This window comes from Mchenga conophoros, linkage group LG11 (assembly GCF_057382185.1).
Source record: "Mchenga conophoros isolate Kocher_MC1m ecotype Shallow Benthic linkage group LG11, M_conophoros_male_GT1.1, whole genome shotgun sequence".
NCBI lineage: Eukaryota > Metazoa > Chordata > Actinopteri > Cichliformes > Cichlidae > Mchenga > Mchenga conophoros.
Window position 1 is genome coordinate 25,989,077 of NC_140536.1, and position 139,267 is coordinate 26,128,343.

Sequence of the window (139,267 nt, forward strand, 5' to 3'; positions counted from 1 at the left end):
ACTCAATATGCTAACATTTTTTTCCTAGCTTCCACTAAATTATCCCTAGGTTGTAAAAGCGGAGGTAGGTGTGTGTGAGGATACGTTAATTAAAATTATACTTATGAAAAACATGACAAAAACTACTTTAAGTGGTTAATTTTACATTTGCAGTTACACCCAAAAGCATATTGTAATAAATAAATAAAACTCATCATTAGTATTCACCAGTACCTATATTTGCTAATTACACATTCAGATCAACTTAGACCATCGTATTTAGCATTCAAACAGATCTTAATCCATATTTTCACTGTACTGTACACCGAGTTTATGTGTGTATTGTATATATTTCACAGATAGATAGATAGATAGATAGATAGATAGATAGATAGATAGATAGATAGATAATCAAACCTGTGGCAAAAGGCAAAACAAAAAAACACCCTCTGTGATTGTGAAGTGTACTGACACAGTTTCCCAGAAAGCTTTGCGAATGTACGTATTTAATCTGCGACCAGCGGTACATCTGCGCCGCACAACCGGATTGCAAACACTCAAGAAAACAGAGGGACAAATCATTTTGTATTTCTATTCAAAGCGACTGAAACCTGCATTGGACGTCTTTAATTTTTTCTTAAACCAGTAGGACTCTAAAACTCTGAGGTATGTCAAAGTTACTGAGAAATCGCTCAGTAACGTCGGACCAACGTTCGATAATGCTAGCTAGCTAACATTGGTTAACTCCAAACACAGCCAGCGAAAACCCAAAGATGGAAGCAGACTTAATACTTCGCAGTTTTTATGAGGCGGTGATAGCGTGTGAGCAACTGAACACGGCCACGATTGTATCTCAAACGAGTCTGAGAAGAGCTTCTTTGTCAGAAACACAAAAATATGTCTACAGATGGATTTCTTTCAGGCTTGATAACGCAGTGAGGTCCATAAGTTTTTGTGTTGACACGCTTTTTGTATTTGATTTGTATTTGTATTGTTTGATAAATGAGTAAAACTAGTGTTAAGTATCTAGTGCTCAAATAATATTATTAAGTAAGGGGATATTAGAGACGTGCTTTTTTTTATAAGAATTTAAGAATAAGAATATTGTTTTAGTTGCTGGTCGTGCGTCTGCAGTGATTGCTTTATAAGCCCTTAGAAAACAGTCAAAATGGGATCCTCAAGTTATGTAACCAGATCATTAATAAAAAATAAATTCAGAGTTACATCAACAGCAGCAAATAAAGAACATATACCCCACCAAACTCAGTGACAACCTCATGTACCCTGTGGCAAACTGATCCTAGTTGGCTTTGCCTGTCCTCACAGTTTTTCCATCGATTGCAGATGTCTCTGGCAGATGAGCTCCTGGCTGATCTGGAGGAGGCCGGAGATGAGGGAGAGGATGGACTGTACCCAGAAGAAGAGAGGGACAGCGATGGAGAGCCGAACCAGGGAAGTGCAGACGGAGGGCTGGAAGACATCCCAGAGGAGATGGAGGTGGACTACAGTAAAGCTGAGAGCGTTGCGTCTATTGCAAAGCTTCGCAATAGCAAACAGGTGAGTTGTAACATACAAGAGCTTTACACATGTTGAGATTAGCAGTAAAATGTCTGCTCTGTTCTTCCCAGAGTGACTCTTGTGTGTTTTATAGTTTTCAGAGATAATGGACAAAATTTCTGAATATATTGGGAAGCAGCGTAAGAACTCAGAGGGTGAGTGTTGTTATTATTATTTAAGGCTCTTCTCACTATCAGTTTCCATTCATTTCTCTGTTTTACTCTGTAAACACTAGAGGTGGGAATCACCATACATCCCACAATACGATATTATCACAATACTTAACGCACGATACGATATTATTGCAATTTTTTAAAAATATTTTGCGATATTCAGATTCTGTACATAAAGGTAAATTTTATCTAATAACAAAGTCTCGCACTCAGTCTTTCTCTCATTTCAGTCAGTTTTATTGTTGACAAACCTGAACGGTTTGTATTACAGTCTAGTCCAACTTAACTGAATGCAACCATCTGGTACAATTATAGCTATTCTGAACTATGCAATTTATGAAAACTATGCAGCCCCTTCAGCAACTGAAGAATTTGAAAGTAAATTAAAACAAAATATAATTTTACATTAAATAAAAAGGTTTTAAACTTAATTAGAATAAAACATGTCTTAAATTAAAATAAGTAAACTGTCATGTTTATTGCTAAAAAAGCTAAATACATTTGGACAGTGAAGGAATGTCAGGATTCTTGCTCAGAAAAAGGATCAACATGCTCTGAAGTCAGAGCATGTTCCAGTCCACAAAAACCTTTTTTGTAACAAAATATCGATTTCTGCTGTCCCTGTATCGATACATTATTAGCAAACAAAATATCACGATACTACACAGTATCGATTTTCCCCCCCACCCCTAGTAAACACATTTCATTTGAACTTTATGGTAACCCACAGTCGTCATGGAGTTGTTAATATTTTTTGTGTGTTTGCTTTCAGTCTCAGGCCCAGTCGAGGCCGACCCAGAGTACAGACTGATAGTCGCAGCTAATAACCTCACAGTGGAGATCGACAACGAGCTCAGTGAGTTGGCTTCTTCTCTCTGGTGATCCATAATGCTATGTTTTAAGATTTCGCTCTCTTCCTTATAACCTGAGATGTCCTCTGTGTTTCTGATCTGTTTCCAGATATCATCCACAAGTTTACCAGGGACAAATACTCCAAGAGGTTTCCAGAGCTGGAGTCTCTGGTGCCGGATTCTTTGGATTACATCCGTACTGTCAAGGTGAGCTAAACTATGTATTCATTCAAAAAAAGAAGAAGCTCCGAGTTGACTGTTTCTGTTTTTTAGTTAGATTTAGGATTTCTATTTTTAACAAAACTGACGTGATTAAAGAGTTTAAAACGGCACAGATTGAAAATTATGTTGCAGTTAAAATTTTCCAATTTCAGCTTTCAAATTTCTCTGTTTAACTGCAAGCAAACGTGTTAAAAAAATTGTTTCTTGTAGTTTGTTTGACCATGATGTTTTCTCCCCTAATTTTTCTTCTTTTTTGTGGTTTGTGTCTAGGAGCTGGGAAACAATCTGGAGAAATGCAAAAACAATGAGACGCTGCAGCAAATCCTTACCAATGCCACCATTATGGTTGTCAGTGTCACAGCCTCAACCACACAGGGGTAAGTTTATAAGATTTAAAGGCCCCGTCTCACCAGAAGAGTTTCATGTAGTTCACTGTGAACACTTCCTGCTAGAATCACCTTAAATCACTTACTGGAAATGAAAAACTAGGGGGTTGCTAACGCTGGGGGGCTGGAGCCTATCCCAGCTTAATGGGGAGAGGCAGGGTACACCGAGCACAGGTCACAGGGCTAACACACAGATGGGCAACTGTTCACATTCCTGGTCATGTTCACACTCATATTCCTACCTATGGTCAATTTAAAATCACAACCATGAATGCATGTTTTTGGACTGTGGGGGGAAGCCTAAAGAGAACCCACACAGACCAAGACAGCATGAAAGACCCAGAACCTTCTTGCTGTGTTGATTGCAGTTTTATTCCAGTTTTCTTCACTTAAAGAAAACTGGAATAGGTCAAGGAAATTGTAATCAGTGCATCTCAAAACTGAAGTGTCAAGCAGTTATTTTATAATAATCAGTGACAGTAGCTCATAGGAAAGGGATGGGGGAAACTAAGTTAAGTTACAAAGCATCAATAAGACGTTCATTTTTTTTTCTATTAGAATAAAAATCATTAACAGGTTATTTTTAAATAATAACTAAATGCACTCAGTATCATTCTTACTATTACATATCGAGAAGAAGTGCACAATCATACCCCTTCTCCATAAGTTATCAGTTTATATTTATCCAGCTTCCCTATTGATATAAACCTCAGTAATAAGAATACACATTTCTAAAAACAGAATATATATGCTACATAAAATTAAAATTATTATCATATCTTATTTTTACAATTGGATAAAAGCCATGTACTTCCAATTTTGGAATATTAATTGTAAAATCTGAATAGGTCTGAAACACAAACTAAACACAGTCTTCTTCTTTGAGTCTCATAAATGCCATAACTTTTATACCTCATTTTGAAGTGATTTATATTTGAACAGTTGCAAAATTAAAACTTCCTTCAGTCTTAAAAAAGTTACTTTGAATACTTCCTGTTTTCAAAGTGACCTTTCCTTTGAAAACTACATTTCTGCTCTTTTGAATTTCATTAGGTCTGTAAATTTCAGTGTTTCAAGCTATAAGAATAATGAATTTGTGTGATTGCTCATACAAAGAGTAGCCCGAGTAAGCTGTATAGGCAGAGATCACCCTCACTGATTTCTGATGCACACCTTGTCTTGCCGAAGTTGACAAGAGAAACAAGGGTTATCGATAGTAGAGCTTCAAGGAGGAAAGAGTTTGTGTTGTTATGTATTTTTGGTTATTACTGTAACTGAACGGCGACTGTGCCACTTGTGCCTTCAGGTCGTTGCTGAGTGAGGATGAACTGAAGCAGCTGGAGGAGGCGTGCGACATGGCCCTGGAGCTGAACCAGTCTAAACACAGGATTTATGAATATGTAGAATCCAGAATGTCCTTCATTGCTCCAAACCTGTCCATCATTGTTGGAGCATCAACAGCAGCAAAGATCATGGGTGAGAGAAATCTACTGACTGCACAGTGTTTACAAATGTACATCATCTTCACTGAGGATTGTTTCGGTGACTGTCTGGTCTCTCCTGTGGATGCAGGTATCGCCGGAGGCCTCACTAACCTGTCAAAGATGCCAGCCTGTAACCTGATGCTGCTGGGAGCGCAGAGGAGAACCCTCTCTGGCTTCAGCAGCACCTCTCTGCTCCCTCACACCGGCTTCATCTATCACTGCGATGTTGTGCAGTCATTGCCACCTGTCAGTGAATATATGAGCATAAACTGCATGAATGCATTCTGTTCAGCGTGACGGTTAACAGTGTCCTTTCCTCCTTCAGGATCTCAGGAGGAAGGCAGCTCGTCTGGTGGCTTCAAAATGCACTCTGGCCGCAAGAGTGGACAGTTTCCACGAGAGTTCAGATGGCAAGGTGAGTCTCTTAAAGGAACACCTAAGTTTTATAAATGCCTTGTGTATTAGAGCAGGGCGATCGTGGCTCAAGAGTTGGGAGTTCGCCTTGTAATCGGAAGGTTGCCGGTTCGAGCCCCGGCTTGGACAGTCTTGGTCGTTGTGTCCTTGGGCAAGACACTTCACCCATTGCCTACTGGTGGTGGTCAGAGGGCCCGGTGGCGCCAGTGTCCGGCAGCCTCGCCTCTGTCAGTGCGCCCCAGGGTGGCTGTGGCTACAATGTAGCTTGCCATCACCTGTGTGTGAATGGGTGGATGACTGGATATGTAAAGCGCTTTGGGGTCCTTAGGGACTAGTAAAGCGCTATATAAGGCCATTTACCATTTAGAGCAAGAATAAATGTACCAGCAGATACAGAGATTATGATTTCTCTTGTCTGTTGATGTATATTTGGTTGGATTTTTCATATTTACATGCAAAATTATTTGCAACTGAGGAAATAATCAAGTTGATTTTTGTTTCATTTGGCTTAAAAATATTTGTCACTGTTTGCAGGTTGGCTATGATCTAAAAGAAGAAATAGAAAGGAAGTTTGATAAATGGCAGGAGCCTCCACCCGTGAAGCAAGTCAAACCACTGCCAGCCCCGCTGGATGGACAGAGGAAGAAGAGAGGAGGAAGGAGGTAAACAATCTGTCAGCTACCTGAAACGGGCCTGCCAGAATAGACTGCTAAAGAGGATTGCAGTCTGGAGATGGAAATTGATTATTATTGGAATCTTTTAAGAGGGAGAAGGTTACTGAGATTAAACTGATCTAACATTTATTTGAAAAAAGTTTAAAAATTCAGCAGAAACAGAACAAGGCATGACACAGATCAGCATCCTGGAAACCTGCAAGAAGCTTACGTAACTTTCATAGCCAAGTTTAGACTACCACCAACGACTATAAATATCCAGTGAATGGCATAACCAAGCTCCGCTGCTCTTTTCCTGCAGGTACCGAAAGATGAAAGAGCGTCTCGGGCTGACTGAGATCAGAAAACATGCCAACAGGATGACCTTTGCAGAGGTCAGTACATATTTTCTCCGCTCCTGTTTTTAAGATTTGTTTTTAATCCAGTGATATTTCATGTTTCATTATTGATGTCTGACTATGATCCATAATTCATTTAGCATTCTTTTCTTTTATTCAAAGATGCTTTTAATGAAGACAGAAGGAAAACCGTACAAATAGTTAACACAAAAAATAATAATATAGTAATATAGACATGTTACTAAATATGAAGACATGCAGGAGGAATCTCTTCTCTTCCTCTGGTTAGTAGTAATGTAGGGGTTTACACATTTGCCTAATAAGCAAAAGAGGAGACTGCTGCTATGGGCGATCCCTAATGAATAAGAAAGCAACTGAAAGCTTTTAGTAATTTCAGACCTGGGATGAATGACGACTCAAAGCAGCCTCACTTTTGGCTCGCACCAGCTTTGTGCAGCAGAGCCAGTGTAACAGGATGATGGGTTTGCGTAGGTTCTCAGTTATCCAGGTCATGGTAGTCCCTGAAAAGAAGGTCGCTGTACTTCATAGGAGAAACCAAACAACAAACAGATGACATGATGTACACAACAGTGGCTGTACAGGTTACATGTTTTATGACTGTTTACATTCACTGCTGCCATCTTGGATTGTGCAGTTGTGACTGATGGGGCTGCTCTGAATTTCTGAGTTGGAAGTCCGACGAGAAGGGGTTATTCCAGTTGAAAATTCCAACTCAAATAGAAGCCACCATAAAAACCTGAGACAGCTGTTCTGTTTTAGAGCTGAAGAAGTCTCTTGGTTGAGAACATCTTCACAAACTTAAGGAGGTCCAGTTCCTTTCTTTTCAAGCACCCAACAAGACAAGCTATTTTTATTTTATTTTGTACTCACCGAGACTTCCCCCAACACTCTGAAGGAGCTTCAGCAAGATGATTTTACTGCAGTACAAACAGTTTCTACTCTGGTCTGTTAATAAATGTGCAGTTTCTGAGCTGCTTATTGCTCTCTGTGGATGGAGACTTGGCTGTTATGAATGTGTCTTCGTTACCTTAAACCACTGTTTAAAAACAGTCCTAACAAGTATGAAATCCAGTCCTTTAAAAAGAACTTCACATTTGAAAAAGTCTAAAACGTATTGAATATTTTGCTAATAAAGAAAGTAAAGTCCTTTGATTCATAATGGATATAAATTTGAGAGAACTCTTACAGTAAAGCAAATTAAATTGGTTCATTGTTATATTAACCCCTGTTGGGGAGTGTTCTGTAATCCAGGCATGGACTTCATTGATATTTCGATGGTTAATTATATTACAAGGTAATCCTGCTCCAGTTAATAGTTTCTCCTGTGTTGTGTTGCAGATTGAAGATGATGCGTATCAGGAGGATCTGGGCTTCAGTCTGGGTCAGCTGGGGAAGAGCGGCAGCGGCAGAGTCAGGCAGGCTCAGGTCAACGAGGCCACCAAAGCCAGGATCTCCAAATCCCTGCAGGTAAATGCGCTCTTCTCTCCTGCTGGTGTTTGTATCTACATCATCTCTAACATTTTGGCTTTTGTCCACAGAGGACGTTGCAGAAGCAGAGCATGACATATGGAGGAAAGTCCACAGTCAGAGATCGTTCTTCAGGAACCAGCTCCAGCGTAGCATTCACACCTCTCCAGGTAAAAAGAAGCGGACTCATTAACTAAAGACCTGCCAGAGAGTTTGGGGTTTTGTTTTGTTTTTTTGTTTGTTTTTAAATCTGTTATTGTTTCCTTCTGCAGGGGCTGGAGATCGTGAACCCGCAGGCTGCAGAGAAGAAGGTGGCAGAAGCTAACCAGAAATATTTCTCTAACATGGCAGAGTTCCTCAAAGTCAAGAAGGAAGCTAAGATGTGAAGACATACGGATGCCCTGCACATGGACAGTTGCACAGTTGTGAAAGTATATTTTAAAATTTGGCTCACCTCGTGTTATTTTTTTTAATTTTTTTTTTTTAAACTTGTTTCGACTTAAGGGTTTTTTTTTTTGGTTTTTTTTCCCCATCTAAATAAAATATAGAGTTCACTTTGTAGGTATGTGTTCTTTCTAAAAACAAGAAACAGGAGCCTCCTCTGTGACATTTGAATTTATACCTGCTTGTTTTGATCTTCGATTTTGAGTGAAACTGAACTAATTATGTTGAATTTTGAGTTAATACAGAGTTTATTTTTACTGAAAGTAAAGCTGCTACGAATAAGATAAAATCCCCACGGTCACTTTATTAGGAACTTGCTAGTACTGGGTTGGACTCTTTTGTCATCAGAACTAGTTTACATTTTTATGGATCTGATTCAACAAGGTGATGGAAACGATCACACAGGTGCTGTAGTTATCAGCTAATGATCTAAATCTCATGTTTCACCACATTTCAAAGGTGACTATGATGATCGTCTGAGCTTTGTCAAATGTCCGTAACCTACTGGAAGCAGGTTAACATGCCATGACCACAGTGTACCCATCGCTGTGTCATAAAGGGACACGGTCAGCAACAGAACAGACTTTGCTTTGTGAGGAAAGCAGATGCAACAAGGTTGCATCATTTTACAGGTTAATTTAGGTTTTTTCTTTGTGTAGCTACCAAACAGCACTATGACAGTTATTTAAATCTGCAGGTAATGTGTAGTTACTTTGATGGGCAGGTGCATGTCAGGTGTGCTTACTGTAAGTGAAGCTAAACGCAGCAGATCTTAATATTATTTTCCTTATGTCATCTGGTATTTCTTGGGACACCAAAAAACAAAACAAATTAAAGGTGATGGAAAATATGTGGATCCATATTCCATGTAGGAATGACAGGACTTTACGCCACACACTGATGGATAATTTCTTAAAAGTATTTATTGAAATTTTACAATCCTGTTATAACCCCATTTATGACATCTCCCATGCAGAACTGTGATGAGAAAAATTGTAAATATGTGTTGAAATTCACATTTTAGCAGTTTCACTGACCTTTCTGTAAACCTTAAAAGCCCAAAAAATAGAATCTATAAAAGGCAAATCTCTCAGAACGTTGCTGCATTTTCCTTGTTTTTTTCCCCTCCCACATGCTCATCCCCCTCTTTTCCCTCCCACAAAAAAAAGCCTGAAAACGAATCACACACAACATAACCTGTGGTACAGAATTCTTCATGGTTGCTTAAATGGAAAACTGATTCGGTTTTAACACTCTCCCTCATTCAAACTGCCAGGAAAAGGTAGGATGCGTCCCATCCCAGATTAAATCTTACTGTTCTTCGGGCTAACACAATAGAACAACCACGGCAGACGAGACACTTTCTACTCAACCCACGAGTTAAATTTACCACCTGAATTTTAGGATTTCTGTTTCAACTCTACATGTAAACAGTTTAGTCAGTGCACATTCACTGTATAGGGCTTTCACTGAAATATCAGGTGGTAAACTGAACTCAGTGAAGTCTGGGATAAAGTAACAACAGAATAAAACCTTGGCTAAAGCTGGGAAGTTGACCCAACCAAACCCAGATTTATTATCTAATGCTGTGTGTACTTTTGAGGAAATGAGAGGTGACCTGGGTGTAGGTACATTTCCCTCTGCTCAACATGGCCTTTTCACACTGAGGGAAAATTAAACATCAAGTAGATTAATGTCTCAAATCCTATCTTTAAGAGTTGTTTACAAGTTTATTAATTTGTCACAAACATGAAGGCGCAATAATAATGCATTTTCCTTGACACGTTAACTTAAAAACATTTTATTTGTAAAGAGAGGGAGTCAGAGACCAGTTCAATTGCATAGCAATTTAATCCATGTCCAATAAGGACTCTTTCCCTGTCACAGGGAGAGGCCCTGTGGTCACTCTCAATCAGCGTTTTAAATCGACCAAGACAATATCAATAAAACTATTGATAACCGCTCACTATCTTCAATAGTGACCATATTTAACAGGCATTGTAGGATCTTAAAAGAAGCCATTCCTACACACCATGACTAAATGTCCACTGTACGTCCCCATTCTAAACCACCAAATTACAGTAAATACGAGATGGGCAGTTTACTTAATCAAATCCAAAAGTCTGTTCTGTGTCAAGTCAAAAGGCTTCCAGGCTGATGTCGGGTAGGTGGTACAGAGAATCGTGTTGAAACGGGGGGAAAAAAAAAAAAAGACAACGAAACATGCATGGGGTGGGCTTTCCTAATGCCACATACTGAGTGTGCACACAGACAGGCACAAACGCAGATCTCCAACGAGAACCCTCCCAGCTTGTGCAGCGCGATGCATTTGATCAGACCCACGGGGCATTTTCTTTGGTCAAAAGCAAAGCACTACATGAGGAGCAAGGGCTTCACATTTGAGATGCAGCCTATACAGACACCAGTCTCCAATCTCAGGAGAGGGTTTCTACTACACATCACAATCTCTATCCACAGTTTGGAGTTCAGTCTCGGAATGTCAACAGCAGCACATTTTGTCTTTTCTGTCCTTTTGTGTCCGTCCGTCCGTCCGTCCGTCACTGCAGGTCTCTGTCTTCCAGGTACCTGTACTCGAAGGTGAACCCCTCCTTCTTTCTCTGGCCCCATTTCTCGTAGTCAAAGTAAATGTAAGTGCCCTAAGGGAACAGCAGAGTGGTAAGAATAAAAACCTTAATCAACACCACAATGACCATAAATCGGTGTGCGGAGATGAACCCACACCTGTTCAAACTCATCGGTGATGGTCTTGGGCTCCTCGTGCCTCTGGAACCACATCATGTACTTGGTGTGAAACCTCCAGGACTGTTTCTTCAGAGCCTTTGCAGACAGATACTGAGCCTTGGTACCCTGAGAGAGAAGTCAATAAAACCATTATGCTCACAAACTTTAACAGATCACAGAAAAAAGACATTCAGGGTGTTTAGTCCGTTTAATTCAACTCTGTCCTTCTCATTATCCACGTGCACTTTTTGTGCGATGCGGCAGTGCACCATAGATGTCCAGATCACAAAAACGGTCAGTACGGGCAACAAAACTATAGCTGTAAAATTATTGTAAATTTTCCACCTTATATAGCAAATCATTCTGCTCCCGTCCCACATCTAACCAATAAGCTGACTAAAAGTTTTCACATGGTTTGTCGCGATGCATTTTGGTTCGCGCTGAGGTTTCTTTGAGTTTTTTTGTGTGAAAAGGAACCAAATCATAGAAAAAAGCTCCAAGTTTACAAACTCAAACAATCAAACCGATTCGTGTGAGTTTACATGGAGAGCGTTTACCTCCAGGTAATAGAAGATGAAGAAGAGAGTTTCTGTGGACAGTCTCTGGTAGAACTCTATGGAGTCAGAGTGATGAGGTGGGACCTGATGATGGAAGGGCAAGGTGGGACATGGATTCCTCATCAGGTATTGCCTTTAAGACAGAAACAGAAAACTCTTTAATGAATGCCACTGATCAAAGCATACTTCAGCTGTGCTCATTTCTGCTCTAACAAAGTACTCCATCCACACTACCCAAAACCACACGTGAATATTCAGAACTTTCTATTAGTGTCAACAGATGTCACAAACACTTTAAGGTACAACAGGTTCATCTTTTTGCTTATTGAGGTTCCGTTGCGAAGCCTCCAGTTGCTCCCCGAAACTGGTCATGCTGAGCAGGTGTATGACCCTTCATTACCGAATGAGCATGCCCTGGATAAATTCTCCTTTCTGACTCTAATAATAGTAAAAATTTTAAAAATGAACTTCATAAATTATTCATTACAACTGAAAACTAGCAACTGAGCCCATGAAGTCACCAGAAAAGCGTTTACTTTTAAGCCACAGAGCAACGCAAAGGGCTCTTTTCCCCAAAATTTGTGCAACCACGGATATACAGTACTGTACCAAAGTTTTAGGCAGGTGTGAAAAAATGCTTTCAGAAATATAAATGATTGTTTATTGGCCCCAAATGTATTCTGCAGCAGGATGACCCCAACATACAGCCAAAGTCATTAAGAACTATCTTCAGTGTAAAGAAGAACAAGAAGTACTGGGAGTGATGGTATGGCCCCCACAGAGCCCTGATCTCAACATTATCGAATGCGTCTGGGATTACATGAAGAGACAGAAGGATGTGAGGAAGCCTATATCAAGTTCTCCAAGATGTTTGGAACAACGTGCAAGCCAAGTTCCTTCAAAAAAACCTACAAGAATCGATTCTGTTTTGAAGTCAAAGGGTGGTCACACCAAATATTGATTTGATTTCTCTTTTGTTCATTCACTGCATTTTGTTAATTGATGAAAATAAATGAGTAACACTTCCATTTTTGAAAGCATTCGTTGTTTACAGCATGTTTTCTCACCTGCCTAAAACCTTTGCACAGTATTTTTTGAAACTGCAGAACACTGCACATTTATATGATATTGACTTAAACATAAGGTATGCTTGCCCTAAAGCACAAACTTATTTATTGCCCTTCTGGAGACTAATGGGGACTATATTATTTCTTAATTTAATAAAACTAGTGATTAAGAACAAATTTGCTTTAAAAAAAGAAAAAAAAATCAGGTTTTATGACAAATTTTAAACTATCCTACATATTTTTTTAGCAGAGCAGTATGCATACACAATGCAAATTTTTCATTTAATCAAAGTAAATTTGCAAAATTACTGTGGAAAAAAAAGTGCATCTTTTTTCCCCCCCCTGACGCTAAAGGAAATTGTGATGGGCTCACCTGATCCTCTCAGAGTCAGAGGGGTGGGGCATGTGCGTCCATGCCGACTCCTGCATCGCCTGCTGGTAGAGCTGGTCTTTGGGGAGAGGGGTTGGACCCAGCGGACAAACACCGAGCGATGGGGGGATGTTGACCTCTGTCACGGACGGCTGAGGCGCGGCAGGTGTGCCAGGTGCTGCAGATGAACCAGAGAAGATATCTGCAGGATGCAGAAAAAGCAACGGCTATCTTCAATTACACAAGAAGCCATAGCAATGCCTCACTTCCCATCATCTGTGTGGGGTATGGTTAGATGTGACTCTTAACGACAGGGCGAGCAACTGAAGGTAAAGTTTTAAGGTTATTCCTTTAGTTGTACCAACTCTGTTTTTATAAGAGTAAGAACATTCCAACAGTAAACTAATTACAGACATAATCTAGCCTCATGGTTGTAGCTTGAATCAAAAAAGGCCTTGACCTGAAGTTTGGACCTTTCTACACTCTCTTTCCAGGTACTCTGGCTTCTTCCCACAGTCCACAGACTTGCATGTTATGTTAGCGGGTGATTTTTGATTGGCCATGACTGTGAGTGTGAGCATGAATGTTGGTCAGTTGACCCTGGGGATAGGCTCCACCCCCGACACTCTAAACTGGATAACAAATGAACGAAAATGTGTGTGTGTGTGTTTTAAGATAAGCAATCCCTATGTGCCAATAACTCAGGCTCCAGACTGCTCTAAACTCTCTGATTTTTTTCTACTTCTGGCTGCCTCCTCTGTGAATCGAAGCATAAAAATGCCAAGCTGGAAAGAAGCAAAACAGGAACTTTCCTTCCTACACTTTGGCAGCAAAACTCATAATTATGTTCACGAAGCAGTAACAATCTGGCATTAAAAGGAAAACTAAATGTTACCAGAACAAAGGGAAATGTCTTAAATATGTCACACATAAAAACCTCCTGCCTCACAAAAACAGCTGGCAGCAACAAGCTAATGTTTGTTATCTTCATAAAAGACAAATAATAACTTAGTTTGTAAAAAAAATAAAAAAATAAAAAATCAGTTTTTTACACTTTAGGCTTAACTCTTTACGTTACCATGAGCAGTGTGTAAGAATGTTTTACTGTACAATTATTTAAAAAAACAAAACAGCAAGCAGCATAAAAGCGTGATCTGCTTATTCATCATAAAGAGCTGAAAAAAGGTAAAAAAGGTCTGACCGTTTCGACCTCTATCCGTTATATGCAGGTTGGAAATCTCGCCATCCAGGCCTGATCCCAGCGCTGCTCTCTCTGCCATCGCCTTCAGAGAGCTGAGAGGCTCAGGTGCCTGAGGAGGGAACAAGGCCCCATTAATGTGAACACACAGAGGCTAAAAGTCACATTAAACTGGGAACAGCCTACAGTTACTGGAGCTTAAAAGTAGAAGCACGATGAATGGGAGCATTAGAAGAAAGTAATACTAGAAGAGCAAACAACATATTAAATAAAGATCAGCTACTAATAAAACTTTTAAGAACAAGATGTTTTTCTGTCAGCTGCACTGCTCAAAGACAGGAGCGCCTGTCTAAATGTATGCATTCATCCCCTTAACACCTAGTCTATCATATTTAATACACACAGTTTTTTGTGAGTTTTTGAGACTTTAGAGCATCGGTGTGATTTTTATTTTTTTTATTTTTTTACACCTGAAAAAAAGATTAAATTGGAGAATAAATTTTTTAAAAAAATTTAAGAAACAAATTTAAAAATGTAAAATCGAATACATTTTTAAACAAATTTGTCAGATTGTTCAATAAACTCTCCATTTTAAAAAATGCTTGGAATTTAATTTTCTGGCAATTATTTCACATATCAGGCTTATAGGGGTTATTACCTGTAGCAGAAAGGCTCCAAACAGACAAAAGTCAGGATCTGCGTGTTTTCTGGCAGTAACATGAGTAAGTACACAGTAAGTGTGTGTTTGTTATAAATGTGATCAGCAGAGGTTTGTGGGCACTCAGGGATAATTTAATAATTTTATACTCAGCAGCAAAAACTATGGATTCCAGCACAGACAGGAATGTCTCAATTCAAAAACAATTCAGTTAGCTGGTTATCTTCTGACCTCAGGAGCTCCTACATCAATCATATCATTCATATTCTCCATTTCTGATTTTGATTATGAGCCACTATGTTGTAATCGTCCAAAGCAGACTTGCTGTGTGCTCCTATACAAACAACAAATCTGTTTGAAATCAACTGTGTGTTAACATGATAACAATTCACCTCGTAGCTGATTGGATTGGTTCACAGATTAAACGTTTTTTCATATAAGATTTTTCTGGAAATTCACTTCCAGAAACAAAGCCTTTAAAAAGTCACTGTTGAGCTGAACTGACAGACCTGATCAGAAAATATTGATGGAAGTGCTCCTAGTAATGCTCCTGCTGACACTATGGCCTATTATTCTTGGTGTGATACGGCTGATTCAACAGTGTGTGGGTCATTTTTATTCCCAAAAACAAATATATTTTTTTTGTTTTTCAATATTTTACTATAACTTTTCACTTATAATCACTGAAATGTTTCAGAGTAAACATCAATAACTGACCCATTATACTGCTTACTGCTGCACAACCCTTGAAGCTCAAAGTGACAATGAAAACAACTTAACTAACAGATAAGTTGGGTTCATTTAAAAAAAAAAAAAAGAAAGAAAGAAAGAAAAGACAACTTATCAGACCTGATAACTATTTACATTAACACAGTTTAAAATATCTCACAGACAAAGGAAATCATTTATGTATGGTAAACAAAAGCAGAGCCATTAAATAAGGTATTCCTGTATAAAATATATTGTGTGCATGACCCCAGTCACTAATTTTAGCCTCTGAAGTTTTTTCTTCCACAAATGGAGCCTGTTTTAGCTGATTCAAGTCTGCAAGTTCATCCATGCTCCAAGCTAAAGATGCCAATGTTACATGCTCAAACTTAACCTCGTTGGTATGGCTCACCTTTAGCCCCTCAGAGGCCTGTGAAAAGGAGTGGGGCCCGTTGAGAAGACTCCCTCCACCCGGTGTGCTGTCTGAGAACGAGGGGGACGGAGAACTGGGAGGCAGGGTGATGGAGCTGATTAAACTGGGACCATTGTCCATCCTGCAGAAGGTGGGGTGGGAACAATGGCGAGAAAGTTAAGAACCAGCATGACAAGAACAAGAAGAAACGTGTCAAGTTTCAGGAGAAATAACTTACGGCTGACTGGTTGAGGAACTGAGAGATGAGGGTTGGCTGCTTTGTGACTGGTTCGGTGTGCTTAGAGCCGATTCTGTGGAACTCTCCGCCACCACAGCACTGTAACCTGCAGGCAGGCGAAGGACACGTTAGAGCAAAAAAAAACTTTTATAGAAATCTCACAATGAACTCAAGGACCGCAAAACTTCCACCTACTTGTGCTTCCATTTTGCTTCAGTCCACTTGGTGGTCTAGCAGGAGCAGAATTCACTCCTACTCCTCCAACCACACCAACGTTTCCTCCGTTGCCTCCCATCATGCCAACTACTCCTGGAGTAGAGCTGACAGAACTTGGGGGAACCTGAGAGGTACCAGGGGCCACACTTTGCCCAGGAACCAGACCCAAAATATTCACACTCAGAGAGTTGTGGGCTGGACTGGAACCCAGCAAACCAAGCCCTGTTCCTGCCCCGTTGGTGGTGACTCCACTGGAGCCAGAGGTGGGTATGGAAGTGCTGCTCTCTGCTGAAATGCTTGACTGAGTGGTGCTGCTCAAACCCAAGCCTCCGGATGCTGCTGCCTGAGCATAGGGGGCAGGTGTTGAACCCGAAATGAGCCCTGCCATTGTGTTTAAAGGAGTGGGGTGGCCACCCATCCCTAGCCCTGGCATTTGATTGGCACTGCTTGTCCCAGTCATGCCAACTTTGCTCAATCCCAGGCCCAGCCCAAGTCCCAAACTGGATGCCGATGTGGGTCCAGATGTGGACTGTGACTGAGGATTGGGAGCTGATGAAGTGGATGTGTTGGGTGTAGGAAGAGAGGGGGCAGTAGACGTTGGGAGAAGTGGGTTGCTGGGTGGGCTGGGGGTGTTGTTTGAAGGGACTGAGGGTTTCGTCTGAGGTGGCTGCTGCTGCTGCGACTGGTTTGGCGGCTGAGAATTCTGCTGCTGCTGTTGTGCAGGTTGATGCTGATGTTGCTGCACCGCACTGCTGAAGCTTCCTATAAGACTGCTGCTAGTGGGCACTGCAGGAATCCCTCCGACAACACTCGCCATGGACACAAGGGAGGAGGATGAGGAGGACCCAGAGGTGGTGGAAGAAGAGAAAGAGGATAACAAGGATGGGGTGCCGTTCTTCACAGGTGACTGGAAATAAACATCAGAGGAAGGCATCTCAAGTAAAACTGACCAGAGGGCATGAACAGAGATCTAAAATGCATAAGGAGCAAAGTTTACTGTGATCTATGGAGGCCCATATATGAAGGAAATGGAAAAAACTAAATCAGAAGTCTCCAACCATGGTCCCACAGAGAAACTCCATTTTAGTGCCTGAGAGGCCAAAACCCTTCAGCCACCATGGCTCACCAGGACCAAGGATGAAGAGCACTGCACTAAACTGTTCATCTACTGACACAGCACAGATGCGAACCTCTCACCTGACTAACTTCACTGTCTGTCGACCGTCCCCTTTTCTTATCGTCCTCTGAATTCTCCTATAGGAGGAGATACTTTGATATGACAATCCACTTTTGAAATGTAGATTCAACATACTAGCCAGTGGATTATAATACAATGGGGAATGTGGGTGGGTTAACCAAGTGCAAACTTAAAGAGACAGGCATATATGCACAATTGTGTCAGAATGTTCTTTAACTATCCAACATCCCTTTAACACCAGGACCAAAACTTTAATGATAGAAAAAAGACACAAACTCACAGCAGTGCAAGTGGCTGGGGATGGAGGGATGGGTGAAGAAGAGGTGGTGGAAGTGGGAGTGCTACTAGAGTGGAGATACACCTCATCTTCCACGTTGCCCTGGCCCGATGGTGAAGTTGCAACTAATGCTGCAGCTACAAGAGAAGAGTAGGACATAAAGATAAGCATCAGATATCGTCATGACATCAACATGACAACTATTTTACTAAGTCATTGAAACAAGAAGAAAGAACAGACTAGTTGCCCAAAAGGAAGGAAACAATATGAAAACATTCAAAACACTGCAGGAACTGATGGATTTGGTGAAACCATGGCTGTGCTATGTAACACTGTTTACTAATCAAAACGTGGTTTAAATGCCACTGAACTGTGTGGCACTTTGTGTTGTGTACAACATGCACGCATGCAGATTAGTTTGCTGAGTGGGACCAACCAAGTATTACCAGCAGGTTAACGTCCATTTTCTCATCACTTCATTTGAGTCAGAGTGTATCAGTTTACTCTGACACAGCTAACATATAATCACTTTCTACATTCAATTACAATGGAGCTGTGCTGGTTCATCTATCTTACTTTGTACAAAACTTCCCAGTGCAGAGAGAGAGGGGCTAATCTACCAGAGCTGCACCCCAGGTAAGTGGCAGGTGGCATCATAACATCTTTGAACCAACAGGTAACTGCTGGTTTACATTAATGAAGTGAGAATAATTTCTTAACTGACTAGAATTTCTGGTATCGTAAAGCAAGAGCAGCAAAACTTAACCGAACACTCGCACACTAGACAGTGCTCTACTTACGGATGTCTTCCAGATCTAAGTCATCGTACAGGAACTCATTTTCCTCAAAGTCTGGATCTTGAGAGGAGTCAATGTAATATTCAACATCATCCTTGATCTTTTGGATTGCATCCACTGGCACGGAGTCATTGTCCAGCATTCGTAAAATGGTCTCCAACATTCGAATGTGGAATCGATGTCTCTCAATCAACCGCTTGAGCTCATCAATACGATCTTGCTTCTACAAGACAAAAAAAACAAGTGTGTATGTATGTTAGGATATATTAACCAAAAATTTAACAGACAGTTAAAATTTAACCAGACAGTTTAGAAACAGACATCCTTTCAGAGAGTGACATGGGATGACTCACCTCTTTATCACCCTTCTTCTTTCTTGTTTGAACTGAAAGAGATTCCACTTCACTTTCAAACTGATCCACCTGCATATTTAGAGTGTCTATTGTATTCTGCAGATGAGAAAAAAAAAAGAGTGTTAATTTTTTCAGATCTTATTAATTTAACCATGTTTTGGGAATATCTGTGGTTGATTTGATACAATTGTTACGTTGTTAAGTTTTTTGTCTATGCCTTTTCCAAAGAAATGTTTAAAAAAAAAAAATCACGCACAGAAGCATAGGTAAAACATAAATGTATTTACTGTTAGCCACTGTCCTGTTTCCTCCTTTTCCCTCTGAGCTGGATCCACTTTCTGAGCAAGCCCCAAGCCTTCTTTAGAGTAGGCTTTTGTTTTTGTTTCACGTTCCACCACCTTGAACCGCTCCATTTGCTAAAGAAAAAAAAAGATCCAATTAGCTGTTAATTACTTCAGGTCTGATGTAACAATGCACTTTAGTTATACATAATATAAATGCAACACTTTTTTTTTTAAAGTACACTTGTGAAGATCCATACCGTTTCTATAAGTTTGCGGTTCTCAACTAGCTGCCTTTTGTCCTTGATCTCGTTTGAGGCCACCCATGTTTTTATTTGATCTCTCAATCGCTGAAAGAGCACAGATGGTGAGCATTTTAAAAATCACATAGCTAATTTTGAATACTTACATGGTCATTGTTAAGCTTTCTTACCTGAAGTTTTTTAATCTCTTTCTTGAGGTCAGCCTCATATTTTTCCTTCTGATTTGCATTGGCTGCATTGTGGAGCTAAAATGTAAACAAATCATTTAGATACTGTGTGTCTTTTCCTCATTAGTTACTAAATAGACAAATAAATACAGAATGGAAGAATCTCTTACCTTCTGCCAGATATCTTCAAACTGTTCTACACCTTCAGCTACTTTTTTCAAACATCTATCGATTTCACCTGCACAAATTCAAAAAATATGATGCATTACCAAAAGACCTTATAAACTCTTTCAAAACAGTAAGAGCATGCAAGAGGAAATAAAGTTTCCTGTACACCAGCAGACCCTACAACGTGATTCATATTGTGCAACATAACTGAAGACAGTTTCTTTTACCTTGAAGTTTTCTCTTGTCAGCCATGGCTCTGACTACGACAATGTCCACATTCCGTCTGTCACGAAGTTATCTGGGTGAAGAAATCGAAGCGTGTGTCAATACAAACAAAAATCCCTCCAAAAGAGGAATCGTTACATCGCTTTCCACAGTGAACCTGACATTAACTCCATCTAGCTACCCGGCTGACGTTAGCAGCTAAATAACACCACAGCTTCAGAATTTAAGCACGCTCAATGAAAATAAAGTTTTCTATGGCCACTTCTCCATCCTAGTATTGTCATATATCACCTTGCTAATATTTCCAACACAAGTGACATGGTTGTCAGCTAAATTTAGCCACCTAGCACGCTAACGCTACTCAGCTAACGTTAATACTAGCCAGTAGCTTAGCCTCTCCACCTCGCTCGGTTCCTAACCGACCCGTTTCCTGGAACTGCCCCGGTGCATGCTGACAGAACAACTTCATATTCATGCATTATTAATTTGGGGTCCAGCACAGTCTTTATATTGTGGTTTTGCGTTGTGAAAGGCACAATAATAACAGAATCCGTTCCAATCTCTAACATGCTAGCTAATGCATAAAATGCTAGTTAGCAGCTTAGCTTGCCAGCTAGTCAGATTTAGGAAAAAGGGATACTGGGTCAAGCCGACAATCTAGATTTATACTTGTGCACGACATTTACCTAGGGTATGGGATTTCGTTTGTCTTTTTTCAAATAGAGCCAAAACTAATTCCAGAAAGTCTTCTTTACTTCCAAATTGTGTTTTCTTTTCGACAAGCTCGCTCACTGTAATGTAGCTGAAGATGGACGGTAGCTAAAATCCCACCTCCTTGCTGGGATCCCGCCCTAAATCCAATCTATAAACTCTGATTGGATATATCTCACGCCTGTCATTGCGAAACATCCGCTGGAACGAGAACCAGCCATTGGCTCAGCGAAGTGACGATCGATGATCGACACAAAACCACCCGAGGTTCACAAAAATGCAAATTTCTACATTTAAATTGTTTTTTTGTTTTTTTTACGAACTTATAACTTCATTGTGTGGAAATTGTATACCTCGTTTCGTTATTTGAAAATGTATTTTTAATTTAATTTCTTAACACTAGTTAGAATGTTGCAATGTAAAGGATTTAATATAAACAAACAACCAAAACTTAAAAGATATGCTGAAATAAAACAGAAATATGCTAAATGTTTTGTGACAAATATCATGTTGATATTTGTCACAAAATCAAATCCATAGATTGGCGTGCCGTTATTTAGCCACACCTAAAAATATTAACAAATATTAGCCAATTATGACACACATATACTGTGTCACTCCATAACATATTTTCTCCTGTATGAAACAGAAAAATAACTAGTATAAAGTAATAATAATAATAATAATAACAATAAAGACAACATTTCTATCTCTGAAAATATAGTGCCACTTCATTTTCTTTGTGGCAGTTTTCTCCAAAATCTGATATGCTCGTGATGTCTGGGTATCTTTTACTAATTAGTATAGAATTAGACAGGCTAGTCTTTCTTTGACTACAATTCACATGCATTGGGCAAAAGCCAGACTTTAGAAAAGTGCATGTCCTGCAGAGCAAGTCACAGTGTTGGACTTAGTCTCAGGATAGGGGACGGGGACAAGGAATAACAATGTTATGCAGTTCCTTTTAAAGACTGACATCAGGCCACCCTTATATATGCAGAAGAGCATATATAAATACAAAGAATGTCAAACACTGAAGCAGATGGGCTACAGCAACAGAACACCAGGTTAACCAAAAATGGATTACAGACAATTGGAAAAACACTATCCGGTTTGATGTTTCAATATTTGGATCATAGAATCAGAATTTGGCATAAACAACATCAAAACACAAATCCACCCAGGCTTTTATCAATGGTTCAGGCTGCTGCTGGTGTAAAGGTGTGGAAGATGTTTTCGTGGCACATTTTGGGCCATCATTTAAACGCCACAGCCTACCTGAGGATTGTTGCTGACCACGTCCATCCCTTTATGCCCACAGTGTACCCATCTTCTGATGACTGCTTCCAGCAAGATAGTGCACCATGTCACATAGCTCAGATCATCTGAAACTAGTTTCTTGAACATGACAATGTTCACTGTATTCAAATGTCCTCCGCAGAGATTTGCATCATGGATGCGCAGCCTACAAATTTGCAGCAACTGTGTGATGCCATCTTGTCAACAAAGACCAGAATCTGTGAAGAATGTTCTTAGCGCCTTGCTGAATCTATGCCACAAAGAATTAAGACAGATCTAAAGGAAAGCACTGTGTGCCAAATGAAGGGGTAGGTAAGTGTATTGTGTAATGTTTATTTTAAATGTACGTTTTTTTTATGTCATATTTAACATCTCTCTCACTCTCATACCTATATCTATTTTTTTTTTGGGGGGGGGGGGGGGGGGTTAACAGTATTAAAAAGATGAATAAATGTCAAATTGACTGCTCTAGCATTTTTTTTATTTTTTATTTTAACACAGAAACAAACTGTAACTGAAACTTGTTATTCAGGCATAATATTTGTGTAAAAGCTTTCCATATAGGTGATGGGGTTGATTTTCAGGAACTGGCCTTGGCTCCTTAGTTCCAGTGAAGGGAACTCTTAATACTTCAGCATACCAAGACATTTTGGACAGTTTCATGCTCTAAACTTTGTGGGAACAATTTAAGGATGGTCCCTTGCTATTCCAACATGACTGCGCACCAGTGCACAAAGCGAGGTCCATGGATGAGCGAGCTTGGTGTGGAAGAACTTGACTGGCCTGACTGACCTCATGGCATTCATCTTTGGGATGAATCAGAGCAGAGACTGCGAGCCAGGCCTTCTCGTCCAACATCAGTGTCCGACTTCGCAAATGTGCTTCAGGAAAAACGGCCAAAAATTTGGATAAACACGTTCCTAAACCTTGTGGAAAGCCTTCCCAGAATAGCGGAAGCAGTTATAGCTTCACAAGGTGGGGTGAAATCATGTCAAACCCTATCGATTAAGAATGAGATGCCACATTAAGTCCATGAGCATGTGAAGGCAGATGAGTGAATACAAAAGAGGGAAAAAACAAAATCACAGAAAAGTAAACCCAAACAGCACAGTGTAAAAGTTTAATATGACGACGAGTCCATCTGCTTACTCGGATAAAATCCTAACTCAAGTAATGATAGTAATACCCTGTCATATTCATCTAATACGTCAAATATTTATCAAATCATGTTTTCAGCATCACGTGCTTGTCATAAATATGTTGCCATCAACTGTCAACTGTAAAAACATAACCTCGTATATACAAAACAAATATACACATATATAAGGTGAATAACATCTCGTGTTACATGAACTCAATCTGTTCACAATATTCAAGTGAAACCACAACATTACAAAGATTGACTCAAGTAAGGCAGTGTTTTAAACAGTCCTGGAAACTGGGTGCTCTTATCCTAGTCACCATCATCGTGATATCCAGGACAGCGGTTTGATCAATGAGACAGTGAGGTCGGGCTGGACATTTCTCCAAACTGTGACTCTGCCAACGCCGACATCTCCGGGTCGATCTGAGAAAAGAATGTCCGTGATTTGGACTACCAGCATTTTAACATACCCACAGTTAAACGTCCACAGGCAGCATCTGATCAGGAAAGAGCTTTACTCACCTGTGGCTCTTTATCCTTTTCTTGACGAGGAATTCGATGCCTCTTTTTCTTTGTCCCAGCCACATGATGTGATGCTGCAGATGGAGTGGAACCGGAAACACCGTTGAGCTTTTCATCCTCCGCTGCAGCAGCCGGCTCCAAATGGGCTCCAGATTCATCCTGAAACAAAGGCAAGGGGAAAAACAAAATAGTATTCATAACTATCTCTGTAGGACCTTTCAAAGTTTAGCAAGCAAAAGCAGAAGAACTAATACAAACAGAAAGCTGAAGGAAAACCCTGCCTACTGCCCTGGCCTGAAACTACCAACATCAGGAAAGGTTTCACAGAATGAGGGAGCCACAGGTTATTTTCCCATACACTTCTATACAGTAAGTCTTTTTGGACCCAGAGAAGTTGCGCTTTGGTATCCATTAAAAAGAAGGTTTAAGGCACTAACGCAGGGGTAGGGAACTCCAGGCCTCGGGAGTCAGTGTCCTGCAGGTTTTAGATCTCACCCTGGGTCAACACACCTGAATCAAATGATTAGTACCAGGCCTGTGGAGAACTTCGGTTGTATCCCAATTCAGGGTCTGCAGCCTTAAAGGCCGCATTTTAAGGCCAATTGCGTCACAGCGATGCGACGAAGACTGTTCCAATTCAAAGGCTGCTCAAAATGCGTCCCTCAAATGCGTCCTTCATTTCACTGAATTTTAAGGATGTGGTGGTGTAGACTTCGTGGCCCAAAATATCCCAGAATGCATAGCGCGGCGGTGGGTGTGGATAATTTTGCTGGGAAAAAAAAAAAAAAAAAAAACGGCAGAAGAGGAGCGGCCGGAGAGTAAACTTTTAAAAGTAAGTACTGAATATGATGTCACTTATTTATGTGCGAATGTTTAATAACGAAGAACATTAAAACATTACTGTTGGCCACATGTCGGCAAAGTTATGTGACATTAGTGACATTTGTACTAACTTGGTTTTAAAGCCTTTACTTAATATATGCCGTTCAATAGCTGACCTTAATCTTATAGAGAATGTGATGATTTTATGGATATTTAAATTAAGCACTGAGACAAATTTAGTAATGCCAACATATTAAAAGAACAATATGTGTCTCTCATATATATAACACAGTTATATATACAGTGTCAAAGAAACCTGTCTTTGAGTGAAGATTTAAGGTGACAGGAAATATAAATAATATAAATAAATGCAGCTTGAATCTTTACTGAAGCTCAGTATTTGAAACAGAGTTCATTCACTGCTGTAATAACTAATAATGATTGAAATTATAACTTTAATATTGGCCATATTATATTTACATTACCAAAGTGAGATGACTTTAGTCTCATGAACAACATGAGCTAATTGTTATTTACTAGCTAATCTTAAATGACTGTTCAGTACAGAAGTGAAGCCCAATAATCATGATTTCACAGTCAGCCTCAGATACTTATCAAATCAAAGCTCATGTAGAAACAAACAAATGAACAAAACCTTTTCTCCTTCATTTCTGTCAAATAATGCTGTATGAAATGTTTACAGCTGTTAGTGTCATGGTTGCTAGGCAACCTGGGCAGTACGACGGAGGCTAGACCGTCCCATTTCACAAGCCTGTCACTTCGGCCTTAGCGGTCTTTGAGTATGCGGCCCTTGTGGACCGTTAAGGCTGCGTACTTTAAGACTGCAGACCCTGAATTGGGATACAGCCTTCAGGATATTTTGAGGAGGTAATTTAGCCATTTAAATCAGCTGTGTTGGATCAAGGACACATCTAAAACTTGCAGGACACCGGCTCTCGAGGCCTGGAGTTCCCTAACCCTGCACTAATGCGTTGGCTTCACTTTTCATACGCAGAAGCTACTTCCATCTTTTATATTGTCTTTGATATCCACCCATGTTTGGTAATCCTTACCTCAAGCAGTATAGTGAGCTGAGCGTTTCTGTAGTCATCCCCGTGAGCATCTAAGGTCTTCATGAGGAATCTGTGAGAGTTAACACAACCCACAGATGAGCCATAAAGTGAGCAACTTCTCAGAAAACATACAAAATCTTCAGTTATTATAATGACAGTTTGTACCTCCTTTCTTTCTTCAGACGTCGAGTAATTCTTTGCACTTGGTGAAGGCGACCCAGGATCTTCTGATTTACCTGAACAAAGTGCATGTGTTGGATCAATGATGAACTGATATATCAGAATATTAAAGCAGCAGGAGAATATTCAGAAACCTTATTGAAATAATTGCAGTTGAATCAGAAGTCAGGCCTGTGCGATGTAAGGTCGCACAAACCATTTACTAGATACTAGAATTTAAACTTGATACAGATACTCAGGAAAACACTGAATACTCAATACTATGTTCGAAGCTACTACTATTACTAGTAAAAAAAAGAAGAAATAATTAAAAAAAAAAAAAAAGAAGGCATTATTTCTGAAGATTAAAACAATAAAAAAACAATAACATCAATGAGAGCAGTTTTTTTTATATTATATAAAAAAACCAAACAAACAATATTTTAGGTTGTGTGAGTCACTGCTGTGCTTCTCATGACTTTCACTGCTGATCAAATAGATTCATTAATGTTTCTGTCAGCCGTTTTGGTCTAGCTGCCGATACACTTCCCTCTGACTCAATCTGGCACTTAACAACACAATGTAACACTTTTTAGATAAAAGTAATGTGTTACTTTTAAATGAACACCCTCCATTAACATCACATGTTATGGGCAGGACTGGTACGGTTTGCTGCCTAGCCCTAACAAAGTTTTATTATTAGCCATAGTCACTACCTTAATAATAACTTAACAGATAGATAGATAATGTGGCTATTAGATAATAATATAACAGTAATGTACCAGCCAGGTTAATGTTTATCATAACATTTTAATACTTCAGTGTTGTTGAAACTGGAGTTCTACTGACACCTCAAAGTGTTGTTTAGCTGCTAGTGAGGGGAGGGCTGTGTACCTGCGTGTGTTTGCAGCACTGCTGTGTGAAGCTTTGTTTCAGTGGTGTTGATCTGGTCATTTTTATTATTCACGTATCATTTTTTTTTTTACCATAACACACACCTGTTCAATTTCTTTACATTTCCTGCTCAGAGCCACATATTTCCTTTTGTCAAGAGCTCTTTTTTCTTCATCTTCTTGTGTTGTGCTCTCAAGCAGCTCGGTGCCTCCTGGACCCAGCTCCACCTAAACAAATACAAAAGCAGGATTCTGTTTTGTATCTGGCATCACATTGTTTGTTCTCACAAGAAAACACTTTTACCTGTTCAATGTTTCAAAGCAAAACCCAAGTCAAGCAGAAAGTCATCTTATTATAGCCACATTATTCAGCAAGAGCTAGGAAATAAAAACTGCTATGCAGTGTATAATGAATTAGAAAGATTAATCTCCAATACATGTAAATGTGGGTAGCACATGGGAGTGTAACCATGTGCTTTGAGCCAAACTCCCCATATTCTAAAAATTCTAATGGGAAAGGAGAGGGGGCAATGATGTGTAAAGTAGCAGCTATTCAGTGACATTTTCATGCATGAGATCTGTGTCACAGAGGATCGAAGTTCATAGGGAGAAGGTCAGCTCTCTGAGTACTAATGTAGTCTCATTTCTAAGGGAAAAGATGGAGAAAACTAAAAAAGCTAAACTCCTGAACCAAAAAAGAAGACAGAAAAAAATGGAGTAAATGTCTGTGAAGGATGAGTGTCTTGTTTAAACAAATATAATGGCTGGTGTTTCTTCATTTAAAGGTTTTTAAGACCAGCATTACTATTATATTATATAAATTCTGCATCAGTGTACTGATTCATATCTGCTGGCAACATTGGAGACTTGGTTAAATGAGCTGTGAATTTGTATTAATTGGCAAACTAACTAAGTGTTACCATGTGTGCTAACATGACAAGCACCTTTATAAAGATCAATAAAATTACCTCTCCCGGTCCCAGCTCCACACCACCAGGCTCCAGTTCTGCTTCCAGGATGTGACCTCCAAATAAAGGAGGCAGAGCCAAGCCAGAAAAATCCTCCATCATCTGGAGGGAAAGAAGTTTCTCTGTTAATGTAAACAGCCTGTGCAGCGGTTATGAGTCATTCATCAAGAAGAAATACTAGCAAATACACTGGGCAAATAGGATTCAACGGCCTCACTGCCTAGCGCCAGCAATGGTGTTTTAACCAACCACTCAGTTTGTATGTGAAGCAAAGTGGCTGAAATTGACCCACGTGGACAGCAGCTGTCCTCTGACTTTATAGCGGAAATACCTGCAGCAAAGGAGGTGCTCAGGATTTACTCCGCTACACTTATCTTAAAGATTTAGTTGCACATTATTTGCCGATATAAACTTATAACACAAAATTTAAATCTACTATTTTACTGCGCGATGCTGAGATCTGGATAGTAATTACAGTAACTCAACAGCTGTTTGTGAGTCAGTAAAAGCCTGATATAGTGGTCGGGGTTCCCAGTGGAGTAAAAACGGCTGAAAAGTTCAAAACAAGAATTTCCCATGTTTTAGACTTCTGATGTCACCACGCCTGATTATTGTTTAGTACTAAAACAATCCATTAGTCTAATAGTACTTACATTTGTTAGTCTCGAAACGATGTTTTTAACGTGTGTTTAAAGCGACACTTCGACCAGTGTCATCATCAACCTGAGCACAAGCTGCGTGCAGTGTCGTTTTCTCTGTTTAGCTTTAGCTAAGGCCGTTTAATAGCATGATAGCTGACTTAAATCAATCCCGAAGCTTCCAGGGATCCTCTGTTTCCCTCTCTGTTTTCGTGCGGCGGGCGCAGGAATTATACGTCATTTTTAGCAGTCACTACATTTCCCATGAGAACTCGCTCGGTGGAAACTACACCAGACAATATGGCGGGTATGTGTATATTTTGTCATCTTTTTGACTTCTAATCAGTGAAATTCGGTTTACTTGGACCCTCGGATAGTACAGATAAACACCTTATATATTTAAAATTACTCTAACCGGATCTTAGAAATACTTTAGTTCTGATGTATTCGTTCGAAAAATGTGACCTTGGATGTGTTGCTAACATTAACTAGCATTGGTTAACCGTACGTAGCCTGTCACTCGGTGCGGTTTTTAACCTGCCCGTGGGTTTCTGTCTGCAGGAATCGGAGCTTTCCTGAGGAATGCGTGGAACAAGGAGCCGGTTATCATGGCTTCTTGTGGAATTGGACTGGTTGGTAAGTCGCCAACCTGTTAGAAATCTGTGAGAGTGGTGCAGCGAGAGAGAAAGAGAGAGAGAGAGAGAGAGAGCATAGCTTTAAATAACATACAATGGCAGTTCTGCAACGCCGATGAATGACAGTGTGGCAACATGAAATATTAATCAGAAGATTGCTAGCTATACGTCTCACAATAATCCGCTTTCGTAGACTTACATCAGCGTAGCTGTCTTGTGTTCAGTTTAATTGAACTGAGTATACGATTTATATGTCCAGCATGGAAAGACCGAATAAAGAAAACAAATAAGCACGTTATAGTCTTTGTGTGTCAAGTCCTTTTATTTATATTGCACGTGTTAAAACAACAGTAGTTGACCAAAGTGCTTTAAAGGCACAGTCACTTGTAATCCAGGTCTCAAGAACCCAATTAAAATCCACGAGTCACCTCACACTTGACAAAAGGCAATTTAAAGTAGATAGAGCTTCGATCTTTTAGAGCTGATTTAAAACAGTTTATTGTCGAACAGCTTCTTATGTGGGGTAGCAGACTATTCCAGAGCCAGGGGGGGCAAACACAGCAAAAACCCAATCACTTTTAATTTTTATGAAAGAAGTTGTTGTGATGATGACCTCAGTGACCTGGAGTTAAAAGATCTGTAATATATTGTGGAGGTAATCTATGGATTAAAACAGGACTGATATTCTGCCTTTTCTTTGTACAAGTTAAGAGTCGAGCGGCTGCATTTTGAACCACCTGCAAACGAGAGAGAGAGTGGCATCGAGCGATCCTACATTGCTTGTATAGAGGTGGCACGATGGTGTACTTCACCAGCGAGCCTTGCTGTGTTCCAGCGTCCTCTCACAGTTGAAACTTTTATGCATGTTGGTGGTTTGAAACTGGCCGTGGATGTGGGGCAGCTATTAGGGGTGGGGGGAAAATCGATACTGTGTAGTATCGTGATATTTTGTTTGCTAATAATGTATCGATACAGGGACAGCAGAAATCGATATTTTGTTACAAAAAAGGTTTTTGTGCTCTGACTTCAGAGCATGTTGATCCTTTTTCTGAGCAAGAATCCTGACATTCCTTCACTGTCCAAATGTGTTTAACTTTTTTTTGGCAGCAATAAACATGACAGTTTACTTATTTTAAATTAAGACATGTTTTATTTTAATTAAGTTTAAAACTTTTTTATTTAATGTAAAATTATATTTTGTTTTCATTTACTTTCAAATCTGTCAGTTGCTGAATGGGCTGCATAGTTTTCATAAATTGCATAGTTCAGAATAGCTATAATTGTACCAGATGGTTGCACTCAGTTAATTTGGACTAGACTGTAATACAAACCGTTCAGTTTGTCAACAATAAAACTGAAATGAGAGAAAGACTGAGTGCGAGACTTTGATATTAGATAAAATGAATATTGATAAAGTTTACCTTTATGTACAGAATCTGAATATCGCAAAATATTTTTAAAAAATTGCAATAATATCGTATCGTGCGTTAAGTATTGTGATAATATCGTATCGTGAGTTGTATGGTGATTCCCACCTCTAGCAGCTATATGCTTAAAGTTTATGGAATACAGTGCTATTTGGATAACATGTAACTTGTAGATTGAAGTGCTTTGTGTGGTAAGTAGGTGTAGAAAAGTTCGATATAAATACATTATTTAACAACACAATACAGAATTTACTGAATTTTTGTGGCCAATATCAAATTAGGTTATAATCAGAAAATAACAATGTCATTGCCCATGAACTTTCCAGCAGTGTATTTAAGAAATTATTTGGCAGCTTGACTCTAAAATCTCGGCTAACTTGGCATCACCATCTGCCCGCCTGTTATGTTACTCTGCTTCATGTACTGCAGACAGTTGGCTTTGGTTACTCGTGTTATTCAACGACCAGCGATTTGAGGCGTCTTTGCTGATTCCACAGTAGTAGATATGTGGATGTTTGAGTCATGGAGGAATTTGTTGTGAAAACTAACATGAAATCACTTCTTCTGCATTATTATTTCGTTTCAAACTGGAGAAAATTAGTAAGCTAAAGAATCTAAACAAAGCAATTCAATGAGGGAGGAGTGTGTATACAGTTTCTTAATTAAACTTGTCCAAAATGCCGGACAAGTTAACATCAAACGGTTTTTGGTCAGAGGGCTCCAAAATCTTTTGGTCTGAATTTTCATAAATCAGCATTTTAAATGAGTAACTTTATATTGACACTTAAAGCCATGCCAGTCAGAGTCGTTGCTATCTGTGTTTATTATGTTTCTGTATGACTGTGCACCTTGTGCAATGATTCAATTATTCTCAATTGACCTATAGAGGCACAGTGAACTGTGAGTGTAATGCCATATGTGTTCAAATGTCTTTTCTCAGGTGCCATTCTTCCGTTCATCAGCCCACTTACAAAATATACAGCAATGTTGAACGCAGCTGTGCCGTACAACTACCCAGGTAAACACTGGCGATCTTTATGTCACAGCAGGTTCGAGTGTAATTGAAAGCTGACGTTTCAGCATCCTAAAACTCCTACCTTATTTTCTCTTCACAGTTCCCGTGCGAGATGATGGAAACATGCCCGACATTCCAGCTCATCCACGTGAACCAAAAGGAAGAAACTTGGATTGGATCAAAAATCTATAACTTCAGATTTTCTCATGTTAATATCTGTCTAAATAGTTGCCTCCAATGTCTGTGTCCAACAATAAAGATTCTATTTAATTCTACTTTTGTTTCATCTGTATTATTTCAGTGCATTTAGGTTAATGATGTGCAAACTATAGCAACAGTGTCTAATTGGTTCTGTTGAATTAATTAATAACAAAGCCTGTAATCAGTAACAGCATTAATAAGTATTTTGCTGTGAAATCGAAGCAGAGTTGATCAGTCACAGTTTAAGTTGCTTTAAGTTTGATCTACACCTTTACCTCTCAAACATACATACATGTGAAACAGTTTTTTTCTCAGTTAAAAGTTACTCAGGGTTAAGATTTTTGTTTTGAAACTAAGCTTCAACACAGTTCTGATCCTTCAGAGGTGGCTTAGTTTAAAAATAAGAAGCTGTAATCAGATTAAGGCTGGTATAAAAAATTCTTTTCATACCAGCTTTAATTCTGCTCGCACCCCTCATGGATGGATACCCCCTGTTTTTTGTTTTTTGTTTTTTTGTTTTTTTTTAGTGAAAACATGAAGTAGGTTGTAAAATATCTTTCAATATCTCTTATTTCTTCTCACCTGTACAAAGTTTGAATATACTAAATAACAATATAACTGTGTGTTCTCTGCAGAAATCTCAGTTTTTCAAATCATGCAAAAGCTTGTTTCATCGACCTTTTATTTCACATGTAAGCATTAGTAGTCCAGATAAAGTCTGTTCCTCTGAAATATTCATAGTAGTGTTATATTCAGTAGTGTCTGAATAGATGCATTGTTTTCTGCAGATAAAGTGTATAAATAAATGTGTCTAATGTCGAACAACATTTCAATTCTAACAGAAGTGTTCTGAACTTGTGTTTGAGTTGTGATGGGACAGCTCTCGCCTACATTGTTCAGCTTTGATTTAAAGTGCAGGGGAACTACTAACCACTTCATTAGGTACACTGTGCTTGTGCCAGGTTGGATCCCCTTTTGCTTTCTTTCAGAGCTTTTGTGGCACAGTTTCAACAAGTTGCTGGAAATATTCCTCAGAAAACCTCACAGTTTCTATCATGGCCAGATAATATTCTTCAAATACCATATTGTCTAACTTGTGGTGGGCCTGTGCATACTGTAACCTTATTTTCCTCACAGGAGTGGCACCCAGTGTGGTCTTCTGCTGCCGTAGCTTCTAGGTTTGATGTCTTGTGGATACAGAGATGCTCTTCTACATACCTCAGTTGTAGTGGTTATTTGAGTTATTGTTGCCTGACTATCAGCTTAAAGGAGTCTGGCCATTTTCACAGTCATGCCACATTCAAAGTCCCTTAAATCATCTTTTTTCCCCATTCGGATGTTCGGTTTGAACTTCAGGAGGTCCTTTTGATCATGTCTGCGTTCCTAAATGTATTTAGTTGCTGACATGTGATTGGCTGATGAGATATTTGCACTAACAAGCACCTGAACAGGTGTACCATAAGTGGCAATGAGTGTAGGTTTGAAACTTAAATAACGTTATCTGTTCATTTTACATTATTTACATTTTTTAATGAGTTTAATCTCACATGCAATTCTTTCAGAACTCTCCTCCTTGCTTTAAATGTATTTGTGACTAAATAATTTGCTTTTTAAAGGTTAAATTCAACTTGAATTAGTGACATTGTGTATCCAAACTCTGTACCAATTGTATCTCATTCTGTGTAAGTCACTCTGAGCTGAAGACTGAATTTCTCTACCAGCGGCTGTGCACTTTCCAGATGTTTGCTCTGTATTACCACAAAGCCCAAATGTTCTACCAAAGTGAAATTTTTACAAAGAAATCATAAATTCACACAATTTCTGGCACTATTTACATGCATTAAAAGCATTTTGCTGTCATCTTTATTAATGAAGCAACACTACACAAAGTGAGTACAATATATGCTGATAGATATTTTTTTCTACAAGCTTTTCAGGTGATATTATGAATCTAAAAGGTGCTAAAACATCAAAGTAACTTGAGGCAGTTAAACCAGGAACATAAACTGCTTCAGTTTGCACAGATTTCACTTTGTTAGAGGCAACAAAGAGGACAGAGCTACAAAAAAATTACTTTGGATGTCTGTAGATTACCATGAACACTTGCTCAGACGTTGGTCAACTTCCTGTATACTTTCTTCATCACTTTCACGGATACAGTTTCTCAGTAAAAACCTAATCATCATCTGTCTTAGCATCCATACATCACTTTAAGATTCTGCTTAGTCTGACTGATGGACGTACAACTACAATTAAGCAGCCTAGCTCGTGAATAGCTTTGGGACTGAAAAGAAATCAAGAAGACATCAAATCCAAAGACTAAGCATGCAAATCTCTCACTCTTAAGACTTTGAACCCTCCACGACATCCTACTTTCAAACAAAACACTTCTTTCGGTGATACCACTATCCAAACATTCAACTACCAACTTTTACAGTTTGTGTCTGTGAAGTTTACGAGTTTTCTTTGTGTTGTCAGCGATGCTCTGTATTTAAAAAGAGGACAATTTTGATGATTTCACTCAGCGAGTGGATGGATCAACTCTAGATAATCAAATTTCAAGCAGAAAGCAATTTTTTAAGTCATCTACTCGCAACTGCTAACATGTAACTTTACAGCAGGAGAATGAATGGTGTTAAGTGGCACAACAGGATGTATCTGACAGACTTGTGCCTTCAAACAACATCGCTCATGTTCAGAAACTAAAACATGACATAAACATAAGTCATTGTGCCAGTTTCATTAATGTCAAGTAGCTTACCCAGACAATCACTGTGTTAAAATAAAATGAAAAAACAAAAAAAAACACACACACACACACTTTTAATACTTTTAAATGCTCACCTTCACCAGCACCAAGAAAATGCACCAGATCTGGCAGCTTTTCTAAAAAATATAATACTGTAATAGAGAAGGAGCCTGTCCTCTTCCCATAACACTTCATCATAGTCAATGTGCACAACCTGCTATTAGGATCCAGTCCCTAAATCAGTTGAACACAGAAAACATCTCTGAATATGCACAAAAATAACCAAAAAGGAAGAAAAAAACCTTTTTAAAACAGTAAAAGAAACAACTGTATCTGTCATAATTCAAACTAAAGCATGTTAGTTATTCAGGACAAGCCGGACACAGTGTGACAAACATGAAGCTAAACATCTAAACATCTAGTTTTTATATTAAAGCCAACACTTCACTAAAGCAGTTTCTCACATGTTACAATTGTCTCTTCTCCCCCAGCAACCTACAAATCCAGTCGGCTGTACTCATATTTATAACAGCCTTTATACTTGAAACACACAGAATATTACATTTAAAAGTAGAACATTAACATTAGCCAGTGTGCTTCTTTCCAGGAATCAACCTGAGGTGCGATGTACTGATGAACCACAGAGATACACTGCTGCTGCTGCGGTGGGAATAAAAAGCTCACTCGATGATGGGAGCTGAGCGATCGTTGGTGACGGTCTTTCGGAGTCGGACATGTGAAAATGGATTGGGCCTGAAAGAAGGAAGCGATAAATACGTAACTTAAACTGGTGATTACATGGGCATGTGAAGAATTTAGGATTATACTTTTCTAAGTTAGACATGCTGTGATAGCAGCTCTACAGAGACATTGACACTGCAGGACTCAGTGCTCACTTCTGACTTGTTCATGCCTGCTATGGTTATTATTATGTTTTGGGCAGCTGATACTATTTTTTATGTGTCCACCATCAGATTGGACTCGTCACAGTCTTGCACTGATGCAAGTGCAAAAACAAACACAATATGAAAAAAATTTGATGTGCCAACCAAACATAAACAACCAGAATTAGGTGCACAAGTCGGAATTTATTCAGAGGTAGTTTATAGACTGTGTAGTATTTTCAGTGAATGGGCGATGACAAGTAAAAATGCTCAATTTCCTTTGATTAGCATCTGTAAGTTACCTGGTCGGTGAGGGAGGTGGGGAGGCCAACTCTGAGGTGATCTGTAAGTCAGTAGAGATGCGCGTCGGTATTTGTACTGAATTATTAGAAAGCAGAAGTATCTGCTACTTTAATAGTCAGGGTCAACTGTGAGGACGCCCTCACTCTAACCCTTGAGCTCCTCCCACAGGTTTCGTGTTTCTGACCTTGTTGCTGTCGGCCATGCTGTAGGGGCGCGGGCGGAAGGTGCTGACCCTCTGGGGAGGAAGGGAGCGTTCCTCCTCCGACTCAGGGGTGAGGGCTGGGAGACCCGGAGACCCTAGTTTGTCAAGTTGCCCGGTACTGGTGCTGTTAGCTCTAGATAAGAAGAGCGAGCTACAGGGAAGGTCACAGACAGAGAGGAAGGAATACACAGTGGAAAAAAGATAAAGGAGACACAATGAGAGTAGGCAAATGTTGGTTTTTGTGTGAATCTATCAACAACTTTGTTGCTGTTGGAAAAAAGAGTAAGTTGAGAGAGGGTGGTGGGGATACTGAAGGCAGACAGGATGATTATGATGGCATGAAATGTGTATTTAGTGACTGAGAATACATGGATGGGAAAGTGGAGAGAGTCATAAAGGATTCAGCCTGAAAATGACTCCATCAAGTGTGAATCACCCAAAAAAAACTATGGAAGCATCATCACTAATGTCAGAGCTGTTAGCCTTCAGACCAACAGATTTCAGCAGTTGTTATTTGTTCACTTACCTCTCGAGAAGATCCATCTTGGTATGATGTGGCTGAGTGTAAGAGAAAGGAAACCAGCCTTTCCTGTGAAAAAACATTTCACCGGTTGAATCAATAAAGTTGACATTTAAAGACGCAAGAAATGTCAGAGACTGTGTGAAGAAAACTTAGTAAAGTAAGGGCATAATTTGGTACCAGAGAGAAGTTTTCTTTAATGTAGTATCGAAAAAGGAGCATGACGTTACTGGGAGCGATGTTGTAGAAAAGGCCACAGAAGACAGGACTGTTCATTTGCTCCGTTATTGAATGTCCTTTTAGTCACATTTACAATGTAGGCATGTGTAAAAATATTACTGTATAAGTATTCTATAAGAAAAAAGCAACGTTGTTTTCATTTGCCTTTTTATTCAAGTTAACAACAAAGCGAGATTAACATTTTCGTGAGCTATGTTGAGCGTAAAGTGAGAGTTTTCTGTGTCTTCAAAGGGGCTCTCATTTCACCTGATGAAATCACCATGGTAACTTATTTCTACAGTAAAGTTATAGCAGTGCAAATGGGAGCATGCATGCATTCATTTGGTGATGCAGAAATGTTGCTGTACTTTATTCTAATCTACTGCCAAGTCTCCTTTATACTGCTAGAATTGCACCTACTAGAACACAGAACCCAAAGTAAGGACACCCATTTAAATTATTTGCACTTTAATCTCATTGGGATCTTCCTGGCTAAGTAAAGGTTTATATATATCATAAGTTACCATTACATAAAGGAGACATGTAAATCGCTTTAGTTTGTCAGAGATCAAAAACCTCTTTTTCAACTTTTAATTAGTATAAACGTATCCATTTTAAGGTGTTAACTCATGTTAGAAATGAACAACAGCAATGAGACCGCACTGTGTAGTAAAATAATTAACTCGAATTAAAATGTTTATTTTACCGACTGTGCAATAAATCCCAGGATTAACATTTTTTTGCAACATTAATTTTTTGTCCTATTTGCAACAGTGTTGCATTAAACTCTTATATTTTTTCGTTTTTTTATAGATTATATCACCATTTTATCATCATCAGCTGATACCGACTGGAGTAGGGGGCGCTCATAGGGATCATTTTGTGAGAATGTGAGCACACTCAGAGCCTGAAGCAGAAGGCCTAACTCAAGATAAAAGACTGATAACCACCTGTTATCTACATCTGGTAAATTAGGTTTTGTCAAGCCAGCTAACCTATAACACTTTCCTCTTTGATTTTATTGCTACCGTAAAACTCTGTTCATTATATTTCTCGTTCTACATGAAATTGATTCTTTGTTTTAAATGCTAAATATACATTTTTAACATCAAAGAATCCAATGGTGCCAGCACTTGCATGCAACGATGGGCACTAGGGCTGGCAGAGCCTGTGTGGTCATTGGTTGCTTAATTAACCCATTTAGTTTTTTTCAACCACCGAAAGGTTTGGTCATTTCCAAATTTAGCAGCTCTAATTCTGATTGGGAGACTAAATGAACAAAGTAAACATGGTGTGCTTGCTTTGTTTTATTTACAGAAACACAAGCTACCAGCTGGAGACAGTTTATAAATCCTTGTCTGACCTTATTTAATGCAGTCTTATTTTTTTATTTTGAGCACAATAGTGACATTAAATGTTTTAAGGCCCCCTCAAAATATGAATCAGGATGAAAATATGGATAAACCATACCGTCCCGTTCGTTCATTTTGACCGTAGTGCCACCCATCTCTGGGCTCAGAGATGAGCAGAGCGATATTGTCACCAGGCAGGAAGTGCAGTAAGCATGCTCCTCCCACTGTGGTTCCTCCACTGCCATCTGATGTTCCAGGTGTGTGAGAAAACATGGCTTCCACACGTGTAGGTCCAGATAAAGGCATCATCCTGGGAAGACTCGAGCCTAGGTGGAGGAATAAAATAAGAAATGAGGAGTAAGTGTCGGGGAAGAAGACATCCAAAAAAACAGCAGGTGAGCCAGATCATATCTCACCCTGAAAGCCTCCCAGCCTCATTTCACTGACAGGTCTCCTTGGCAGTGGAAGTGTTGCAGTGGCGCTCATCTCTGAGGTCTTCAGCAGCCACGGATTATGTGACGTAGATAAAGTGCTGCTCCCTCCTGGTTCCACTTGCTGGTGCAGCAGCTGCACTGGAGTCATGGCCCTAGAGAGTGGAGCGCTGTGGGGCAGAGGAGGGCTGTGAGGTGCACTGTGGGGGATGGGGAGGGTCATGCCCTGCGAGGAGCTACTGGCCGGGGAGATCTGGCTGAGCGACATCACGGTGGAGGGGATGAGGCTCGGGGACAGGTTAGATGTGTTTGCGGCGAGGAGAAGCGAGGTCTGCTGGGCTGAGCTACTGGATGTGGTGGTGGGAGTAGATGGAGCCGGGCTGGCGCTGCCACTGGTGCTGCTGTCAGGGAGCGGGCTGGCTGAAGCACTGACAGGTGTGCTGCTGTGCTGAGGAGATGCTCCCTGCGATGAACCTCCAGCAGCTCCTCCGGTGGAGGGAGCAGAGAGGAATGTCTGGGTAGAGCCCTTAGGAGGACAGGTGTCACTCTGGGTGGAGGAGGGGAGCGAGCGCTGTTGCTGGGAGCGACTAGAGTCTCCGTTTAACAGAGGAGGGACTTCTTGAACAGAGAGCCTCTGAAAATCAAGAACAGATCACAGTAACTACCAGACAATACAGGCCATTGTTAAAATTCTGATGTCCTGAATGACTTATTAAACTGTGAGCTGCCAAATATCCTAAGCTCTTCAACTTAGTTTGTAAGTGATGACAAACAAAACCCGATGCAGCACCATGCAGGATGTTTCAATCCCTCACAGTGACTTCTTTTAATTTGTCTTTTTCAAAATTAGCTTAAAAAATGTTAGCACCAAAATCCCTTGAGTTAAGTTGAGAGGAATGATCACATGATTGTCGTGCAGACCCCCACAGATTCACAGAGAAACTTTTTCCATTACAAGTGAAAAACTGGATTCTTCTGGGTCCAAAAGGAAGAGTTAAATCTGCTCTTTGTAATGTTCAGAGAAAAAAAGGATGAGGACAGAAGCCTCTACATACGCAGAGGTGCTGATAACAGTTTCTCTGTAGCTGATACCGCTGCTGTTTGATGATGTCTGAGGCAACTCTAAAAACCTTCTGGGTGTTCAGAAGCAGAATGAGTCCATCGTCCCATCATCAGTAGTCACATCATCACAAACACCAGTGACACAGTTTAACAGTGTAACCAGTGGTTTGCAGCGTGTTATAAACCCTCTGGACTTCCATTTGTGAAGGCTCGATTGCTGACAATGACGGGCCCATCTCCTTGAGAGTGTTATTGACTTAGCTAAAGTTGTAAAAGGCTTTTTCCTATTGTCCAGAAACTTACAGACCTAAGTGTAATGAGCTAACAAAGAAGATCCTCACAACAAAACCTTACATGTCTAATATTATAAGGGCAGAGGATGATTTTTAGCCACAGTAAGGTCTGCATAAACTGGGTTGTTGGGCGTGACTTTGGATTTAACACACACTTGTACTAAAACATGATCTGACCTGCTCGGGCTGAGCGGTGCCAAGCTTGGTGTGACGAAGGACCTCAGCTATCCCAGCAGCCGCTGGGCTTTGAGGCGCAGTGTGGCGCAGCAGGTTCAGAGCACGCTCCGGGAGCTTTGTTGGCTGAGAGCACGACTGCTGCCAAGATGACAGTTTCTGGGATAAAAGCTCTCTCACCTGGATTACATTCAACAGCAGAAAAACAAAGGATAAGACATTTATAACACTAATCTTACTGCATTTATTTTTACTGCAAACTAATCTCTTTATCAACTCTTGCCTTTCAGCTTCTTCAGAAACGAGATATACAGTTTCATCATCAAATCATTTCTGGAACAACGCGCCTGCTCAGTTAACAAGACTGAGCACCAGTACATGTTCTTGGATCTGGTGAATATTTGCAGCATGATTTGTTGTTTATTTCAATGACAGAAATTATCTGCTGACTTAAGATGTATAGCAGCGAGAAAGAAGCTCTATCACACTGATCAAACACACACACGGCTGTCAGGAGTAAATTGTTAGTTTTCACTGGATTCGATGAAAGGAAACATTCACAAACTTAACACGTGCGAGCTTATCACCTTGGAGTGGTAGTTAATGAGCAGTTTGGTGACACAGCACTGTCTGTCCACCAGGAAGCAGTAGCGTCTCCTCTCCTCGGTGAGAGCGGACTTGTAACCTGAGGCCACCAGCGTGTCCAGCTCGCCTTGGCGACGGCTCATCAGCTCCACGAACTGAAGGAAAAGCCCAAAATTTCAAACCTGCAAAGCTGAACATTCGTTAATGCACGCGCACACCTGCATTTATCGTTGCTCACACGGCGCTCAAAGATAATGTGACCTTTAATACACTGTGTAAAGATGAGAATAACAAAGAGCCCGAAGGAGTACCTTACATCACATCCTGTCTGTTGCCCAGTGATAACAAAATGCAAGTGATAAAACAGCCTCCTTGGCTCAGTGACCTTTCCTTCTTATGTATTTTTGGTCTTTCATTTTCGTAATTCTCCAAATCTGCTGACCCTCTTATATCACTGATATTTTCTTTCCTTCCTGCTTGTTTTTCTGACAAATCAGCTGAACCAGATTGTTCTTTAATCTTATTCACGCTGGCCTAGTTGTCACACAAATGCACACACAGCTCTCCTTTTTAATCTGCTGTAATGCTGACTGAGATGTTTAGAGGAAGGATTTCTGAAATGAAAGAGGCCAAAGTGTTTTTCGTGCTCTTTTTTTAACATTACTGAAGATGATGAGATGTTAAACCTCTGTTACCTGCATCTCTCTGTCACCGTATTTGTTGGGGTGACGGCTGCCTTGGCTCTTCCTGCGGAGTTTCTTCAGCTGGGACTGACAGCGCTCGATTGACTCGGTTTTCGACCGTCGCTCGCTCTGATACTTTTTGAGGGTGGCCTGAGAGGAAAGTCAAGGATTTGATCAAAATTGCATTTTATATTTAAGTAGAGATTTAACAAAACCCATTCATTCATTTTACTTTATTTTATCAAGATTTCTGGCATCTTTGTTGCAACATGTAACGTTTTCTTTCTTTACTTTCTATGTCAATCAAAGGCAAATAAAGAATAAAATCCCACATATCTTAAAAGTAGAATAAATGCACTTTAGTTAATTACCTAAGTTAGTCACTTTTAATAGTAATATAATGTATACTGTAGTCGGTGTGTGGACTTACCGTGAGGTATTTGATGTCCAGCTCCAGCTTCTGCTCCAACTGGGCGAGCAGCTCAGAGTGAAACAGCTTTAACTGTTAGTGACATAAGTAAATGAGTCTTGTCAAACATTTAAAGTTCACTGATATATCAGAATGTCTGTCACATTTCCCTGCAGTGGAGAGCTCGCGACTGATACCCTCTGAATCAGAGAGCAACTTTAATATATTTAATAAAGCCACAGAACAAGTTTAATCTTCATCATTAAATTACAGACCCTCAAAGTATATGGGTTTCTAATTTTTTTATTCATGTTATTTTTACCTGCATTTTTCATCCCTTATAACTCCATATGTTCATGAAAGGGACACTTTTGAAAAACCACCAACACCCATGACAAAAGCCAAAATCTTGGTTTTAGACATTGAGTTTTTATATCTTTTATATCTAACTTATCCTAGTTTCCTGTAGAGCAGGTATCCCAAACGCCTTTGATATTGTGGGCCGGACCAGTGCAACTCCCCTTTCTGTCAGTGTAAAAGAAGTTTGATTACACACTTAATCCCTGAAATACATTAAGCAAAGAAAAAAAGTACGATTTCAACAGAGAGTCTAAGATTCATTTATATATGATAAAGAAATGCTGCTGTAGTAACAAAAAAAGGTCAGCATGACTCTTTAAGAGCAAAATGTGCAGAATACAATGTGCACTTTTTTTTTTTAAACTGCTGACTTTTCTGTTACTTAAATGTTTATTTACTACTTATTTTCTTCTGGGTAGCATGAATGGCCATGAGGGAGGTCTTTATCAGTACGAAAAGCTGTAACAAAATACAATTAAAAGTCTAAAATCTGTGTCTGATCCTTCTGATCTTTCAAAGCTGTCCAAAGCCGTTGGAGACTTTGCCGGGCTGACTTTGTTCCCCGGACCTTATGTTTGACACCCCTGTGTACAGCAACAAGCACTCATGCCCTGGATGTTTTCATCTGCTTTTTAAAAAAAAAATACTTTTTTTTTTTTAGATCTTTTACTATAGAAAGGTTTCATGGGTCATATAAAATATGAGTGAGGTGACTGGTCAAAAAACACATTTATTTACCTACATTTTAATACCAGGCTCGTCTTTTTTTTGTCTGTGTACATATTTAGTAATATAGTCATGATTTAATATTTTCCAATAGCTCACACCTTTGACATGGAGAAACAAAACCGTTGTTCACGTGATACCTTGGACCAGGGGTGGGCAATTAATTTTCCCCAGGGGCCACATGAGGAAATTTGACTGTTGTGGAGGGCTGCACCAATTAGCTGAACTCAAGCTTAATATTAGCTTTATCTGTTTATAAGCTTACTGCACACACCAGGGCCTGGATCACATATGGCTCTTGCATGGCTTCATTAAGTATAATAAAGTTCTTTTACATTAAAAAAATCAGCTGATTCTCAGAGGATCTTTCTCAGATATGATTCTGTTCATACGGACAAACCTGGCAGCAGATTTATTAAAGCAAAGCCTGCCAAGAATGAGATTTTAGACAAGCTGTTTTTTTCACTTTCTGGACCCTTATTTATGTTTGATTCACTTCAAACACACAATTTTTAAAAGCTTGTTATAAATGAAACACTTGCCTATCAAGGCATCATTATTTGAGCATGCTGATGGCCTCTTACCACATCTTCCAGCTGCACCTGAATCTGTCTGTGGACCTCGGCCATCTGAAACAGGGTGTCTCCTGTGAGGAGCAGCACAGCAGTGAAAGCAACATGTTACTTAAACAGAAAAACACTTTGCTGGATTTATTTGTGTCACCTTTACCCTCTGCAGCAGTATCCATGCGCTTATAATAGCCCCTCACAGTATAAACATGTATAAATATGCACAACAACCCCAACAAAGCAGAGAAATGTGCTGAAAGTCGCTGCTTCTGATTCACAGTGGCGGTCAGCTGTGAGTGCTTCCGTCGGTCACACAGTGCTGTAGTATGCGGTGGCTGGCATCTCGCCCTCCGACACTCCTGCCTGCCTCCCCCGCTGCTTTCAGCATTACAATGAGATCATGTGGTGTTGTTAATCTCCCAACAATGGCTCTACTCTCTCCCCGTCCCTCTGTTCTCTGCCTTTCTCTCTCTTTACATTTCCTCATCCCCTCTTGTCTTCATCTCCTCTCTGACCAGCACATGTGGTCGACTCACAGACTATTTCCCACTTCTCACCAGCTGCCACATTAACTCTATGAATTCTATTAGCTCTAAAGCCAATTCAATTCAAACCCTTGCCTCTCTGCCACTCTACGCCCACTCACCGAGCTCCTTGGAGCCTTGGCTGTCGCTCGCCAGCTCTCCGAGTTTCACAAGAGCATCGAAGTATCCTTTGGCAGCTATGGTCACTCCTGAGGAAGTGAAAAAATGATTACATATGGAGCTGCGAGGATAAATCAAAGTTCAGCAGGACCTGAGTCACTGTGTCCTCACCAACCTGTCAGAGCTTTCTCATAGTGTTTCCCCATGGTCACAAAGTTCTTCAGACTGGGGTTGAAATGGTCCAGAATCCCCTGTTGGCAACAGTGCATGTAAATTCATAAAGTGCTTCCACATTTCTGATTATCACACAGTGTGTGTGGAGTCACTATTAGGATGAGCCGGACAGACATGGGATTTTTACCTTGTAGACATTTTCAGTCATCTTGTTGACCTCTTCGGTTCGAGACATCTTTTTCTTCTCTTGTGTGTCCGCTTTCGCCGTGTGTGATCGTGGTGTGATTTTGACCCGCTGCTCACGCCTCTAAGCTTCACACAAGATCCCGATATCCTAAAAAAAAAAAAGCAGATAAAGATAAATACACTTATATTTCATCACAATCGCAAACAAAACCAGGAGCTTTTACCTTTACCTGCAAAGGGGAGACGTTAAAGACTTTTGTCTGATTATGCCAAACCAGTATTTACTTCTTTTCTTTGTCCTAATTGATACTAAGCTTAAGATATTTGGGTTTGGGGGCTGATAATTAGAGAAAAATGTTAATTTAAAGACTCCACACTAGCTTATTTTCACATAGAAATCAGTGGTTAGCTTCAGATGCATTCACACTACTGGAAACACAGTGCCTGGTTTTTGGTGGATGAGCAGCCTGTGAGGGTGCAGGACGCTGCACTCCTGCTGTTCAGACCCTCTTTGCAGTTAAAGTCTGGCAGGTTAAAGACCATAAAAGTTCAGGCCTGAAGTGCAAATCCAGGTCAGCTCGTTTTCCTTACACAGATTTTAATGCCTCCATAAAATCTTGAATTCCTGTGTCATGTTTAGTTAAGCTCACATTCTTCATTCTGATTTTTCAGTTAAAAGACATAAAGTTAAAGAACTTTTACTTTTAAAAAGGCTTGAAAATGAACAACAACACATCCACATTGTGTTCCCCCATGTTTACTAGAATATTCAGGCTTTTTCATAACTGAGCAGCCCGACTTTATAGGCAAACCACTCAGAGATGGACCTGTACCGATGTTTGGCCTGTACCTACATTTAACAGACAAAGAATACAGCAGTAACTTTTTAAGTCTTTAAGTTCTTCATCACACCAAATTAGAGCATCTGGCCAGTGCAAAATTGATGTGACACAAAAGATAAACTTCAGCCACTGACATCAGTAAAGGTCAACTTATTTCCAGATAGGCTGATTGTATTCTAAAAAGCTGATATAAGCCGATACCCATCGAATTAAATGGTGAACTCACTGAAGCCAATAAGTGTTATTATACGAGATTTGGAGAAGCTCCAGAACATGAAGCATAAAATCCCAAAACTTCACAGTAAAGGGAAGTCTTGTATTTAAGCGTTTGGTGCTATTTGGACTAAAAGTGTGTGATTTAAGTGAGCAAGCAGACTTTTAAGGCCACTGTACCACGGCAACAAGCGTGGAGGATCATCTTGGGTTTCATCTGAGGGAAGCGGTGTTATTTCCACATGGGTCCCGCCTGTGCTCCAGCTGCCAGTTTCTACATTATCGCTTCACAGCATTACAGCCCAAATATTTCTCCTAGATTTGCACTCAGGACCAGTTACAGCAGTTCAGATAAGAACAATGGGCTCCTCCAGTCTGAGTCACAGGTGTCAGAGCTCTGAACAAACACGCGACAACAGTGTTTCCTTGGCAGAGAGGAGCACTAACGGAGGGGGGATTTCTCAGGGGGCTCAAAAGATTTCCAGTCTGGATTTGGTGGCAAAAGACTCACTCCACTTCTTTTTTCCTATGCAGCCCCTCTTTGTTTTCACGATGTGATTACAGAGAAAACGTTGACCCAGATCAACTAATAGTGTATGACACAAAGAAAACATATCCAGGCTCTTGCTCATTAGGGCCACCCGGGTGTAGTCTGTAATTTCACAGGCTAGTTGGGGGGTGGTGGTGATAGTGTGTTGTTGTGCAGGAGAAAGACAGAGAGATGGGAACTTGCTTTCTTTTGCCTTTTCTAATTTAGTTTGCACATTCTTCTTCAGAAGCATTTCATGTGCATGTTGTAGCATGGTGAGTTTTAGTTCCAACAAATAAAGTGCTGTTTGTCTCAGGATGCAACAGGAAAAGTCTGCAGGTGGTTGGGGAACTGATACAGAAGGTGCATTCATGTGGTTTAGCCTCTTTAAATTCCTTTGGACGCAAACACTTAAAGCAGCAAATAAATAAATAAAGCGGTGTAGTCAATCACCATCAGTTTCCCTGAAGTCATTAATAAAAGGAAAAAAACAACTTATTTTAAAATTTGGTGGGTTTAGGACAAAATTGAGCATTAAGAAGTTTTGATTGGTATTTTATAACATTTTATAGTTACAAACCTCATGTCATCACCAAAACTTCAGGAATGAACTCAGTTTAGTTTGTTTTTAGGGTGAAACGCTGGAAGACGGTCATGCATTTATGCCCTGAGATTTCTCTTAAGAGCAGTTAATGCCGCAGCTTAAGCGGCACTCCATACTCCAGTGCCACATTAACCTTTTTCTTCCACACCATCTCCTCTCATTTCAACAGCCACATCAAAGGCAGGAGCCTTTTGAATCAGTAAAGCACAGGCACATTCCCATAATTGCAAAGAGAAATTTATACAAACTGTGTTTAAACTACAAATTTGAACAAATCGGTTGCACAGTGGAGTTCCCCCCCCCCCCCCCCCCCTCCCAAAGTTTAACAAAAGCACTTTGTTGCCAGTACCAGTAACAGTAACAGCTACCTGTTGATCTCTCAGCTTCATCTGTGTAACAGTAACAAATAATTCAGCTACTTAAATTAAAAAAAAGTTACATACCTTTTCTGGGCTCATTGTTGGAAACGATAAAGGCTTCCTCCGCGTCTTTGAGTGTTTAATGAACAGTTTTACACCCCCTCTTTTCTTCCTATTAGGCTACTTTCCCTCTCCGTTAGTTAGTGGGGGGTTGTTTCATCCAGCAGAGCACTAAATCTCAGCTCCCCTCCACCCCTTTTCACATGCCCCTCTCTCTTGTTGCCTCCCTGTCTCTCTCTCTCTCTCTCTCTCTCTCACACACACACACACAGTTTCCCACTCTCCCCTCTCTGCCTCCCTTTACTCCCAGGAATCAGGGTCAGATATTCAGTGCCGTTCAGTACCTTTCCTCATTACTGAGCCGATTACAGACATGCCTTCACGCACGCAAAAACCGTCCAGAAACCCACCGCCAGTACACCCAGCTCCCTGCCGTTGGAAACCAGAGTCAGCCTCCCATTCTGTATCAGCCTCTCTCTGTCTCACTCTCTCACTGGGGAAGAATAACAATGAGCTAACGGGACCTCGGCTGAATAGCAGCAGGAGGAGAATAATGACTTGAACTTTTTGAGCCAAAGACAGAGCAGCACAGGCAGGCCCTATCACCGGCCTGCATGCACCCGGCCCATCACACATTCCTGCTCCCCATTCTCAGAGGGAGGAAGAGAAGAGGAGGAGGAGGCCCGGCATGGACACAGCAGGCCTTTCATTTACTGCAACAAACTGAACAAAAGCTTAAGGGTTAATATAAGAAGTGAAAGTGCTGCATAGCATTTAAAAAATGGTGTAAGAGAGTTTAAGGTGAGTGACTTCTGCAGAGAAGTAAAATCTTACAGTACAGCACTTACAGAGGACTTTAAAAATAATGGGCCCCAATAAAACCCATCAGACACTGCTAAAAGAAATCTGACGTGTTTGTAATGTAATGCTTTTCATGCATTTTTTACAAATTCTTCTCATTTAATTTACTTAGTGTAAATGTTATTTTCTGACATAATTGTGATAAATTAATACGCTGTTCAAATAAACAAAGGGAACACAAAATCAGAAACTATGGTGAATCCGTTTCACCTGCTTTGGTTCAAATCCAACTGATAACAATCGAACTGGAGAAGCGACAACAAGACAACAAAAACTGTCGCTGGTGTCCATGTCACTGCTGGTAGGGTGAGTCAGTACCTGCAGACTGTTCAGGTTGGACAGGTAAGCCAGCTCCTGCAGCATTGCGCATCCGTAAGTTTTCCCGTGTCCCTCTGCACACTCTCAAGAATAAGGATGAGATACAAGAAGATGTTGCTTGAGTAGAGCTGGACATGGCCGTAGAAGGGCGTTAAACCAGCAGCAGGAGTGAGTGGAGGAACAGAGCCCTACAAAGTGACCTCCAGCTACATACTTTCACAGGGTTCTGTTAAAAACAGACTCCATGACGGGACCTGTGCTCACAGCCCACTCAAAGCTTGATTGGCATTTGCCAGAAAACACCAGAACTGGCAGGAACTCACACTGTGCTCTCTAAACAGAGAAAGCAGGTTCATACTGAGCACATGCGACAGATAGCACAGGGACTCTAGGCTTAACCTAACTGGGCAGATTGATTCCCTGAAGTCTGACAAACTTTGTGTTATATACCTATGATCAAATATTCCCTTAATTTTTTTGAGCAGCATATAAAATTTAGGCGGCCAATACTGGAACAGCTTTTAAAACACACAACAAATTGAATCAAACTGTGTAATTTGATTCCCAAACCTCCAAACTCACCATCTGATAAATTTGCCTAAATAACAAAGACATGAAAAACATGCTTTAGTTCCACACTTTGACATCAAATGAAAATATTGTAGCACTCCTGTTTATCTGATAGGTGTTGAGATAACATTATACTTACTGACAAGTGTCAGCACAACGATAATTGTGATGTTTAAAAAAGAAACACACATATGATAATTCCATGTGATTTTTCTTTTTGTTTCCATTTATGGTTGCAAACTATCCGCCTCTCTACTCTCATACTGCCAGATTAATGGTTTTGCCAGCCATTAAATGATGTACAAAAAAGTATGAAATTAACTTAAGTACTCTCACTTTTGATTAAATAAACTTTTATTAACTGTTTGAACGTTTTTTCTTGAGTTAAGCTGTGAATGTTTTATAAAGTCGTGCTGGTGTAAAGATGAAAATGATACCTACCCCAGATCAGTTTGCACTGAACCATTTCCCTTTTATATGGAAGTATCAGACAGAGTGTAATGAATGTTAATCCACATCAGTTTTAATCACTTTTTGATTATGCTTTAAATTTTATACACATTTTTCTGAAACTACTGAAAATGTTTCTTCATGCAATAAGCTGCTTGTCTTTTGAAAAGCTGGAGCTTTTCATGTTCATGAGTATAATTAAGCCCCAAGAAACGAGCAACACTTCATGCTCATGGAGCAGACACTTGTCAATCAAAAAGGAGTGATCTATTTATTGTTCTTCTAATTCTAATCAGGTCCCTAATTTACAAAATAAACATCTTATTTAGTAATTCCTGAAATTAACGACTGAGACCATACACTCACCGGGAAAGTGTTTACTGAGGTCATTTCTTTCCAAAATTTCTTTATATTCTGACTTTTCTTTATTACCAGAAAAGTCGAACCCTGCTGGCCATTAGAAAGAATGCAGGTGTTTCACCTTGGCTTCAGTTTCCAGGCCCAGTTCACAAAAAGTTTCAGAAGCAGTTCATGCATACGTTCATGCCTAAGCTGCTTTAATTCCTGTTGACCACAAGAGGGCAGACGAGCTCCTGACATGTAGCTATCAATGAGCTAAACAGTTAACATTTAAGCAAAGTACAGCACTTACATCTCCAGCTGGCAACCAGCCATGTTGATGAGTGTAGGTAAAATACACATTCTGCTCTTGGCTGTTTAGTATGAAAAACACTGTTTATGTCACCTGAAGCAGTGAGACTTCTTTACTTTCTTTAAAGTTCACTTAAAACCCCTTCAACATAACACATACGGTGTTTTGTTTTTAACTGATATAAAGAAATTAAATATAAAGGAAGTTCGAGTGTCTAATGTAAAGCATCTTGAGTTGCAGTTGCAGGATTTCCCCGGGAGGTGGCGATGCTTCCTCTGCATGCATGCAGGCAGTGCACGCTGCACACAGGTATACTCACTATGATGGAAAAACAGACTTTAGCAGGCAGGTAGGAAGTCAAAAACACCCGTTTATACATCTGTTTAGTTTAGTAGATTTCTAAAGATTTTCTTTAGCAATATAATTCAGTCAGTGTTGAATGAAGCCATAATTCGGCATGTTCAATAGTCAACAAATCTTTTCTGCTGTTTTCACTGACCAGACCTACAGCTCGGCTCTAGCTGCATCTGAAACAGGCACACAATCAAACAGATACAATCAAAGTCAAACCCGGCTGTGTGTGTGTGTGTGTGTGTGTGTGTGTGTGTGTGTGTGTGTGTGTGTGTGTGTGTGTGTGTGTGTGTGTGTGTGTGTGTTGCACCACCGTATCTGTCCTCTTCCTAGTTAAAAAAAAGAATAAATCTTTTGTTTTATTCTTGCATATGTGTCACACTTACTAATTTTAAATACTAAAGATAAACCGAATCAAAGCAAGTTTTCCATCCAGTTTTTAAACGATGATGTTATTTATTAAGGCGAAAAAAGGCAAAGGGCAGTTCTTTGGATGCTGGGTTATTTTGTCACCTCCTGGATGAGTCGTTGATGCCCTCTCAGAGTCATTTTGGTAATGTACAACCCCATCCCGCCCAAATATATGAAATCATCATTCAAAAACTGTATTTTAAATTTACTCAGGTTAGCCTTGTCTAATATGACAAAACAAAACAGAAACAATGAACAAACTAATCAGGAAGGGCAAATACTTTTTCACAGCACTCTACATCTTTACTCTGTAGCGCGCTGCCTCAGAGCATCTCTGCTCAGAACACCAGACATCACCTCTTGCCCTCATCAGAGGAACCTTCAGTTCTTTACTCACAGCAGAGGAGCATGCTCTGTGCTGTTCTGGGTCACATGGCTGAGGTCGAGGGAAAACACTGGAGCGTTTGTGGTCTTGTGTCCTTGGACCTGAGCCTTAAAGCTGTTTGTGTTTGCTCACTTCCTCGGAGCCTAATTCACACACGCTAAGGAGATTGACAGACTCGTACTGACCTATTAAACAATAAAGATGAGTCACACACAGCGCTCCCATTTAAATTCATGCCGTCACACAGAGCTTCATTAAAACACATCGTCAGGACAGGCGGGCGAGCTGTTCATTGTTCTGGGCTTGTAATCACATATTCAGGGATAAAACTGTACTTTCAGGGCAATTAAATTCTTTCACAAACATAACACTTGAGACACAAACTTTTCCACAAGGAAACTGATGCCATGAAGCCATTTGAAAGAGACATCATTAAAGTTCAAAATGAGGATAAAGGTAAAATCAAAATGAAGAAGGATTTTAGCATTTTGAGATGATTTAAGGAAGGATTAAAACAAGTTTGGTAAAGTATGATGTCTCTGGATAAAATAATGTGATACAGAATAACTTGAGACTCAATGTCTAAACTTTTTAAATATATATATTAGAGATGGCACGATACCACTTTTTTATGTCCAATACCGATACCGATATCATAAATTTGGATATCGGCCGATACCGATATGAATCCGATATAGTGTTTTTTAATCAATAAAACTGTTTTTTAAATATCTTGCTGCATTTTGCATAAGTTCATACTCAAGTTTAAATAAACAGCAGCACTAAAGCTATTCTGTTGTACCTCTATGTAAAAAATGCACTGCACCCAAAATATTTCATAGTTCAGCAATACTGATCAATCTAATAAACGTAAACCTACTCAATCCTTCCTGTTCTGGTATTTTAAAGAGTACTTAGCAGAAATATTAAGCAACCTAACTAATAGGGTTGCAAACTCCCAGAAAAAAAAAGGGAACCCCCCCCCCCCCCCCCCCACCCTCCACCTCATGATGCTTAATCGACGTAATCAACTTTAATTTGATGCAGTGTGGAAAAAAAAGCACAGAAATAAATTATTTTTCAAGAATAATTAAATATATTCAACATCTTTCTTCTGCAGATTTGCAGACTGCACAGATGGTATCTTCCTAAAGGAAAAAGTACTAGCTTACTAGGGTATATTACACTTAATAGTTACTATATACAGTAATGGACTTCTATATATTTTACATAAGATTAAAACTTTGGGTGTAAGATTCAGATAATTATTTGATAAAAGTTAGACATTTTAAATGAGAATAAGAAAGAAAAGTATGCCTTTGTGCCCCCTTTTCCCTGTTCATGCCCTATCGGCCCCCCTGGCTAAACTTTGCTAGATCCGCCCCTGCACAGTTACCAGCCGTCAGCTACGTAGAAAAAGATCCTGGTGTAGAAAGTAATATTAAATAAATTCTAACAACAGCTTATCAAGCTTAAACGTGCTGCTGTTGTTCAGCTGCTGGTTTCCTCTTTCTGGTGCAAAGTGGGCCAAAAATAAAGAAGAGAGACGGACTCACGACAGAAAAGCCGATCAGCTGATCATTAATCAGTTTCACGATTGAAGTAGCAGCAGGAGAGGGAGGGAGAGAGAAGAGGCACTTGCTCCATATATCGGTTGTTAAGCTTAACGTGGGAATGCTTTACTAACATTCAGAGATGAACTTGCACACTTGCTTTACTTCTCGCACACTTGCTTTACTTCTCTCTGGGATAACTTCCTCAGAGATGAAATGCTGGTTTGGTAGTGAGGCTACAAATACACACAGCTGCTCTATCACGTGACACACACTGCTCCAACGTGCTACGGTTGTGAGGTGCTTGATATTTAATGGATCGATTGCATTTTTTATTTCTCTCCGATATCTGATCCAGTAATTTACGTCAGTATCGGACCGGTACCAATTAATAATTAATTAATATCGGATCGGTCCATCTCTAATATATATCAACACTTCACCGAGTTCTTTTGATTCCTCAGAGGCATCCAATGGAAGACAAAACACTGCTCAGTAGACCATTTAATACTTTATTTCTCTTTCACATTACTTCTAGAAGGGAGATGCGTCCTGCATGACACTTTGTCATGGATCTGAAAATGGTGGTGTGCCCCTAACAGTTTTATTACAGAAGCTCTCTCATTCTAGTCTAAACAACAGTGTCTCAGTAACTTTCCACTAGAGGTGGTCCACTCTTATCTACTTTTTCCCAGGCAAGCGTGAGCGAGAGTCTACATCTTTCTACTCCCCAAGGACACATGGTCCAATGCCTTTATTTTTCAGTTGAGCATCTTGGCTGTCACCATCTTGATGTTTTTAACCCAGACACGAGGAACGAGAGGGGGGAGTGAGCATGAAACAGAGGAACGCTCCATGCAAACAGACAGTCTACATACTTCAAAAACATCCATCCATCCCTGCTTAGCTGTGCTGACCTCCCTCGCCCCAGTGACCTCCTTCAGCTCATATGGGGAGACATCAGGGTGCTCCCAAGCCAGCAGCTAGACAACCTCTTCTCAATGTGTCTTCCACCTCGCATAGGTATTCCAAAGTGCATCCAGGAGGCATCCTGGTCACATGCTTGAACCTCCTTAACCGCCTTCTGTCAATGTGGAGGCCCACTTCACTCCTAGGCCCTCCTGAAATAATCAAGTTCCTTACTCCATCTCTAAGACTCATAATTGAGTAACAGACTGCATAATGACTGAAATTAGCAAGCTTTTCATAAGGTTGGTGAAACTGCAGTCAGCTGAGACCAAAGAAGTTGAATCAGTGACAAAATGTTTCTCCCAGCGTCAACGCAACATTCAAATGAACAGAAGCATTTGAATGGGGTGTACCTAATAAATATCCAGTGTGTGTATGTAATATAAAGTCTGTAATAACAGGTTTGTTGGGGATTCTAAACTGGATGAACATGTGGGTATGGTTTGTTTTGGTTTAATGCTTCTCCATGAAGCTATCATCAACGATAGATAGATAGATAGATAGATAGATAGATAGATAGATAGATAGATAGATAGATAGATAGATAGATAGATAGATAGATAGATAGATAGATAGATAGATAGATAGATAGATAGATAGATAGATAGATAGATAGATAGATAGATAGATAGATAGATAGATATTGTTATCCCTCCCTAGTATTTTAGATAAAAACTAAGCTCTTATGGTTGTTTTATTTTTGCTTGTGTTTGTGTTTGATACTAAACACAAACTCGACACATGCTTCGGTGTCTGAACCTGTTTGTGTAAGTTTACTGTAGGTGTCTGTCCTGTAATCAGCACTCTGGTTTCATTGTCTGCCTTTGACCTTAAAGCAGCCATCTGTCCTCCTGCCTCTGCCTCTCTGCCTCTTAGTCAGACGAGGAATTAATCAAGCCAATTACTCCCATGCTGAGATCTAGGTGAGCTGCGTGACGTGTGCTGGAGGAGGTGAGGCCAATGTTTGTGTACCGGCGGATAGAATTTATACACTGGTTGGATTTTTTTTGTTTTGTTTTTTAATTCTTTGTATGATGTGTATGTGAGATCAGTGATTTTCTTTCTTTCTTTTTTACGGTCTCATCATGTGCATCAGTCAGAGGTTAAAGATAAGAAATGCGGAGAAAGAAAGATGCCAAAAAGACTGACAGGAAAAGAGGCGTGTCCTTCCAAGAAAAATACAACAAAGAGGAAGAAGGGGAGGAGAGGAGGAGAGGAAAGGGAGGTAGAGACAATAAAGGAGGGATAGAAAGACTTGAGCACTACTCTGGAGTAAATCCCCTCAATCTGATCAGTGTGTGAGGAAGGAACTAACTAACTCACAGCGTGGACGCACAAGCTTTAAGGTAAGAACGCCTGTGTTCATTTAACTAATGCCATGTATGTGCCATTGGACATATTTGAATTATATATGTTTGCTGTTTATGTGTCAGGCATTTCAGTGCAGTGTGATAGATGCAGCTGCATTTATATTTAATACAAGAGAGATGAAAATGAGTGCTGGCTTTGAATCATCTGGATTAAAAAGATAAAACACTACGATGGGTACACAACTTTAGTTTGTTATTGTTTTCAGTTTCTTATACCTCTGCTTCGCTAAACTTAACCGTCAGAAGCAATATGAATATTTTTGTTTATTAGAGTATTGCACAGTATTGTCTGGGTAATAAGTCAATTGTTGGACCTGCTGGGGAAGGTCTAAGATGCTTTTTCGTGAGCTGTGAGAAAAAAAAAAGAATAATTGTTCAGAAACAACAGTGATGTCACGCTGTTAAGTGAACCAAACAGATTTCCTTTATTTTTTTGTGCATTTAACTGAATAATTCACAAACAAAGAACCAGAATAATTAAAATTATTGAGGTTTTTGGCAACAATCCGAGTTGTTCAGCATATAATAGTTAATTTAAGCATCAAAATTGACATTAAATTTCTCTGTAACTGGCACTTAATAAATAGTTTGGATAATTATTGCTTAATCTTGCTTTTTAATGGGGATATTTTGCATATTTTGTGGCCAAAGTGTGCACTCTATGTATCAGGTTAAAACCTCTTAACAAATTAAATAAGAGCTCAACGGCAGCGATGTTGATGCTGACATTGATCTTTTAATTCACTGGGATAATTATAATTTAATGTGCTTCTACAAAAAACGTGTGTATAAACTGAGACCGGCTCATTTTGCAGAATGAGCTGTTCTTTAATCACAGGTCAAACAGCAGTTGTCAGTTTTGGAGATTAATCACACGACTTAAATATCCAACTTAACCATATGTTGCTGGTTGGTGCACGACCCCGGTGTGCAAGCTCACTTATCTCTGGTTAAGTTAGCACAACAACTGTTTTCAATTAGGATAATTGAGGGACCTGTGGGTGGTAATAACCTCTAAACGGCGGCGATTGGGTGTGACACGGTTCTGCGCTTCGACCATCTGTCCCTCCTCTAAGCCATGTAAATCGCAGCAGGAAAAACAGAGGCAGAAGATGTCAGGTGGAAAGGTTATAGGCTGGAAAACACCCACGTTAAAACCATTTAAAAATGAAGATTTAATCACCTCAGACTCCATCAGACACACACTCACTTTGTTTCATTATTGATAAAATACAGCGAACCATCAACGCACAGTCATTGGAGAGGCTGGTCACTGCGAGCAACAGGTGGTCATAGAGGTTTAGCTGTCACGTCACGTGTGTGCCATTTCAAAATGCCGACCCCGTATAATGAAGGACACGTTAGAGCTACAGAGAGGTCAGCTTCCCTTTATGATACAGATCATGAAGGGGAAAAAATGCAGCCACATAGATTTAGATTAATATTAAAAATGTGCTCCTGCTTCACCGCTGGTCCTCTGTAGCTCCATCCAAATTCATCTAAAAACATCCGTATTAGCACTGGTGGGAGGGGTCAGGCCTCAGCGTGGTCATGCTGCAACTCTGGCTTGAACTAATCCTTGTTTGGACAGGTTCTGGTAGTTTTGGCACATGCCTCTGCCATGAAGGTTGCTGCCCAGACACACTAAAGCTAAGTGGGGGCACAAATGTCAGGCTGAGGTGTTTAACCTTCACATCCTGGTGAGAACTGAAGAACCTTTGTGTAAACTCACTGTCCCTTTGTTTGTTAAAGGAAGCTGACACAAGAAGAACAAAAAGCTAAAAAGAGACACTTTTATCTAAATCTGACAATATCCTAAAACTCAATTACTAATATATAAGGATTCTTCTGGACCTTTTAGCTTCATTTTACAATAAAAGAATCAATGGATTCTATTAAAAGAGCGTTAACTAAAATCCTTTGTTTTGTTTTGCAGGTTTCTTCTATTCTTCAGCGAGGAGAAGAGAGACCACAATCCACAAGAAAACAAACTCACACTCACATGCGACTGAGTTCCTCACAGCTGAGTTGATATTTTGGGGATGGAGATTTGTTGTTTTGCTCCCTGATGCATCCTTCACATCAGCAAAGAAGTCAGCACAACCTTTACTTCAGGTGGCATCACACATTTTGAAGCAAAGCCAAGCTTCTTTGTCTGTACAAACTCTGAATGGAGATGATGAGGAACTCGCCATCTGTGCAGCTGTTCCTTGCTCCCTTTGTCTTTTCTTTACTTTCATTCCTCCTCTGGCCGGCATGTGCCAGCTCAGGGTCTGACTATGACTTTGGAGCCCACCCACGCTTTGTGTGCACCCCTGTTCCCGTGGACGCAGACCCTTCCTGCTTCCCTACATCAGGTCCAAGCGTAGGTGCAGCGGGGCCCAGCGGACCAGGCCATCAAAGTGCACCTCCTGCTGGCTGGTGGGGCGCGAGCGAAGAGGCCAAAGCCACCATCCTCCACCTTAGGGAGAGCCTTGTCCAGCAGAAGGAGATCATCCTGGACCAAAGAGAGACGATTCGGGAGCTCACGGCCAAGCTCACTCTGTGCGAAGGCTTCGGACGGGATGCTTCACCCCACGACTCTTCACACCTGCATCACGCTGGGGCGGCCAGCCATCACTCATATGCTGACAATGGGCACTATAGCAACCAGCAGGGTCACCATGGAAACAGCAACCTCATACCAGACTCGCCACACTACCCCTCGGTGGGAGGGCAACGATTTGACGGAGGGCACAGTGGCAACAACCACGGGAAGGATAAACATGTGACACCAGGGGACGTCGCATCGTCGCCAGAGCAGATGGAGAGGATGCTACAGGCGCTGAAGGAGAGGCTGGACAACCTGCAGGTGAGCATGAGGGAGACAGAACTTTTAAAACTTTTTTAAACTGTTGAAAGGAAGAAAGCCTGTATCTAAGCCGTTTAAGTAGATATAACTCAGCTGATGAGGTAGAGGGAAGCTTGTGACGTTCCCACATGAGATTTTCCTTTGTTTGGACATTGGTTGCATCACTGGAAGCCTTAAAGCGGTACACCCACTAAGTACTTTAGATAAAGGAGCAACTTAATCGCATAAAGCCACTCACACTCAAGAGAGCCACTCTAATGTCCTTCAGTGGGCTCCAAGGACCAGCAACAAGCTCAGGGGTGGACGTCAGCGAGGCAGTGGATTGACCGGGCACATTTAAAGACCTCGAGGATATTTGAGTGTTTTGAAGTCTGTTTGGGTACCTGCCCTTATGTGCTGTGTTTTCCATCTGTTGTGATCACAGACAGGTGTCAGGAGCTGTGGCGCATTTGCGAGGGGGTCTAAGATTGGCAGTAATTATCGTGATCTCTCTTGACAGACTCATGATCAGGGCACGCACCACAACTAAAGCCCAGATTACCTGAGAGGAAGGGAAACAGACACAGAGTAGCACAATGAATGTGAGGGGGACTGATCAGCAGCACAACTGGCTGCTTTGTTTGACATTACACAAATATCTGCAGAAGAAATAAATAAATAGACACCAGTCTTTTAAAAAGATTGAGCGAGACACAAAAAGCAGAGGTGTTACATTGTGCCTTAATAATGCGCTTCACCTGCGTGTTTCCACCTCTCTCTGCAGAAGAGGAACACATCCATCACATATTCCAGCTCTCTGAAGGAGTTGCTGCAGAGGAAGATCGACGCACTAGAGCAGCAACTGCACCATCACACTGACGGCCACGGTGGCCCGGACCACCACGATGATGACAGCAGCCACGGAGACGACAGAGAGCATCACGCCGATGACCACCACGATGACGGAAACCCCGGTGACCACAAAGACGACCGCCATGACGATGGACATCGAAACGGTCACATTGACAGCGATGGCGGCCACACGGAACACCATGATGACGGCCATAATGATGACCATCATGATGCAGACGGGGACCATGATGATGATGACGGTGGTGATCACCACGACAATGAAGCAGACAATCACAGTTACCTTCCACACACGGGATACAGAGCACCAGGGCCGCGGACCGGTTTCCACTCAAATAAGCTGGAAACGATGCTCAATCAGCTGCACCTCTCCGGTACGCTGTTCAGCAAAACTGCTTTTTAAACCACGCTCAGGTCTGATTGTTTGGTCAGCTGGTGAATGTTGTTATGTTTCTTTAAGCAGGTTCCAGCAGGAAGAAATCAAAAAGTCCTGATGCGTTCCAGATCAGCTTCCCTATGAGGACCAACTACATGTACGGGCGGGTGAAGAGGACACTGCTGCAGGAGATCTTCGCTCTGACTTTGTGTCTTTGGATAAAGGCAGGAGTGGGACCCGGACTGGGGACACCTTTTTCTTACTCTGCACCTGGACAGGCCAATGAGCTGGTGCTCATCGAGTGGGGGAACAATCCCATAGAGCTGCTGATCGATGATAAGGTGAGCGAGAAGAACCACGAGCTCCCCTCTGTGTCTGGATCGTTGTCAGTTTAAGAGAACTTCAACTTGAACAATACAATAAACAAGGCCGCTATTAGGATAGTTAAAGTCTATGCCAAAAATCAAAGCAGTTAATCTAAAATATTATGAAATGTAATAAATGAATTCTATTATAAATAATGAAAATCTAAAATTTAAAATAATATACTAATACATACTTAAAAATTAAAATATTTCAAATGTAATATTTAAAAAGACTAATCAAAATGAATTGAAAGCATTCATAACTGAAATATTGTTAGTTTATCAGCATTTGAATCAAAATCTGCCTGATCTGATATCTTTGCTGGGTTTTTTAGTCATTGTCAATCAAACCTGAAACAAGTCACCCAAATACATCAGATTAACTTTGGTGATCAAAGTCAAGTTATTTGTAAAAATGTACTTTTATTAACTACTAATGCTTGATTTATACTTCTTTATACATATAAGGTACTCGTGTAGTGTTTTTTTTACTTAATTTGAGTAATTTCTTAATACAAGCCCTATTCAGCCATTGGTACTTTTTTCTAAGCCTAAGCACTTCACCTAACATTCACTCACACTGGGACGGATGCATTGGAGGTAACTTGACATGTAGACTGGGGGATCCGGGGATAATGAAATACCAGAGTTTTACTGAAAAAACAACAAACAAACAAGCTGGACATATTGTACCACACAGAAGTCAACAGTATTTTTCAGTTCAGTGACTCCATTTAGCAAACACGAAGCAGGAACCTGCTAAAGCTGCCTGGTTTGCAAATCTGTCAATCAAAGAACCTATATATACATAGCTCTAAAACTCCAGGAGTTTTATACAATCACCCACTGCACAGCTGGCTCACACACACAATAAAAAGATAGTTTTAGGCTGTGAACATTGTTTTTAGTTCGACTTGCTTTTGAAGACAGCCTCTAGTGGCCACCAGAAGAACTGCAGTTTTTGGCACTTCACTGCTGGCTTCATTTTTCAGGCCTGGATTTTGCTCTTCGGTCTTCAGCAGTGGCTCTGCATGCACTGGGCATTAGAGAAAAACAAACAAAGAAACCAGAGGAGATTGAAAACTTTTTTAACTGAATTTAAAATGTTAATGAAAATTAAAAATGGCACATCCAGTCTGCTGAACTCTCCTGTTGACACAACACGCTTATGACCAAACCTAACCACAAGGGGGCAGTGACATGCTCTTTTTTTTTTTACCCTGGTGTGGAGGAAGTTAAAAGTAATTGTTACTATCTGTTAACAAAGTGTTTCTGAATTGAAATCATATATCCTTAGAACATGTTTACATTCGTTTTCCACATCCCCTCCACAGGCAGCCACTCTGCCCCTGTCTCTGAGTGATGGGAAGTGGCACCATGTGTGTGTGACTTGGACCACACGGGACGGACAGTGGGAGGCCTACCAGGACGGGGTGAAGCGGGGGTCTGGGGCGAATCTCTCAGCTTGGCACCCCATTAAAGCTGGAGGGGTCTTCATCCTGGGACAGGAGCAGGTAAAGTCAACGCGAGCTTTACTCCAGAGATAGAGGCAAATATTATGTCCGGAGTTAATATCCAAGCCATTTAGGACTCTTCCCAGTATTAAATGCCTGTATGTGTGCTCATGTTGAGGCTCCAATATACTGCAGACTTACCTTCATAAAAACATCTGACCTCATCAGTGACTCTGTTATATTATACACAGGAGATTTCACATAATCTTCTATATGTTAGTGAGAAACATCAGATGTTCATCACGTGTCTCTGATCGATGAAGATGATAATAATCAGGTATTGATCGTTGTCGTGCGTCTCCTCTTCAGGACACTCTCGGAGGGCGCTTTGATGCCACTCAGTCATTTGTGGGCGAGATGTCGGACCTGCACATGTGGTCACACGTCCTGAGCGCCAGCGACATCTACAGCCTGGCCTCATGTGGCAGCCACCTCAGAGGTGACATCATCGCCTGGTCCGACACGGAGGTGGAGCTTCACGGAGGCGTCGCCAGATACCCCTTTGACCCCTGTCACTGAAGGTCGTTACCCTGATGGTCTGAGAACATTTATGAAGAGAAGCTACGGGGACTGAAGGAGGATTAAGATAACCACTCAGAGCCAATGCCTTCCCTTTGAACTCAATCAGTAAATTTTCTATAAATAAATGAACAATGAAAGGAAACATGGTGATAAATCTTTATTCACAGGTAACGTGTAGGGACTCTGTGGCTGTAGGCCATTATTTGTTGTACCCACGAGTTAGTATTTTATTTAAACGGACAAGTGCTGTATGTGACATATTGCCATATTGTTAATAAGACAAAATAAAGTTGGTGTGTGCTAATCTTTGCAGGCCTTACACGGGGTCTGCTGTGGTGACAAATTGTAAGTTGTTAGTTTGAATGAAAGTCATAGAATTTTTTTCCTGCTCTGGATTCTCTTTTTAAAGGTTTCCATGAAACATACAGCTACTTCACCAAAGAAATGTAGACTTCAGGTTAAACTTTGTGTTGATCTTTTCTAATTTTATGAATCTGTGTATCATAGATAGGTCCATGTTGGATTTTGAGAGAAATGCTGAAGATCCTGTGAGACAGGAAGTGTTTTACAGTTAATACATGGACTCTTGCCTCAGTTTTGTACCATAAAAGGGCTTCTTTGAAAATGCTGATTATACCGTTTCACCCAAACTTTTATATCTTCTCATTGCAAATCCCATTCCTCACTGAATTAGTTTGTAACTTTTGATGTCGGCTGCACTGTGAATTTGTGAATCTGGCCTTGATTGTATATTTATCTTTGTACAGTAATTTGTTTTTTTTTTAGCAATGTTAGAATTTTCCCATTGTGTTTGTCATTGAAAAAGTGTTTAAATAAAAGTGTGACAGTTTAAGTGTCTCATTTTTCATTTGTTAATGCAGCGACTACAAATGGTACTCAGCAGTTTGCATAGCCCTGATCAGTGTTCACGCTCCATCACTGTCATTTTTCCAAGATATGTGAAACACTAAGTCTGGCAGACCTCACGTTATCGCTGTTTGACTTGCAATAACAGTGATGATTTTATATTTGTATAAATGTATGTTTTTGTTTTGCTACTTTGTTGTGTGTCATCATTTCAGATTAAATTGTTCCGTAGTCCTTTTTCCAGGTTAAATCAAGAGAAAAATGAATAAAATTCAAATGAAATTTAGCGCAGATATCTTTTAAAACAAATTTAAATCTCAATCAATATCTCAGAAAAACAAAAAGCACAACAACCGCTCGTCTCCATTTACCTTTTATTGTTACACAGTAGTTTACTGGCACCAATGTATCACGGTTTTCCTTTTTGCTACATTTACAGATGATCTATCCATCTTCACCTCACAGTAAACAAAAATAAATAAATACAAAATAAACACGTTTTTTGAAGGTGGCGGCTCCGGGGTGAAAGGAATCAGAAACAGTGGTCCAGCTTCATTCAGTTCACTTTAGTGTTCATTCTTGCAATATGAATGAAAATATTATTTTTTGGCAACTTTGCATTTCAAGAATACCCAGAAAGTGAAGGCCTACAGAGAGTCTCTGTGATGAACAAGAAGCACAAACATGAAAGATAAAGTGACACCCTGGAGGGTGAATCATAAAAGGGAAGACCCCGTTCAGCTTAAAGCAACATGATCAACATTTGCTGCTACAGCTGGAACTGATGAGGTGATGTATTGACACACTTCAGCCTATTAAGCTGCGTCTACGCAGGAAGCGATTCGCAGCGACGTGACGATCATAAACCACAGAAAGTTAGTGACATTCAACGACTTCACCCGACTATGGCCAGGGAAAAATAAAAAATAAGCAAACACGCTGATGATGCAAAGTGGGCGGATCCCAGATGAGTCTTTCCACGCTGCAGGATAGCGGTGACTAACATTCAACCTCGCAGTAAAAACAGGGAACGATATGCTTGTCGCACCTCTTTGAAGCCGACCAGTGAACATCTGGGATTTGGTTGCCTGAGTAACCCAACCACCGATCAATCCATCATTTATCTCAGGTCCAAGTTTCAGACGTTGTAGCAGAGACACCCAAACATCCCTCCCTCTCCCCAGTCACCACCTTCAGCTGAGACACCGAGGCGTTCCTCAGCTAGCGTAAAGAGATAACTCCCCAGCGTATCCTGAGACACCTTCACTTTACAATCAGCCCTCTCTCCACAGCAGACCGATACAGCATTCACATCACTGGAAATGTGGCCCCAATCCTGAGTAACCCTCTATGTCAATCACCGGTATCCTGCGCTCTCACTGGCAGCTTCAGTTCAGTTCAGGAAAGAAAGGTTTTTCCTCTGGATCTGCTTTGCTTCACCTGTTTTTATTTTATTTTTGTTGTTTGTTTGTTTTTAAACACCCTTGAAATCGCTGAATGTCGTTCACTTTCTATAATCTCTGAATTGCTTCCTGTGCAGACACTCCTTTAGAGCAGGGGTGTCAAACTCCAGTCCTCGAGGGCCGGTGTCCTGAAACGTTTGCATGCATCCCTGCTGCAACATACCTGAATAAAATTAGTAGGTCATTAGCAAGACTATAGAAGTTGACTGCATGCTAAGGTGGCAGTTCAGCCTTGTGATTCATGTTACAGCAGCTCATGAGTGAATGAACATGGTACAATAAAAGTACTTCTAGAAGTACATTTTTCCCAAACACTTAACATTTATTTAAATTTACTTGAGGAAGGGTTAGGGGTTGTCACCTCAGCATGCAGTCAAGTTATAGTCTTGCTAATGACCTACTAATTTTTTTCCAGATGTGTTGCAACAGGGATACATGTAAAAGTTTCAAAACATCTGGAGGACTGGAGTTTGACACCCCTGCTTTAGAGTACTGTTTTCCAAAATGCTAACATCGATAAAGTGCAGTTAACAAACATATTCTCTGCCATCTAAAGCGCCAATTCTTTAAACTACTAGATTAAGATCGACGACGGGAAACAAATCTAAAAGTCTTATTCTTTATATATAAATGTTTCTATGTGATATTTCGAAGTGTTTCTCATCTCGTTTCTCTTCATTTTAAATCGCTGTAGTCTTCGGTAGCTTCGGTTTGCAAACGGCTCCTTCACACTTCATCTGGACTCGATCGTGTAACAACCGAAGCCTAAGACCGAATCTCTGCTTGTGCTTTACTGGGTCTGATTTACTCAGCAATAAATAAAATAATGTCGTGTGTGGTTACAGTTAAATCAGACTACAAAACTTCATTCTCTCAAAAGAAGGTACAACTGAATGGGGTCAGAAACTTTTGCATTAACAATCTTCCATTTTAAATCTTCTCCAAGTCAACAGGAAACACTAACACTTCTCAAACCAGTGCACTAGCATGATCAGTGACGCATCAGACCTACGACCGACGCCTCAGTTTATCGACATGCAGTAAAACAGTAGCTCATACAAAAAAACAAAACAAAAGAATAAATTAAATCATTTCTATGCGCATAGTAAACAAATATGCTAACATCTATTTACAAAAAGTGTACATTGTAATGAGCTGCCTTTGTGATTCCTTAAAACTCACTATAGCGGACAGACCCGACTCTAACAGTTTGACGTCAGACATGTTTGTCTTGTAGTGTTGAAAATGATGTGTGGCATGCTATTAACGTTACATCTGCGAGAACATGATGCTAACTGCTCAGTGTCAGTAGTATAAAGGATTTGTTAACAAGCCTCCAAACTGGTACTATGATTTTCTACTCTGCTATTGCTCAAACATGTTAGAGAAACATGCTAAAGAACATTTATATATTGTCTAAGTGAGCTTAACCGCGCAGCTGTCTGCTTATGTTCGTCTCAACTCGACCGTACTTCATGATCAACAGTAACCTGGAAATATAAATATTGTGCTAATGTACAGTAATGACGTGTCTACAGTACCCAAATGTGGTCGAGTAGTAATGTAAAACTGTTACAAGTACTACAGGAAGCAATGAGAACAAGTTAGTCATCTGAAATCACTCGTTTCCATCCTCACTCCACTAACTCAACGTTAGACGTATTAGTGTTTGTGTCATGAATTCACATTTTGTCTAGGGCAGGGGTGGGCAATTCCAGGCCTTGAGGGCCGGTGTCCTGCAGGTTTTAGATCTCACTATGGGTCAACACACCTGAATCACATGATTAGTTCGTTACCAGGCCTCTGGAGAACTTCAGGACATGTTGAGGAGCTAATTTAGCCATTTAAATCAGCTGTGTTGGTTCAAGGACACATCTAAAACCTGCAGGGACACCGGCCCTCGCGGCCTGGCGTTGCCCACACCTGGTGTAGGGTATGCACAATCAAGAAAGGCAATGTCTCGTTTAGGTTCAGAGGACTTCTAACCTGAAAAAGACCACATTCACACTAATGCAGACGAATCTCTGACAGATGTTTGTTTCATTGGTTTTGGATCCACACCTGCGTCTTCATATCACCTCCCAAAAATCCACTACATGTGCCAAAAAAGAAAAATTTCCAACAGGCATAGGCAGGGGCTCAAGTCAGCCTAGAGTGTTTATGCTGAACAACTCGCTGCTATTTGTAGGGGGTCTATGTGATGAAATGCAACTGCAAGACTCACAAAAATGCACAAGATCAGCAGAGAGAGAAGGCCTAAATCAAGTCGCGCGAGCATTATTATACCCCCCTCCCCCAAAAAGATCTTTGCTTAATGATACTGGTGGTGATACTGGGGACTTATGCTTCAGTGGGAAATCTGCGCTGTAGCTACGCCCTTACTGCAAACCCATGTGTAACCCTACAGCGTAACCTGACGTGGACCTCCCTACAAATGTAACTACACATTGGGTCGATGCAGTAATAAGAAATTACTGAAACTATCGACATGGGCATGAGGGAATGTACATTGAAGTGGAAAAGCTACAAGGACAAATATGTTTACCCCTAATAAAAACAAAAAGACTGATGGCAGCAAAGAGTGGGGACCCAGCAGCATATAAAACACTGGGACACAGCCACATGTTACGGAAGCGTAAATGCCGCTAACAATGTCAGCTGCTTACGTGGGTTATGCCGTAGGCTCTACCTAGATTCCCTGCAGAAGTCTAAATTCGGCCTTACTGTCTGAAAGTTCAAGCCAGTCACAAAGCAGTGAGTCATTATTTGTTACTTACTGAATTTAAACCCTAAAGCTCAAATTCACATGAGAAAAGTGCCGGATTCCAAGACTTTGTGTGAGTAGTTCCAATGAAAACATCAAACGTCCCAAATGTTCGCAGATGTTTAGTAACGCAGACAACCAGCAGCATAAAGGAACCTTTTAGTTCCTGTGAGGTGCAGACTTAGCTAATCTTAGCTTTTCCAGGTCCCTCATTACCAAGTATAATGAGTGTGGCTTAAAGGCCAAAAAAGTTGTTTTAGAGATGATCAGCACTGGTGTGAATATGGTCTAACACACGCCTGTAGTGTGTAACAGCAGTAGTGTAAGAACCAAGATAAGAGGCAGCCACACAGGGTGAGTTTCTCACTCTGAATGTGGCTTTTCAAAAGTCTGGCAGATAGGGCAGCAAGGAAGAGTCCTCAGAAAAGGAAGAGACGGCTATTAGGGATAAGGAAGGAGGGGTTATCAAAACTTATGAACGAGTTGTAAGGAGCAGGGATGAAGGAGCTGAGGAAGACAGGGAGAGAGCGAAGGGCGTGATCTATGGCTGCTCCTCTTTCTTCTTAAGTGATATACGTTTCTTCCTGGCAGCAAGCATCTCGTAGAAGGGATCCACACTAACGGCAGATCTGAGGAGATGAAAAATACTTTAACTTTTACCCAACAGAAAGTACTAAAAAGGAAATAAATTCTCCCAAACAGGAGAATATGAAGTTTTTGGTCAGAATTTCCTGCTGTTCCATCACTAACCGTGTTTTCTTTGACATTTTTCATTTACATACTTGATGCTGTGGATCCACTCGTCCTTCTCCTCAGGTGTGGGAGCAGAGATGCGGTACACCATGTGGTTTCCTTCCACTACTCGCCCATCAGCCTCCGTCTTACACGCCTTAATCAGCTGACCACGGTTGTTGGGGATGTACAGCTCAAAGCAGTTCTGTTAGAAAAAAAAAAGGAGATAAAAATGTTTTGAAAGTTTCAAGCAAAATACTGCTCATCACACTGTTTAGCAAAAACAGCCACTTACAGGTTTCCTTGGGTCTTCTACTTCTCGAATGCTAAGGTTTTCCAAGGGAATGATACCTCGTGGCTCTTTATCCTGTAAATAAAAAAACATGAGTTAATAAATATTTGTGGGTATTATTTTGTGTTTTATGATGATTTGAATCAATATGACAAAAAAAACCTTTAAAATGACTCGTGTCTTTTTTTTCTTAGAGTAGCCTTCGTACATCTTTATTTCTGTACTACTTTTTAACTTTGTGGCTCAGCAAGCTTCAAGCAAAGCAACACGCTCTTCCTTCACTCACAAACACATTTTAAGTTTTGCAGTTTTCAAAAATCAACTGATCACAAAATCCTTTTTGCCTCACTAAAACAAGTGTGTCACATTCACTGCAATCTCGAAGCCATTAGTCTGAGAAGTTAGCTTCTCACAGTGATTATTATTATTTGAGTTTCTGGGGTAGCGAATGGAAATCCAAGTCAAGACAACCGGTTACATCTACCTCTCATTTTATTTTAAACAATCACACAGGCCTAGAAAAGGATCCATGGCCCTCACCGGTCGTGAGGAAAAAAATTGACTGTTTTCCGATCGGTTGTTGGAAGTCGATTGCAGTCACTGGAAAATTGATTGCAAGAGTTCAAGTAACGCAACGGATTTCACCCAGCGAAACCCAGCAACCTCCGGGAATCACTGCCAGCCACTGTCATGTCTAATATCAGAGACAGCACATGAGCAATGTGTGCATGACATATGATGAGAAACCTTAGGAAAGAACTTCATTGCTCTGTGACTTCACCAAAAACCTTCCAAGTGACTTTATGGGCTTAGTCACTTATTTAGGGTCATAATGAATAAAACCTCAAGTACATTTTGTAAATTTTGTTCATTCTAAGGATGTTTTCACACTTTTAGTTTGTTTACTCTCAACTGATCAGCTGATTTGTAACCTCTGACTTTAATCTACCAGGGGTTTGCTTTCATCTCCGGCTACGTCCACACTAGCTCGGATAGATTTGAAAACTGTGTTTTTGTCTGAAAACGCTCTGCGTCCATGCTAGCGTTTTCAGTGGTTTTCACAGAGTTGCGCATCCACATTGAAACGCCTGAAAACGCTTATGTTCCAGTACTGCGCATGCGTGAAACGCAAGAAGATTCGACCTGCCTTATTTCTGTCAGCCGCTTATTTACCTTCCGGCTCTTTGAAACATTCGAAGAAAAGCACAGAGCTTTTTAAATGGACTAACAATGAGGTGGAGTTGTTGCTGCGAGTAACACAAAAGTACAAAGTTGCAAAAGCGAGTGAGAGTTAAAGAATTTGAAGAAAAGCTATCTGGAGCATGTACAGACTGATATTAATCTTTAATAGGGCTGTCAAAATTGAGAGCAAACAAAACAATTGCTGTAGAATGCCCTCCGCTATCTCTGTTTAATTGGTCACATGACTGCATCATATGACTAACATGTATCATCATTTTAGAAAGTCTCCGTTTTCGCTGTCCACACTGCAACGCGAAAGCACCGTTTTGAAACGTATGCGTTTTCGACAGTGTTTTCAAAATGTTGTGTTTTCCATCAGCAAAAACGCCGTCTCAGTGTGGACGGGAGGCCAAAATGGAGAGAAAACGATGTGGACGTAGCCTCAAACAGAAAACAAATCAAAACGTGTCACTACAAACCAAATGTAACTGGAGTAGGAGCAACAAAAGTAAACATAAGTAGTAGGTGTTGAGTTCTAGTTGTCACAGTTTCATTTACTCTGCACGTCTGTAATGCCCAGAATGCAAAGCATACCTGGCTAGAGGAATATGTTTAGCTCAAGCTTGCATACACCTCACAGTTGGATCAGATCGAGCACAAATCATGAGCTTGTTTAGAACTGGACAAAGATTAGCTCCTCTAAAGGGTGCAGCTGTTTTGGTTCAGACACAGTAAAGCAGTGAACAATTTTAATGGACTAAACAGTAAAGGTGAAAACACCCAAAGGCAGGAGGATTTTTCCGAGGATTGCTGGGTAATCGCTCGTTAGCCATTGAACAGTTATATCCAAACAGACCAAGATGGTAAGGTCAAAAAAGTCCAGCTGGAGACTGAATCAGAATTTAAAAACCACTGAGTGATGTCATGGAGGATAGATCCATCTTTTATATTATCTATGGTTCCAGCATGACCGGTCAATACTACCCAGACTATAATAAACACCGGAAACCCAGACGTGTTTGCAGAGTTTACCTCCACTGAGACGCTGAATGAAGACAGAGAGACTTACTGTGGTATATTCAAAGTAATAAAGGCAGTTATCTGTGAGAATGAACCATCGACGTTTCCAGGTTTTCACCCTTCCCCCTGAAACACAAAAACATTGATGATGATGATGAATGGCAAGAGAGGAAAACTAGCTCTGTGTGTATTACTTCTACAATCTACAGAAATCTACGTGGCTAATCGATGTCTACAACTTTTTGAATAACTCTGTCAGTACATACCTCCTGAGAAAACAAGCAGCGGCAGTAGAGGATGGAAATCGCAGTGAAGAAGGAGAGGGGAAAAAAAGGAAAGGGAGGATTTGGAGGAAGACAGAAGACAAAACAGAGACAGAGGAGGAGGAAGAAAAGGAGATCATATTAGTGACACACAGATGACAAGCCCCGCCATGCAAAAGAAAACAATCAGATTTTAAGGCTGCCATAACACAAGAAAGTGAGTCTTCTTTTTCACCATCATGCTATGGCAATTTTTTTTATGCCACAACACTGAACTGATTATTGGAGGCAAAGAGAAAAGTTTATCACAGCACAAAGCCTTAGCAGAGAGTACAGTAGCGTACAGTATTAATAACACTCCTGACCAGAGTCACTGTAGTTTATTCTTTTGTAATTAGTTTTCATTTTATTTTGTTTAGTTTTTGTTTTTAATTCTGTTGAGTTTCCAGTTTAGTCTTTATTAGTTTCAGTGTTAGTTTTAGTCTTTTTAAGTATTATAGGATGGATATTGTATGCCAGAGGTAAGATTTAGGAACATAAGTACAGGTATTACAATAAAATAGAACTTTTTAAAAGCAGTTAACTTACAGTCTTGTAGACATCTAATAAACATGCCCATCAAAGTCTCATCAGGAAAATTAGCAAATACTATAACTCAGGATATTTCCTCTATATTTTCATTTAATTTAGTCTTTTTTGCAAGTTCACAAAATAGTTTTCATTTTTCTTCTTCTCAGTTTTATTTTTTATTTTATTTACATCTAGTTTTAGTTTTTGGTTAACTATAATGACCCTTCTCCTGACATTTTAAAAGCACACACACACACAGAGACAGTGATGAAGAGCAGTGCTCCCCATCACAGCATAAACACCGTACCGAGCTTAAGAAGCCAGCCCTCTCTGTCAGGGTTGAAGAAGGTGTGTGTCAGGTCATTGCCGTCATCTTCCGGGATCTTGAAGGGCTCGTTCTTAATGCTTTCATAGAGATTCTGAAGAAACAAATAAGAGAAACATAAGAACAGAGAATAAACATCTGTCTGCATCTACAAAGAAAAGCAGTGCTGGGTTGATCGTACTCTGAGCAGCTCCTCTGGTAGGTCTCCCCCCTCATTGATCCCTCGGTTCATCGAGATGAAGCGGTCCACTCCAGGTTTGTCTCTCACGTTAGGATTGTGGAGGCTCGTGTTCAGCATAATTATGGCAAAAGAAAGCACGTAACATGTGTCTGTGAACAGGAGAGACATATGTTTACATTCAAGGTATCTACAGAGTAGGTTTTTTCTTACTCCATTGCTCTTAACTATTAGCCCCTTAATACCAAGTTTTGACACCTCGGTGTATATCAGTAAAGATGAGGTTTGACAACATTTTAAATAGTTCCTGGGTTTTTCCAAGGGTGATTGCATAGGTGGCGACCAGTAGGGCTGCCACGATTTGTCGACTAGTCACGATTACGTCGACTATCAAAATCGTCGACGACTGATTTAATAGTCGACGCGTCGTTTGAAGCTTTGTAAGATCCCAAAAGACGCAGGAATAAGTAGCAGGATTTAAGAGTGTAATAACGGACTGAAACAGAAGATGGCAGCACTGCATGTACAAGGATGCCAGCTGCCGTTAAACCCCGAAGAAGAAGAAGAAGAAGCAGCTGTGTCCCAGAATTCATAGCGCGGCCCAGCTCAGTTTCCAACAATGGCGGCAGCTAGTTAGTTTTAATATTACTCTTATTATTCTTTCTGGGTCACAAAATAAACGTTTAACATATTTTCAGCCGAGAATGTAGCTGTGTAAACCTCAAATATCGGCTCAGTTTATCAGGACACCACATATTTTCAAAAGCGCTCCGACGTTTTCGGAGACGTCTGTTACCCACTAGCTCGATAGCTAGCCGGGGGCTAGGCTCACTAGCGCCGTGAGAACACCGGACTCCCCGCAAATTGTTTTCAAACCCACCGCCGTCTTTCGCTACTCAGGTTAAATATATATGAGTCACTTAGATAAATTAAAAATGTTGTTGTTTGGCTTTTTTTTTTTTTTTTTTTTTTTAGTATTTTATTTGTTCCTGAGTAAATCGGTTTGTCTGAGATTAAAGTTATAGTTTTTACACAGCTGAATAAACATCAAGCAGACAGCTGATTATCAGAAGCGTGAGATGCTGGAGAATTTACTCCGGTGTCCTGTTATATTTTAGATAGCAAGGAGTTTATTAAACTTCACCGAAACAATCTGCAAATTTCATTAAAATTGAATAAACTATCATCTTGTCTTTATTTTTAGTTAGCACCTTAAAAGCTTAAAGCTGTAAGCTAATGATAGTTATATAAGAGCATATGCTGCTGGTGCAATAAGCTGTAGTTTTACGTCCAGTGGATGATGATCTGATTAGTCGACTAATCGCATAAATAATCGGTGACTAGTCGACTATCAAAATAATCGTTTGTGGCAGCCCTAGCGACCAGCCTCATTTACTTCTGATGCAAACCGAGTCACTGTTCTTTAAGCGGGGCAGAAATATGACAGAAAGCACTCATTTCAGGAAAAAGCATAAAGGGTTGCTCCAAGGGTTTCCATCGGTAAATAGTTTGGCATGTTTTACGTATTATTCAGTTTTTCATAAGTTACATTTTTCTGTATTTTTATTGTCTTATATAGGGATGGGTACCGGTGTCCGGTGCCATCTGAGATAAACGGTAATAACCAGACCGAAAAGCAGCGCACATTTCGGTGCTTTTTTTTCCTGAGATGTCATACACTTTGAATTCTCGCCAATCATTTTACGTTTCCGAGGATAGTAGGCGGGTCCAGCTACGTACGTTCTTTTAGAGCAGAGCTACAGATTAAAAATGCCCAAGGCGAAGCGTTTAAAAGTCTGGCTGTACTTCACAGCAAAAGATTCAAACTCAGCAGCAACAAGTGCTTTAAGCTGATACTGTGATACTGTCAAAGGAAGTAACACCTCAAATCGATGAAACACCTGGCGACGCATAGCGTTTTTTTTAAAAGCCGAAAAATGCGCCGTATTTGATAGCTTGCTGCGAGACCTCACACCGAGCACATCTACTGCGGGTGTGGTGCCTGTTATCGGACCCGGAGTTAGCAACATCCCCCAAGAACCCGAAGAGGAGAGTCCTGGCCCCTAGCCCTGCCAGTGTAGCAGAAATGATGACGGATGATGATGGCAGCAGCAGCCGTTCTTCTCTGCGTGAGTAGCTTAATGTTGTTCGTGTGTAATTTACGTTGAGTAGGTTAACCACGTTATTACATTAATGCATGTAAGGTGAACTAGCAAACATCATCATAGCTACATGCGGCTGTCTTCTTGTTTGATGGCAGATACTCCCTTCACCCTGGCCAAAAAGGCTAAAATAACCAAAGAAAAAGTGGAAAACAGTTTTAACATGAGAGGTTTTTGGACAAAGTTTGTGTTTTTTCCATTGTTTAAGCACTGCTTCCAACCAAGAGTGATACCATATATGCCCCATAGCTGCAGAAAAGGCTAACATTGATATCTTTTTACAAAAAAAAAAAAACAGTTGAACATGAGAGGTTTTCGGACCAATTTTGTGTTCTCCATTCTTTAAGCACCGGTTTGAGCACCGTTTGAGCACCGGCACCGTTTCAAAAGTACCGATTTGGCACCGGTATCGGATAAAACCTAAACGATACCCATCCCTAGTCTTATATTATTTTATGTAAAGCACTTTGTAACTGCAAAAAATACATATAGCGTATTTAGGTTTGAACTCGTCAGCTAATTTGGGTTTAAATGTTTTGCTAACTCTTCAGCGCTACTGTCAGGCGTGAAGTGGCCTGAATGAGCAGTGAAGACTGTGGGCTGGCATATCAGGTCATTTCTGGTAAGACAGAAACTGTTTGCATGAGTGCACATATTCTGGAAGGCCACTACTTTCCGTTTCGACTGCACTGACAGGAATTCAAAGAACTCAAAAACAACAATTGTTCACTCACACCGTAACTGAACAATTGATTTAAGACAAGCTTTCAGTATCACCTATTCTACTTGAACTGCAGTGCGACTGTGTGTTTATTTTACCAGTGCTCTGGAAGACACCGGGGTTGCAGTGGCAGTATCTCTGAGCAAAGGCTTCCATCATTCTGTCGATCTTCTGAGCTTCACCAGGCAAACGGAAACTCCACAGGAACTGTCTGCAGAAAACAGGTCAAGGTTTAGGTCAAATCAGAGGGAAAAAAAAAACCCTGTGCTAAATAGTCGCTGCCGCTCTGTTTCATAACTTTTTTCCATCTGCATCCTCAGGTAAGAGCGAGAGTGGGATTTTCCACTGTTGACTAGGCTGCTCACCAGAGGATGCCTGATACAATTGAAGCTATTTTTTCAACAACACACAAAAAAATCCACAGTAGACAGAGATTACCTGAGGGCCTGGACGAGGTTGAGATCAGTAAACTCATGGAGGTCAACGAAAGCCTGCAAGACTTTGATGTTGAAGTCATCTCTGCAAATCATAGAGGTCAGTTATACATGGCTGATTAAAAAAACAAGAGATAAGGGACAGAAGAAATGTCAACGCCTTGCACCTTTCTCCGAGGTAATCTCCTATAGCCGTCTTGTTGAGGCCCTCTCCTTTGTATAAGAACTGAGCAATGTCCTCTGGGGTGTGTCTGAGCAGCTCATTCTCCACCAGAAATGCAATGCCCTGCAGAGAGAAGAACGAGTCAGCCACAATCCAAGGAATCTAGAGGAGACACATTCAGCACCCGTTTGAATATTTGAGGTATTACCTTTTTAGGATCCATGTTGAATTTCTTCCTTCCCATTGCCACATGCCTACTTTTCTGTAGAGTTTTACTGCAGAGAAGATAAACGTGTTGGCAATAATTAACTTCTGTGATCAAATCAAAGGTTCTGATAAAAATGAATCCTGACAAACCTCCATGAAAGCTATCACCAAGTACCAAGACTGTCAACTTATAAACACCAACATTCTTCTTCAATACACCAAGAACATGAGGTTTACATCAATGCAAAATCTTGACATTCACCTAGAAAAGCTATGTGTAGAAAATTAAAAGGCAAACAATTACTCCATTTATTCACTAAAACAGAATTACTATTAAAGAATATTACCCCAGGCAGAGTGGACACATACACATTTTCAGCTCCCTGTTTTTATTCTTAGATTCTACACGAGTAGCTTTGCAGGAGTCACAGTTCAAAACAATGCATAATTATCTTAACCCCGTGAATCTGAGATATTTTGTTTTATAAAAAGACTAACATCTTCTTCATGTGTAAGTAAAAATGCCTTTTTTGTTCTTCATTTGCCAAGAATTGGTAGAATCGTTTTCAAAGGGCAATAATCACATATCCCAACAGCATAAATAAGCTAAAATCATTTTCATTTATAGAGTCCAAACCAAAACAACATTATCCTTAAGCTGTTTAAGGCTAACTTAAGGTAAGGTAAAAACTCTATAATGAGAAAACCTCATCAGTCACAACAACCCCTGTGAGCAAGCACTTGTCAACAGGGGGAAGGAAAACTCCCTTTTAACAGGAAAACTCCTCTGGCAGAACCAGGACTAGAAAGGAGCAGCCATCAGCTACAACCAGTTGTGGGTGAGAGGAGGGAGACAGGACAAAAGACACATATTCATTTTAAGGTTGGAGTTAGGGGTTAAACTGGGACATGGTGCAACCTTTTAGCTCCTCCACCATCTGGTTTGACAGCAGGTGAGTGGAACTGCTTTGTTCATAGTCAGAAATTTAGGCCATGTTTAATATAAGCTTCCACGGTTTTAACAGTATGCATCACAGAAAATGAAATTTCTCATTTAAGCATATATACAACAGAAGTGATTTGTTACTCCAAAAGCATTTTCTATTGTATTATTATTTTATATCACTTCCTCTTTGTTTTGTTTTTTAGAGTAACTGATGTGGGTTTTCTTATTACCTGCCCTCTGTGCTTGTCTCCAGTCCCTCTACCTCTAAAATTGCCTCTCGTAACTCCTCTCTGAGCCTCTGGATCTCCTGCAGCAGGACGCCCTTCCTCCTACGGATGTCCTCCAGCTCAGAACGCTCCTCTGGGCTCAGGTCTACTGGGACTGTAAGGGAAAAGAAGAAGAATGAGTCAGCTACTGCTCCATATATAGAAGGTGGTAACTGTGCCCGAACAATCCCAATCAAACGCTGTCTCCAACAGTGGCATAAATATGATGTACGACAGCATTAACACTGTCCCTGGTAAAGCACTGATTAGTTAAAAGCTTGGTTAATTAAAGAGAAAAATTAAAAAAAAAAATAGTCTTGGATATTAATTGGAGCATCAACCTATGTAATTACACAATTTTCAGGGTGATGAGCTGACTCATCTGAGATTTTGGCTGCCACTAAAAAGTGAATGTACTTTTGTACATTTGGTGTGGTCACTTTAAATTATTTTCAGTAGTACTCCTATCTATACTCAGTTCATAGCAATACACTGTGATATACAAACAGGGTTTTCCATTAGGGGCAACTACAAACATAAGCACCACTGCACTGCCTATAATTTAGACAAACTTAGAAGTTCATGCATTTTCCTGTTATTGTGGCCATTTTTTAAACAAAAAGATTTATTTTTAGCTGAAGTACGTTTCTCTACTTAAAAAAAGCAAAACCCTATGCGAGAAGTGCCATTTTTTATTTGAGTGAAATAAAAACTGTATAAATCCACAAGAAGTAAGCATCACACTGAATGACCATCTCGCTTTAATACTCACTTTAAAAATTCAGGATGTGGCCAGAATCAAACCTCTAAAGCTAGACCAGGAATCAAGACTTGACTTCTGCATTATGAAGAAGTATAATATATTTCCAATGCATATAAAATGTGTTAAATATTAACACCTGGATAATATACGGACTTAAACTACATTAGCACATACGGCCTGACTTAGACTTCTGCGGGGAATCTTTGCAAAGCCGACAAAGTGACCTATGTAAGCGGTTGATATTATTGCCAGCATCCTTGTCTGTGGTACCTATGCATTAATTACCATGTGATCATGTTCCAGTGTTTTACATGCAACGTAAGCCGATAGAAACAATTAAAATGCTGGGAGTTTTTTGGGTCTCTGCTTATTGTTGTGGTCAGTTTTTTTCCCCAGAGGCAATCATATCTACCCCTCTATTTTAACTCACCTCTTCTCTTGCCCATTAAGAAATTTGCTGACATTTGTGAGTCCTTATATTGATGCCATTATTACTCTTCATATATTGAGGCGATGATGGTTATTCTCTCACTGATTAAATCAATAACTGCCGCAAAAAAGTATGTGGAAATGCACATGACAAATCCACAGCGCAAACCAGGCCAATAGCGAGCACTCCAGGCTGCGCTGACCCGACATGTAGATACATTTCTAGGGAGGTGCAAGTTGGGTTATAATGCAGTGTTCAGAGGGGTTCACGGTTACGCCATAGATTACAGTGTAGATTTCCCACTGAGGCACAACTTCCCAGGAAATATGACTGGCTCGCTTATACTCGTGGCAATAAGTCCGTGTTGTTTGACATAATCGAAGTCTGTGCATTTTGATGTCCTGCATGTCTGACATTTAAAAAATATCATATATAGATATTTGTATAAATATTAAATTTCCAATCCTGGTGACAGCCGAAAACCTCAATAGTGAGCACGAGTGCCCAGTTGTTGTCTTCAAGGTTTAAAACCATTTGCCAAAACCATAATCTTTCAATGGCTGGACAAAAACATGGACAAAAAGTGACTTACTAATAATGCAGGTCTAGTTTCCGAATGCCACGGTTACGTTAAACTATAAGTCTGTTTATACAACTAACTCATTTCAATAAGGGCCAACTAAATAACAACATTCCTGCAATAAATTTAAATGTTATGAAGCCAATAATCTTCAGTGTTTGCTGAAGCTGTTTTCATAGGCAGTGTTAAATATTTTATAAACCTCCATAAAATGATTACAACTTAACAGCACAACAAATTACAGGCACCAAAATGAAAATAAAGTTAAGACATGATAGTGATAAAACAGTTTCACATAAAACTGAACATGATAACCTTCCGATAAGCAGTCTTTTTGCACCCAGTTCAGACATAAAGTACTGTGTAAAAAGCCTTGAGTCACCCTTCATTTTGTCAGTAGATTGAGAAATAGATTTACTGAAACATGTAAAAACATAAATTGAAATAAAGTATGCACGTCAAAGGGAGTTTGTACAATTCTCACGGGCTTGAAAGTGGTTATTTGTTACAACCACCTTTATTCTTCAAACCAGCCTGAACTGTTAGGCAGCTTTCTTTTCATTTCTTTAAGTGGTCTTCGGGAGTAATTCTCCAGCCTTCTTGAAGGACACTCACAGCTCTTCTTGGATGTTGGCCGCCTTTTGTTACATTCTCCGCTTCATTAATGAGGAGGTTGGGACTCTTGAGAGGCCAATCCATGACTGAGTGTCCTGCTATGTTTTGTTTTCTATCCAGGTATGCTCTTATTACACTGACAGCGTGTTCGGGATCATTGTAATGTCGAACAATCAAGCTGTTGCCAGATGGTACTGGTAATTTTCCAGATATTATTGTACGATGGATCAAAATCTGATACTTTTCCACAATCACAATTTCATCAGTTTTGACAAGATCCCCAACACTACCTGCTGAAATGCAGCGACAAACCATAACAAAGCCTCCATCTGGTTTTACAGATGTACAGCTGTAGACACTTACTGTTGTGCCTTTCTCCTGACTACCTCTGTACATATTAATGATTTAATTCAAAAATTTCTAATTTGGATTCATTACTCCATAAGACATGTTGTCATTTATTTTTAGTCCAGTTCTTGTATATATGTATGCTATAAATATTCTTCCTATACTGGAAGAATAACTATTCTTATGCCTCAGCCTTTTCTGTCCATTTCCCTTGCTTATGAATGGCTTCTTGACAGCCATCCTTCCACTCAGACCGGGCTTGAGTGAACAGTAGATGGATCAACTAATTGAACTAAAGAAATTAAATAATAATGTGTTTTTGCTAAATTAAAATTGGCTATTTTCTGAGTAATTTGTTATGTTATGTGTAGGTAACACTAGTTCATGCCTTATGTTAGATGACTTTTATGCTTGAAAGATTTATGTATCAGGGTTAAGTGGCTTTAAAAAAATTAAGGGGTTCTTGTGACTTTTTCACAACACTGTAGATATTCAAATTAAAGTCAGTGCTAATGAAACAGATAGTGCTATTAAACATACGTACATGTATGTTGCATATATGCATATTTTAGAGATGAAGTCACTTAAATGTATGACTTTTAGAGGGATAATGTCTGAGGTTTTCTTAACTGTATTTTATCACTGTGCTAGACATTATATTAAAGTGAAAACATCAATTTAATCACCTGCTATATGACATAAACATAAACGCAGTACCACAATCTACAGCCTCGGACTAAATCAATACCTCTGTAAACTCCATTAAAAATAATATTATTAGGACAACAGCATTTATCTGAGCAGGGTTTACTGCAGAAAACGTTGACCTAGAGGTCAAGGCAGCAGTGTTTACTCTGCAAAGCAAGCAGCTGCTGTGCACCACCACCACGCCCACAGCCTGGATCAAAGCCGTGATCCACACAACAGCATCCACTACACTAACTACCTAAAGAAGTTGGTGTTTTCAACGAAGTACATCATTATTTAGAGCCTTTGTGTAGCCTAAAAGCTAGTTAGGGTTTTATAAATCAATCCACCGTGGTTAGCTAAAAAGTTAGCTTTTATCACTCACCGAAACGACCAATTTAAATGGCCACATGCAAAGATAATACATTTCCTAAGCTAGTTTAAACTGTAATATTGTAAAGATGTACACCCATACCTCTACAAAATATTCTCACCCTTTTTCCGTGGTATTTTATTTCCATTTAAATGCTATATGAGTTCTTGAGTTCTCACCTGCGCTAATAAACTAAAGCTAGACTGTTAGCCACAGTTGGCTAGCGATAGATACCCTGTGCGAATAGCTACTTACTGTAGTCCAGGTCATCCATTTTTGGCGCTTTACTTTTAGGCATAAATAGTTCAGAATCGAATGTCATTCAATGTCAAAAAAATAGGGATATATATAAATATATCCTCAAAACTAAACGGGAGAAAAAAAAAAGAACCACTGGTGTCGAAATTTTGGGCCGGAGACAAAGGAGGTGGCGACACCGGAAGTAGTGTCTGACATTTAAAGTGGTAATCTTCCGGTCAGCTGTTTTTCAAAATAAGATGCCTCGCATTTAAAGCTATTTTTAAATGATTAAATTGGCATTAAAGCACAACAAACCCTACTGGTTGGAAGCTGACCTACAAATAATTTCACCGATTTATTTCTAGAATAAGTCTTCTGCTTCTTTCAGCTGCTTTCTTTCTCTTCACCTACCTCTAGCATCCTCCTCTGTAACTCCAACCCTCTGCATCCTTCTTCACTACATTAATGAATCTCTCTAGTCTTCCTCTTTTCCTCCTGCCTGGCAGCTCCAAATTCAAAATCCTTTGTCCAATATATCCACTGTCTCTCCTCTACTAATATCCAAGCCATCTCACCTTTGCTTCTCTAACTCAATATGAACCAAAATCGTTCAGAAATGTTCCCTGCACCTTGCTGCATCTGTGCCATGCAGAATTTAATCAATCCTAAAGTAAAAGGGGGTCCAACTCAGTACAAGCATGGCATACCTAATAAGTGGCTGGTGAGTGTATATATAACACTTTTAAGAGGGAAAAAAGGATCGACAGTTACAGATCAATTTTATTATGAATGCGTTGCTGGAAGGGTAAAAGATAAAAAAGCCATTTAGATACGTGAAAAAAGCTTCCTGTTTTCCACATCAAACGGTTTAATTCTATTATAAAAATGTGGTGGCATTTTAGTGACTAAAGACAAAATAAGGCATTAATTTGCTCCAAACAAACATATGAAGTTACATTTATTGAAAACCATATATAACTATTAACTGTACAATGTATATATTTTCATTGTTTTAGTAGTAATTACAATTTCATTACAGGCAGCCCACTACAGACATCTTTATGGCATTAGCAACTGAAGGGTAATACCCCATCATGGTCATATAGGAATTGGTCTCAGCTATGGCCATAGACAACAAAATGTTTAGGAAGGTAAATGGTCATAACTAGTCTCTTAAACATCAAGGGTAAACATTTTGGCAAAAACTCCATTCAAAGTGTATAGAGACTCATCTATTTGGTAATATTACAAGCCTAGACCCAAAATGTTGTACTCACATTCTGTAGCTGTGTAAGCACAGTGAAGCTGTGGTAGAATAGCTGCATTGTGCGCTCAAAGGAACACAAAATAAAAACAAAAGCAAAAAAATAACATCCTGGTAAGCAAAAGAGTTTTACTCCATTTTCTGCAGTCAGGTTTAAACAGTTCATGATCAACAGCCAGAATTTACAGGCTTATTATACAAAGGCATTGATTTGTCCAGGTATGACCGAGACATACAGTAAGTTGATGATGAACCAAGCAGTTGGCACACAAACTTCCTGATTATTGAACTGCACATGCTAATGATTTATTCTTCGTCCAAGTATCAGCAGATTTGAATAAAAAATAAAAAAAATCCTCAAAGGGCTTCAACCTCTGTAGTTTGATTCAACTCATCAACATTTGGAAATACTTGTAGTCTCAAAATATATATTTCAGTTTTAAATATCAGTCTGTTGCCTACTTGAACAAACTGCCTCTGCTGCTGGCAAATTTCTCAAAGTGCAAGCTGTTCTTCTATCTGATTTACCACCTGATCTGACAACGCTGGGGATTAGTGCTGACTCTACAGCAGGATTTTAGAGTTTCAACATGACTTTGTTAACGGTCAGTCACATCCTCAAAAGCTAAGAGTCTTCAAAGTGCAACAGTTAATTCATGTCAGGTGACGCTAATGCTAGTGGATCTACTTTCTGAAACAAAACACTGCATCAGACAGAATAGTGTTACCCTATAGTTTGAATTGTTCTAGTGTTGTGATCTTCAGTGTGTTTGGGAAGAATACATGTGAAATTTACTTCTTAACTGAGGCATGCAACGTCTGTTAAACATCACTATCACTTTGCCTCCACTGGTTAAGAAAAAAAGGCAGATTATGCAAACGTTGGTGATGAACACCCTTTAACGGATCCACTGCTCCTACTAATGTGGTGACCCTGAAAAGCTTGATCCTGCTGCTCTATGTGGATTTACTTGCATGAGAAAAATAATTACTTGTAGTCACTTTTTTTCTCCACTGATACACAAAAGTGGCCGAGTCACATGCGCTCAGACTTTATGTTTTTTAAATGTAGTCAAAGGACTTTGATAGGTGAACGGAAATCAAGAAGATTAAAGTTTCATACATAAGAAGGAAAGGATAAAAGTACAGCTGTACTGTACAGTATCAGATAAGGCATTCCTTTCAGGGACTAAAGTTTTTATACTCAAACATCTGGATGTTGATGTAAGATGAGGCTGTTTGATGATAGAGACGTGGCAATAATTTCACTGGCTCTTGGCCTAAGAGAATCTCAATACATTTTTATAGCTTTTCATGTGTACAAATGATATTCTTTGAATTTAATCTGATTTCTCTTCATCTCAGCGTAAGGCAAAAACAAAAACAAAAATAAAACAGGTAGTGCTTCTTTGCATGCATACTGTTATGTATACATCCAACACATGCACTATCTGCACAAAAACCCATAAACATTCAATTGTTTTTCCCTCTCATCATCCCAGGCCGTGCTGTTTTCATGCTTCTCAGGGTACACTGTGCGTAATCCAACAGCTATGTAATGAGGTGCATTTTTCATCCATTTTCAAATTCACTATTAATCCCTGCAGAGATGCTTCAGTGATGCGTGGCTTGGTTGGTTATCCCTTTCATTAATCCGTAGAAAAGCAGTTTCTGCAATTCGGGCTATTTGAAGTCTCTCAGCTACTCCTGTCCTCTCAGACTATGGATGGCAACAGAGATTATATAATTCAGTAGAGTGCTGATATGTCAATCAAATCAACCAATCCCTGATTAGAATCTGGTAATCCTCTCTCCAGAGTCTCCAACAATGAGACGGGCCATGGAAGGATGGATCTATAAAACATTAAGAGATCAGGAAAATGAATATTACTAATCACAAGTGTTAGCAAAAAAAAGCAGCACAGAACACACAGTACTTAAGTGTTGAGAGTAGAAACATACAGTACGTAAGTTGCTGTTGGCAATGTGAATGAATAATCAGATGATTAATTAAAAGCTTTAAAAGTACAGAACATGTAGTTATTACAAACTAAATTCAGACTGAGACAAATGAAAAGACCTAGGAATTTATCACTGTGGTTTTACTCAACAAGTATTATTTATGCTAAATCTTGTTTTTCTTTCTGACCTGTGCTTGAAGCGGCCCGTAGGGCACAAGCTCTCCGTCCACAGTGAGTGTTCCTCGTGCCGACAGAGGCTGCAGCCTGAATGCTTTACAGGTAACGTGGCTCACATAGGGAGAGCTGACAGAGTGGTGGGTTCCTCTTTCCATGGCAAAGAAAAGTCTCAGTAGAGTTGCTCTAGAGATCCCTGCTCGCACAAAAGTCAGATGGATCAGCCCATCGTCAAACCTGGCCTGGGGTGCAGCAAAAAGGTCAGCCCCAAGGTGGGTCTGATAAAGGGCCAGGACCAGGACAAAGTCCTCTTCAATGGTGATCCAGTCTCGAGTGGGAAGGGGCTGGTCAAGAGGGGGTAACAAGTCATCCCTTGCTAGATTTAAAGGCAGCGAGAATGATGGACGGTTCTTGAAGGGTCCTGCTGGTTCAGCAATGTCAAAGTTAAAAGAAGAGGATGGCGTGCGTAAAGAGGGCGAGGGTGATGTGGAATTTGGGGTGTTAGGACGAGGAGCGAGGTAGGATGATGAGTGTGGGGAGGCACAAGAAGGAGACGAGGGGGGTGTGGGAGAAAGAGACAGGGAGAGAGAGTTGAGTTTAGGTGGGAGGGAATTTGTCTGGGAGTGCTGAAGGAGGGAGAGGGGCCTTGGCCGGGAGGCGTTTTGGTTTTTGTCCAGGGTTTTGGCCTTGTAAGAGAAGGGAGAATGACGAAAGGGAGAGGAGATCGTCAAAGCTCGCTCACGAGCGACATCCAGTGTGTATGAATCTTTCCGGTAGTAAGATCCATTCAGATCCATATCATCGACGCCATTTGAAGTGCCTGAATCTGCATCAGCCTCCTGACTGAGAGGCTGGTTGCAGAGAGCTTCGGCTATCTGGCTTGAAGGGGCTGAATTCTTTCTCACTGCCTGCCTGGTCTCATGAAGGCAATCCTGGTGGGTGACGCCATCCTCTGGCTCTTCATCTGCCTCTCGCCCCATGACAACCCCATAGCTCTCACCCAGCTCTCTCGCATGCAACACTCCCTCTCCTTCTACAGAACCACTGCTCCCTTCCCCGTCCTTACCTCTATCATCTTCCTCAATCTCCTCTGAGTATTGCTCTGCTGTTCCATCATCTTCCCTTTCATCCTTGATTCTCTCCAGCCTTTCTTCCCTTCCCATACTGCATTCATCCCTTTCATTTGATTCTGAACTTGTCCCTGATCTCTCTGAACAAGTCCCTGACCTCTCCTCCTCTGCTTCCATCTCCATCTGTCCCTCCCTCTCTCTGTCTTCTGCCAGACTGCTTGCCCTCACCACACCAGTTCCTCCTCCCCTGGCCCTCTCCCTTCTTCTCTCCCTTTCCTTTTGCCTCTCTTCTTTTTCCCTCTCTCCCTCACCCCTGCGCAAGCTCCTCTGTTCACTGATGCCCATGTCAGAGCAGGTGCGATGGATAGGCGTGCGGCAGAAGCCCTCCAGGCCTTCTGTGATACTGCGGGAGAGCGGTCTCCTTGGTGGAGGTGTGGCATCTGGTGATGTGGTGACAACAGAGGGTGGTAGGAAGGAGAGACGACCCTTGTAGGATCGTAGAGAAGCTATGCGCACTAATGTGCCCAGGGTGAAGCGAGCTGAGCCAAGACCACGATACCTGGAAGAAGACAAGACTGCAAGTGAAGCTACATTTTGAAATTGACGTCACATAATCCAGAATAAATTATAAGCCAGGCTTTTATGAAGAAAACAACATTAGATTAAGATTCTGAAAACTTGAAACACCCACCTCTCACTCTCAATGTCCACATCGGACACAAAGCCCCAGGCAACAGAAAGAAAGGAAAACAGTCTCCTGGGTCCTGCAGCACGGTTGCTGTTGGAAGGGGCGGGGCTTGTTGTCACAGAGACCAGGTCCATGGGTCGGACTCCGCCTCGACAGAGCAAAAAGCAGCAGTTCAAAAGGAGGGGCTCTCGAAGGCACATGTCATACCTGAGGAAATTTAAAAAAAAGTAAAAATAAAGACAGATCTGTACAACAGCTATTCAAAGACTAGATTAAACAAAACAAATATACATAATTCTACGGTCTTTTGTTTAGGAAAAAAACATTGTTTTTTATGTAGTTTATTTTAACAGAATAATCTGGGTATCCATGGGCTTTTTTGTAAGGTCAGTTTTCATAAAAATAAACTAAAATCATCTGACTACATCAGAGGGTCTCAGGATCATCTAAACCTCCCTGTACAAGCCAGCAGATAAGGACGTTACATTGAACATAAATGTCACGACAACTGGATATTCTTCTCGGAAGTTCAGTAAAGCAAAAGAGACATGCCATCATATGAATGTATGAATATAATAAGAAAATTCAGCACTAGCAAAGAGAGCATCCATTGACTCTGAGACCCTCTGTGATGCAGATCCAAGGAGGTTTAAATCATAGAAAATTATTTCTAGACAGAAGGATTCATGGCTAGAAAATGAACCTGGTATCAAAATGTAGATTAAAAATGAGCCATTTCATTGGCTAAAAGTTGTTTTGACCAGCCAGCTATCTCACAGGATGAGATAGCTGGCTGAGGGTTTACAGAAAGTGCACTTTTTTAAGTTTCTCCAGAAACGTATCAGAAAACAGATAATTCTTTCAGGGTATCACAGCTTGTTTCTGTTACTCTCTGTCAAAAATATTAAACTGGTTAAGTTTTGCTGTGAAAGAGTCTGCATATGCAATCTGTAATATGATTGGCTCATTCAGAGGTCATAAAGTTTAAAGAATTAACTTGACTGCACCCGTTATCAGCAAACACAATCTAGACTGTCAGCATTACTTTAAATCATCCACTATGCAAACACTGAGGGAGATATGAAGACTTAATGTTCCACCTAATTCCACACTGTACAGGCAGCTGGAAGAAAAGCTTCAACCTAAACAGATGTGCTCACCCTGCGTGGTGATTGATGGAGCCAGCCAGTGCATTCCCAGAGCCGCAGGGTAGAATCCCGACAGGTGTTTTTATTGCTTGTTCCCAGTCTGAGCGCTCCATCAGCCCATTAATTACCTGCAGGAAAACAAGACAGAAGATTTAAATAATCACAGTGTTAGACATAGACATACATTTACGTGCCACAATTTCAGCCTGGTTGTCCTCTCAGGCCAAAAACACCTTACCTCATGCAGTAGACCATCCCCAGAAACAATGATGATGCCATCCCACTCTGGGAGTGATATCTCTCTGATGAGCTCTCTGGCATGGTTCTGGCGTTCTGAGGGAGGGTAATTACGTTAATGCCTGCCATATAAATGCATACATTCTGACTCATTGGGATGTTTTAGACCTCAGGGTGTTACCTGTCTGTATAAGGTTGTAGCTGATGTTGGACTCTCTAATCATTGGCAGGATGTGGGTCTGACACCACTGCATTGCCTGGCCTCTTCCACTGAAGGGATTGACCAATAACAGTAGTCGCCTGGGACGAGGTAGCAGACTTCTTGAAAATTCTTCACAAGAAAGACAGAACAGGATGGATTAATTAAAACCTGCACAGCTCTGGTCCAGGACAAAGAAAGTGGTTCAGCACATTTTCAAAACCAGCCAACTGGTTAAGCTAAGCTGGTATTACAGTGTTGCCCAACCTTGGACTCTGAATGCATTTATCCATTTGAAGCCTCCTAAAGTTCTCCTGACAGAATACATATCACACTGTCCTTCAAGAGTGAGTTTGTCAATCATTTAAAGTCAGATATATGATAAAGGGCACATTTAGACTTCAAATTATAGGTATTATAGTTGGTCAAAACTAAACAGTGGCATACGAAGGCAATGAAATTACTCTAGTCCTGTTCTATAAAACCTGTGGGGAAAGTAAATATCTAAGGATAAAATTCAATATAAACTATAGTATGTTATAGATGAAACCACTGGTGCATGAGAGGATATTATGTGGCTGTGCTGTCACATAATCCTTGATTATGCAATAAACCACACTTCACGCTATTGTGCGGAAAACCCATCTGACCACACCTATAATGCCCGTCAGCATAAACATTCTCAGTATTGGGCCACTGAGTGATTCAGAAGTGTGATTATGAATGTTACACAAGCAGAAATTAAAAAAAGAATGACAGCTGCATCACTGCGAGTGAAGGGTATGCACTAAAGATCTCAGAAGACGAGGAGATTTAAGAGACTTAAGGATTAAAGAGTGAGCCTACAGACGAGGAAAAGAAAAACAGAAGATGGGAGATGCCGATTAACTCTGTGCCACACAGACAATGGAGACAAAAAAAGTAAACACAAACACAAAGTTCATGCTGAGCTGTCAGATAACTGAGGATGGTGACTCCCCGCCCTCTGTCTCTGCATTAGACACTGAAAGATACAGACCACATGTGCAGGAAAGATAAGAGGAAGGACGTATAGGTTTAGATGGAAAAACCCCCACAAAAAAAATAAAGAAAATGATCCTGTTATGTGAAACACACAAAATCCAAAAGCTCTCGATGCTAAATCTCACAGCCTCTTAGGGTGCATTAGTGTTAATCCTCATTTGTCTTTTATATAATGCCCCAAAATGTTAAACTAGTCTTGTTACCATTTGTGCCCTCAGTGAGGAAATGTAATACATTAAAGTCTTGGTTCCCTGTGACATTACGCTAGGCTTAGTAGAAGTTTACAAAGAGGGCATGGAGCAAAGTGGATTGATGCTACATTGTGTAGGTTTTCTACTGTAAGCATCTGAAATTCAAGACTTTATCAAGGAGACAAATACAAAGGCTAAAGCTCCATAAACACTGTGATAAGCTATTAGTGTTACTCTTTTAATTAGGCCATCAGCTCAGTGTACAGTACCAACGATCAGGGCGAACTGTGGTTTACAGTTGCTGCCACTATCAAATCGATTTCAGCCTAGTCTTATATAATATAATAGAGCAGATGTAGTTGTATATAAGACATCGGAAAACTGAATTTTGCCTTAATGAATTTTTTGCCTTATTGTTCACTAATTTGCTTTTTTTATTATTAAATTATTATTATTAAATTGTGATAAAATAAAATAAAATAAAAACTGTCTGAATTACTCCTGGAAAATGTTCAAAAGCTTTGCTTCTACTGCCCATGGTCATTTATAATAAAAGTTTATCATTATGACATACTTACATTTAAGACAACATAATAAAATTCATGCAATAAAACAAAAACAAAAAAATCACACTCTACAGTATATAAATACGCAAAATTGGTATGTTCATTTAGAAACAAGATCCAAGCTGCACAAACAAACCACAGGTAAAACATACACTCACCTGTGTTAGCAGTGACCATCACACCTCTAAGTAGACACTGTACAGCAGCCGACCACCTCTCAGCTTCAGCTCTGCTTTCTGCCAGATAGGCCCTCACCTGCCTGCGCCGGGACACTCCTTTCCTTCGTTTTCCTGGTGGGTACCAGTACAGCACCAGCAGAGGGGGAGCAGGGGACCGGGGGCAGCTGCATCCCACCAACTCTAATAAGGGTAGCAGGAGACGAGCTTCTTTTCCAGGCCGGGGGGACAGGCGTTGTATATGTATGTGGGTGTGGGTGAGGGTCAGGGCGTAGTTGGATGCCGGAGCTGGAGTTGGAGGAGCAGCTGGGGACAGCCCTCCTGAACCACCGGGGCTGTTGGGACTACTGTTATTGTTGCTGTTTGTTCCCCAGCTGGCAAACTGACCATGAAGGAGAGCTTCTGCTGGAGAAGGTGAGGAAGGTTCTGGGGATCGCATTTTCTTTGCTCAAAGTTAATCAGTCTAAAAAAAAAACAAGGGCTTCTGAACTCAGATGCTTGAAGAGCTGGGCAATCTACCAGCTGTTCATGTTTTGCAGCACAAATTGAAAGACTATGTCTGTCGAGAACTTTCTCCTTAAAATCTCTTCGAAATCATTCTTTTTGTCAGTGCTTCAGTTTAAGGGGTAAAAGTCACAAAAAATGATCTTCCTGTCGTTCCAGTTCAGATATATGTCTTCATTTGAAAAGAATACAAATAACGGTTCCCAGTTTAATCCTTCTTCAAATTAGAGTATTTTTTATTGATCCAGTGAAGATGGGAACTGCTTAAGACCAGTCTTTGTGTCACAGTTAGAAACCTCCCATCAAGGTGTGATCTGTGGAGCTGTCAGCTCATACAGTTGGCTCCGAATTGGAAAGTGGACAGAAAATACATCAACATAGTCACAACAAACAGGATTTTTATAAAATGTAGAATCAGTCATTTAAGCAAAAAAAAAAAAGTGTTCTTCACAAAGTATAAAAATAAGTTTACATTACAATGTAAAAGCTGCCTATTGTGATAGCAATACAGGGCAGCTCAGCAGCTACTTAACAATGACAATTCGCCTTAAATAATTACACATATGGACAAAAATGAAACTCTTAGTTGCATTAAAAATGATCATTAAGTATGATCAAGACAAAACACAAACACACCTTGTTTAGACAAGGAGGTTACAACAATTAAATTAAATTAATGCACAAGATTTTTGTAAAGTAAGTTGCATTTTAAGTGTTGCCCAAAAAGTAATTAATGCCACAAAGATAGATTAGTGCAGACTTTTCAAGACCTTTGACACTTCTATTGCTATCTTGTTCTAAGTGACATAAAGGAGGCAGACAAAAGGAGTGACTAAGCCAGTTCTCCAGACAGTAGTGTGATAACATTCACTCAATCAAGTACTACCCCCCAAGAGGAGGAGCAACACAAAGACAGGTGAAAAAACAAAAATGACAACAGAAATCAAAAACAAAAACAGAAACAAAACAAAAGACAAACAAGGAGACAGTTCCAGTTGGGTCCTTAGTTTATGTCATCTTAAAGTCCTTGAGTCAAGCCTCACGTTCCCTCCCAAATATCTCTGTTCCTGTTTGAGGACAAAGGAGAACAGCAGTTAGTGGAAAAAAACAACAGTAGGAAAAAGAAACAAAAGCAGGGGCCTGACTAAGAAGCAAGTTCAGCATACCCTGAATATTTTTTCCTTATCTGGTTTCAGTTACTCTAACATGCACTGATCAGCTCAATAACTTAACCCAGTGTTTTCCAAACTACCTGCAAGTGCGTTCGCTTGATGTGTCATTAAGACACAGGAGGATCTGACATACGTGTATGTAAAACATTTTAAATTCAGTGCCAGTGAGGTTAAACTGTGTGAGAACATGTAAAAAATAAAGAAAAATATGGTTTTCCTGTCTATTCACAAACTTTGTATAAAGTTTGTAAGAACAAGGCACAGGTGTCCTGTTTTAAGATCATGCTACTAAAGGCGTACAGAACACTAAAACTACTTTAAACTTGCTAGCAGCAAACAGAAAAAAGCCTGTTCCTGTACAGCCAGTGAAAGCTTAGTTCACATTGCCAGCAGTAAGAGTCAGACCCGCTCCCGGTGGAAGTTGGACTCTATCAGGGCTGCCCTTTGTCACCAGTTCTATTTGCAGCTTTTGTAGACAGAATTTCTAAGTGCAGTAAGATTGTGGAAGGTTTCTGTTTTGGAGGCCATGGATAATCTCTTTGCTTTTTTGTGGAATCATGCAATTTTTATTTATTTTTTTTGCCTCACCAGGAAGTGGCCTCCAGCACCGAGGTGGTTGGTAGCTTAGTGTGAAGTGGGATAAGAATTAGCGAATCTAAGGCTATGTTCGCACTGCAAGCAAAAGCGCATCAAATCCGACTTTTTTGACCCTACCCTAAACTGTTGGGAAGACAACGTTGGAGAAACGTGAACATTTTATTTGTACTGTATAATCTGCAGATTCTGACAGAAACCTGCAACTATCCTTTGAAGCACAGCTCCTCTCTAAAACTGCAATAAGGATAATTATTAGGCCATATGTAAATAACAAAATAACTTTATAACTTAAAGAAAAATTGGGAAACGTAAAGACTGAAACAAGTCTTTATATTAAGGGCTATCAGTCAAACAATACTGTTTGCTCTGGGTCTAAACAGAGCGCGTTGTGTGTGATGTCTTCTTTTGTGCATGCGGGCCACTTTGAGGGTTCACACTAGAGCGCTTTTGCTGTCACATTTTATTTGTAGTGTGAACAAGCAGACAAACAAATCGGATCTGATCAAAAAATCGGAATTGAGCATTAAGACAGTGTGCAGTGTGAACGTAGCCTAAGACACAAGGTTCTCAGTCAGAAAAGGGGTGATTGCCCACTCAAGGTTAGAGAGGAGTTGCTGGCCGAAGTGAAGGAGTTTAACTATTTCTGGGTCTGATTCATGAGTGATGCGAGTTTGAAAGGCTGATTGGCACAGCATCAGCAATGATGTGGACGATAAACCGGTTTATTGCGGTGAAGAGAGAGCTAAACTTGATGGTTTACCTGTTGATCTACATTCCTACCCTCACCTGTGGACCCAAGCTCTGGGTAGTGAACTGAAATACTGACATCATCAACACAATCAGCAGATTAGAGATAGGGTGAGAAGCTTGGTCGTTTTGGAAGGGCTCAAAGTAGAGTCATTCCTCCTACACATCAAAAGGAGTGGGATGCTCCCTGGGTGCCTCCAAGGTGAACTGTTTTGGTCATGTCCTATCGTGAGGACGCTCTGGGGTACACCAAAGAGGTGCTGGAGAGATTATATCTCCCAGAAAGACTGTGAATACCTTGGCGTCTTCCTGGAAGTACTAGGGGAGGCAATGGGGGGGGGGGGGGGGGGGGGGGGGGGGTCACTCTGGTAAGACTGGTACACATTCAAACCATGATAGTGGTAGATGGATGGATGGCACTAAGAATCCATTGTTTCTCATTTTTCAAAATTTCTCAGACAAAAACTTCACCCCCTCAAAATAGCTGTACCATTAGGTCCATGGGTCAGAATAGATCATTTACTCTGGTAAAAAGCGAATCACCCTTTGTAACACTGATAATCCAGTGTTATAGCTGATGTTACCTCAGTAAGAGCAGAATCTTGCTTGCCAGTACAAGCCTCAGCACTATGACCACACCACAACGCTGTGGTGATAACCATGACATGATTTTGCAAATATTTAAGAAATCAAAATTTAAGAAGCACAACAGTAAATTACATGAAATGAATAAAACTTTAGATTGATTGTACTGCACAAAAACAATACTTCAGTCAAGTACAGAGGAGGACATTGATGATAAGAAAACTGATTATGGGTACAGGGTGAAGCAATATAAGATTCGTTATGCCCTTTGACCTGAGGTGCGTCTGTGATAAACCACGTAATGACTCAAGAGTCACACATCCTCAACTGGCTTGCTGAGACACTATTTTTTGTAGAGGAAAGGTTGCATGACAATTCATGTGTTTTTTTTCTAATTCAGGGTAACTTCTGCGTAACAGGATTTAGGGACACAGTGTCTCTTTCACGGTTTAAATAACCTAACCTAAATAATTGTATTATATTTTACAGACTTTGCAATAAGCATTAGTACAGTCTCATATTTGTACCAAACAAGGAGGTCTGGTATCACCTCTTATCAAAGAGCCATATCAGGATTTTCCCTGTATGGTAAATCTTTTATTTCCCTCCAAAAAGGTTTTAAACTTCTACCAAAGTAAAACAAACAGAGGTATGATTTTTGAAAGTGGGATTTCATTCAGTCAAGCTTAAACATAACTTTGTTTTACAACATGTCCCCATATAATAGGAAAACGCACAGACTTCTGCATAAAATACTCATGTTGACCCTAGAAAAACCCTGGATATATAATCAAAATACACCGAAACACATGTATTATTTTCAAATTACATTACACGTGAGGTTATAGCAATGATAAATTACCAAGTCAGCAGGAGACAGATCATTAGACTTTAGCTCATAAAGTACAATTGCTGCAGTCTCACCTGGGACTTCGGTTTACCCTAAATTAATAAACTGTTCACATCTTTCAACTTTTATAGCAGTCAGGAAACATTATGCAAGCTGTGGTGTAGACAAAATCAATACTTGGCTGATGTCCCGTCCTGATAAAGCACACACACAGAAAAAGACCCTACCGATGCCCATTGTTGCACCTTACCCTGTCCTTGAATCGCAGGGCGGGGACACCCAATAATAATAATAATAATAATAATAATAATAATAATAATAATAATAATACTATGCTCCGACTAATTTTGGTCTCCCACACAATGAGGTTGTCTTTGAGTGACTTCAAAGTACAAAGCCAATTTTCGATAAGGTTACACTTTTGAATTCGAGGTCGCTCTTGTAGTAAAGGCGTTATTAAACATTTATTAGCAGCTTGTCTGGTAGTAAGAGCTACGTCTATGTGGTTAAACTTTAATGCTACATGGATTTGACAGGCTGTTAGCCTGCTAACCTGTTCATGTTTAGCTGTATTTTGACAGTTACAGCACAGGCGAGCTAGAGCCGATAATTCTAGCTTGTAGTGCCAGAAATGAGAAGGTGAAATATGAACTGCAGGAAGCGGGTCTTTGTGTACGGTAAACAGAGCTGCTAAGCAATAGTTGTGAATCGAGCGTCACTAACATTAGCTAATGTAAACGGCTGACACGCTGCACAGGGGCTAACTAGGGGCTTTCTAACTGACATATAGTCCCAGTTCAACCCGACAAATCTATTCAAATATAACTCCACTAAAGATTAGTGAGGAACACTATGGACAAATCGAAATAAAATGCCCCCTTTGTTTAATTAAATACTTAAATTAGCGCATAGGACACATGGTTTTAGCTAGCAGTTATTAAGACCCTATCAAAATGAGCAACAGGAAAAGTTGTTTTCGAGCTTTGTATGTCGCCAGAAGCATATCTGTATAACCCATGTTTAATATCATTTCATGGTTTTTAAAGAAGAAAAGAAAAAGCCCCAACTACCTCATCTTGGCTCCCCTCTTTCGACAGATAGCCTCTGAATGCTGTGGCTCGGTGCAGGAAGTATGTGGAGACGCAGGAGCAGCAGCTCTGAGCGGCGGAGAGGAAATCCAATGACGATAAGGAAAACAGAACACCCACCCACCGACATTCTCCAATCATTGACAGACCAGCACTTCCTGGCCAACTCACTTGTTATCAGGCCGGCTGATAAATGCCAATTAAAAGACGTGTCCTGTAACATTTACGTGGGGACCTCAGTTTATTAGCCACATGCCATTCTTGTCTTCCAGCATGGCTGGTGCTTTAACACGAGCTCCACCATATTAACAATGAAGGGTGTATTTTGCGAAGAGCAAGCAGGCAAACAAAAACACAGAAGACATTTTGTACAACCAGCCTTTTATTGGTAGCAGAGTGAAAACAAAAACGCATTAGTTCTTGTAGCCGCAGCTGGCTCTGCGACCACGGGCTCTCTCGAACTTCCTGCCCTTGGAGCGGACGTAGGGCCTGGAGAAAGACACAAAAGGGTTTAAATTTAGCATATCTAACACATAAGATTAAGTTCCATTTGTCCCTTGAACTCAATGTCAGTGGTAAAAATCGATCTCTTATTTTTCCAGTGGGAAAAGACCGAAGCAGGTATTTGAATGAAGCCTTTCATGGCTGGGCCTTTACATCATCCTGTGAGTCACAATCCAGCTATGTTGATGGATCATACATCATCCTAAGAGCTTCATTTGTTTGGGACAAAGTGCTGGAATTTATTTTGTTTGGGAACACATTTCCATCAATTCATCATTACCTTACATCAGCCTCACATGTCTTTACTTGTTAAAGGTAGGTTTCATCAACATGTAAAGTACTTTAGAAGTGTCTTCTGATTTAGCTCAAGAGTCTTTTTATAACATCATTATTAACATGTGTGAAAGACATTGTTCTACACTGACAACCAACACCACCTCTGAACTCCTCAAACCTTAAAACTATTGTATTTAAAAACATCAAACACTGATTAAATCAAGAGATATGTACCATGTCTACCACCTGTAAGATTTATTTACTAATTATGACTGAAGTGGTTACCACTTCAATCATGCTTTTAATAGGGCGGAGATTTCTAATTCACTTTTGTAATCTCGTCCTAGGAGACGAGCCCAAGAAACAGCTGGACGTGTATTTACTAAGTCTGAATGTAAACCCTTAAAAAAAAAAAAAAAAAAAAAAAAAAAAGCATGCCAGAATAAGGAAATCATTTAATTCTGGCCTTTGTGGACTCCTGGGCATTTAAAGCATGAAGCAACAGTGGACTACTGAGAATCCCTTGAGCAGTTTTCAAACATGCATTGGAAGCGCTTCTCACAGCTGTGTGAGTATGATGACCATCAAAAACTTAACCACAAGAGCACAAAACTGTGTCCAGACATTCTGAATATGTCACTTCCTGCTAAAACTAAACATTGATTAGTGCTTAGAGAACTATGAGGCTTATAATCTCCTTATGTGTGCTACAGACAAGAAAGGGCAAGTTAAGGCAAGTGTGGACAATGGTCTCCCTGATTCTCTCAACGCAGTCCTGAGTACATGCACATAACCAGCTTTAGTTAAAGGCTAAGTAGGGCTGTGCGATATGACCAAAATCTCATATCCTGATATAAAACATCTATCATCCGATAACGATATAAATCACAAAATTTTAACATTTTCTGTAAATTCTGTGAATCTCTGGCAGCTCGACTCGTGAAGTGTTTCCAGCTGGGCGCCATGTACCTGGAGTCCATTGTTTTAACCGATGCATGAAACTACACATTTTCAGTCATAAGTTGTAACGGCCGCCGTTTTCTTTGTGAGTATTTATTACACGGCGTGCTGCAGGGAAAAGCCTGTTCTAACGTTTGAGTCTAAGGTTTATTTTTTAGCACCTGACGGCTATTTTTTGCTTCTCATCCGTAAACACTGCATACTCTTCAAAATAAACTGAATCACGAGAAAGAGTCTCAACAGGATCTTGAGCTTTATTGTGAAAGGTTTATGTGGAAAATAAACAAGCGGATACGCGATGGTCGTTGTTGCTAACGACAACTAAAAAGAGGCGCGCGTCCGTCTGTAGTGTGGTTATATAAGAGAGAACTTTAAGAAATTAATATAGCCACTACAGTGACCATCAAAACGATGAAAAAATATTGCAGTAAACAGTTTATTTTGCGATACCACGAAACAAATGACAGCGTAAAATGAAACGATAGATGTTTTTATATCGTCATCCGATATATATTGTTATATCGAACAGCCCTAAGGCTAAGTAGTTTTTTTACAACAGCAACTTCACATCAGATGTACACTTACTTGGTGTGGCTGTGAGGGGTTCCAGGAGCCTTTCCAAAGTGCCTGTAAACCTCTCTGGCTTTACGAGGTCCTGGAGGAAAAGACGATATTAAAGGTTAAAATATACACACACACACACACACACACACACACACACACAAAAGTCATAACTGATGGGAGACCCGGACCCAGTTCCAATCAAACATCACTCCAACTCGGATTTAGTTCAAGTATTCTTTTAAAAAAAAAATATAATTTGTATAATAATAATAATAATAATAATAATAATAATAAGTATATAATTTGTTTCCTTTTCCTTATGTCAGATATTAAATTAAGTGCAAGAATCACGATCGTGGCTGAGGGGCGATCTGGCTCAAGAATTGGCAGTTCGTCTTGTAATCGGAAGGTTGCCGGTTCGAGCCCTGGATCCGACAGTCTCGGTCGTTGTGTCCTTGGGAAAGACACTTCACCCGTTGCCTACTGGTGGTGGTCAGAGGGCCCAGTGGCGCCAGTGTCCGGCAGCCTCACCTCTGTCAATGCGCCCCATCACCAGTGTGTGAATGGGTGGGTGACTGAATGTGTAAAGCGTTTTGGGGTCCTTAGGGACTAGTAAAGCTTCTATACAAATGCAGTCCATTTACCATTTAAGTGCAAGAATCACATTTTAGTACGGACCAGATTTGTAAATATTAGGGAAGCACCACTGCAAGTTTTTTGAAGTTATAATGCTCCGACCTCAGATGTCTGCTGATGCTGAATATGATGTCCTAACTGCTGTTTGCTTCCTACATGCTATGCTATCTCCACCTGCACCAAACAGTGCTGAGGTGTGACAAATTAATCACAAATGAATCGATCCGCCAATACGAGATAAAGCTGTTTGAATCAGGAGTCAAATATCACACTGATAGATCCTTACCAAATATACTAAACACCTGAAGGAACAAGAAGACCGTGAAAGCCTTAAGAGTGTAACAGACCCTAAAATCTAATATTTGCACTTATTTAATGTAATTATCGAGGCTATTTGAGGAAGAAAAAAAAGCAGATGACAAATGTTTAACACAATGCTGCAACATTATAGTATGTAATTACCTAAGCTAAACTAAATATTTACATGTGAACTGAACTAACGTGATTGTTTGAAGTTAGAAAACTGTAATAAAATAACAAGAGGACACGTCCTTAGTTTTAGTATTCGTTGGTTTGGTGAACTGTGTAAATCACAGCTTGCCTAACGAGACTTTGGATGTCTTCAAGACTGTGATTCTACCAGTTTCAATTCTACTACTTAAAACCTGTTAATGATTATCCTAAATATTGTACCTTGAGCATACAATATCCACCTAATAATCAAGTATAAAGCTAACACAGAAACTAATAAAAACTTAACATTCTCAAACAATTAAAAAAAAAATAAAAAATTAGAAACAAGCAATCTGCTCTGGAAAAATACTGAACTTCAACCCAGTCATCAGTTCTTATTGCATGTGATTATTGGTGTTATTTGCCAATTTTTTGGTTGTACCAATATTTAAATGAGTATATTTTAATGCTTGGTTATCTCTAATGACAATAATGACTGAACATTCCCTCAAAAAAAAGTCAGGTGAAAAAATCTTATGTGGTTTCAGATAGGCTAAGACAGTGTTCTCTTGTAAGATATTGACTGCCATTGAAAGCAGAAAAATACATAGTTGTTTGATGTACAATCCTCATCTATTGCAGTGTGTTCTTAGCCTCCAAATAGCCAATGAAGCTCAACCACTACAGCTTCAGCAAACTGCACACTTAAGCTGTTATCTGGTACATCTTCCTTATTGGCCAGTTTCTAGGGCATCTGGTGGAAACAGCTCGTTTCAAAAATAGGATCTCCAACTCAATATGTTCAGTTACCTGACAGCAGCACCGTGCCATGTCCTTTGGGAGAAGCCAAAGCCAGCTGGTCGAAGGTCATCACCTGACCTCCTGCCTTCAGGATCCTACGGCGGGCACCATCAGTCACCCTCAGAGCACAAATCTGTGGGACAGCAAGCAAGAGGTGAGGTCTGATTTGAGATTTTTTTTTTTAAGCCACCTTTACAATGTTGAAGAAGCAGTTAGTAAATGTATTTTCTGGTGGGGGTGGGAGTGAAGTTGAACTGTTTTTTCTTAAATGTAAGACCTACCTTGAGCTTGGGGATATCCTGAATCCTGACATCATCAGTGACTGTTCCCACGACGACAGCGATTTTGTTCTCACGGCCGGGAAGCTTCATCTTACGGATCTAGGGGAAAAAAATAAACAAACAAAAAAGAAGAAGAAATTGAGGCAAATCAATGTGTGATTATAGAACTGATAACAGGGAGTACTAAAATAAAAATCCAGTCATTTGTTTTACAGAATCTCTAAAGACGCATTAAAAACTAAATTGAAAGAGTAGCAGAGATGCACCGATCCAGGGCGCACAATCAGCCAACTTTCCAACATTCTGGTTCCAACAACCAGCCTCCTACATGATCGATTTACCATTACCACGAAGCTTACCATTTCATGAATGCGCAACACATGCACGGTGCTGCAGAAAAGAAGTTGCACTCACACACTCACAGCTATACCGGACATACTGCGAGTGTGGGTTTCACACTGAGCGAAAACAACAAGTTGTCCACTTATGTCAGGAATGTTCATACCAGGAAAACCAAATCTAATCAAAACCTAAACACAGATATTTAAAGAAACTCAAACGTAAAGCATCTAGAACTAAAGCAATCCAAAGCTCAGAGACAGCCACCAGTCAGCAGCTTCAGTATGCGCAAAGGGTCAAAGCAGTTAAGAGGAAAATTATGGCAATGAGCAACATTATTATTCCAGTATCCGGCATTTGTCTTCTTACACAAATCTGCTGAACCTGCTTTGATTGATGTGATCAAATCTGTCAGGTAACAGTAGGCATACAGCAACTCATTTTCCATTAAATTTTTCTACCTCTTTCCATCCATTGTTTCATTTGTTTAAACGAGAGATCCTGTAACTTTCTGCAGCTTGGGCGAAACTGTAAAGTGAGCCTCTTTTATTATAAGAGTAACTTCTTCCTTAAAGAATTCATTTTGTTAGTATATGCTGTCAATTGTAGTCCTTAGAAAGGAAATACACTCAAAAAATTGGAAATCTGAATCAGTAAACTGCAATTAGTGCATCTCTCATAAGAAGAAACCTTAGAGAAGCCCTGATAGCCCTCTTCCAGCTTTATTTTAGGTTCACTGCACAGTTCGGTACATTAGGCCAGGGATGCTGAAGACTAACCAATTAACCTGGACACCATAGTAAAAGCAAACAGGAGGATACATGTGTGAAAATCAAAGTGAGAGGAAGAAAGACCTACCAGGCGGGAGACAGCAATGGGAGGCCTGTTGGTTCTGCTCATGAACAGCCTCCTCAGGACGACCCTGTTGAAGGGAGCATTGGAGCGGCGGGCCAAGAACCTGTACAACTGTTAAAGGCAAAACACCAGGAATGTCAGGATTACGGGTTTCAGACTGTTCAATAGTTAAAATGCACAAGCTACCATTTCAAACTTCACACACCTAGAAATTAATCTTACCTTGACCAGGAGCCTCAGATAGATATCCTGGCTCTTTGGCTCCTTCCTGTGCACCTTACGGTCCTTGTTGTGCCTGATGTCGACTCCCTGGAAAATTGATTAGAAGCAGATTCATATATTAATCAGGTAAGAAAAACATAATCTTGACCAAGAACACCTCATACATCTAACCCTCAACTGTTTATCTTTAAAATTAAATATATAACACCGAAAACAAAATAGAATACATTTAAGAGGGATATTACACACTACATAGCTCATACTCATCCACATAACAGCGGCCGATACACACGTTGACACTCTGCAGCTAACCGCTAACTCTGAACGGCATAGCAAACATGCATATAGCGTCAAATAAGGAAACTTCTGATCTTACGACACATACGTTAAATTTGGGACAAAAATAAACAGTGACCTGTGATAATATATAGCATCTTTAACCCATTGTAAATCTGACTTATTCTCAACTTGAAGGCGTAAAGCTACCACCGGTGTCGGCTCCCAAGAATATAGGCTAATGTGAATTATAAAGTCAAATCACACGAAATCTTAGCACGACTCGGACATAAAGTATGTTTATAACGTGTAAATGTTTTCATCTAAAACATCAGGTGGTTTAATTCAGAGGATGACCGCGGATAGTCTGACTATCGTGTTTTAGAAATTCTGTTAGCAGGACCTACCATCTTGGACTCAGAGCGAAAAGGGAAAAGGAAGACCCGAGGTCTCGCGATAAGCTGTGCGCTTAGATCTCAGGCGCCTGATTGGTTAGAGAGCATGCGTTTCCTGCCCCAACAGCTCGGATGATATGGGATGGCGCCCCCAGTGGTAGAAACAGAAAATGAGCATTTCTCGAGTTCATCTTTTCGCATCTTTTTGGTTTAATTTAGTTATAAGTATTTAAGCAAATTAGTACATTGAGTAAAATACTAGAAGGATTATTTTTTTTATCAGGCATTTTGAAAATAAACACGGAATTTCACCCAAAAAGTAGTTTTATATCACAGAGCTTTAAAAATGAATTGTTTAGATTACATTTTGTATCAGAAATGGTTTAGCAACAGGAGCATGATTTATATTTAGCATATGAACAAATTGTTTTGGTTAGTTAAGTGGAAAATTTTACGTGACCTCATTATTAAAATTATAATAGCCTTCGTTTTTACCAGGCATTCATACCCGGTAATGTGTCTTGCGTTTTCCATGCTACATCGCTACACCATGCATTCTGCAAATGAAGCTGAGGCCACAGGGTGTCGCCAAAATGTAAAAAAGGCGACATCATATTTGAATTTTAATGTTTTATTGCTCCCTGACCTCTTTATTCCTCTCAGATCTCTGCCTGGGGGTTTTGACATTTACAGTGCCGTTTTATTACTACCCCGCTTTTCTATGCTGATCTCTCAAGTGGTTCTTGTTGTGATAATGATGTTTGATCTATGCATATTGGAGGATTAACAGCCCAAAACGGTCGCACGACTGAAAAATCGGCTCAAAATGGGCCAAAAAAAAAAAAAATCGCACAGTGTATGCCCAGGGAGCACCGAAGGAAGTGGTGGTGTACACTAAGTATTCATTCAAATACTATGTTTAAAAAGAAAAAAAACAACAACACCCAGAAGTCAACAGGTTATGATCTCAAACACATTCCCAGATGTTTGAGTTAGTAAGCTGCAAATTTGAGATAAGCCAAATTTATTGATGGTGAAAATTTCGTTTGTTTTGATTCAATAGCGGAAAATAAACTTTAGTATTTCATATTTTGGTAAAGTTGGAAGTGAAGTAGAACATATAATGTTATTAAATTAATAGACATTAACATGATGAGATCATTTTATACACAGAAACACAGTTAAACCAAACTGTTTGTGTATCTGTACAATGTATTTTCCCACTTTGTTCTTTAATGTGACAAACTAAAAACTCACGTTAATCAACCAAAGTAACTTACACAGAGAAACAGACATGCTGAGCAGAATTCTATATGATGCTTTTAATTACATTAACACGGGACACCTCCCTGCAGGTGGAGGAGAGGGGCTGGGTGAGTGGAGGTGAAGAGATGAAAGCAGGAAGGTTGAGGGTGTGGAGAAGGATGTATGGGGTCTGCAGGTGAGGGTCGTAACAGAGGAAGGTGGTGAAAGGAGGTCAGAAGGTCTCGTATCTATCTTGAAGTTCAGCAGCCTCCTCAATGCCCCTTTCAGCAAAAAACTTCCTAAACAATCTCCATTTACCTCTTTCCTTCTTTTCTTGCTTCTCTTTCTCTTCGACTTCCATTTGTTCTTGCTTCTCTTGCTTTTTCTGGTCTTTTGTAGTGTCTGTCTCTTGCTCACAACATTTTCTCTGCCCATGCAACTCCATCAAGTTTGTATAATTCTGCAGAAGTACTTTGTAGTTATTCTTAAGTTGCTCCAATTGTTCCTCCTCATCTTTAGGCTCCTCTTTCATGTGTTTACACTCCTGCTGGTGTTCCAGCATTTCCTCCACACCTTTCTGACTCTGGGCCTCTTTGTCTGGCTTCACTTTTACACTTGCATCTTTTGGATTTTCCATTTCTTGCTTCTGCGCCTCCGCTGTTTTCATTTCTGCTTCCAGTTGTTTGTAACGTTCTTCAAGTTCCTTGTATTTCTGCTCTGTTTCGTTTTTATACTTTACAAAAAGATCCCAGTGGATGTAGCGTTGCCTTTCTTCCAAGAGACCATTTAGACGTCTCCTCAGCATGTATGCGCTCTCGCTGAGGTCTTGGTTTGCTCTTCGGAGGGCGTTGAGCTCATTGTAAAGCGGACCACCCCAGCGAGGAGCGCCAATGTTTAGTGGATTTCTTTGGTAGTTGAACCTTTGGGTCATTGTAAAAAAAACTAACTTTTTTCTTTACCTTAAACAAAAGAAATCCTTTCTAGACACGAAATTTAACGTTCAATAAAGTCTCTTGCTGTTTGCAGTTGAAGAGCTTGTTAGGTTTTGACGGAAGAAAACACACTGACGAGACAAGCAAAGAAGGTTTAAACGAGGCTTTCAGCTGTTTGCCACCGCGTGTCCATGGCAACGACCTTTGACAAGGCTCAAGTTATTTTGCTCTTCAAAAACAAATAAATAACGACACACAGCACACAGTTTTGTATTTAAAATTTCGTTCCACTTTCCCTTTCCCCAAATATATTCGATAGACCCTGTGCACGTGAAAATGCTAACTTCCTGGTTTGAGACCGGATGTGGGGTTGTACATTTCCGGTAGCTTTACCTTGCGGTCAATCGCTACTGCGAAGATATACTCCAAAATCATGTCCAAAACTCGAAAACGGAAAGTTCGCGTTAAGTTACAAAGAGGAGAAGGTGGGAACACTCACAACTGTTGTGTCATAAAAAATTAAAGAGTTTAGATCGATCAGTTGTTTACATCACTCAACACAAGCAGAACTGCATTACTGCAGCAGAAGACACATCGTCCACATTCAGAAGCACATCTCTGTATAGTGACTGGTCTTATGATTTAACCAGACAAATGTTCAGCATTCAAACTGCAGGTGAAGAATAGTCAAGCCAGATGTTTCCCCCATAATGTCGAGATCAGTTAGTCAAGTACACACATACACAGCACATTAACAAACCCTGAAAAAAAGCCACACAAAAAATGAACGATTGCTGGTAACGGTTTCTATACATTAGTATTTACGAAGTGTATGTTGTGACTTACCTTAAAAATTACAGTGGTCCCTCGCTAATAACGCGGTTCACCTTTCACCTCGCTGTTTCGCAGATTTTTTAGTGCAAGTTTGCATGCTTATTTTTTTTTTACACATTGTGTCCTGCGTCCTGATCGCTGCAGACGATCTCCTCCGGGACGTCTCTCCTGTACAGTACAGAATCGCTGCATCGATTTATAGCAGTGTGACTCTGAAGTGCAGTACTGTATGTCCACGATGTCCACGAAACGTTTTGCACTGTCAAAAAATAAAATTGGCCACTTGATTTCACCTATCGCTGGTTATTTTTAGAACCTAACACCCGCGATAAAGGAGGGACAGCTGAGAAATATAACATTTGAATCTCTTTTCTCTTTTGCCCTGAGGCGGGGGAAAAACATCGACAAGTCGATGAACATCATTTACAGATATATTGGGTAAATGCCCAAGACATCTGTAGAAATGTAAATCGCCGCTTGATTCATTCATTTGCTTAACTTGTTTTGGACCGGAAACAAAGCTTCTCACAAGAGTTTCCGCACCGGAAGTAGCATATGCTAACGTACACATAGTCGATTATCTTAAACAAAAAACTTAGTTATTGTAGCTTAAATCTAACGATTTAAGCGGTTCATTTTAACTTTCTGAATCACTCTGCTGGTATATCGGGAGTTGCGGCCAAGGAGCTGATCTACTTAATTATTTTAGTTTGTTAAAAATTCTATTCATCTTCTGCTTGAATTTGTCTTCAGTGTTTGTAACAGTGAAGCTCCAGATTACAATGACAGCAAATCACAACAGCAGCCTGTATTCAATTGATTTATTTTTTTATTCACTACAACATTTAAGGTTTGTATAAGATACAGGACTGAGACAGGACTCTTCCAGACACTAAACCAAGGCACAATGTACATTTCAATTCCTTTAATTTTAAATATGTTTATATTGTCTATCCTGTAAAATAGTCAGATGTCTATTCATATTAATGTACATAATTCACCTGCTTGCTGCTACTACTGCACATTCACCCAATGTATGTATATATATATATATATATATATATATATATATATATATATATATATATATGTGCAATTTTTTTGCACATGTCGAGGAGCGTGTCAGGCTACATGTCACTGTGTGTTATACTTGTATAGCTATGCATGTGACAAATAAAGAACCTTGAACCTGAGAGAGGAGGACAGAGAGGGAGAGAAAGGAAAATATGCGATTGACTGAAATGTGCCTGTTTTTCATCTTGTCAGCTTTGCTACAACTAGTTCTTTAAAGACTGAGCGTTTGCTCGGGTTTTTCTAACTAAAGCCAAGAGAGAAGTGAGGATGAAACGGAGGAAGTTTAAAGCACCTGCCCCTTTCTTGATTGGTGCCCTAATTGCCCTTTTTTTTTTTTGAGGCAATTTTTAAATCTTTGTTTATTTATTTTATGTGTGTGTGCGTGTGGGGTCTTGCCTGCGCCCCTCAACAATAATATTTAACTATTAATCACAGTTTTGCTAAATAAAAGGATCTGACTTGCATCAGTCACATGACTACTATTAACCAATGATCGCCCTTGACTGCAGAGCGAGGTGTCGAATTGAAACAAATGGGCGTGCCGTGTGTGCACCAGCGCAACTAATATTAGCTGTCCTTTTATTAACTGCACAAGTAATGCTGGTCACAGCTGCTAGCTGGCTGGGTAAGGATGTCAGGGATCTAAGTCTGTCCACCGTTTAGGGAACATATTTAGTTTTAAAGTAAGTTCAAGGGCTTTTCCTGCCTTTCTGGAGAACTTATTAGATATTTTTTTGTGAAATATATGCATATCCACATAATTATGAATTATTATAATTATGATATTCTGAAAAAACACTTTAAAAAATATGGATTTATATTTCAAATATGACAAAGTGCTGATTTTACAGCAGCAAAATGATTGTCTCTCTAGAGTTTAAACATTTAACAAACTTTCTGCCTGCATAGACTGGATAGTCAAACAAATTGAATCCCCATAAGTACATTATTTTATATTTTTTGCTTCATTTTTTTTATTTTAATTACTTTATTGTTATAGCACTAGGAATAAATAATAAGGGAAGTACTCTGGATCAGTACCATGATGCAAAATCTATAAAGATTTTTTGCAAAGGATTCAGGTAAAATTAATGGCTACAGTGACCCTGAGCCATTGCTAGCTAAAGTGTAGCTTTAGCTATTATTATTATTATTTAGCTATTATTTTATTTTTTTTCCTCGCATTTGGTTGCAGTATTCTCTTAGTCTGTTTAAATCAAATGATTTCACCAGATCCTCTTAACCTTTTATTCGGGAGATCGAGAGACCAGCCTCGGAGTGCTAGAATTCGAGCTGCTCACAAAGGAGAAATCAACAATATTCAACATTTGGACACCACGGCCCCAGCTGCAGGCCCAAGGCTGGAGCCCACCAAAACAACTCCCTGATAACGACTGTGTGATGACTATTCTTCCCGCCCCATGAAGGACACCTGGATTGGCTGGAGGACTGTTTACTTAGCCTGATAGGCCGAAGGACACTGTCTCAGCTAAACTATGGACACGCACACACACACACTTACACTGATAAGCACTCACTCATCCCCCTCCCTTTCCAACGCCTTCGATGCTTGTGCCCTACCGGGGATGATAGCAGTCAACTGGACCAGCACAGATGCTGCAGGACCGGATGCGCTGTCTACGCCGGCTCTCTCTTACCCTTTACCCGCCCTGTTGCTTGTCTCGTGTTTCTATGGTGTATTGATAGTCATGTGCTTTTGTGCTGAGGTGTTTTTTCTTTTATCAAACTGTTCTCCCACTAGGAGCTCAGTCTGAGTGGAGTTTTTTTTCTCCTCCTCTTACCTCATGTAGTGTATTTTCGTTGTTTTTTTTCCTATCAGCCTACCTTCTGACATGTCTGCCCAATGTGATGTTTGTGTAAAGTTGGTCAGAAGGTTCCTTTGTGAGTGCGCATGCCAGAGGTGTGGACTCGAGTCACATGACTTGGACTCGAGTCAGACTCGAGTCATTAATTTTATGACTTTAGACTTGACTTGAAAAAATGTTCTAAGACTTGTGACTTGACTTGGACTTTTACACCAATGACCTGGGACTTGAATTGGACTTGAACCGGTTTACTTGAAAAGACTTGATATTTCACCCCAAATATAAAATTTAACATGCATATTATATAGATTGAAAATGTGACGTCATTCAGGGGTAGAACCGCAAAGGATTCTGGGAACTCGTGGCAAGAGGTACTAGCGCACGCAGGCTTTCAATTGAAACCAGTCACACAGCGATAAAAAGAAACACAAAAATGTCAAGAAGCCGTTGTATTATTAACTGCAATAGCCGGTCGCATGACAGCCACGGGAAGCCGACGGGTAAAGAGATCGGTTGTTATCGGATTACGTCGTTGAAGAGAAATTGTTCAAGCCGTGTTTCCGAAGTAACAAAGACGTGACGGATGGCCTGGATTGCAGCCATTCAAAGACCAAATATAACGTCCCAGAACCCTCCAGCTCACAGGTTAGTCTGCTCCAAGCATTTCCACAAAGGTCAGTCTGCTGTTGTAGTTAATGCGTCATTTTCATAACATAATTGGTGATATAGGTTACAAGCAAGTCTGACGCTGAACAGAAATTGTCGCGCTATGCTACTTTGTTTATTGTGCATAAATAGTGAATTGTCCTGACACAATATTGTGTTTCGCTTCTGTTATTATGGTACATTGACAAAAACATATACTTTTATTCACAGGATAAAACAGGTTTTTTGTATCACTAATTGTCCAGTACGATTACAGCATACAGTATTATTGTCACTGCTACATTTCTGTAATGCTACCAGAAATTATTTCCACTGCTAATTAATTACCGTTGAGCTTAAAGGTCCTATTAATAAACGGTTAACGAATGTGTATTTATGACGACGATTTGTGAGACTGGTAAACTTATGATACGTACGATGATCTTTACTTTCTACACGGTGCATTTCAAGGTCCTGCACCCATCCGGCGGTAAACTGTACCTGGGCTTGTTGCAGTGACCTGAAGTTACTAAACTTCATGAGTGTGTGCACTCACTCCAAGAACCGTATGATTATAAATATGCATATAAATATGCTACGATGAGATAGCTGACTTCATCTAACTAGCAAATGGTGTCCAGGCTACGTTGGTGATACAGTTTTTTTTTAATATGTCATGCGATTTTAAAGCCGGTCCTACAACCGCATCCAAGAATAACATGCAGCTTATCTCAGAACTGTCGGTGAAAATTATTCCAGGAGCTAAGTTTAATTGAGCTGCATTTTAAAGAGGTGCAATTTCACAATTTGTGTATACTTTCTAAGTTCACTATTTTGTCATGTGTTGAGAAAAACACAGATTTAAAAATTACATGGTCTAATATTTACATTTAGCATAACTGCAACATGCTTTTTCGTTTGTTTTTTTTAAAGACTCGAAAGGACTTGAAATTCAAAATTTCAGACTTGTGACTTGACTCGGACTTTTACACCAGTGACTTGAGACTCGACTCTGACTTGCCTGACATTACTTGAGTCTTGACTTGAGACTTGAGGATAAAGACTTGAGACTTACTTGAGACTTGCAAAACAATGACTTGGTCCCACCTCTGGCGCATGCGCCATTAGCGTGCTGCCTGCTGTAACCCCTAATTTCCCTCGGGATGAATAAAGTATTCTGATTCTGATTCTGATTCACAATAGAACAAAACATGTCAAAAACTGAAACAATGTATCATGTGACGTTTAAAGAAAAATATTAGCTCATTTTGAATCTGATGGCAGAAACACATCTCAAAAAAGTTGGGATAAGTCCATATTTACTACAATGCAGCATCGCGTCTTTGTTTAACAGCAGCCTGTAAACATCTGGGAACAGACCAGCTGCTGGGGTTTATGGGTTTCTGATGTATATAAATCACTGCATTCAGATTTTACTCACAGTGTCCCAGCTTTTTTGGAATTGTGTTTTTAGTTAGTTTACTAAAGCCTTCGATGTGACGAGGAGAGTCTCAGGTTCTTTCCTGTTCATGGTGTCGCTGCTGTCTGAGGTGACACAGGAAGATTGTGAAAACCAGGGCGACACCACCCAGAAACACCGTCCGAGCCACAGGGGGGACGAATGCAAAGTTCACTGCCTGAGGTGATGGGAAAGAAGAAAAATGGATATCATGATTGTGAAAGCCTGTCATCAGTGTAGTTCTCTCAGTCTGTGTGTGCAGAGAAGAGTTGAGCAAACCTGCATTGTTGACCAAAATACTACCCCAGTCTACAGAGTGGGAGAGAGAGAGAGATTATTACAGGAGATCTGGGAACATATCGCCATCATGAAGTTTAATAAAGACAGACAATGACTTTATACGTACCTTGTAAGATGTCCAAAATTTCTGCCTCCAGTCTTCAAGTGGGTCATCTTTGTGTTCAAGTAAACTCAAACCTACAATGTAGACAGATTTTGTTTTTCAATCGGTCATTAAAAACGCACTTTTCTTTACCCAATTATTCATGGGTAGATTTGTGTTACTTGGTAATAACTATAAGGTAAATCGTTTGATTAATTCAGATGTATTGATGTAACCTAAAATGTTTGTGCAGATCAGTAGAGTATGCGAACATTTGAGATTTGTCCACATGTAATCCATAACTGAGGACAAAGCTTGTAATAATACAACAGTAATGAGCAGAAGTAGTCATGTTTAGTAATAAAAAATTGATGCCATCAGTACGGTTATATTAGTATTCTTAGAATTAGGAGGCTTCTTTAGATGAATTAAGTTTATATACAATATACAGTGATCTAATAGGTGTTTTTTTCATAGGTGAAGGCTGTTATGAAAACCCGAGTAGACCAAAGAGTCCAGTTAGCATGCTAACAGTAACACCTGCTGACTATGGTCTTGAAAAGGGAAAATATCCAGTTCACAGAGTGAAAATGCCTTGTTGATATCAGTGGTCTTGGAAGGATGGACAAACTGCAGGAAGGGCATAGTGACTTAAAGCATCCCTGAAGCAGCAGCAGTAGAAGAGCACACTAGGTGTCATTCCTGCCAGCTAACAACAGAAAGCTGAGGCTACAGTTCACATGGGCCACTAAAATTAGACAATACAAGATTAGAAAATCAGTGCCTGGTCTAATGAGTCTTGAGTTCTGCTGAGACATTTGGTTAGTTGGGTCAGAATTTGGCATAAGCAACATGAAATCTTGGAAAGGATTGTGTAAACGGTTCAGGGTAGTGGTGATGTAACAATGGGATGCTTTCTTGGCACATTTTGGGCCTGTTAGTACCAACTGAGCATCATTTAAACACCACAGCCTGCCTGAGTGTTGTCCACTCTTTTATAACCACAGTGTACACATCTTCTGATCGCTGCTTCCTGGATAACACATATCACAAATCTCATATCATCTCAAACTGATTTCTTGGCCATGACAGATTACTCAAATGGCGATCTCAGACTTCCAATAAAACACCTTTAGGATGCAGTGGAATGGGAGATTCATTATGGATGAGCAGCTGAAAAATTTGCAGCATGTGTGATGGTATCGTATCAATATGGACCAAAATGTCTGAGAAATGTTTCCAGCACCTTGTTGAATTGACACTATGACAATAGATACCCCAACTCACTACTGACCTGTACCCAATAAGTTGACTAGTGAACATAGCTGCCATTAATTCAGAGTGGTATGGTGCAGTTGCATGGTCAGCAGATTCATACTGACTGTGAAAAACATCCAATAAAACAGTAAAACAATGTAGATGTCTATCTGAAGCCTGACTGGTTGAACTCTGTCTTAGATTATGGGGATTTTCTTTACACAAAAAACTTATAAAAAAAAAAAAAAAAAAAAAAATATATATATATATATATATATATATATATATATATATATATATATATATATATATATATATAGTACCTTTCAAGATAAATATTACAAATTGTGACACATCCAATGGGGTAAAAACATAAAGACATAAAGAAAATATAAGTTTTTAGTTGCTTTTTAAAAACTCAGAGTCTAGGAACCAGTCTTCCAAAAGCTCTGCCATCTTTAGATGTCAAACTTGTATGATGCACAGCCATCAGGTATTGATCACAGGCTCCTGCTGGAGGTTCACAAATAGCTGTAAAAGTCAAAACTAGAATCACATACCAATGTAAAAGGCACTGATGGTGAGAGGAGCCGCAATCAGCTGGTCCACCACCACCTTCCCAGTTACTGCCTTTACTCCGCCTCCTGGCAGCATCTTCTCCAGCCCTCTGAGCCAGTGATAGTTGAAGTTGGCGTGGAAACAAAAACCGACGGTCGCCACTCGAGCCATCTGATGCCAGTCGACTCCTACTAAATCCTCCGATGTGGATCCTGTTGCTGGTTTCTCACCCAGCACGCTCTGCTGTACGAGGTCAGCAGAGGCGAACAGGGCTGTGTATCCCAGGATGTTACTGATGTACGGGTGAGCTTTGAACACAGCCCAGACCCACTTCATAGTGAGGAATCTGATAAGAGAGAGCATTAAAGCTGAAGTCATTCGACATTTGCCTTAGTTAGGAAAGCCGTTCACTGAAGGTTGAAAAACAGTGGGTGAGGAAATTCAGCAGCATAAGGGCCAGGCTATGATTAGTGATCCCCTAAAATATCCAGACTTACCTTTCAGAGTTGCTCCTCTCACACTCTTCTGAGTCTCCCCAAAGCCAAAAAGACACAAACTACATTTCTCTGGACAAAGACGATCATCAGCAGAGGCAAATCTACACGTGACGAGATCTCACAGGGTCAAAGTTCTGCTCCTGTTGCAGGGCATGTGTGATAAAGCCTTATCATCCCCCTGGAGAGGACTGTGAGAAAGCACAACATGTGAAGCGTGAGACTTGACTGAACACACACTAACAAACTCATGCTGTAAAGCTTAAACAGCTGAATGTATGTGCATGCAGATTTGATAACAACGGTTGAATGTACTCATTGCACTCATCGTGTAATGTCACTATGTAAGCAAATCCTGGTAAGAAAATCTCTAATCTCTAACACACTATGACTTACCACGCTATTCCTTGTAACCACACCAGAGCTGTGCACCCTTGGGCCCGAAGCACATGTAGTGTCACTATAAATAGATGCCACTCCTGCAGCAGCGATTCCCTTCTCTGAGTTAACCGCTTGGCTTTGAAAAGGCGCCGAAATCGGATAGAAGCAATTTTCAAGATTTTATGGCTTCTTTTGAAGTAAGTGAATGAATTTGCACCTCTCACTTATGTGTTTTGTTTTGTTTTTACTGTGAACATTCTCACAAAATCACTGACATCTTCCGAGTAGTTACTCTGTGTCCCAACAGCCAAATGAAAGCATAAATGAGACGATGCCATTGCATTAATTGCTCCTAAATTTTGCCTCTGCATATCAGGATCTCACCTGCATTGGGTGATTTTTGCTTTTACTTGTGCTGTATTAGTATATATTGAATGTTTTTGCTCGTTTAGCTCTGAAGGTCATTGGTTAAAATGTGTTTTGTTTAACATGCTTAAACACATTTTCTTGGTTTATTTAGTGAAAAGCCAAAAGATCTGCAAACTTGTCAGTACAGATTAAGAAGCTGGGTGGATATTTCACTTGAGTAATATAAAGTAAAAGTAATTTGTTAGGTACACCTCAGGAAAAGCAGGTTGGACGCCTTTTACTATCAGAATTGCTTCATTTTTTTATGTCAGAGATTCAACAAGGTGCTGGGAACAAACCTCACACTCAAAACTTTTGGTCCATATTGACACAACAGCATCACACAGCTGCTGCAGGGTCTCCCATTCTGCCTCACTCCAAATGTGAGGAACTGCAACTGGATTGAATTCTGGTGACTGTGGAGGCCATTGGAGTACAGTGAACTATTTATGAAAAAAAAAAACAGCTTGAGATGATTTGAAATTTGTGACATGGTGTGTTGTCTATCAGAAGATTGGCACATTGTGGTTATAAAGAGATGGACACGCCAGCAACAATGCTCAAGTAAGATGTGGTGCTTAAATTATGCTTAATTGGTACTAACAGGCCTATAGTGTGCTGAAGAAGTTCCTCACACCTTAACCCAATCACGACCATCCTAAACTGTTGATAAAAGGCTTGATGGAGCCATGCTTTCGTGTTCTTTACACCAATTCTGACTCTAAAAAAGAAATTCATTTCTGAGAATGAATGTGGCAGTTTTTTGGCTGGAAGGGAAATAAGTTGACAACTTTTTACCAAGTTACTTTTAGGTAAAAGATACCAAAAAGTAACTTGACTGTCTATGTCAAATGTATCCATCCATCCATCCATCTTCATCCGCTTATCCGAGGTCGGGTCGCGGGGGTAGCAGCCTAAGCAAAGAGGTCCAGACCTCCCTCTCCCCAGCCACCTCCTCCAGCTTGTCCGGGGGAATACCAAGGCGTTCCCAGGCCAGCCGAGAGATATAATCTCTCCAGCGTGTCCTGGGTCTGCCCCGGGGCCTCCTCCCGGTGGGACATGCCTGGAACACCTCGCCCAGGAGGCGCCCAGGGGGCATCCTTGCCAGATGCCCGAACCACCTCAGCTGGCTCCTTTCGATGTGGAGCAGCAGCTGCTCTACTCTAAGCCCCTCCCGGATGGCCGAACTTCTCACCCTATCTCTAAGGGAGAGGCCAGCCACCCTTCGGAGGAAGCTCATTTCCGCCGCTTGTATCCGCGATCTCGTTCTTTCGGTCACTACCCACAGCTCGTGGCCATAGGTGAGGGTAGGGACGTAGATCGACCGGTAAATTGAGAGCTTCGCTTTTACACTCAGCTCCCTCTTCACCACGACGGACCGGTGCAGCGTCCGCATTACTGCAGCCGCAGCCCCAATCCGTCTGTCGATCTCCAGCTCCCTTCTCCCATCACTCGCGAACAAGACCCCGAGATACTTGAACTCCTCCACTTGGGGCAGGAACTCATCCCCGACCCGGAGTGGGCACTCCACCCTTTTCCGGCTGAGAACCATGGCCTCAGATTTGGAGGTGCTGATCCTCATTCCCGCTGCGTTACACTCGGCTGCGAACCGCTCCAGTGCGAGCTGGAGGCCCTCACCCGATGAAGCCAACAGAACCACATCATCCGCAAAAATCAGAGATGAGATTCTGAGGCCACCAAAGCGAAAGCCCTCCGCCACTTGGCTGCGCCTAGAAATCCTGTCCATAAAAATTATGAACAGAACCGGAGACAAAGGGCAGCCCTGGCGGAGCCCATCACCCACCGGGAACGAGTCCGACTTATTGCCGGCAATGCGAACCAAGCTCTTGCAACGGTTGTATAGGGATTGAATGGCCCGTAGCAATGGGCCAGACACCCCATACTCGCGCAACACCTCCCACAGGACGCCCCGAGGGACACGGTCGAATGCCTTCTCCAGGTCCACAAAACACATGTATGTCAAATGTAGACAGACAAATTCCTACTCCTTATTTGAATTTTTGTTGTGTGTTGTGTTGGATTTGCATGTTGCGCTCACATCTAGAAAATTAACAATAACGTGAGCTGCAAAGAAGAGAAAAGTTAATAATCGTAACCTTAAAATCACTTTGTAAAGTTAAATGTATTTTCACATCTGTGTAAAATAAATAAATAAAATAAAGCCTAGCCACACACCTGCTGCCATAGATATGCAAAATGTTGAACTTGGAAGGTGTCCTTTTGAATCGTAAAGGTCAATTAAAAGCAGCTAGCAACCATCCTAGATCTTCCCACTGAGAATGTGATAATTAGGGCCAGAGTTTAAACTGGTCAATTAAGTGCTTGTTAACCCTGAACTCAAGCGTTAGTGTCTCGCAGTATTTAACAAGCTGCTTTCAGAAAGCCACACAATGGAGGCGTGTGCCCACACTTCTACAAGTGGTTGACTTCTCAGATAATTGCCCTTTTCTTTTCAGACCCTCTCATCATGTCTCACTTCCTCTCCCGTTATCAATTTGTCAAAGCAGATTCCTTTAAGACTGCCTGGGAAAAATGCATTTGCATTGACCGCTGATGTCACTCAGCTTAATTTGTGCACACATCGGTCCACAATACATGCACACACATGCATTAACAGCTGAATTACTGCAGCACGCCTCCTCAGCCTTCAGTGCAGTTTGTAGAGAGATACGCAGAAACCTGGAGACAAAACGGTAAGCAGGCTTTTGCAGTTATTTTTATATATTTTTATATAATTATAAGTTATGTAGATCTGCTGTTTCCACAGTACAACACATTAGCTGTAACAGCGTTTTTGACATTTTGTTGTTATGTTATAATAAATATGAGTTACAGCCTTTACAAACAGGTTTATATAAACACTTATTGCTTAATCGGTGATTTTTGCCTGCAGTTTGTCTTTTCTCATCATTTAATCATTTAATTTTTTTAATAATCATTCATCCTGATCACTTCCTATATGTTCATCTTATGAGAATTGGGGCTTGATTTCTTTATAGTGATTTCCTAGTTGGTGGAAATTGACTATGTACACTTTTGGGTACTTTACTTGTACTAAACATAAATTCACAGCGAAGTGTTGAACTTTTAACTCCTCTTCTATTGCTTTACAGATGCACTGCAATTAGTCTGACGGCACATTTCTTTGTTTTTTGCGTTATAGTTGGGGTTAAAATTTGTGGCAGCCAGGCTTTTAGACTTTTGACTTTTTAAGGCATGGCTCAGGCAGTAGGGTGTGTTGTCTACCAATCAGAAAGTCGGTTTAACGATCCCCAGCTATTCCAGTGTACATGTCAAAGTATCCTTGAGCAAGACGCTGAGTGTAAATGTTAGAAAACACAAAGGCAGAGATAAAAGTGCTGTACGAATGTGTGTGTATGTGTTAGTTGGGTAAATAAGACTATAATGGATAAGTCATATAATCTTAATAAAAAAATCCTAAAATTGAGTAGAAAGGTGCAAGTACCAGACCATTTACTCCTCATGTCACAGTTCCTCAGAACAGTAATATTAATTTTGAGAAATAATAAGATAATTTTTTTCCTGTGCAGAATAAATACTTTTAGATATAGTGAAGGCAGATTATATTTTATTTAAGTACAAGAGAAATTTACTCCTTCTGTCATTGTTTCTCGTCTGTCAGGAAATGCAGGATTCAGTTCAAGATTACTCTGATTACTTTCAGAGCTCTGCCTGCCTTACGGGTATACAGCACCTTTATGGTTAGCACCTGTCTGAGCTCCTCTGATCAGGATCTGTTCTGCTCTCCATCCTTTAAACTCAAGAAGACTCTGCTGGAGCATTTATGTTATATAAATGGACGTTTATTCCACTTTAAGTCAGTGACTCCTGACTCTCCTAAATCTCCACTAAATGTTTGTTTCTCAGGCATGCGACCGTCTATCTCTGCGAGTCTTGAGCCTGGGTTGGAGCGAGGGGTCCCCTGGGGTCGTGACCTGTACACCTTTGTAACTTCAGCAGCAGGTCACATGATGAGGACCCTGCAGAAACCCAAGAAGAACCGACCATCCAAGCGGCAGGTCAACCACCGTCGCTTCCTGCACAACATGATTCAGAGGTGTGTTTGACCATCAGTGAAACACTTGCAGTAAAATGTAGAACAGCCTTTTCCTGCCAGTGAAACTGAGCGTAAGAAAATGCGAGCTCCCAGATGATGAGAGGGGGAAAAATACAAAAAACATTGTTATGTAGCATTCAGTGTGTTGCGTGGTTTTCACATGAATGTGTACTTATTACTCCTTAAATCCCCTAAAATGATAAAAAAAAAACAAGGATGGAGGGTAGATAACATTTCATTTTTAAAGGAATAGTATTTTGAAAATACACACTGAAGGTTAGGAGAGTAATTTGATAAAAATCTAACATATGTGACTTCAAAAAACAAGCTGGCAGGGAAGGTTCTCACAACACTGGCAAAAGTTGACTTCTTTCTAAAAATGTTTTTAAGAAAACATTTGAAGGATTTTTATCATTTCAAACCGGATAAGATTCATAGTTTAACTTACACATACATGCTAACAGTGAAAAACCATTCTCAGTTTAATATCCTAGAAATGTTTATAGATTTTATTGAGGCCTGAGATTAGAGAATAATTTGTTTGAAACGGTAGAAAGATTGGCCTGCATGATTCTGAGCTGTTGATGGCGTTACTCAAGAGTATCATCCATCCAACTTCATCCTTAGTTCAGGCATTGTGGGGAGACTAGAGCCTATTCCAGCTGTCGCAGCGCAAACACAACTGGACAGGTCGCCTGTCTATCATGAAGCTAACACTTCACACTCAATTTAGGATCACAAATTAACCTAACTTGCATTTCTTTGGACTGTGGGAGGAATTTGGTGAAAACCTGGACAGGGAGAACATAGAAAGGCCCCACCTGGCCGGTGGGTTTGAACCAGTAGGCAACAATCCTGACTGCTGCACCAACATGCTGCCCATGTAAGGCCATGTCCATACTAATATGTTTTTGTTTGAAAACACATCTTTTTCTCTCGGTTTTGGCCTTCCATCCACGCTGTGACGGTGTTTTCAGTCAAGGAAAATGCAGCGTTTTGAAAACGCTCTCCAAGGCAGATACATATGAAAATGCAGTTTTTGCATCGCAGTGTGGACAGCAAACCTGGAGCCTTTTCGAAAACGATGACACATTTTAGTCATGTGACCAATTAAAGTAAGATAGCAGAGGGCATTATACAGCAGTTAATGCTCTATGTTGGTACACGGCATTGAAGATGATAACAGTGGGTGGATTATATTCTTAAACTTAGTTACAGCGCTTTCAGAAAGACATCTACATTATTACATTACATTACATTACATTATTAATTATTAATTAATTAATTACATTATTATTTTAAAAAAAAGGGCAGGGATAGCTCAGTAGGTAGAGTGGTTGCCCCATGATCGGAGGGTCGGGGGTTCGACTCCACTGAACAGCTACCCTGAGGTACCCCTGAGCAAGGTAATAATAATAATAATAATAATGGATACTTTATTGATCCCCATGGGGAAATTACTTGTTTTTCTCTGCATTTGACCCATTCACTCAGTGAAGCAGTGGGCAGCCCACTAAGCAGGCGCCCGGGGAGCAGTGTGTAGGGACAGTACCTTGCTCAGGGGTACCTCAGGGTAGCCGTTAAGTGGATTCGAACCGCCGACCTTCCGATCATGGGGCGACCACTTTACCTACTGAGCTATCCCTGCCCATCCCTACACACTGCTCCCCGGGCGCTGCATTGGTGGCTGCCCACTGCTTCAATGGGTGAATGGGTTAAATGCAGAGGAGTAATTTCCCTATGGGGACTAACACATACACATTATTATCTACTGTGATAAAGTCTGCTCTCCATATTGACAAAATATTAATGAGGTCATTTACAGCTGTAACATGAATAAAATAGCTGAATTGCCACCTGAGCATGCAGTTACGTTCCATAGAGTTTTGATAATGATCTACAATTTTGTCCAGGTGTGTTGCAGCAGGGATACATAGAAAAATTTCAAGACACCGGCCTTTAAGTTTGACACCTGTGCCTTAGAGGATCCTTAACTTAAAAAGTCTTTTTAACCTAAGAACAAAAAATGGCAGCTTTCCCAAAACTGCTGTAAAAATACTATGTAATAATATTTTTTTCCACTTTAAATCACTTATTCTTTTAAAAATACTTCAGCCTGAGCTGTAAATATTGAATATTAATTATAGATTGGGGATTTTATGCTTTTGAAGGCCAGTATGTTTACATAACTCCATTGATTTTTAGTAAAATGGCAAATGGCCTGTATTTGTATAGCGCTTTACTTGGTCCCTAAGGACCCCAAAGTGCTTTACACTACATTCAGTCATTCACCCATTCACACACACATTCACACACTGGTGATGGCAAGCTACATTGTAGCCACAGCTGCACTGACAGAGGCGAGGCTGCCGGACACTGGCGCCACCGGGCCCTCTGACCACCACCAGTAGGCAAACATGGGGTTAGTATCTTTGATCATTGTTTTTAATAGGCCCTGAGATGGGCCAACGATTAGCAGCGACATTCATTTTCATGCATTTCTATTTTTTCTACAGTGTCAGATTTTTTTTTGAGGTCCTAACAACAAAAAATGCCACCTTCCCAAAAACTATTATATAGTAATATTTTCTTTCTACTTTACATGACACAGTCTTTTAAAATTACTTCAGCCTGAATTATAAATATGAAATATTAATGACAGTATTTTGGATTTTAACCCTTTAAAGAAGAATTTAAAAAAATCCACTGGCAAATTGTTTAGCAGAGCCAAAATAGCATGAAATAGTTTTCCACTGTTGTCCCAATTCATTGTTTCATTCACTTTTTTTCTTATCAACAGAAAATTTGCAGATATTGAAGCAGCAAACCAGCGGTTGGCATATGCTCTTTATTTTAAGGATGAGGACAAAGGCATGTCCTCTCTGTCATCACACAAGCCAGATTCACCTGACCAGTCAGGTAATCCATCTCAAAGTGGTGGTCCACAGGATGCCGATAAAAACAGCCTTCAAACAGGTGTAGATGGTGCCTCAAAGTCTATCAGTGTTTCCTCAAGTCAAGTAAATACAAAAAGGAAGCAGACTGAATCAGGGCATCTTTGGAAACATCACTCCATATCGCAGTCCTCCACCTGCAGAGCTGCAGCGAACAAACACAGCAAGAGGAGGCAGGAAAAGGGAAGCAGAGGTCATAAACCGGTGGAAATTAAACCTATTAGCTCCCCTAGAAGTTCTGACTTGTTCCACGGGGCGGAGCTATTTTATTTTAACAACGAGAGTCAGTCGAAGCCAGCCGACAACCACCAAGAAGACACAGAGTCAACTACAAATGACTTCATTCAGCTTGGCCAAAATGTGGACATCTCCCCCTCCTTCTCCCCAGAGTTATCTCCATTGTCTCTTGACTCTTGTGATTTCTCCGTTCAAGTGTTCACAGACCTCGCGGGCTGCGCGCAGGCTCAGAAGAGCTACTTCGACTTCTCTGAGGGTCAGCTGACTGACATAATGGAGCCATTTTCCATTGACAATAAGGACTTAGGGGATTGCACTGACATAGAGGCATATTTTGAAAGCATTTGTGCATGCCATGGTGATGATGATGATATATTTGGAGACCAGTCACATAACTTTACCGAAGTGGATGATCTCCACTGTGAAGGTGAGTGTAGGTATGAATATGCATATGCAGACCAGGGAGTGACCTCAGACCACTTCCAGGGTAACCACAGGAGCTCAGTGACCCTGAGACAAAGTGCATACACAGAAGAGGAACAATTTAACACCTTTAAACTCTGTCAAAGCACAGACATCAACCAGAAGCAGATCCCCTCCTCAGTCAGCTACCACCACTACAACATCGCACAGCTTCAGGCGTACCAGTGTTCTCAGGAGGAGAGCACCTGTATGCAAGTTAACTGGGAAAATAACCTACAGTTTACACCATTTGAAGGAGTTGCTCAGTCCTTCACTGTTCCACTTAACAACGCTGAGCTCCGCCCCATACCAACACCACCTCAGGAAGACAACTGGCTGTTTACTGATATCCTGAAGGACAGAAAGTCACCTAGTTACTAGGAACACATGCCTCATGTTCTTAAAGAGAATCAGACTCAACCGGTCTCATACTTGAGAAGACAAATTCTCAATGACTTCTTGTTTTTACTTTTGTTTAAAGACATTACAAATTTTTGGGGAACACATTTATAATGCTGTCCTTTTTGTTTTTTGATGTTTTGCCTTTACAGAACAATTGCCAGCTAACTACAAATACAGAAGTTCTGGGAATTATGCAATCAAACCAAACAGGTCCAGAGTAAAACTAAAGAAATTCACTCCGTGAATGTACAGTCAATGGCCACTTTATCAGGTATAGGGTTGGATCACTTTTACCTTCAGATCTCATTCATCATGACATGGAAACCTAATCTGATGGATTGCATAACAGCGGACAAACTCCAATCAAAGCTGGTCTGATATAAATCTGAGAATTTATTTATATTATTATGTATGTAAATTTATCCTTAAAAACTGGGAATTATGAGGAATGAAGAAACAGTATTTGTGACAGCTAGAGTAAAAAACTAATATAGAGCTGTGTACTTCAATTCTTCTGTCAATTACACTGTTAAGAAATCTTACATTTATAAATACGTTCAAGATGTTTTTTTTTAACTTTTGAAAACATCTTTCAGACGGTGTCCTTACCAAGTTCTAAGTTTGATACTTCTAATTTGTGAATGCACCAGCTTTTAGATCAAAAACATCTGTAGGTGCTGTTCATGTTACCTCATTATTTATTTATTTTTAGCATTTATTAGCTTACAACAAAGATCTGAACTATTTATTCTATTCTATTCTTTATTTTGTAATTAAACAGTGCTTACCTGAGAGGTCAGTCCAAATCAATCTGTTCAAGAACTGTTTTGCAGTATTTATATAGATACTGTAAATAACTAGTCTAGGTTCTTCCTTGTATACCAAAGTTTAAACATGCTTGATTAGCTTTGTGAATTTTTATGTCCAAAATGTTTATGAGTCGTTATGAGGTGTTTTGTTAAAAAGCATGCTGGCATCACAAGTTCTTTTTGAAAAGGAGTTTGTGCATTTGCCATAATGTGACATACAGATGATCTACAATTTTTTTTATACCACCTTAATTAATTATTAATTACCAAGCAACCATGATCAGATTTAACGTTTTCTTGAATAATCAAGATTGTAGGCCAGGACTTCACACTGGATGAAAAAAAATATATAGTTATTTAGAAAATGTTGCCACATTTTTTGACAGATTAGGCATTTGTACTGTCTACACTGAAAAAAATAACCTGCTGGATTAACATTAAAAAATATGTACATCGCTTTGTCAACCTTAGTGTTTTATGTTATAACTGCACACATTATTTATTTATTATTATTTCTGCATCCGTCTGAGTCTCCGCAGCTGGGGCAGTCACAGGTGGCCTTCGGGCACTGCCTTCGTCGCCCCAAGCGCAGACTGCCCGGGGTGCCCGGTGCGACGTGTGGTGCCTGCCTGGGAACCACATCGCCGAATCCCCGTCTGACAGGTGGGCGTGGGAAATGTGGTGTATGGAAGACCGCTTCGGCCATTGCCGATCGGGGGCCCAAGTCCTTCTGATCGAGGCCCCACCCCACGGAAGGTGTGAGGCCGGAGGCGGCCCCTATCGCGCCGGGGTTCGGTCTGATAACGACTGTGTGTTGACTGTTCTTCCCACTCTATGCAAGGCCACCTGGGTTGGCTGGTAGACTGTTTACTTAGCCTGGTAGGGCGAAGGACACTGTCTCAGCTGAACTATGGACACGCACACACATACATTTACACTGATAAGCACTCACACATCCCCCCTCCCCTTCCAATGCCTTCGATGCTTGTTGCCTCCTGGGAACACGAGGCGGGTCTAGGCCCGCGCTGGAGAGTCGGCGCAGTGGCAGGATGGCTGCTGTGTTGCCTGGGTTTACTCCTTATCCCCTACCCAACCCTGTTGCTGGTCACGTGCTCTATAATGCTGTATTGTGGACATTTATGTGCTTTCTGTGCAGAGGAGTTTTTTTTGTTTCCTGTTCTCATGCTGTCCTCTATAGCCCAGCATGAGTAGAGGTCTTTTTTTTTCCTCTTGTACTTTCCCATTGTAGTGTACATTTCAGTGTTTTTTCTGTAATGCAACCGTTCTCTGACTTGTATTCCCATGTGATGTCTGTGTTGTGCATGGTCGGGGGGCGGGTTCATTCAACTGCAGGGCAACCTGTCACTGCATGTGGCGAATAAAATTTGAACTTGAACTTGAAAAAGTAGAATTGGGTTGAAAGATCTATCGCTTTATCACCTATTCAGGTTGTAAATTGTGTTTTTAAAAATTAACTAAGTAACTAAGTAATTAATTACTTTTGAAAATAAGTAATCAGTAAAGTAATGGGATTACTTTTTTGGGGAAGTAATCAGTAATTAGTTACTGATTACTTTTTTCAAGTAACTTGGCCAACGCTGGTGCTAACTAAAAATAAAGACGAGATGATAGTTTATTAAATTTTAATGACATTTGCAGATTGTTTTGATGGAGTTGCTACCCTCCTGTCTATTTAAAATATAACAGGACACCGGAGTATATTCTCGAGCATCTCACACTTCTGATAATCAGTTGTCTGCTTGACGTTTATTCAGCTGTGTAAAAAATATAACTTTAATCTCAGCCAAACTGATTCACTCAGGAACAAATAAAATACTGAAAAAAGCCAAACAATAAAATTTTTAAGTTATCTAAGTGACTTATATATCATGTTTAACCTGAGTAGCGAACGACGGCAGTGGGTTTGAAAACGGTGTTCTCATCAGCTCTAGTGAGCCTTGAACCCCAGCTAGCTATCGAGCTGGTGGGTAACTGACGTCTCCGAAAACATCGGAGCGCTTTTGAAAATATGTGGTGTCCTGATAAACTGAGCAGATATTTGAGGTTTACACAGCTACATTCTCGCCTGAAAATATGTTAAACGTTTATTTTGTGACCTAGAAAGAATAATAAGAGTAATATTAAAACTAACTAGCGCTGCCATTGTTGGAAACTGAGCAGGGCCGCACTATGAATTCTGGGATAGGTTTGGCCACGAATTATACACCTGACCCATCCTTCAAATCTGGGGAAATGAAGGGCGCATTTGTCGGAGTCTTCGAATTTGGACAGTCTTCGTCGTGTTGCTGTAACGTAATTGGCATACAAATGCGGGCACAGGAGGAAGCCGTTCCTGAATTTGGACACAGCTACGTTACCGGACACCGCTTCTTCTTCTTCGGGGTTTAACGGCAGCTGGCATCCTTGTACATGCAGTGCTACCATCTTCTGTTTCAGTCCGTTATTACACTCTTAAATCCTACTACTTATTCCTGCGTCTTTTGAGATCTTACAAAGCTTCAAACGACACGTCGACTATTAAATTAGTTGTTGACCATTTTGATAGTCGACATAATCGTGACTAGTCGACTAATCGTGGCAGCCCTAGATCACACACTTTGGTTTTTCAGTTCAGAGCCAAGAAAAGGAAAGACTTCACCGAGTGAAAAAAAGATGAAGACGCAAGGTGGTGATGATCCAGAGCAGCTGGTGTCAGAAAATGAAGAAAAAGCCTGGTCAAGGTGAGTTTAATGTAGTGGTTGATTTCGTTTTTTCAAGGTATGTATGTTAATTTCATTATAAACTGCTTATGTTGCAACAGAATGCTGTTATGTGTATGCAACTCTACATGTATTATAATCCTTAGTTGGGCTGCTCGATATGACGATAGATATAGGATGATGAAATGAAAACAACCATCGTTTCATATTTATCCTTATCATTTATCATATATCATTTGTTTCGTGGTGTCACAAAATACAGTGTTCACCGCAATATTTGTTCATTGTTTGGATGGTCACCATATGGATACAGGCACAGAAAATACCAGCATGGCCAGTGAAGATGAGGCAACTACAACTTATGTCTAAAAAATATATAGTTTCATACATCGGTCAAAACACTCGACTCCAGGTACACAACACCCAGAGTGTACAGACAATGCACTATTCTGTGATATATATGATTATCAGAATGAGAAATGTCTTATTTCCGGATATGATATTTTGGTCATATTACACAGCCCTAATCCTTTGTATTTTTATTCATTTTTTTTAAAACTTAGACATAAACAACAGCAACAAAAAAGAAACTTTTTAAAATGTCTTTTTGTTCCTGGAGTACATGTGTATACTGTATCATAAGAGGACAGACATGGATGTAAACCACACCTTAACTGTTTGGCTGAGGCAAAAACATCCACAAGGCTGTGATTCTAACTTAAACGTACTCTGGATATTATTAAATGTGAACATATTGTTAATCATTACATTTTTTATTTGTCAGGTGTCCTGTTTAAAGAAAACACTTGGAGCCACTTGACTGAATGTATATACAAATTTACATGACAGCAAACTGATTTCAAGGAAATAAAAATGCTCAAATTTGAAAGTTTGTGCATTATTTTGTGTATGTATTAGCTGTTTAGTTGTTTTATGATGAGATTGGATGCTGTCATTATATTTTGAGGAGAATAAACGATTGTTTAACATTAATTTTACCAATGTTTTTGTGTACTAAGCACAGATTAATTTAAAAAGTTTTAATTTATGAATTTTTGAGCAAATGGTATATTAGTTTGTAATTGTATAGAAATGTATGGTTAAGGATATAAAGAACTACATTTCATGAGTTACAGTGAAAAGAGGTGTCTGTAAATGGTAATATTATTTTCCATTTTATAACTGAAGCAAATGTCCATAAATACTACAGAGAGTATACTGTAAATCTACTGAATTTTCCATCATTTATGGAAAGGTTCTTCAACTTCTGTAAAAAAAAAAAAAAAAACCCCAGAAAATGTACTGGCAGAAAATTACCAGGACATTTTCCGTTTTTCTATGGAATTCTTTTTTTTTACAGTATGGGTTATGTTTAACATGTAAGAGTGTCAGTCTGTGCACTGATTACAGTGAGGAGTATGAAATGTTACCCATTATCCAAATAAAATGGACACAAAGTAATAATAATAACCAACGACATATATTAAAGTTAACCCCGGTCAGATGTTTTATTATTACAGCATAATTTAAAAAAGAGGCTAAAACAATAAAACACATTTTCAAAATGGTTCCACAGTCGCCATAAACAAACACAGACAGAGAAAAGTAAAATAACACTTTTGAGAAGCACCGGCCTTGTCTCTTGCTACAGGTAAACAGAGCTCTTTTGCCCTCGATCCAGCGGTTCAATCCGTTTGTCTTCAGATTTTGGTCTATTTGATACACATTGTTTAATAAGAGTTATTGAGTAGTTCAGAGAGACAACACCACGTCAGCTCATTTGGCTTGATGCTATGTCGGCCTTTTTTTGTGACAAACCGCGTGACAAAGCAGACAGAACGTACTGACAGTGTCTGGTTGTTTTACACTATAAAGTGCAGCATTTACACAAAAAAACTAAAAGAAACATAAAAGTTCAATCAAAACCCTTTGGATATTACTAAAACAAAAGAGTAACACATACAGAAAATAAAAATTAAAACCCTTTAGTTGGGTGTTAAATATATGTCGTCAGTAGTCTTTCTTGAGTCACATATTTTTTCTGTCACTAACTGTGAATCATGGCATGGCAAAAAATATGGATGCATGTAGGATGACTGCAGATTAATAAAATTGTTTTTATCAGTTCATCAGAGGCATGTTAACTTAAACAGTGATGACAACCCTGATTACCGAAAACTACTGTAGTGATCACGTGTGTAATCAATGATAAACTCCACCAGGATTATTGATTCTTTTCCGTATAGTGTAGATAATATAGGACTATTTAGAACAGTGGTCCCCAATCCCCGGACCGGTACTGGTCCATGAGTCGTTTAATACCAGGCCGCGAGTTGAGGCCCGGGTATGACATGTATGGTTTTCAGGGTTTTTGTCGTTAACTCGGTTTCCCTGGGTCTTTTCCCGTGTTGTAGTTGTGTGTCTTATTTTGAAAGAAATATTTACGTGTTACCATAGCGACCAGAGGGCATTAAGCATCAGAGAGGTGGATGTTACTCTCAATGTTGTTCAGGAGGAAACACAATTACACAGTGAATTCGTGTTTATTATTACGTATATTTAAAAAGTACCACACTTTTTGACTTGGTCATATTATTTTATTTTGTTGTATTTATCTGCGCAACACCTTAATGGCCGGTCCGTGAAAATATTGTCGGACATTAACCAGTCCGTGGTTCAAAAAAGGTTGGGGACCGCTGATTTAGAATAATAAACACATTCAGAATCAGAACCTTACCTGTACCTTATGTACATTCTGTGGTATTCATTTCACTTCACTTCATTTCTCTCATCCTGTATTTTATGTATATAACATTTAGATTGGTTATTTATGGTTGGTTTACACAGCTTTGTGTATGTTCGTGTATGTATGTGTATGCATGTGTACATGTATATATATACACGTGTGTGTGTGTGTGTATTGTGTTTTTTACATGTTGTTGTGATTTACATGGCTGTGCTTGAGAGCCATCATCTACCAGAACCAAATTCCTTGTATGTGTCTGTGCATATACATGGCCAATAAACGCGATTCTGATTCTGACATTCAGAGCAACATTTATGGTTTCAGCTACATGATCCGAAGCTTTCATTAGTTCAAATTTTCCAGTTAAAGCATCAGTGACATTCGTTGTATTTGTGCCATTTGGGAAATTGGCTTTCATTAGATGATCTGTGGCTTTCACAGGTCTGTACATTTAATGCAAAACTACACCCAGCAGCTAGTTAGCTTAGCATAAAGGCAGAAACCCTAAAAACAACTGAATTCACCTATCCTATCAGCACATAAGGTTTGTAGATTATTGAGTAATATCCAGTTTGTTAGGTGGAAAATTAAAGAATTATATTACTACATTACTGGATTACTGGAGGAGAGTTCAACATAGGCAGGCTTTCTTTACGTTAGGCCCCCGTCACACAGGCATAGTGACCGGCAGTCGTCAGTAGCTTACATGGAAGGTGCAGACTTGTTTTCAACATTCCCAATTTACTTGCTAAGCAGCACTAAGAGTCTTCCATACAAACTGACCATGACCATAGCTGGCATGGAAGTGCAACCTGCTAGCCACCAAAGAAATCACAACAAGGTTTTTGCTGCAGCACTCGCCTGATGACAGCCAGCAACCTCCAGCAACCACTTGCCAGTTGAGTGGGGTTATACAGATTTTTCCCTAGCAACTGGAGGTTGCCATCTGATTTCTAGTATGTGTGACTGAGGCTTTAGCTGACTTGACAAAAGCTAAAGCCCAAGTCAGAGGTGTTTTATGTCTCATTTAACTCTCCTTCCAAAGAACTGATCTCGAACCTAGCCAGGTAAAAAGACAGCCCTCTTTTAATTTTAATTCTAAAATTAGACTCAACCAAATTTGGTAATTTAATAATTAAAAAATAGTTGTACACATAACCTGCAGGTGAAATTGCCACTTTTTTCTTTTTGTAGCTTAGCTTCTTCTGCAGATATGAATGTCAGGCTTCACAGTGAGGCCAGACTATATGTTCCCCAGTTCCTACTTGCTAAGTTAACTGGCTGCAGCTTTAAAATGCAGGTAAAAAAGAGACTGATACTAACATTAAGCAAGAAAGAAAATTTCCCAAAAGGTTGAACTGCTTCTTTAGACAGCATCTGCCAATTTGTTAAGACCCCCCCCCAGTGCAGCAGAAGGTCATAAACTAAACTATATAAAAGCTATAAAAAAGGCCATCTTTTAAAAATAGAAGATATGACAATGGAGACGGTCTGAAGAAAAAACTTTAAAAGTGGGCTTCACAGCAGGGTTATCAGAGCAGGTGTAAGATAATGTCATCTTGAGTTGACAGGGTAAAAAAAAGAAAAGCAACTTCTTTTTCTATTTGCCATTTACTCCATAAAAGTTCACTCCTCATTGTTTCCACTGTCTTTTTTTTTTTTTTTTTTTAAATCTAACACTACTAGTCCATGAAAATGCTTTGAGCCTAACGCTCAGTTATATTCTAATCTTCTACACAGGACCCGCGAGCAGAGGCAGAGTTTATTCTACTCAAGACATGTTAGAAAACCCAACCAGCCTCTACTCCCGTCATCTACTCTATTCTACAGCTACTCTACGGTAACTACAAATTTAAGTCCCTTTTCTCATCCGTACGCCCACCGTTTGGTTAAACAGAAAAGCTTTGTTTGATTAATAATTTACACAGTAAACCAGTAAAATCAACCTTACAGTGTACAAGATGCTTGTCAAAATAAAATGTAACGCCTTTATCGTTCTAAAACAAGAAAATAAGACCCATTCTGACCATTTGTTCTGCTTTGGATAAAAATATGAATGAATACAGTCCTCCACAAGTCATTTCCAGTTATGTTGCCATTGAAGAGAATCCATAAACGTGTACTTCTTCTTCTTTCCCCTTTTCCTTTTTCTTTTTAAAACCAGCAATAATGTTAACCAGAGAGGTCTTCCATGCAAATTCACATCTGCAACCCGATGCTGAGATGCTGACAGAAACAAGTCTTAGCTGTCCTTTAAAGTAACCCGGTTCAGCCTGACATCAGAGCCAGCATGAAGAGGAATTTTCAGACTAACATGCCCCCCCCCCCCCCCCCCCCCCACACACACACACACACACACACACAAGACAGAAAACAAGCAGTGATCAATAACTTAAGTTGGTATTTGATATAAATTATACAAATTCAAAATTTCTGATGCAATATGTTAAGACTTTAAGATAAAGAAACTATCTAATACTATCTACTGCGTGGTCTAACAACGTACTGTTTCTAATCTATAGAAAAGAGTTTATCGTCTAAAGCAGCGAGTCTGTCTGCATGTCGGCTGCTTTCAGCTCTTTGTGTCACTGTAATTGTGACAGGTGATATGAAAACGATGTAATGCATCCCGGTTTCTTATTATTATCTGTTAGGCCAACTTAGAAAATGTGCAGCACTGTGTTTAGATGACAATTTTCTTTCTTTTTGCCAAATTCTTCCAAGTTTAAAAAGTTAACTCACACTCATATCGAAGGTGAATTCTCCGCTCCATGTGTGTACTTGACTGCTCGTGTAACATTAATACAGATTGTCATCTTCCAGCAGCCCTGATCTGTGTATTCAATCCACATCAAATGTTTGTAAATAAATCCAAATGTAAAAGTTTTTTACTGCTTAGTGAGCAGATGTAGTTTAGTTTATGAGAAGTGCATTACAGAGGTGGTAATGTAGAAACTTCAAGTCTTTGTTGTTTTATAAAATAAAATCAATTCCAGTTGACGCTTTGTAAAATTTCTTTTTTTTTTAAAACACATTTTCTGTACTTGTTGAGAAAAAAATGAGGCAAAATCTTAAAGAGCATCGCTATATCAGGGAGGATGCTTTACAACTAACTGCCTGATATTTATCCTACATGGCATTTAATTTAAAACTAGTGTAGCTATGTGCTGTGTGCCTGCCTCTGCATCACCGCGAGCAGTCGAGGCTCTGAGGCTGATGCTTGTGTGTGCGTGTGTGTTGTTTGTGTAGCTAAGCAGATGTGTGCCTGTCACTCTGCGTTGTTGACACTGTAGGGCGGCGGAGGGTCCAGGCTGTGTTCTGAGGACGGAGTCGGGGTCCCTGGGACCCCAGAGGAGGGGGTGGGTGAGGCAGGAGGCTCTTCTGAATCGGAGTTCTCTAATGAAAGGTCATCAACCAATGCTCTGCGTCCACGCATCGACAGAGGCAGCGCAGCACGTCTGGACAAAAAGGAAGCGGGAGTTAAAAAATGTGTTTTTATTATTATTCAGTTACTTAACTGTTTAGTTTATGAGATTCCAAAAAACAGGGCTCAGAATTAACGTTTAACATTTTCAGGTTAACTGTTTCCACTCTTTCTAAAAAATGACTAAGAATATTCAAACTTTCCATCCAAATTTCACCAAGAAAGCTATTTTTCCCCCTAAACAGAGAACTGTGTAAATATGCTAGAGACAAAAATATAAGCAAACTACTCAACTTTGTGTTTGTGTATGGAAAGCTGCAGGCTTTTCATACACAAACACAAAGACAAACATACAAGACAACAGACAAACAAATGAGAACAAGAAATAATAATAATAAAAAAAACAATGACCTACATATCTGGTCTCCATTCGGGGAAGCTGAGTGTCGCAGACAGATGGGTAATGTGTCAGTGTTACGTGGACAAAAATGGACGCAACAAAAGAGCAAAGCAAAAAAAAAAAAACGATGAGAAATTAATGGGGTGTTAACAAAATCAACAGTAAGTGAAGCCACAGATAAATACATGAACCAACACACTCACACACACACACTTACCTGAGCTGGTTGCGGAGGGAGGATATCTCGCGGTTCATGGTCTGGCTGCTGTCAGTGAGTTCCTCCAGCTCCCTCTGCAGCTTCCTCTTCTGGGCACTGGAGCGAGAGTTCTCCTCCTCCACCTCCTCCAGCTGCCTCTTCAGCTGCTTCAGTCGGACCATCGACTTATCCAGCTGCAGGAGAAGAGCAGGGAGGAGGAAGAGGAGGGAAAGGACAGAGCGCAGCAGAGAGGTCGAGTTGACAAGAGATTGCAGGAAAAGAGAGACCAAGAAGAAGGAGCAGGGACAGATATTTAAATGGAGAGATTAGTGTGAGGACAGGAGGACCGATGGGGATCAGGAGTCAGATTAAACCTGGCAGATTATTGCAGATGATGCTTTGGGAGGAGAGTCAGTGTCTCTGCTGTGACTGAGGGATTTATATTTTGTGGTGGAACATGTTCTAACTTCACGATGAACACACAGATGCCAATGCAGGATTAGGTTTAGTCTGGACTGAGCTGGATAAATCACTCATTTTAGGATGATTTTTCAACACACTGCCCTCGGACACAATTAAAGCAGCAAGCTTAGCTGACCTGATACCCATTAAATGATTATTTAATGCCCTGTTGTTGACAATGCTATTCTGAGCATACTTAGATAAATGTGACTGACCTGCACGGTGCAGTCAGGGTAATCTTAATTTTCTCACCTGCTCTCTGTACTGGTCTGCATGCCTCCTCTCATCTTCTGCCTGCATCATCACCTCCTTCAGTTTCTTTTCCGTCTTCCGCATCAGTTTGTTGGCAATTGCTCGCTCCCTGAGGGACAAACAGGGTTGTTACAATCAATGATGACTTTTTTTCCCTCGGATGTTTAGTGATTCTAAATCTGTCCGGCAGTAATTGCTTGGCCTATAACACTGAAAACCCTCATACGCCCCATGCCATGTATTTACAATCACGGCACAGTTCACATGTGTCGTTTTGTTAATAAATGTTGTAAATGTAACCTATTATCATAGGCCACTTTATTAGGTACAATTATTGAACTGCTCCTTTAGACATACACCTACTCAGCCAATCACATGGCAGCAACTGCTAAAGACCAAACTGAAATTTAGAATGGGGAAGAAAGGTGATTTAAGTGTACCAATCTCTTGATGCCTGCTTCCAGCAGGACAACTGGATACTTTCACATTCACATTCATAATTTGATTCAAGTAATCTCAAATAGGTTTTTTGAGATCATTATTCTCTAATTAACACATTTATAAAGGGTCCAATTGGGGCAGGCATAGCTCAGTAGGTAGAGTGGTCGCCCCATGATTGGAAGGTCGGGGGATTTGAATCCACTGAACGGCTACCCCTAAGCAAAGGAGCAGCACACTGCTCCCTGGTGCGCCTGCTTAGTGGCTGCCCACTGCTTCACTGAGTGAATGGGTCAAATGCAGAGAGAGTAATTTCCCCATGGGGATCAATAAAGTGTACATTATTATTATTATTAATATTCAATGTAACTAACAAATTTACTTTAAACTGATAAAGAAACTCTTAGTTTTATGTATGAAACAAGAAGCGGCCTACACCACTGAAAAATTAAACTAAGGCCTGAACCTATTCATGATTTAATACAAAGCTTCTTTCAGCATTTGGTTTTTCTAAAAGAGCCCATAAAGAGATGACTGTTCAGTGTCTCCAGTAAGTCTGTTTTCTTGTAAGTAGATTTTTCACCAACCAAAGTTAGAATCCAGTTCACTATAAATTATAGACGCTCCTTGTTAGCTAGTGGGGGCTAGCATTAGCTGACAACTACCTCTAGTCCAAACAAAAATTAAAAAAATAAAGTAAAGGACAAAATACTAAATTGTGGACTTCAAATGGTAGCTGCAAACCAATGGGTGATTCCAAAGAGTCCTTGTCTATTTTTATGTACAGTTTGTGTTATAAAACAATTTAATTCCTGAATTCTTTTTAGCAGGTTACAGCTTTGTAAACTGGAAGATTTTTGTACTGATGCATGTGTCTGTTTCTCGTACTGTCTCTCTTGTTCCAGCTGCTCCTCCATCGTCTCAATTTTTGCCTCCAGGGCAGCGACACTCATCCTATGTTTGCCCCTTACTGCCCCCTCCATCTCCCCAAGCCGGGCCTTCAGCTCCTTGTTCTGCTTCTCCAGCTGCTCTCGAGCCGCCTCTGCTTTCTGGGCCAGAGTCCTCTCTCCCTGCAGCTGCACAGTCAGAGTCTCCACCTGCAGTTGAAATGTAGCTGTGATGAGTGTGTGCTTCAAAGTGTGTGACCGAGACACTTGTAGAGTGAACATACCTGTAGGGCTGTCTTCCGTAGTCTCTCTGTCAACAGTTCACTGTTAGTCTGCTCTTCTTCCAGCTCTTCTTCCAGCTGATTGACTCGTGCGTCCAACCTCCGCTTCTCTTCGCTCAGCACATTCCTGGACAAAGGCAATCTCAGTAACAACACCACTGGTGCACAAACCCCCCCTCAAATCAACAAAATGCATCAGAGGTAAAGTTAAACTCACTTTCCAGAACTGCTGCTGACCATCTCGTCTGCTATCTCGTCTCTCTCCTGCTGGGCCTGTCGCTTCTGCCTCTCTGATACAGCCAGCTCCTGCACAGAGACGTTCATGCAGACAGAAAAGATTGGTTAAAAATAAATGCAAGATATCTTAATATTTATATTGGATGGGGTTTTTTTGCACAGACACAGACATACATACCTCTGTAAGATGCAGGACCTCTGCTTCCAGTGTTTGGATTTTCTTTTCACTGTCTTTTGATTGGGAGATGACGTCATCTCGAGTCACCTTTGCCTCATCTAGCTCGCGCAGAACCTCCTTCATTTGACCCTGATAAGGATATTTTTAAATTAAGTACACTGACATTTACAGGAAACTGACTTTTTAAATAGGTGTGGGTACCCTGTTTTACCTGCAGCCTTCGAAGCTGCTTCATCGCCTCCTCTTTGCCACGGTTGGCTGTCTCCACCTGGGCCTCAGCTTCCTGCAGTTCTGCTTCCAGCTGCTTCTTGGATGACACAGACTGAGACCGCTGACTCCTCTCCTCCTCCAACTGGATCTCTAACTCCCTTGCCTGGGATCAAAAGAAGAACATAAACAATCTGATTAACTTGGACAAAAAGTACATACCAGAAACACCAGCACTTTCCTTTTTCATTCTCCATCCTACCTGTTTGCTCAGGGCCCTTCTCTTCTCCTCTCCCTTTTCCTCGTTGCTGCTGATCTCCCTTTCAAACTGAGCCTTAAGCGCCTGCAGGGTGACCTCCAGCCTCAGTCTTGAGTTCTCTGCCTCTGACAGCTCCTCCTCCAGCTCCTGCGTCTGAATGCGCAGGTTCTGTGCTTCTGTTTCCAAGGTCCTCCGTGTGCGCTCCAGCTCATGGACCTGACGCACAAGCATTTAAGAAATGGTGACTCACAGAGGACTGAGACAGAAATAATAAAAAAAGAGTCCCAAGGTGTACAGTCTTACATTTTTGCCCACATCATCCTGCTGGTTCACCAGCTGCTCCATTTCTAGACGGAGCTGCTTGTTGGCTCTCTCTAGCTCTTCTTTTTGGTCCTGAGCCTCCTACGCACAGAAAGACAGACGATTTACCATCACAAACACAGATGTATGAAAAACATTTATGTGCCGTCTATCAAATAATTTACCTGCAGGGCTCGGGACAGTGCTAGACATCTTGTTTCCTTCTCTCTGCTGTCTGCTTCTGCTCTGTCCCTCTCTTCTGCAAGCCGAGCACTCACCGCCTTCTCCTCTGCCAGGCACTGGGGGGGTCAAGGAGGTAATGTTACTGCGCATAAAGATATTTGCAGCCTTTGTGCGTATGTGAGAAGCAGTGGTATGTTTCTAACCTGGTCAAATTTCTTTTGCCTTTTTTCGAGGGCCGTGCAGTTCTGCCTCTCTCTCTGCAGGGCAATGGTCATGTCCTCTATTTCCTCCCTCAGTCGCTCCCTCTGCCTCTCCACTCTTTCTTTCTCCTCCTCCTTCTGTCGCTCTCTTTGAATGGCACTGTCCAGCTCTCTCTGGAGCTTCCTGCGTATCTCATCGCCAGCTTCCACGGCACTGTTCACCTCCTCTGACTGCTTACGTAGCTCTGTCAGCTGTAGAAGTAAAACAGACACAGGGTGCATACATAAGTCATAGATATAGACAGAAAACTTTACATTTAATACTGACTGTCTGAAGGAAAGCACTTCTGTGATTTTATGAAAAATGTTAACTGATATCTTTCTAAAGCAGCAGTTTAAGAGGTAAATAAAGTCACTGCGGCCCTCAGACTTACCTGCTGGCTGTGAGTTTGGATCTGTCGGCTCAGCTCTTTGCCTCTTTCCTCCTCCTCCTCCAGTCGTTCCATCAGTCCATTCTTCTCCTCCTCCAGTGCTCGCACCCTTGAGGCAAGGGCCATCTTCTGGCGACTTTCGTCTTGTAGCAGTTCCTAAAAGAGAAGAGCAATGGTGCATATGAGGTTGTTTTTGAGTCATCAGTGGATCAAGTTCTTTTAATTTCCTACAGTCAGAGGATTTTCTTCTGGACTTTAAAGAAATAGTTACTTTTTCTTTTTTAAACATGAGGAGTCTGTAACAGTCAAAGGCTAATGTCCAAATCAAATGCAGCCTTGGTGTCTGTGTGCATTTGTTACCCTTGCATCATGCAGCTGGCTCTCCAGGCTGCTCATTTCTTTAGCGAGCCGAAGAGACTTGGAGTCAGAGGAGGACAGATTGCCGGAGAGGGACTCAATCTCACACTAAAAGAGACACATTTAGGTTAAATTCATTCAACAGAACAGAAACAGAATACTTCTTTACTGACACACCTTAAAACCACAAACCAGTAAACTGGTACCTATTCATTTGTACCTGCAGCTTGTGGATTCGCTCCTCCCTGTCCTCCCTCTCTCTGTCAGCCTGAGCCAGACGGGCGCTCAGTTCCTGTAGCTGGTTATCCGCCCTCTTACGACCCCTCTCGCTCTCTGAGCGACTCGCTTGGAGGCTTTTGAGCTCAGAGGTCAAATTCTGCCTCTCCTCCTCCAGCGCTGCCTTGGCTTTATCAAGGGACTGTCGTGCCTGAAGCAGAGCATGGGTGAGACACAGTGAGAGACTGCGCATGTCTCCATGCATGTGCATTTGAATTTTTCTGTGTTTCTCGTACTCTCTTGCTGTTGTCCAGCTGCTCCTGCAGGCTGTCTAAGGCAGCACTGTGTTTGACTCTGACTTCTGAAAGCTGGATCTCGTGCCGGCGAGTCTCCTCTTCAACACATCGTTGGAGCTCACTTAACTCTGCTTCCCGTCGAGACCTGTGGAGTTATAAGAAGTGTGAGTTCTGGTCTGATAACAAAATCACTAAATGTAAACTTTGTTTTGTCCTCATCATCTACCTGAGCTCCTGTTGTGCAGCTGTGCTGTCCAGAGTGTCCTCTAGCTCAGTTCTCAAAGCCTCCAGCTCCTCACTCAGGTCTCGCCGTTGTTTCTCTGCTCTTTCCCGCATCCCTCGTTCATTCTCTACTTCCTCCTTCAGCTCTGACACTTGGGACAAGGCCTCCCTTAGAGACCTTTGAGCTTCAGCACGGCGTGCACCTTCTTCCTCCAACCTGAGAGATTCACAAAAAAACTTCAAAAATCCATTACAGGCTTATATTTTAGTTACTGCGTCTCTGATACTTTTCTGTCTCACCGGCCCTGCAGGGAGGTGATTTCTTTTTCCTTTTGAGCCAGACTGCCTCTCAGCTCAGAGGACAGCATTCCCAGGTCTGACAGCTGCTCCTGGGCCTCCATAGCTTCACTCTCCATCCTCCTTTTAAACTTCTCCTGTTCTAAGCGACCCTGCTCTTCACGCTTTAGGCGCTCTGCAAATAGCAATGGAGTAAGTTACAAATCACAGAATTTAAACAGTAAAGTTATTACAGTTGTAAATAAGCCTGCATTTCCCCATCCACCCACCAGATGTCACTAAACTCCTGTCATGCCACACCTACCTCAACTTGTTTCCACTTTCTTCATTAGTACCTGTACTTATATCTGTTCTCCAACAGTAAACTACCTTAAAACAGTTCTTGGCTGCCTTGTTCACCCTAAGTTTGAGTCATGCTCCTTGCTTTGACTGCAGAAACCCTGACACTGCAAAAAACAGACTCCTCCATTCAGTAAGGGTGCACAAAAATCAGAGTTTTGACTATTTTGTTAAATGTTCAGATATTTTTATAGAATTCTGGATTAGACAGTTAAACTTCAGACTGTGATTTAAACCATTCTGTTGGAGTTATTTTACTGTCAAGTAGCTGAATTTGGGCTTAAGAGAGAAAAGGATAGTGCATCTATAAGGTGCCTGAACAGAGGGAGGTATGTTTGTCAAAACAAACCAGTGAGTGACAGAAATAAATCATTACTTTCTGATTGTTGCACATCAGTTACACTGTACAGCACTAATAAATACAAAAACCCCTCCGCACTACCATCTGGGATGGTGTTGCATTCCTGTAACTGGGAAGCAGGCTGCACCTTCAGCAGACCTGACACGTGTAACTGCAGCTCTTGACAGACGAGTAGACTAATTCGTCAAATCTTTGAGATCAAACAGGAATTTTTTTTACCTGCCTGAAAGATTCTTGCAGGTGTAAAAGCTCTGGACATATTTACTTTCAAATAAGTCTTCCGCATGTTGTTTTCGATCTAAGTACAAATGGAGCTCTTGATTTTAAAGCTTCATGCAGCGACATATGATCTCTGTCTGTCTGTCTGTCTGTCTGTCTATCTATGGGCATGTGACGGGACTCCAGCATCCATTCCTGCTGGGACACCTGCTTCTTGAATACATAAATGTCAACCTTAGTGTGATTACTTGTGTGGAAACAAATTTGTGTGAAGGTCAAAATTCGTTTAGCATAGTTACCCTCCAAGTCAGCGATGACAGCTTCCTGTTTGTTCTTGAGCTTGTTCAAACTTTTTGTCTTTTCCTCTTCTTCAGTGAGCTGGTCGGTGACCTCATTCAGACGCTCCTCCAGCTGTTTCTTTTCCTGCTCAGAGAGAAACGATGATGCGTGAAACATTTTTTTATTAGTAACTGTGCAGGAATAATTGCTTTCAAGTAGCAACCCTTCCTGACCCATTTTACCTCATTGCAATCCCAGTCTCATCATGTTGAATGAAGCCAACATAATGAAGAAAAATGTAAGTGTGCAACTGTAATTGTATTGCTGTAATGCTTGGGTTTGCTATTAAGGTTGTGAAACAACCTTTTTTTCATTGCTTGACAAAATTTAATGTGACGCTCACCTTGCCGAGTCGGTCTCTTTGCTCTACTGCAGTGACCAGGTCCGTCTCCAGACTCTTTACTTTGGTCTCCAGGGTAACCTTCTCCAGCAGGAGGCGTTGTCTGGCGCTTTCCTCCTCCTCTAACTGCTCTTCTAGGTCCTGACAAAACCAGAGAAAGCAATGTCAAGGTAAGCTTGTTTTAATGTCAATTTACAATCATTCTTACAAAGTTTTGACATAAAAAGACAGCAACTTTATAACCTGTATATTCTGCTGCATTTTCTTCTTCTCATTGGCCAGTTGCACACCCCTCTCCTCCTCTTCCTCCAGTCGAGTCTCCAGCTCGCCCAGAACCTCCTCCAGCTCCTGTTTCCGACTGGCTAACCTGGCCCTCATCTCCTCCGCCTCTGCAAACAGCTCTGCCTCTGCTTGCAGCTGGTCAGCCAGCACTGCCTTTTCCTCTATCAGCTACAATGTGACAGAAACGGAGGAGTGGTGATGAGTGAGGCCCCGACTGACAGTAAGACAGGCAAAGACAAAACTGTGGTGGATAGGAAGCACAATGAGGATGAGGTTTGTTTACCTGAACGTGCTTCCTGTCCAGCTCTGTGTAGTCCTGCTCCGCTCGGGTGAGTTGTTCTTTGGCTTTTTGTAGCGCTGCTTCCCGGGTTTGGATCTCCTCATCCTGTCGTGTCACCTGCAGCAAGGGCTTCACCTGTTTGGGTGAGATGAAAGGGGTAAATATAAAGAATATTCCCAATGTTACAAGGTTTTCTACTCTCACACTGCCTTGCCTTTAGTTGTATATTATGTTTAATGTGGGTTGCATTTCATGTCTATGTTGAGAAGTTTGCACAGCACCTTAGTAAATAGTCGCCACCACTGCCAGTTCCTGAGTTTGAGGTAAGCAGCACAGTTCCGCTGCATCACCCTCAGAGCACTAAGCTGCTGTTGCTTCTTCAAAAAGGCTCTGAAAGCAATAAAACAAACAAAATGCATCAATGAGAATCACATTTTTATTTAATATTGCACAGTGTCTAGAATTAGAGGTATTAACACGTGCTGTATTCACCTGAAAAGGTGCTGCAATATTGAGTAATATCAGCAGGTGTTTGACAGGGTTAACAAACAACTTTCAAATTATTGGTAATGAGTTTTGGTCCATATAACTATGTTTTACCCTGTTCTCCAACACACCTTCCACATATTTACTTTGCTTTTTTAGGATATCACTAACATCGTGAAGTTTATTAATAAACGTCATTATTGGGGAGACTTTTTCGGGACATGGAAACTTTTAGACTAAAAATTAAGTCTTGTTATTCTTTAATAAATCTTTAAACAATAGATTATGTAAAACAACTGAAACTTATTTTGTGTCTTAAATGTATGACAGAAATGTACCTGACACCAGATTAATCAAATGACATATAACAATGAATAGACTTTTTTCCATTTAGTCACCAGTGTAAACATATAACCATAATGAATTATGTAATTCAGGCTTTGCCAAATACCTTTCAAAACTGTTGCAACACCTGAGTCACTGATAGGGGCTGACAAATTGTTAAATATTAATGCTCCTTTAAGAGTGAAATACAAAACTGCCAACTGCACAGATACTAGCGCTGCAGAGAAACCTCACCCGTACTACATGTTTATCGTCCTCCATCTCTTTTACCTCAGGTAGCAAAAAAGGCTGTTAAACTGACCAATAACTAAAGTAACATGAATTT

The 139,267-nt window shown here is 40.4% G+C and overlaps 12 protein-coding genes across 24 annotated transcripts in view; 4 read left to right on the forward strand and 8 right to left on the reverse strand.

Moving 5' to 3' along the window:
- Nucleotides 1-458: 458 nt before the first annotated feature.
- On the forward strand, nt 459-9,106 carry prpf31 (PRP31 pre-mRNA processing factor 31 homolog (yeast)). 2 transcript variants are annotated; one of them, XM_085291932.1, is made up of 14 exons: nt 459-645; nt 1,324-1,536; nt 1,631-1,691; nt 2,482-2,565; nt 2,670-2,767; nt 3,053-3,159; nt 4,475-4,644; nt 4,741-4,898; nt 4,978-5,067; nt 5,601-5,728; nt 6,042-6,114; nt 7,438-7,566; nt 7,638-7,736; nt 7,839-9,106. In XM_085291932.1, the coding sequence occupies exons 2-14, from the start codon at nt 1,324-1,326 to the stop codon at nt 7,950-7,952; spliced, it is 1,524 nt and encodes a 507-aa protein (XP_085148058.1). In that variant the 5' UTR covers nt 459-645; the 3' UTR covers nt 7,953-9,106. The 2 variants fall into 2 exon arrangements, with proteins under 2 accessions (XP_085148058.1, XP_085148059.1); XM_085291933.1 differs by lacking the exon at nt 459-645 and adding an exon at nt 775-919.
- Nucleotides 9,107-9,795: 689 nt separating this feature from the next.
- Nucleotides 9,796-20,741, reverse strand: cnot3a (CCR4-NOT transcription complex, subunit 3a). 2 transcript variants are annotated; one of them, XM_085291930.1, is made up of 18 exons: nt 20,592-20,741; nt 19,908-19,978; nt 19,683-19,750; nt 19,516-19,590; nt 19,343-19,432; nt 19,089-19,217; nt 18,802-18,897; nt 18,452-18,671; nt 17,655-17,788; nt 17,374-17,430; nt 16,156-17,083; nt 15,961-16,066; nt 15,723-15,864; nt 13,948-14,056; nt 12,750-12,948; nt 11,310-11,442; nt 10,753-10,878; nt 9,796-10,667 (listed from the first exon to the last, which is right to left on the reverse strand). In XM_085291930.1, the coding sequence occupies exons 2-18, from the start codon at nt 19,930-19,932 to the stop codon at nt 10,569-10,571; spliced, it is 2,736 nt and encodes a 911-aa protein (XP_085148056.1). In that variant the 5' UTR covers nt 19,933-19,978; nt 20,592-20,741; the 3' UTR covers nt 9,796-10,568. The 2 variants fall into 2 exon arrangements, with proteins under 2 accessions (XP_085148056.1, XP_085148057.1); XM_085291931.1 differs by lacking the exon at nt 17,374-17,430.
- Nucleotides 20,742-23,021: 2,280 nt separating this feature from the next.
- tfpt (TCF3 (E2A) fusion partner) lies at nt 23,022-28,781 on the reverse strand. Of its 2 annotated transcripts, none has more exons than XM_085291935.1 (7): nt 28,643-28,781; nt 27,497-27,598; nt 26,634-26,756; nt 25,642-25,712; nt 25,477-25,546; nt 23,582-23,740; nt 23,022-23,482 (listed from the first exon to the last, which is right to left on the reverse strand). In XM_085291935.1, exons 2-7 carry the CDS (start codon nt 27,596-27,598, stop codon nt 23,408-23,410), a joined length of 600 nt encoding a protein of 199 aa, XP_085148061.1. In that variant the 5' UTR covers nt 28,643-28,781; the 3' UTR covers nt 23,022-23,407. The 2 variants fall into 2 exon arrangements, with proteins under 2 accessions (XP_085148061.1, XP_085148060.1); XM_085291934.1 differs by lacking the exon at nt 28,643-28,781 and adding an exon at nt 28,150-28,284.
- On the forward strand, nt 28,322-31,486 carry ndufa3 (NADH:ubiquinone oxidoreductase subunit A3). Its single transcript, XM_085291936.1, has 4 exons — nt 28,322-28,441; nt 28,696-28,770; nt 31,137-31,214; nt 31,312-31,486. Exons 1-4 carry the CDS (start codon nt 28,399-28,401, stop codon nt 31,401-31,403), a joined length of 288 nt encoding a protein of 95 aa, XP_085148062.1. The 5' UTR covers nt 28,322-28,398; the 3' UTR covers nt 31,404-31,486.
- Nucleotides 31,487-33,238: 1,752 nt separating this feature from the next.
- Nucleotides 33,239-47,026, reverse strand: LOC146564273 (BAR/IMD domain-containing adapter protein 2). Its single transcript, XM_085291937.1, has 15 exons — nt 46,569-47,026; nt 43,939-44,085; nt 43,753-43,828; nt 43,580-43,666; nt 42,949-43,010; nt 41,300-41,371; nt 40,882-41,019; nt 40,189-40,341; nt 39,605-39,781; nt 38,058-38,706; nt 37,760-37,967; nt 36,077-36,139; nt 35,533-35,701; nt 35,348-35,388; nt 33,239-34,914 (listed from the first exon to the last, which is right to left on the reverse strand). Exons 2-15 carry the CDS (start codon nt 43,984-43,986, stop codon nt 34,842-34,844), a joined length of 2,016 nt encoding a protein of 671 aa, XP_085148063.1. The 5' UTR covers nt 43,987-44,085; nt 46,569-47,026; the 3' UTR covers nt 33,239-34,841.
- Nucleotides 47,027-53,992: 6,966 nt separating this feature from the next.
- On the forward strand, nt 53,993-61,764 carry LOC146564274 (neuronal pentraxin-2). Of its 2 annotated transcripts, none has more exons than XM_085291938.1 (6): nt 53,993-54,410; nt 56,371-57,285; nt 58,049-58,508; nt 58,595-58,851; nt 60,210-60,389; nt 60,699-61,764. In XM_085291938.1, exons 2-6 carry the CDS (start codon nt 56,605-56,607, stop codon nt 60,906-60,908), a joined length of 1,788 nt encoding a protein of 595 aa, XP_085148064.1. In that variant the 5' UTR covers nt 53,993-54,410; nt 56,371-56,604; the 3' UTR covers nt 60,909-61,764. The 2 variants fall into 2 exon arrangements, with proteins under 2 accessions (XP_085148064.1, XP_085148066.1); XM_085291940.1 differs by having other exon boundaries at nt 53,995-54,410; nt 58,598-58,851.
- Nucleotides 61,765-62,138: 374 nt separating this feature from the next.
- Nucleotides 62,139-79,726, reverse strand: cyth2 (cytohesin 2). The gene is made up of 12 exons (XM_085291942.1): nt 79,518-79,726; nt 75,431-75,581; nt 74,256-74,322; nt 74,052-74,170; nt 73,889-73,969; nt 73,549-73,661; nt 70,571-70,719; nt 70,372-70,483; nt 69,281-69,357; nt 67,033-67,104; nt 66,788-66,942; nt 62,139-66,634 (listed from the first exon to the last, which is right to left on the reverse strand). Exons 1-12 carry the CDS (start codon nt 79,582-79,584, stop codon nt 66,547-66,549), a joined length of 1,251 nt encoding a protein of 416 aa, XP_085148068.1. The 5' UTR covers nt 79,585-79,726; the 3' UTR covers nt 62,139-66,546.
- Nucleotides 79,727-80,264: 538 nt separating this feature from the next.
- sphk2 (sphingosine kinase 2) lies at nt 80,265-93,832 on the reverse strand. The gene is made up of 8 exons (XM_085291941.1): nt 93,725-93,832; nt 88,182-89,770; nt 86,226-86,375; nt 86,046-86,140; nt 85,820-85,935; nt 84,663-84,866; nt 82,916-84,530; nt 80,265-82,620 (listed from the first exon to the last, which is right to left on the reverse strand). Exons 2-8 carry the CDS (start codon nt 88,636-88,638, stop codon nt 82,558-82,560), a joined length of 2,700 nt encoding a protein of 899 aa, XP_085148067.1. The 5' UTR covers nt 88,639-89,770; nt 93,725-93,832; the 3' UTR covers nt 80,265-82,557.
- Nucleotides 93,833-94,106: 274 nt separating this feature from the next.
- Nucleotides 94,107-100,383, reverse strand: rpl18 (ribosomal protein L18). Its single transcript, XM_085291943.1, has 7 exons — nt 100,317-100,383; nt 99,634-99,720; nt 99,415-99,522; nt 98,218-98,316; nt 97,946-98,069; nt 96,068-96,137; nt 94,107-94,231 (listed from the first exon to the last, which is right to left on the reverse strand). Exons 1-7 carry the CDS (start codon nt 100,317-100,319, stop codon nt 94,156-94,158), a joined length of 567 nt encoding a protein of 188 aa, XP_085148069.1. The 5' UTR covers nt 100,320-100,383; the 3' UTR covers nt 94,107-94,155.
- Nucleotides 100,384-104,424: 4,041 nt separating this feature from the next.
- LOC146564278 (mpv17-like protein) lies at nt 104,425-111,464 on the reverse strand. 2 transcript variants are annotated; one of them, XM_085291946.1, is made up of 6 exons: nt 111,407-111,464; nt 111,014-111,201; nt 110,519-110,862; nt 108,726-108,796; nt 108,599-108,628; nt 104,425-108,497 (listed from the first exon to the last, which is right to left on the reverse strand). In XM_085291946.1, the coding sequence occupies exons 3-6, from the start codon at nt 110,850-110,852 to the stop codon at nt 108,372-108,374; spliced, it is 561 nt and encodes a 186-aa protein (XP_085148072.1). In that variant the 5' UTR covers nt 110,853-110,862; nt 111,014-111,201; nt 111,407-111,464; the 3' UTR covers nt 104,425-108,371. The 2 variants fall into 2 exon arrangements, with proteins under 2 accessions (XP_085148072.1, XP_085148071.1); XM_085291945.1 differs by lacking the exons at nt 111,014-111,201; nt 111,407-111,464 and having other exon boundaries at nt 110,519-110,894.
- On the forward strand, nt 111,409-121,388 carry c16h19orf85 (chromosome 16 C19orf85 homolog). The gene is made up of 3 exons (XM_085291944.1): nt 111,409-111,588; nt 115,709-115,898; nt 118,699-121,388. Exons 2-3 carry the CDS (start codon nt 115,711-115,713, stop codon nt 119,930-119,932), a joined length of 1,422 nt encoding a protein of 473 aa, XP_085148070.1. The 5' UTR covers nt 111,409-111,588; nt 115,709-115,710; the 3' UTR covers nt 119,933-121,388.
- A 7,874-nt stretch (nt 121,389-129,262) lies between these two features.
- myh14 (myosin, heavy chain 14, non-muscle) overlaps nt 129,263-139,267 on the reverse strand; it is a 30,351-nt gene continuing 20,346 nt past the window's right edge. For 6 of the 8 annotated variants that reach the window (XM_085291954.1, XM_085291952.1, XM_085291951.1 and 3 more), the window contains 24 exons: nt 138,393-138,501; nt 138,115-138,246; nt 137,793-137,999; nt 137,553-137,690; nt 137,170-137,293; nt 135,955-136,126; nt 135,659-135,871; nt 135,433-135,577; nt 135,141-135,347; nt 134,924-135,028; nt 134,567-134,719; nt 134,136-134,384; nt 133,935-134,048; nt 133,753-133,851; nt 133,453-133,665; nt 133,195-133,356; nt 132,984-133,112; nt 132,786-132,874; nt 132,572-132,695; nt 132,289-132,497; nt 130,963-131,071; nt 130,270-130,442; nt 130,068-130,091; nt 129,263-129,686 (listed from right to left, as the gene is read on the reverse strand). In XM_085291954.1, the coding sequence (XP_085148080.1) occupies nt 129,497-129,686; nt 130,068-130,091; nt 130,270-130,442; nt 130,963-131,071; nt 132,289-132,497; nt 132,572-132,695; nt 132,786-132,874; nt 132,984-133,112; nt 133,195-133,356; nt 133,453-133,665; nt 133,753-133,851; nt 133,935-134,048; nt 134,136-134,384; nt 134,567-134,719; nt 134,924-135,028; nt 135,141-135,347; nt 135,433-135,577; nt 135,659-135,871; nt 135,955-136,126; nt 137,170-137,293; nt 137,553-137,690; nt 137,793-137,999; nt 138,115-138,246; nt 138,393-138,501 (3,589 nt within the window). In that variant the 3' untranslated portion in view covers nt 129,263-129,496. Of the gene's footprint in view, nt 129,687-130,063; nt 130,092-130,269; nt 130,443-130,962; nt 131,072-132,288; nt 132,498-132,571; nt 132,696-132,785; nt 132,875-132,983; nt 133,113-133,194; nt 133,357-133,452; nt 133,666-133,752; nt 133,852-133,934; nt 134,049-134,135; nt 134,385-134,566; nt 134,720-134,923; nt 135,029-135,140; nt 135,348-135,432; nt 135,578-135,658; nt 135,872-135,954; nt 136,127-137,169; nt 137,294-137,552; nt 137,691-137,792; nt 138,000-138,114; nt 138,247-138,392; nt 138,502-139,267 lie in introns of all 8 variants that reach the window. The other 2 variants (XM_085291955.1, XM_085291950.1) reach the window with 2 other exon arrangements.

What these genes read in the sequence shown, in the direction of transcription:
- LOC146564278 (XM_085291945.1), bottom strand. Translation starts at nt 110,894, where the DNA reads ATGACTTCAGCTTTAATGCTCTCTCTTATCAGATTCCTCACTATGAAG. An exon ending in AATTTTGGACATCTTACAAG is followed by an intron (nt 108,629 to 108,725) that starts GTACGTATAAAG and finishes CCCACTCTGTAG; the next exon opens with ACTGGGGTAGTATTTTGGTC. An exon ending in TATTTTGGTCAACAATGCAG is followed by an intron (nt 108,498 to 108,598) that starts GTTTGCTCAACT and finishes CCATCACCTCAG; the next exon opens with GCAGTGAACTTTGCATTCGT.
- LOC146564273 (XM_085291937.1), bottom strand. Translation starts at nt 43,986, where the DNA reads ATGTCTCGAACCGAAGAGGTCAACAAGATGACTGAAAATGTCTACAAG. An exon ending in ACGGTGACAGAGAGATGCAG is followed by an intron (nt 40,342 to 40,881) that starts GTAACAGAGGTT and finishes CTTTTCCTTCAG; the next exon opens with TTCGTGGAGCTGATGAGCCG. An exon ending in GCACCGCTCAGCCCGAGCAG is followed by an intron (nt 38,707 to 39,604) that starts GTCAGATCATGT and finishes CTTGATTTTCAG; the next exon opens with AGGCTCTCTGTTCAAGAAGT.
- ndufa3 (XM_085291936.1), top strand. Translation starts at nt 28,399, where the DNA reads ATGAGAACTCGCTCGGTGGAAACTACACCAGACAATATGGCGG. An exon ending in TTGTGGAATTGGACTGGTTG is followed by an intron (nt 28,771 to 31,136) that starts GTAAGTCGCCAA and finishes GTCTTTTCTCAG; the next exon opens with GTGCCATTCTTCCGTTCATC. An exon ending in TGTGCCGTACAACTACCCAG is followed by an intron (nt 31,215 to 31,311) that starts GTAAACACTGGC and finishes TTCTCTTCACAG; the next exon opens with TTCCCGTGCGAGATGATGGA.
- c16h19orf85 (XM_085291944.1), top strand. Translation starts at nt 115,711, where the DNA reads ATGCGACCGTCTATCTCTGCGAGTCTTGAGCCTGGGTTGGAGCGAGGG. An exon ending in CTGCACAACATGATTCAGAG is followed by an intron (nt 115,899 to 118,698) that starts GTGTGTTTGACC and finishes TCTTATCAACAG; the next exon opens with AAAATTTGCAGATATTGAAG.
- cnot3a (XM_085291930.1), bottom strand. Translation starts at nt 19,932, where the DNA reads ATGGCTGACAAGAGAAAACTTCAAG. An exon ending in TGACAAGAGAAAACTTCAAG is followed by an intron (nt 19,751 to 19,907) that starts GTAAAAGAAACT and finishes GAATTTGTGCAG; the next exon opens with GTGAAATCGATAGATGTTTG. An exon ending in TCATCTTCTATTACCTGGAG is followed by an intron (nt 10,879 to 11,309) that starts GTAAACGCTCTC and finishes CTTCTCTCTCAG; the next exon opens with GGTACCAAGGCTCAGTATCT.
- cyth2 (XM_085291942.1), bottom strand. Translation starts at nt 79,584, where the DNA reads ATGACATTCGATTCTGAACTATTTATGCCTAAAAGTAAAGCGCCAAAA. An exon ending in CGGTGTCTTCCAGAGCACTG is followed by an intron (nt 70,720 to 73,548) that starts GTAAAATAAACA and finishes TCCTGTTCACAG; the next exon opens with ACACATGTTACGTGCTTTCT. An exon ending in ATTACTTTGAATATACCACA is followed by an intron (nt 67,105 to 69,280) that starts GTAAGTCTCTCT and finishes TTTTATTTACAG; the next exon opens with GATAAAGAGCCACGAGGTAT.
- sphk2 (XM_085291941.1), bottom strand. Translation starts at nt 88,638, where the DNA reads ATGCGATCCCCAGAACCTTCCTCACCTTCTCCAGCAGAAGCTCTCCTT. An exon ending in GATGGTCACTGCTAACACAG is followed by an intron (nt 86,376 to 88,181) that starts GTGAGTGTATGT and finishes TTTCTTGTGAAG; the next exon opens with AATTTTCAAGAAGTCTGCTA. An exon ending in GTGGACATTGAGAGTGAGAG is followed by an intron (nt 84,531 to 84,662) that starts GTGGGTGTTTCA and finishes GTCTTCTTCCAG; the next exon opens with GTATCGTGGTCTTGGCTCAG.
- tfpt (XM_085291935.1), bottom strand. Translation starts at nt 27,598, where the DNA reads ATGATGGAGGATTTTTCTGGCTTGGCTCTGCCTCCTTTATTTGGAGGT. An exon ending in AATGTAAAGAAATTGAACAG is followed by an intron (nt 25,713 to 26,633) that starts GTGTGTGTTATG and finishes CACTTTGTTCAG; the next exon opens with GTAAATCAGAAGATCCTGGG. An exon ending in AAAAGGATAAAGAGCCACAG is followed by an intron (nt 23,483 to 23,581) that starts GTGAGTAAAGCT and finishes TTCTTTTCTCAG; the next exon opens with ATCGACCCGGAGATGTCGGC.
- LOC146564274 (XM_085291938.1), top strand. Translation starts at nt 56,605, where the DNA reads ATGGAGATGATGAGGAACTCGCCATCTGTGCAGCTGTTCCTTGCTCCC. An exon ending in AGAGGCTGGACAACCTGCAG is followed by an intron (nt 57,286 to 58,048) that starts GTGAGCATGAGG and finishes CTCTCTCTGCAG; the next exon opens with AAGAGGAACACATCCATCAC. An exon ending in TCATCCTGGGACAGGAGCAG is followed by an intron (nt 60,390 to 60,698) that starts GTAAAGTCAACG and finishes TCTCCTCTTCAG; the next exon opens with GACACTCTCGGAGGGCGCTT.
- rpl18 (XM_085291943.1), bottom strand. An exon ending in CCATTGCTGTCTCCCGCCTG is followed by an intron (nt 98,317 to 99,414) that starts GTAGGTCTTTCT and finishes TTTTTCCCCTAG; the next exon opens with ATCCGTAAGATGAAGCTTCC. An exon ending in AGGATATCCCCAAGCTCAAG is followed by an intron (nt 98,070 to 98,217) that starts GTAGGTCTTACA and finishes GCTGTCCCACAG; the next exon opens with ATTTGTGCTCTGAGGGTGAC.
- prpf31 (XM_085291932.1), top strand. Translation starts at nt 1,324, where the DNA reads ATGTCTCTGGCAGATGAGCTCCTGGCTGATCTGGAGGAGGCCGGAGAT. An exon ending in AGCTTCGCAATAGCAAACAG is followed by an intron (nt 1,537 to 1,630) that starts GTGAGTTGTAAC and finishes TGTGTTTTATAG; the next exon opens with TTTTCAGAGATAATGGACAA. An exon ending in ACAGCCTCAACCACACAGGG is followed by an intron (nt 3,160 to 4,474) that starts GTAAGTTTATAA and finishes TTGTGCCTTCAG; the next exon opens with GTCGTTGCTGAGTGAGGATG.